Source organism: Chiroxiphia lanceolata, chromosome 3 (assembly GCF_009829145.1).
Source record: "Chiroxiphia lanceolata isolate bChiLan1 chromosome 3, bChiLan1.pri, whole genome shotgun sequence".
Taxonomy (NCBI): Eukaryota; Metazoa; Chordata; class Aves; order Passeriformes; family Pipridae; genus Chiroxiphia; species Chiroxiphia lanceolata.
The window spans coordinates 54,315,665-54,427,275 of NC_045639.1; the positions used below are offsets into that span (position 1 = coordinate 54,315,665).

At 36.6% G+C, this 111,611-nt stretch overlaps 1 protein-coding gene across 4 annotated transcripts; it reads left to right on the top strand.

Annotated features, from left to right (window-relative positions):
- Positions 1-272: 272 nt before the first annotated feature.
- Positions 273-100,687, top strand: ZDHHC14 (zinc finger DHHC-type palmitoyltransferase 14). Of its 4 annotated transcripts, none has more exons than XM_032681956.1 (9): positions 273-1,600; positions 56,049-56,221; positions 66,574-66,732; positions 79,171-79,308; positions 82,944-82,992; positions 87,635-87,737; positions 89,384-89,493; positions 91,722-91,824; positions 99,486-100,687. In XM_032681956.1, the coding sequence occupies exons 1-9, from the start codon at positions 1,350-1,352 to the stop codon at positions 99,840-99,842; spliced, it is 1,443 nt and encodes a 480-aa protein (XP_032537847.1). In that variant the 5' UTR covers positions 273-1,349; the 3' UTR covers positions 99,843-100,687. The 4 variants fall into 4 exon arrangements, with proteins under 4 accessions (XP_032537847.1, XP_032537848.1, XP_032537844.1 ...); XM_032681957.1 differs by having other exon boundaries at positions 56,049-56,209; XM_032681953.1 differs by having other exon boundaries at positions 274-1,600; positions 99,441-100,687.
- The last annotated feature ends 10,924 nt before the right edge of the window (positions 100,688-111,611 follow it).

Consider the following 111,611-nt stretch of genomic DNA (forward strand, 5'->3'; position numbering starts at 1 on the left):
TCCCCCTGAAAATGAAAAGGTGGTGGCAGCTGCTGCTTCTGGGTCTGGCTGCTGGGGGGAAACCTGGATAGAGGCTCCTAAAGAAAGGTGGAGAGAAAGTCGCCGCTCTCTGGTTCGCGGAGGGGGAGGCCGGGCGTTTTTCTCACCTCGCTGCGGGGCCAAAGCCCAGCGGAGCCAGGGACGCCGGCGGGAGCCGCTCCTGCGCGCCGGGAGAGGGGGCGGGATGCGGGGGGGGGCCCCAGCACCGCCGCGGGCCGTGGGCGAGAGCCTGCGGCGGGGCGGGGTGCGAGGGCCCGCGGCGGCGCTGAGCCGGGCGGGGAGGATGGTGCGGGGAGCGATAAGTCTTGGTGGAGATCTCCCACCGGCGGCGAAGCCTCCCTGTCCCTTGCCTCCCAACCTCCCTGCCGCGGGGCCGAGGCGCTGGGCAGCATGAGGCGGCGGCGGGGACCTGTTGTGTAGGGGGAGGCGCGGATTGAGCAGCGCGGCGGCGGCGGGGAGGGAGGATGAGGAGGACCTGCTCCCGAGGCGGTGGTGTCTGTCGGCGACTGCCCCTGCCCCGGGCTGCCGCGGGCTCGGGAGAATCCCTTCCTATGGAGTAGTGACAGGGGAGCCCTGCGCCCCCGGGTCTGCGCGGAGCGGCGGCCGCTTCCCGCTGGACTGCGGCTTCAGGAGGAGGAGAGCTTGAAGTGTTCCTCGGAGCTGGAGTTGCAGCCTGGTTCCTTACTTGAGTGGTTGTTGTTTTTTTTTTTTCTTTTTTTTTGTCTTCTCCTCCTTAATGATTTGTTACGCGTGTCTCTCGAGGGAACGTCTTAGGAATGGTCATTTTTAGCAGTGAAATCTGCTGCGCAGAGGAGGATTATAACAGATCTCTTTGAATGATAGACTCGATTGCAAAACCTTGCCTTGACCAACCTTCTGACCCTCGGAGAGAGCTCTCAGGGTGTGCGTGGGAAGGATAAAAAAATCCTCCCATTTCAAAATAAACTTGAAAAAAAAAGACTTATTTTTTGGAGCCTAATTGCTTTATAATTGCTTTTTTCCCCTCTTTGTTTTGTTTTGTGATAAGTTGTTTTGAAAAGGATTGCCCTACATGGTTGTTTTGTAACTGGTGGAGGAAGGAAGGATCCCTCTCAAGCGTTTCTGGTATGACAGCTTTGGTTTCTGAAGAGTTAACTGGTGTTTGCGTTACACACCTCTTGCTAGTCTGGTAGCAGACTTTTCATCATTTTATTTGCATTTTTTATTAACTGGGGCTCGTGGAGAGGGCTGTCTTGGTCACAAGAATATTTGCACATATATATATTGTATATATTTTTGGTGGGGTTCTCCCCACATTTTACTCTTTCTTGATGACTCCTGGAGGTGGTAGTGGGCCCATGAAAGACTGTGAATACAGTCAGATCAGCACACACAGTTCTTCGTCTCCCATGGAGTCTCCCCATAAGAAAAAGAAATCAGTTCCCAAGAGAAAATGGGAGGTTTTTCCTGGAAGAAACAAATTCTTCTGCAATGGGAGGATCATGATGGCTCGACAGACTGGAGTTTTCTACCTGACTCTTGTTCTCATCTTGGTCACCAGTGGACTCTTCTTTGCATTTGAGTAAGTGATGTTAAAGTCTTCATATCTTCCTTCTCCTCCTCTAGTTATTTATTTTCTGACTGAAAGCAAAATAAACATTTTTATTTAGGTGTCATAGAGAATGCTGACTGAATTCACCTAATACAGGTTTGTATAATTGAAAATGTGATCTGATAAGATGCTGAGGAGTGCATAATACAGTTTGGGTTATCGTACTCTCTGAAAAACTAATGTTTGAGGATTAACATTGTAGGTATAAAAGCTCTTGCTGATGTTGCATGAGGAGTGTAAAACAACAGGTTTGGGATGGCTAGGAAATGATGTAGCTTCTTGTGTGTTGATTACTCTGAGCATCAAAACTGGCAGGTGCAAAAATACTGACCTTTTGTCACAGAACTGAATGCAAGAAAAAAGGTATCTTTCATTAGTTTATTAATTAGGCCTGTTTTTGTTCTCTTGACATTGCTTAATAGCTTGTAGATGAGAATTCCAAGTGAGGAGAAAAAAAGTAAAGAGTCATACAATTTTGCGTGTACCTAGCATTCCACCACTAGGTAACAGCATTAGTTTCTGTTTGTGATGATAGCTTGTATATGAGTTTGGTTTTAGTTTAAGCTATGTTTGCTTTGGTTTGGTTTGTATTTTTTTTTAAACATGCTTGTGTTGTCCTTCTAGGGCTGTTTTCTCTGTTGCTCTGAATTTTCAAGAGTCCTTTTCATCTGTGTAAAGTGAACATACAGTGACAGCAAATCAGATATACTGATTTTTGCACTTATGTTGGAGTGGTTAAATTAACTACATATGGGAATAAAGAATTAGGCATTTGATATGAGCAATACAGTTTGACTTTTATTTACTTATTTTTATTTAAGCACCAAGTACAAAGATGTTTATGCTTCTAAAACACTTTATATAACAATAATTGAATTATTTTTAAAGGGTTAGTGTTTTAAATTATTGTAGTTTGATTTGTGGCAGGGAAAAAAATCTTCAAATTACTTTTTTTCTGGAATAGGAGCTATTATTTATAACTGAGGCTCAGTGCTGCCTACAGGAATTATGTTTGCTTTGCTAAGTGATACAGTTGAGAAACAAGGTCATTCATTACTTGGTGTCTTCAAGCAAGAAGATAGTGACATTAACAAACCCAAAATTGTACCTGTTAAATGCAGATCATCTCAACAACACTGGTAGCAGTAAAGAAGGTAAAAATGTTCAGCAGGTAACCAGTGGCTAAATGCATATGTGAGCTCAGCAGATGAGTTGTCATTAGTGGGCTTCAGATTACTTTAGAGGGATTTATTAATTGTAAATCTTCTGCAGACGTTATGAAGCTTGAATATCATGTCAGTAGTTGAAATAACACAGTCAATTATGGTATCTACAGCGCAAGAGTGTTTACTTTCCTGGTTTTGAACGGGTATTAAAGGTGTAACCTGACAGTATTGCATCAGGACTGGGTGCTACTGTATTCTGTTTGCCTAGTTTTGTAAAGCTTTTCTGTGTGGGCTGACACTTGCATCTGTGTGCAGTCTCGTCATCTTCAGAACAGCCTTTGAACGCAAGTGTAAATGTAGGATCGAAACTGTAATGTTTTATGGTCATGATTGTAAAACTGATTTATCCAACTACTATTTACAGTTTATTTGTATGTTTTAACACTTTGATCCTTCAGAGAGAAATTTTCTCTGCAGCTGCATGATTCAGAACTGCTAAAGCAGGGTGAGCGGCTGGCTGTTCATCACCTTCTGATTTTATTACTACTGTGAGTTACGTGCTCTACCGGAGTTGAATTCTGCAACTTCTGTCAGGTCTTTGAGATTATTTGCAGTGTAACCATATGTGATTGACAACATTTTTAGTCAAGCTACAGCATTTTCATATATAGTTGGTGCTTATTCTAACTGGCAGTCTTGAAGCGGGGAAGAATCTTGGGCTTTATATAATATAACTGTAGAAATTCTCCTATGTACCAGTCTTGAGTCATTCTTGTATCACTTGCACTCTCCTTTTAAGGAAAATCAAAGTAGAGGGTGGCAATGGTATTTTTTTTTTATAATTATAAGGTAGATTTTGGTCTTTAGAAAGCACTTGCATTGAAAAATTATTACTCATCCTCTGAAGGCTAATTAAAACCCAAACCTAAAGACTATGAGAACGGTGTTCAGTATGTTAGTGATGTTGCAACTGCAGAAGATTGTCAATGTTAGAAAAAGAGGGGAGTTTTTGTTAGAGTGTTACTTTGAAGCGTTATTCCTAGTACTGTGAAGTTACTATTTGTTGATTAGTTGATAACATCCTGAGTTGTTAAGTGTCATTGCCATTACTGGCTTATTTGGTTATGATGCTTCTCATTAACCAGCTATTTATTGAATATGACAGAAATGTCTTTCAGTTCTTTGTGTACATGTGGAACAAAGCGGTTTTGAAACGGGCATGTGCCTTATGTGTCTGAACTGTAAGGTTCAACTGTCATTGAAGAGGAAGATACTCTGTATGTTCTTTATGTTCTTGGAATTGTTTGGTCTTTTTTTTAATTGTAATAAATTATTTTGTTCCTTTTGGTTTGGAAACTGGAAAATAGGTACTCATGGTCCAGGTCATTCCCTGGTTTCACACAGTGAAGAGGGGAAGTAGGAAAGAGATTACTCCTGGAGAGCTAATTCCTTGAAAACATCATGCTAACATAAACAGTTGTCCCTTATCCTTTGGCTTCATTTGTTTCTCCAACGTGATTTTCCCCCCCCATTCCTTTTATTTTACTCTTGACGTCCATTCATCCAGTGCTTTATCTCATGTACTTTGGAATACTCTTCAGGGGAAAAATACATTTCTCCAAATCAACAAATCTTAGGTCTCCAAAAGCAAACATATGTCACACATTTTGACCTGGATAGCTTTTGACACTGAGCTGTGTAATCTTTGTTTCTTCGTATTGGTGTTTCTGTGCTTTTTTCTGCCTACTTTTTCCAGCTCCTGCTTTCAATTGGTTTTATTCCTTTCTCCCTGTTGACTTTTAACTCTTGTACACTCCAAGTACATCACCACTTCTTCCTTTTATGATTTCACTGTTCTTTTCAATTTTCAAAGAGATAATCTAGGATTTGCTTAAAAGAAAAGCAACAAACCATGAGCTTTCAAGCAGGTAAAATATTTATAATTCCTGTCTCCCTCCCCTTCCAAAGGAAAAGAATGCAAATAACAAGCAGTTTTATTTCTGCAACTTGTCTATTAAATGTAACATGAATGATTACAAGCACTTTTGGGTCCTAAGGGGGATGCTGTGCTTGAGTTGTCCTTAAAAATTATGCCTGTTTTAAATTGCTCAAGTTGAGACACCACAAATTACTGAATTTGTCTTTAAAATTTCAGTATATTATTTTACCTTGAAACTTTTTCCTAACTCTAATCATGTGGTATTTAGCTGTTCTTTTTTTTTCTTGTAAATTTGGTGTTGTGTTTCATTTTCTTTTTTTCCTTTTACACACACATGCATATTTTTCTAAAGTATTCAGTGCTCACTTATCAAGGTAGCTGCATGAAAAGCTCAGAAAACAAATTCCTTTCCCCAGAGCAAAGATAGCATCTGTAACTGAAGGGCAGATCTGCTGCTGTACCTAGCCAGTTCAGCCACTGTATTTACATATATGTAAAGTCCTTTATTTGTGCAGTGGAGGCAGAACTAACTCACTTCATACTTACTGCATTTATTCAGCTAGGTATACATACTCAGAAAAGAATCCTTTATACCTGTGGTCATTTGGGGTACTGATTTTGCAGGTTACAGGAAAGCAAAATGGAGGGTGAATGACATTTAACACAGTAGGATTTTTTAAATGGGCATATTGTTAAATGGCAAATCTTGTGTGGATGCACAAGTTCATGAGTTCCAGAGCGGTGGAAGACAAGTTTGGGTATGTTGCTACTGTGAGTAGCCCCTGTGTGCCAGCTCCCTTCCCTCTTGGACCTTACTGAGCAGGTAGCAGGAGGGAATATGTCTGCACCTGAGCTTCTTCAGTTCAGACAGGCAAAATAAACTTCCCACAAAACGTGGTTTTAAGTGAAGATACCAGCTGAACTGAATTGACTCAGGCACAGTCATGTTTTCTTCTGTCAACTCATTTGCAGGGTGAGTGGCTCTGGGAGAAGGTTGAAGCAGATGGTAGGAAGCTGGAAGGGCTGAAGCAGTGCAGCTTTTTTCTCTGTAAACATGAGTCAGAGCCCTATCACTTCTGATACCATTTGAGGCTTGCACTGATTCAACAAACTGGAGGGGTTTTTAGTTTGTTTGTTTTGAGCTAATTAACCCTTGATTTTTTTATTTTTTTTTTGGTGAGCATTTGTGTAATTCCATTGTCTTTGCACAAGATGGATGCTGGAAAATTATTTAAGCTGAGACTGTTTATGTGTCTATGTGTACAAGCCATTGATTTCTATCTACTCTTGCAGTTGCTGGCAACCTGCTCCATGCCTCCCACTTTGAAAACCAGTGTGAGTGGAGGACATTGATGAGTCACACTCTGATGCTATGTAGATTGTTCAATATTGAACTTCTATGGCAAAGTGGTGTAACTTGCTGTTCACTGTGACAAACCTCTGTGTGTAAACACTGATGTCAGTAAGCTGAGCATTTTCACTGTGGTATTAATAATCATCATCATCTTATGGCAAGTGTTTTCTGCTCTTGCAAGAGCTGGATTCTTAGTGTGAGGTTTGTATTCCAAGTAGGTAGAATGGTCTTCGTGTAATAACCTTCTTTATCTTTCTTCGTCTGTTCTTAAGTCAAGTAGGTTACTTGCGTCTTTTGATTGCAATGTCCTTGAATTAAGAGTTCCTTAGAAGGAAGTGCTACCAATCTGACTTCAGCTGTTAAAGGGTGCTATAAACTCACAGAGCATTTCCTACCGAAGTTGTCAAAATGGATTTTAAAGCAAAAATCATGGTATATAAACTAAAATTATTTTTCAACAAGAGGACTGCATCCTTTTTTACTTGGAAGGCAGTAGCTACCTAACTGTGCATAGTGACATAGGTGAATGCAGTGTTGAGTAAGTGGTTTTTTAAAAAAACCCTGTCATCAAAACTGAACTGGAGCAATATTTCTGTTTCTCATTTTGCCCTATTACGCATCCCTGATAAGTTAGTGAAAAAGACATGGAACAGGTTAAGTCTGATCTTATGGGTTCACTTTTTGTATTGAATTTATATAGTTATACCAAATGATATGACATATTTCTAAGGGATGACATGCATTCAAGCCAGGTGGTGTTTATTCTTTGCACTTAATTGCCCTGAAAATGTTATCTATCAGAGTCAAATATCTCTCACATACAAAGTATATCTAACACTTTTTTCCTTGACAAGGGACTTTTCTTTCCCTGGTCACGAAAGAGTTTGCTTAATCTTTTAAGTTTCCTGGTGATCTGTGCAACTATGTCTGCTAAAGTTTTTCCCTGGTTTTGTACTACCAGACCTTAAAGTAGTACCTCACTGAGCAGGTATATCAGTTTAAACTTGTAAACCTGCTTTCAATTAATTATATGATATAAATTGAAATTCTTTCATCCAGAAATGACCAGCATTTGATATGAGGTTATGCATCTCTACTTTTCAAGGTTAGGTCTATTTATGTGGAAATGGATAATGATAAGTGCTCCATTTTTCAGGGTGAAATTCTGTGAGGGTAACAGAAGGATAACCTCTCAAGGTTTAGAAGTCATACCTTCTTTAGTTCCCCTGAAACCACTGAAACTTTTTATAGTTTTGTAACACTAACTGCTTTTCTAAAATAAATGTTAAACAACTTTTTTTTCTTTCTTTCTGAGGGTGTTTGAGGGGTTTTTGTTGGTTGGAAATTTTTTTCTGTATTCAGCTTAGTTGATGGTCTTTATCCACTGTTTCACTGAGGAGAGAAGTTTTGAACATAGTTTTTGTTCTTGTTTTACTTATATTTTCATGTTTTCTTTGTGGACGTGCAGGGCAATGAAAATAGGGATTACAGTGGTATAAGAAAGGATGTTGACTTCTCAGATATCATGTCCTTTTAGGACCTTGGGAAAATCACTGTGTAGCTGTAGCTTTGGAGCATCAACACGTGCATCTTGAGAGTGAAATGTGAACACTTGTGATGGTCTTTGCCTGATGTCACCCTGACCTGTTGCAGAAAGAGGGGAAATTCCATCACAGCTGGCTGGGGGGTGGTTTTTAGGCTTATCATAATTGCAGATAGGTGTAAATTCTCACCTGGAATATTTGATATTCTTTCCAGAGTGGAGAAAAAAGGTAATTTCAATAATTTAGTTGTTCTTACCTATATAAATATCTTCAAATATTTACAAATGCTGATGGATGATACTTTTGTACATCTTGAGTCTCTAGAATGTGAGGCTAGACTTGTAATTTTGTAACAGTTGTTTGATAAAATCTATCTTAATTTATCACTGAAAAGTTTGAGCTTTCTTTTGCTGATATAATCTTCATAGTATGCCTATTTTATTTTGTTCTTCCCTGAGTAGGTACTGTTGTCCCTTTATCTGAATGGATGTGTGCCAAAGGTATAAAATGTATCTTCTGGAGATACTGGTGTAGGGAGAGTCATATTAAATAGATTTACACTATTGAAATTTGTATAAGTTCTTCTTGGAAGACTGGTATTGTCATGTGGCCATCACTGGAAGTCTTCTCATATCAACCCTGCGGAAATTTTTGTACAGTGTTTAGAGGAAAGATGGTCTTTTTCAGGTGTTTTCTCAAGTTAGTTTCTCAGGAATCATATTATACGTATAGGTTCATGTAAAGTACTCTTTTCACTTATGTTTAAAATTGGACTAATTATGCAAAAAATACCTTTTTTTGCTACATGATTTATTTTCTGTCGTAGCTGTGCTGCATTATTATTTTGTAAATGGCATTTCATACAAAACAAAGTATATCAGTGGATCTGGATAACTGAAAAATTATCTTCCTTTAGAAGGAAAAGAGAAAATATTAGTCTGCAGAACTTGAAACAAACCGTTCTCTTATTTTATTTTTTTTTTTTCAGAAAAAAAATTTTATTAAAAAGCATCTGGGCTTATTTGTAGATTCAGTAGAAATTGAAATGCTGGAATTTGAGCTGGATATTAAATATATAAATTCACTTTTAACAAGTAAGTTTCTAATGGAAATGGTCTCTCCACTCTAGTGCAGCATCAAACTGTTGGCTATAACGTTCAAACATGAACTAGTAATGAGAAGTGAAAATTATTGCAGAAGAGGAGAAAGCTGAGAATAACTTTCTAAGCTGCATTGTTGTTTCAAAATCCTAGTCCAAGAAAAACCCGCAACACTGGCTTAAAATACTGAAACATTTTGAAAAATTGCTTAAAAAGTTAAACAACTTTATGTAGGAAGTTTTTGTTATCGTGATTGGTGATTCTTCTAAGTGAGACTGTAGTAGCTGACTTGAGGTCCAGGCTGCCAGTAAATATTTGTACGTGACAGTGCTGTTCATCTTTCATGTGACAAAACTGATGGAAAAGGGGGAAAAAATCGCCTCAAGTATATAATTACAGGCCTTTTTTTTTTTTTAAGAACTTAATACAGGAGTGGTTAAACTTTTTATAAATTAAAGGAGGAGACAAATTGAGAAATCAAGATTAAGCCTATGTGTAATAGCCCAAAATAAAATTCTGTTCATATTTCTCACGTTGCAGAAGTATTAAATAATACTAACATAGAACATGCTTATGGAAGGAGACTGAAGTGTTTTGAAGTTTGTCCCCTGCCTTGTTTTACATGTTCATATTTGAACTCCTGTTCGTACTGCAATTAGTAAGCAAAGAGGGCTTTGCATTTGCAAAGCCTGACCATGGGCTTTCTATAGACAGTGTGCGTTAGTGGAGCTCTTACCCAACTATGTTCTAGAACTTCAGCTACTAAGTTGACAGTGTGCTGCAGTGTTATATGATTATTCAGCGCCTGTACCCTCTTTTCATCATTGTCCATAGGGTTTATTCACATTATTGTGGAATGGTGGCTAATTAGGTCTTATATAATGAGCTTGGCTAATGAGATCACAGCTGGTTTTGTTTTGTTTTCCTTCTCCTGCTGTCCCCTTAAGTTGCTTACTGCAATAAATACTAGCAGCATGCATTTGTTGTGGTGAACATGCAATCAGTTCAGCTGCTTCTTTAAAATTTACTCTTATTTAAAAAAAAAATAAAAGTTACAAAACAGATAAAATAGAATACTGAGAATCAAATTGAAAACTGAGGACCTGAACTCAGAAGTTGATGTACATGAAATCTGAGGGTGTGAATTTCATGTTATAGTTTAAGTGCAAGATGACATTTTTACATTGGCTGCATTGAGTGAATATATGAAATAAATTTGGGGTTAGAATAAGTTTCTTGTATATATGATCAATATATATCAGTTCTTAAGAGCAAGGAACAGATATACTAGAATTTGTTAGTATTTTAGCATAAACACTTAGTATATTACTGAGTAGATTTAAAACATTATCAGGAATTGGAAGCTTCCCCTCTCCCTCTCCCTTTAAAAGAAGTACCAATACAAAATTTTTCTGATTGTGGTAAATTTTGTGTACTCTCTTTTTTTGAGCTGTCTATATGTTTTGAGCTCACCAGAAAATTGCAGTCCTGGTCTTGCTTGTCCATTACACTTGTGAGATATCCCACTGGTTACGAATGCCATGATTCAGGGCAGAGAAGTGAGTGTCAGACAAGCCTGTACTTAAATTTTTCTGGCATGCTTGTTTGTGCACATGGTGTGGATTTTCATGGCACATCTATGTATGTTCCTTAGTAAGCACTTTTATTGACAAAAAGAGTTTTCTAATATTCAGTTAGCATGTGAAAGAGTTATGATTGTTCCTAATTTGGAACTAGCACTAAGAAGAAAAGTAAAAGCTAGAATAGCAGTGACTTCTCTCTAATCAGCATTGCAACTCTGTAATAAACTTGCTTCTTGTGAGTGTGGTTTCCTTAGACCTGAAACTCATAGTGCTTCTACATAGAGAAAAAAAGAAACATTTTTAAGATACTTTTATCATTCAACATGACTTGTGTTGCATGGTGTGATACCAAAGATTGGAGTGCACTGTGTAAAGAGCATATTGATTTGCCTCAGTGAATTAGTCTGGAGAAGAGAAAGCTCATGGGGGAATCTTATTAAAGTAAGTTCTTGACTGGAGAGGGGAAATGGAAAAAAAAAAAGAGCCCTGGACCCTTCTCAGTGGTGCTCAACAACAGGACACAAAAAGAATTAAAACAGAAGAAAAAAGAGTGGGTTGTTTTTTGGTGTGTTTTTTGTTGGCTTTTCTTCTTTTAGTTTGCTTGTCTATTTGTTTTGGTTTGGGTTTTTTTGACATGAGGATGATTGAACACTGGCACAGGTTGCCCAGAGAGATTATGGGCATAGTGAAAACGAACCAGATGTAGACCTGAGCAGTCTCCTCTAGCTGACTCTGCTTTGATTTGGACTCAGTTTTCTGAGGTCCCATCCTGCCTTAGCTTTTCTATGTTACCTGAATATCTGAGAACTTACCAGAAGACAGCAAAAGGTATATCTAGCAAGATAATTTTAATCTTGTTTTGATGACCCATTTATCACATGCATACCTCAAGAAAACTTCAGTTTTATCTAGTCTTAGGATATGAACCTAAAGTCTAACAGAACTTAAAAATTGCAAGTGAAATAGATGTAGCTGTTCTTTCTGTCCCTCCTTCTATTTTCTCACCTTTGAATGTAGCTTTCTCCATTCAAAGTGCACTTTCCAAGACTCTTTGGAGGTTCTTTTCCTGGTTTCTTTCATTTACATGCTGTTCCTCACCAAGCCTTGCCCTCTACTATTCATCTGGGTTTTGCTGAATTATAGCTAGTGTTGTCTTTTCTTGTCATGTAAATAACAGAATTAAGTTTAAATATAATTCACTTCATACAGAAGAATGTCTCTGTATGCGGTTGTTCCAGCACTGTTATGTATTCATCAGTTTGTCTGTCTTGCTTAACTTTTTGAACTTTTCTTGCCTTACTGTTCCTAGCCACTTGTTCACCTTAATGGACTAAGAGCACTGTTGCTGTAGAAGGAATGGGGAGGCAGTAAAGATGAAGTTCAAAGACTTAGTTTTTCCCCTTTCTGTAGTCATAAAGGATGAGAGTACCATTTTTTTTCCTGCGATCTGCATTGTAAAGGTATGTAAAATCATGGTCTCTGTCTTCTAGCGCTTGAGTCAGGTAAAAAAGTTTGGATCCTGCAGATTCAGGTTTTTCCTTGAGCCTGCCTTGACAATACTAGCTTCAGGCCAACTCCTGTACCTTAAATTATAGTGTGTTCCAGCTTCTGGACTCTAGACATAAAAGATGAAATGGCTTGTCTGAAAAGCTGCTAAAGCTGGATTAGTTATCTTTAGGGAAGAGAAAACACCCTAGATATGTCAGATTAATCCAAACTCGCTTTAAATGGTGATTTGCTTAAAAAAGATAGAATGTGTAAATAATTCCAGTAAGGCAGATGTCCATTTCTGGGTTAATAATTGGAAATAAAATGATAAGCAAAGAAATCTTAAATGAAGCAGTATATTTTATTTCAGCAAAATGTATGTGTATGTCTCATAGCATTGATCACTGCTAAGGTTTTCCGAGGCTGGTGGAAGCCAAAGGGAGGATTTTCCCATACCACATATTCAGAGCACTGTTTTTTAGAGTGAACTTCATATCTGTAGATCTGCCTGCTTTTTCTGAGAGGGCAGGGGTTGAGATTCTGCTTAAGAATTCAAACAAAATGTCAGATAATTTCATGGAAGCATCCCCGTTTACTTTCTGTTTAGCATTCTCCATTGCAGCAAGATGAATCTGGTTGTAGGCTGCTGAAAAGGATGGACCCACCTCTTCCCTTCTCCCAGGCCTCATGTGTCACTTCTTTTGTCTGGCTCTGCTGTTTTCCCCACCCAATGGTGAGCTACTTCAGGGAGTTCCCTTCCTGCATAGAGCTTATCCTTCCCTTCTACCCACACAAAGAAAAACTTTCTGCTGCTTTAGACCACTGAGCTGGATCCCTAAAAGTTCAGAAAAATGTTAGTACTAGTGCAAGGGAGGAAGTGAGAGGGAGGAGATTGTTAGATCATCTTAGCTGTGATTTGAAACCATATCTCAACCTGAGGAAACTTGTTATAAAGTCTTGGGTCTGTTTGGCATCTGTGAGGATGCGAACAGAACATCTTAGTTGCTTAATTAGAATTTTCAGAGTTCTGACTTCTTAACCATACTTTATTTCTGAAGTAACTGGATTGTAGTTTGCAGAACTTCAACTGCAACATCTTTCAAATAGCACATTATTAAATGCTCCGTAGTAATTTGTGTTAGGGATTTTATGATTTATTTTTTTTTAAAAAAACACACTACACACAGTTCTGTAACAGCACGGGGCAGTAACTGAAGCAGTTTTTCTTCCTGCGTTGTTTCTTCTGTAGTCTGTGTTCCCCATATCCAGACTCCAGAGCCAATGCATTGTACTGCATTTGATAGCAGAGCCTATGGAAAGCTGCATAAATGCCTCTTCACCTTAGTTTGTACAAAAACAGCTGAGGTAGCTCAAAATATGCTAAACTGAACCAGGAAAGGAGTATTGTCGGTCCTTGCTATTTCTTCTGTGCTTCAGCTGAGATAGCCAACAACACAGGGAAATTGCCTGTTTCTCCAGAGTCCCATTCAGCTGCCTACTTGGGTGGGGTTTTCTTGGTTTGCTTGTTTGTTTGCTTTTGTAAATGTTGAAACTTTCAGCTTAGAAGAATGAAGGAAGAACCATAAAGCAGTTAATGGAAATCTGAACAGCCTGCATGCAAGAAGCAGTTGGAGTGTATGCCTCTATTCACAGTGCAATTTAAAAAATGGCCTTTAAAATGATTTTGTTAAATAAGACACCTAAAGCTAATTAGAGCAGAAGGGATTGTCTATGGAGCAGAAGACAGGGAAGAAGTTGTGGACTGAAATCTAACAGAGATTACCTTAAAAGGGTAATCATTCTTCTTTTACAAGAGAGAAAACTCAGATGGCTTTCTTTACCTTGAGCTGTGGAGGCTTTGAGACTTTTCATCACTGCTACAAGTATTCATCTTCAGAGTAAAATATGTTTCTTTTTTTCCCTAATGTAATGAACCCCAGATCCTTTTAGGATCAGGCTGCACTGTGCATTGTTTTTAATGCTAGCCTCTGAAAGCTGAAGTCTTTCCAGTACTTGAGTATATGAACAGTAGCGTGCTGAGGGACAGAGGGACATTGCAGAGGGAAGCATATAAAGACTGGGTGGAGTAAAATAATTTTGCTTTTTTACTCAGCTCACACTCGAGATGAGTTTCGGAAACAGGTAATTGACTATGAATGTGAAAATCCAAACAGTCTGATATGAGAAAAACAACTGACATACTTTTATCCCAGTAAGTGAAACTGTTACAGGCTGATATCCAGCGCAATTGAAAGGTAAACATGCCCTTCCCAATTCACATACCTTTCTATTATTGCATCCTAGCAAACTTTAACCAATAGTTAAAGTTGCTAAATGATAGTCTGAAGGTGCAATTACCCAATGGTTGACTGTTCTTGGTAAAAGTAAGTTTATTTCCTGTTCTAAAACTTTTTTTAAACAGTTGTTGGCACTAGCTCTTGCTGTTGCAACAAAGAAATGGCATTTGTGAAAGGAGAACATAGGTTTGTTGCTTCTTGGTTCAATACAAAAGAAGCGACATTTGTTGCAAAGGTAATTCACTGTTACTGAAATAACACTGTGACTGAAACAATATTTTAATTTGAGCTTTATTGCAAGTATTCTTTCTGACTGCAAAATAAAGGTCAAATATTTAGGAAGTGTATAACTTGTTACTGAAATTCAACACTACAGATAAGAAGAGTTGCATAGTTATCTTATTCATCCAGAATAAGTCCATTCCTAGGCCAGCTATACTTGCCTGCATATTCTGAATGATGAAAAGAAAGACAGTGTTGGAAGATTGTTCAATGCATGCAGAAGATTTGGGAGCTGGGGTGAACAAGAAGTGAAGAAAAACTGAAGTATTTGCTTCTGGAAATTATTTTCATTTACTCAAGGGAAAGTTGTTGCCATATTTAGTACATTTAAGTAAATTAGTAATAACTTTGGATATGCATGCTGGATTTTTCAGTTATTATAGCATCCAAAACTGTAGATAGAGTTGGACTGTACTTAAGTTGCTTATGCATGTTGTATCCTATCAACATCTCTCTCACTTCAGAGACTGAAAGTAAAAAATAAGCATATGAAAAATAGTTGAGAATGAAACACTGGCAGTCCTGCTTCATCAGTGCAGAATTAAGAACTCTGGGAATGACAACATGGTACCTAGATCTTTGTTATTTGACTCTCTTTGGAGTTTGGTTATTTATATATTTGTTTTAAGAGTGGGTCAGAAAAGAGGGCTGTTAAAGATAGTTGTATCAGTAATGCTTCAAGGTTTCAAATTATTTTTGTGGGGGCTTTTGTTGCTTGTGTAGAAAAAAAAATACAAACTCCACTTTGTAGCCCTAAATACTAATGCTGCCTTTTTAAGTCAAGGTTCTAAGCAAATTGCATAAGTGGAGCTATTTGATTAAAGTACATGTCCATAGTTAAACTTGTGGTATAGCAAAGTGACCAGTCAAACTGCCTGGGTCTTGATGACATGGAAATTTACACCAAATTTAGGTTAGTAAACTCCATGGCATAGTAGTTTTTTAAGGTATACAGTTTTCATTTTGTGACTATTTTACATGCTTAAGATGCTGTTCTTCACAAGGTAATGTAATACAGGTAGTTTGATAATTAGGCATACCATCCCTATATTGACTGTTTTTGTTTTTCATATTGTAGTGCTTCAGAACCTTCTTTTTTTACTATTATTTTTTGTAATTACTTCCAACATAATTCTTGGGTTCTAATTCTGACAATCAGCTTTCATTTTTGCTTTTTATGTATCAGCATTACATATTAATTTTTATTTGTTTGAAGGTGGAGAAGACTTACTGCTGCTTCAGCTTTGGTCATATATCATAGTTCTAAATTTATTTTCAGTTTGTAAGATGACTCTACCTTTTGATAGCTTGTGTTGACTGAAGTGGACTAAAGTTCATTTGCCAGTGGAGGAAACTGAGGAGTTCAGCTTGGTTCTCCAGTGACAGCATTGGTCTACTATGCGTGAAAAAATATAAATACCTCAAAGTAGTGTTTTAACTGTATGTGCTAGTTATAAAAGGGTCAGGCATTGATCAGACTACAGACAAGTCAGAGATGTCTGTGAGACAGACATGCTGGATGCAAATTTTTACTTCAGTATAGATTTTTCTGGGCTGTTGATCAGTGGGCACAAAAACTAGTTAATACTAAACAGCTGGCAGAATGGAGAAGCAAAACTACTTTTGCTTTGCTGTTTGTTAATTATTTATTATTATTCTGTGACTCGGGATAGGTTTTTTGCAGTAAGATTGGCACTGGCTGCTTCCTCAGCTAGTTATCGAGACTCCCTGCCATTTCGAGTTTATTTTTCTTGCACAAAGCCTGGGAAAAAAGATGAACCTTGTTCTGAAGGTCACTATGTCCAGCTGTCTTTCTGAGCAATGGGATTGAATCATTTCAGAACTACTGACCCTTCATATATAATACTGTGCCACTGGCTGCCCTCATCTAAAGCGAGGGCTGACAGGATACTGAGGGGATTTCAGCAGTTGTGGAAATGAATTAGGAGGATGTCCTGTTAAGGTAGCTGAATGTAATGGACTCTTGTATTGGCAAGTTCCACTGGAATTTTCTTTAAGCGAAAATTCATCCACAAACATTTTTCTTTATTTGAAGACAGCGGAGTTTTAAAGGACTGTCTTATTCTTATGGTAAGACATCAAGTACGTTTTAGTACAAATTGCTGCAGACTTTGATACAGGAGGCTGTCTTCTGGGAGAGCTTGAATCCAGTGATCAGTGTCTGTCTCTTGGTCTCATGTTTGTGTACACATCTATGTTACCAAAGATGTGCTTGTAGAGTGGAATCTTTGAAAAGGAGAAAATGGTCACTGACAGATGCAGACATGATATTTACTTTTTTTTTCTTTTTGTTTGAGGACAAATCTAATACATCCCTTCCCAAGAAGTATCTGAACTATAGTTCTGTTCTAAAAATGTTGTTTACAGTATAGACCATCCTACAAATCGAAGGCCAGCTCAAAAATATCTTTTGGAACACCCTGTATTTTAAGATGGTATCTTCCCAGTTGTTTTCTGCAGACTTTTTTCACATGCTTATGCTTAAAATTGAAAGTTGTTCCTCAGAAACTCTGTTTTCCGTTTGTACTCTGCCAGTAGGACTAACATAGTCAAATCAAACTCTTCAGAATAGTACATTTCTCCTAGCAGCATTGCTTGGTTAGATGCAGGATAGCAGTTCAACAAATCGTGTGCTTTGTGCAAAACAACAATAAAAAAAAAAAACTGTAAAAAGAAATCTTTGTGGATGACAGTTGCTGAACTATGACAAATAGGGCATTAGAATCCATTCAGAGATGAGATTAGATCAGAATATTCTTCTCAGATTTGAATGATGATTTTTATGAAGTGAAATCTTCACATATTTGGAAGACTTCACAGGCAATACTTATGATGTGTACAAAAATTGTTAAATGCAGTTAGTGTCAGTGTAAACTGTTACTGTAGATCAGAGGTGGCATGTGTTTAATTACTTGATCATGTGCTTTTTTCTGTTGCTTTTACTGGAGAACTCAGCCTCCTTCCTAATAGTCCTAATAGATGGTGCATGGGGTGATGTATAAGGGCAATATAATGAAGGACGGTGTATTCCCTTGGGTATTGCTTTCCTATCTAGAGATAAGTTAGGTTGTTAAATTGAGAAATGTTTTGAATATTTTTGTTTCAATTTCCTGAACTTCTTCTCTTTTATTTCTCTGAAAATTAGAGAACCTATCACAAAAACTGGCCGTTTTCTTCATCACAGGAATTTCTTCCTTCCCTCTCACCACCCCAGATACCTTAAAAAAGGTTGGGGTTTCTTTTACTCAGAGAGGATGATGCTGGGAGAGTTAAGGTCATTGCCTTTGGATGTGTAGAAGGATGGTAAAAAATGGTTCTCCATGTTGTTTGGGGTGTGACAGGACATTATGATTTTAACTTGCAGAAGAGAGAATTCAGTTTAGAGGTTAGTAGACACTAGAAGAAAAGAATCTTTTCCAAGAAAAAGGATGGATAAGGACTGAAATAAATTTCCTATGAAGACTGTGGAATTGTCATCATTAGAAATTTTTTGCTAGGCACATTAGACAAAGCTTTACCTGAAGTGGTTCGTGTATAGCTGGTCTTTTCTTGAAGAAGGGTAACTTCTGAAGGTGGTTCCTCCTCCACTTGTCAGGAATATATCTATGAAATGATAGAAGGACTTTAGTTGAAACTGTTATTTTTCTTGTCTTTATTGATAGTGTGACACAACTGGGGGTTGGGAGGAGGAATGTACTGTATATTGAGTAGAAATAATTGTGTCACTTATTTAATGCACTTTAGCTATTACTAGGTAGAGGTGATAGTGGAAAGGACTTCTGAACTTTCAAAAACAGGGGTGCTATTGGTGACTCATAGAAAAGAGCTTTCAAATGAACCTACAATCCGGAGTTTAGAGTAATCATAATAGACTATTAATGTGTGAAGGAATCAATCTAAGTATTCACTGATGTCTTAGGAAAGGTAATTAATGAAATATGACATAAAAAATTGAAAAGTTTACCAAATTGATTAGATGGTACTTTCCAGTCCTACTACATACAAGCGAAATCTCATTATAAAGCATGGTCTTTTTCTGCGTTCTTATTAATCAGCTAGTTGTAAATGTATTTTCTTGTTAGCAGGAAAAATCATACTCCAATAAACTAGTTTAGTAAACATACAAATTGCCTGTTGCCTGCTAGGGCAATTCATCAGTTCATCTCTTGCAAAGCTTGTGATCTTTTTGAAACAAATGGTACTGTACTCCTGGGCTTAATATTTTCGGATGTCACCTATGATACATATCTTCTTGTAGTAGGGAAGAGTTGGCCCCCTGAAGAATAATAGCAGATGAGAACAGCTTGGTGATGCCCACAGCTTCTTTGATGGCTGGAGGTAGACTGGACCAAGTAATCAGGAGTGATGTTTAGCTCCTGCGTGCCTGATTTCTAAGATAGTGTAAGCATAGTTTCTAGGAAGCCTTGGAGCTGTAGTATGTACACTTATCAGCTGACTTGACATATAACATGGAAAGGGCTATTGCCTGCAACCATCTTCTGCCACTGGAGAAAGTTATATAGTCACCTTACTAGAAATTGTGTGGTCCGGTGTCTTAAGTATATTGAACTAAAATCAAAGGTAGGATGTGAAACTTGCAAAACTTCCAAAGGGCTTCCATGTGTTACATTGAGATCTAAATATTTAAATTTCTACATTACAGTATGTATTATGACCTTCCAATGAGTTTCAGTAGCATTGTCAAGAGATATATTAAAAATTAATAGTGTATGAAAACATGTTTGGTTTGGCCTACATAAAATAATTGCTTATGGAATCCATTCTTACTGTTTGCATTACTGAACATCTGAATTTTAATGAACTAGTACTTAGGATTATTTTAACATGTCTAAGCAGGTTTATCTGTCCACTGTTAACTTCAGAATTAAAATGGGTAATGAATGCCTCAATTTAGCAAGGTGACTTACAGCTGAAGACAGGTGATGAAAGCATTGGCAAACAAATGGCGGGACCGATCCTGAATTGACTGGTAGGACAATAGGCTGGTCCACAGTGGCAAGTAGAGGTTAGTTTGCTTCTCTCAAGCTGTTGAAGTACACCTGGGACAAGTAGTCAGGGTTTTTATGGAAATAACCTCTTAAAATGGCATGGGAGCAATTTGACTGTGAAAGAACACTTATGGATCTTGCAGCATAGCTGTAGTTACTGTGCTTAATTTGAATGTTCAAATAGGTAATTTGGATAGGTAACAATCACCTCATTGGACCTGATGTTTTGCAGATCTGTCAGATCTCGTTTGTCTGCTTTAGCTAGGTGTTCTTGCTCACTACTGTTAGTCTTTTCAGCACTTGATAAGCAAACAACTAACCTGCTTTGATTAGAGTTAACTTGTAAGTTGTTGACCAACATATGGAATCCTGCTCTCCTGCTACTCTCATCTTTGGGACCGCAGCTGTGGTGACTCATTAAAAAAGGGGAGAGATGAGGTCTCTTTGGATGAGTGCATGCCAGACTCTGTGTGTGTGCTTCTATTACTTTGTGTCTGTAATGGAAATTAATATTATGAAAAAAAACAATGTTAAAGGAACTATATGGGAACTGTAAAGCTTTCATAGTTGAATGTTAAAAATCTCTGGGATAGGAATGGGTCATAACTGCCTGGTATCGTATTCCCACTCTGTGCTAACAAACTAATTGTGCTTCTTCCTGAGGAGGGAAAAAAGCTAGCGGTAGATTGTATGTTCACATGTATTTGTCCCCCCACCCCACTTGACCATCTGTCTATTAAATATACTGCTTTTAAGGCATTCTCTTAACTGTATGAGGACTCTAAATGGGTTTATTTTTAGGCCTGTCTTTGTTCCTGGCACTGGGACTTTGCAACTAAGTTCATCTTTGTCCTGTTTTGTTGTGGGGTTTTTACAGCTTTTTTTTCTTTAAAGTCTGCTGTACTCTGGTAAAGAGAAATTAAAGGTAAATAACGTTACCTGTTTTCTGTTTTCAGTATAGCAGTGTGATTGATTGTAGGCTTTACTGAGGTATTATGTAGAAACAGGAACATACTACTGTGTGCGATGCTAGACAAATCAATCAGGTCTTGATGTTACCACGACTTATTTCAGCTGGATCCTTCCAAAAAGTTCATAATTTTTTCTAACAAATGTAACTGAAATCAGTACTACAATTGCCACTTGGATTTATTTGAGATTTAGCAAATGAATGGATAGTGCCCTAGTTCTACAGCCATCTTTCCTCTACTTCATTTGGCTGATAAACATTTTTTCAATCTTTAGTATTAACTGACAATGATTTGTATCACAAAGACCAGAAAATAATGTAACATACAGAATTAAAGATCAAAGACTCATGATGGTTTGTTTCTAAACTCATAGTTTTGCTTGCATTAAGTTTGTGTGTGCTTATCAAGAACATAGCGTTACATTTTTCTATTTTCTACTTGAAAATATTTTACTGTGTTCAATTTTTGACAGAAAGCACTTTAATTTTCTGTGAATCTAGGGATATTTAGTCGTAGATTGAAAAAATGAATCTATTTGTAAATATTGGGTATACTTGAAATAATCTACCTATTAAGTAGATTAACCGGCCCTTATTTGTAATATGTCATTTTGATCCACCCAAAATTATGTAGTAGTCTTTATTCTAGGTAGGTGTTTTAAGGTATATAACTTAAGACTCGATAAAAACTTCCTGTGTTAAAGAAACCTAGGTATCTCAGTGCCTTTGAACCAGTAGGCAGTTTCTTCATATAGTCTACTTTTTTTGGTAATGCAAGAGTAAATAACCATCATAGCTCTGACTGGCATGTGACTTAGAGCACTTTCTTCAGGGTACACTTCAAGTCTGCTTTATTTACACTACTTTGTTGATTTTTTTTTTTTACACTAATTTATGTTAAATTTAGACCCTGTTTTAGGCATGTAATTGCTAAAATTAATTAGAAAGTTCGCTTCTTCTGTGTCATTTCATAATGATAGAATTATGTCTTGCTATTTGCACAGTGGTTTACTTTTGGTGACCTGCCAGAAGCCTGCTGGGATTTAGACATTTACAGAGGAAGAAGGATTTGTAAAATGTCTGCTGTAAACTCATGGAAAGGTATACAGGAAATACCATTATAGACAGCATACAGTATATTTGTAGAAATGTTTACAGATGATACTGTGTTTTTGAGAGTTTGATTGAAAGAGTGTAAAGTCTACCTTTGAACACGAAGGAAAACTAATTCGGGGCTATTTTATTTGATGGCTGTCTGTAGACCCTGACACCTGGTTGTGGAGTCCTGTCCTGAGCTGATCAGTAGTGCATAGTCAGGAGATTGGAGGATGTTAAAGCAAGTCTAGTTAAGGATCAAAAAGTGTTAAAGCAATTTTGTGGACTAGTTGTAATATTTGTAAACTGAGCATGTTTTAATGCTGCTTTTCAGACAGCAGGAGTCCAAATCCAGGGATTCTTCTGAATACTGTAATTACTAAAATCTGCACTTGAATAGTTGCTTGGGGGAAAGCAAATGTTTTCCTTGTTACAGTCAGCAGAGATGTGAACAATTCCCATCAAAGTAAGAATCACTTCAAATTATTCTTTTGGGTGTGTCAGTCATTCTACAAAGTAAGTGAAGAGTGGCCTGTTTTGGCACAGATTCTTATTTCATAAATATAGCCTTGTTATCAGAATTGATGTCCTCCCTCCTTGTGGTACAAGGAATTATGTTACATCATACTTGACAGAAATGCAGCAGAAAATATAATCTTACTTACAAAGATTATTTTTACCTTACATATTACGAAAATTATTTCCTTTATATATTTGATCAGTTCTTTTTTAACTTGTCAACCTGTGTTTTCATTGCTCCTAACACATATACTTGGAAGAAACCATTTTTTCCAAGAAGATGTTTTCTCTTAGTTGTTGGGGGTTTTTTTTTTTTGGAGGGTTTTGTTTGCTTTTGCTGGGGATTTTTTTATGTGAGGTGTTGGGTTTGTGGTGGGTTTTTGTTCACTTGTTTTTATTAGGCAAAGACTAACTTTTGGCCTATTGAGAGGAATAATGGTAATTGCTCTATATTTTTAATGGAATTACTTGTAAAGTGATTAGATAAAGTATTATTAGTTAAGGGATGGTCTACATGGATTATAGCAATTTTCAGTGTTTGTTTAATACAAATATTGGAAATGCATTTTTCTGTGTAAGCAGATGTTTGCCTACATGAAAGTTTCCTTTTACATTAAAATCCCATCTAACTGAGAATGGCAAAATCCAAACAAATGCAATGATAGCTTTCTAATGATTCATAAGTATGCAATTTAAATAGGAAGTGTGATGTATTTTGTTATTTAAACTTATTCATACCACTTAGTGATAGGGTTATGTGCCCTACCCTCTTCCTTGACAGCTGTCCAGAGATACAATTTAACATAATTTTTGAGGGCTGTGTTAATTGTTCAGACAGTAAGCCATTCTCTGTAAGTTGCACATATTCTTTCAATTTTGTTAACAAGAAAGACCAGTTGCAGGATATAACAAACATAATGTTTGAAAGATTTGCAGGAACCAGAGTAAAAAAGGCAGTTATGATTATATTGCTGGCAATTTAAAAATTGAAGCCTTTTTAAAATAGGAATTGACAGCATTTCCTTTTTTTTCCCTTATGAGATTAAGATAAAGCATCTAGACAAATTAGGATCTATTTTTCCCCTTTCTTTCATAAATGATACCCTTTGGCTGACTGTTGAACTAAATGAACAAAAATGTTAGTGTATTTTTGTAAATAGTACTTGTGACTTCTAGATTAATTGTGGAAAGAAACTTTGCTGGTTTTTAACATGAGACTAAAGAATGAATATAGATGTCAGAATTGATTGCTTGATGAAGAAATATGATGACTATTGAGAGTTAGAATACCATTTTCTACTTTTGTTCCAGAAGTTATGCTGTCAAGGCATTGGAGCAAACTAGACAATTTTTCTGTGGATCCAATGATATGTTTTTCTCTTGGATCTAGGACTCTAGTATTTTCAGACATTTGTGTTTAACAAGTTGATCCTTATAAGGGCGGAAGTAGTGAAGCTGCTTTTTTAATTGTCTATAAAATCCTTTTAAGATAACTGCATTTCGTCTCTATGAAAATGCCATGGAGAACCCTCAGATATAATACCTGCCCTCAACACCCACCTTCTTATCCTCTTCCCACAGTATCTCCAATACAAAAGATAACTATAGGCAACAGCTGCTGATTTAGTAGAGTACTAATTTCTTTGTCACTTCTATCTTTTGATTTTTATTAGAACAAGCAAGCTTTTAGGTATTCTTTATTTCTTTATACTTTGTCAAAATCAGGTGAAAGGTTTGCCCTGGTCTTTTGGAAGTTATGGAAAGAAGCTGGAAAAGGAGAAGCAGATGGACAGGATGATGGTGTGCACTCTGGTCCTTAGAATATCCAAGATGAAAGTAGAATGATTGAACTTTGTTTCAGTTCTTCTTCACTTTCCATGTGTGGTAGAATGACCACCAGAGGATTTTGAGTGGTTTTTGTACACATGTGCATACTGTACCATATGTTTTAAAGTGAAGTGAAAATACACGTGATATTTACTGTAAAATGTAACTAATGTGCTTTTGTATCTTTCCCTTACTTTCTCTCTGTTTAAACCTTTTAATCAGAGGCAGATAAATAGTTGAAACTTCAAAATGTTTTGGAAACTTGGAGCCGAGATAGCATACTCCCTCCATTTAGAGCTGTGATCCCAGCCTGAGTGGAAAGAGAATGTGCATAAAATCCTAGAAGTACAAACCACACAGAATGAAGTGTAATGCAAGTGAAAGAGTGATGCTGTCTTGAATGGACTCTAGTTTTCTTTTATGAAAACGACATGCCAAATGCAACAGTTTTGGGTTTTTATCATGTCCTTTTTCCCAAAATCATGTGGTTTTTTTTCACTACCAAAATAATTACTGAGATACTTTGAGGCTATTGGTTAAAATCTCACCAGTAAGCCGTATATAATAGTTTCTATCTACCACTTTTTCATAAATATCTATTTATACTTTCGGATGCTGTTTTTTATATATTCTAAATTATTATAAAATGTGTGAGAGCATTCTGTGGCAGTTGCAAAGGCTGGATCTGCAACCAGAGAGAGTAACTGTTGCAGTTGATTGGTGCAGAATGTTTCTTTGGAATTCATATTGTTATCTATTTTTCTTTTTTCTTGTATAGTGATACAAAGTTGTACAGAGACAGGCGGTGTTTTGTCTTCAGTGTGTGCTTTCATGTGTTTTTGACTGAGACACATGCCTCTCAACTGCCACATTTTTGGTTTGAGAACTCTCTGAACTTGCATGTTTAACATGTAGTTTAACATGTAGTAAAATTTTATTTAAATGTTACGTAAGCCATATAGATTTTTCTTCTTGTTTTTCACTGCTGCTTAGGTTTAACGATATTGAGCTCTGTAGAGGACAGAGGAATTGGCAAGTTTGTTTTCAACAAATACCTCATCCTAACTTGGCCTAAACAGGATGCTTGTACGTATTTTTAGTGTAATTGACTGTCTTTCTGGTAATTTCAGATATGTAAATTCCTGTTTGTGATGTATTAATGAGATTTTTTTATTTGAAAGAAATGATCTCTTAAATCGTACTACTATTTTCTTTACTTTTATGCTTTTTAGGCCTAATGATAACTCTTTTTTAGAGTGATCACTAAGTGAACTGTTCTTTAAAATGATCACTTTATTCTTTAGAAGTGTAAGTTTCTTTTGCAAGAGATATTGATGTGATACTATGTATCACAGAGAATGCCAGCAAGAATAACCACGTTTCAAAATTATTATGTAGATATATACAAGCTAAGCTTTCTTTGCTTGCTTGCAAAGGTGCTGTACAGTTCTGTTCTTTAAGGGTAACTTGACTTTGCTTTAGGAGCTGTGAGAGACAGTTTCTGTTTTGGTAAATAGCTGTGGTTTGCATATTAGATTAAGCTGCCTGCTGACAGTAATTATTCTAATTGAGAATGTAATTAAAAAAAAAAAAACAAACCAACAACCCAAACCTGCTCGTCCTAATTTATTTAACCTTTTTTTAAAAAGAACATCAGTGTGTGTGAGACCAAGATGGAGGGGTAAATACGTTCAAGTAGATAGCAAATTGTATTTGGATATAGGGAAGGAAGGTGTGTAGTGGATTCATTTTGCTATTCTACCTTGTGGATAACACTTCCAAAGGTGTTCTTTATCTCAGGCAAAGAGGATAGTGATGGACTTTTAGGTTATTGAGTGTGGGCTTGATTTTATTGATTGTAATAGTGTGTTTATTGCATGGTTACTTTTGGGACAGTTCTTCATAGTGTTTGTGGCTCGAAGGGACCATTAAATTGTCTAGGTTGCCATCCTTCACATACTACAAGTGTTTATATTTCATCCAGTTCTCCTGATAATGAACCTTGTGACTTAGCTGAGCAAAATGTAGTTTGTGCTTAGATAAAGTGCATTTGCAAGTACATCCATCATTTATTTAAAGATGCTGAGGGATTGAGAAGACACTACTTTTTGTGCTAGTTTTGTTCTGATGGTTACTTCACTTTCTTGTTTGAAGGGAAAAAAAGTATTTCTGCATTATGACATTGATTTAAAATTGATCCTGACATTTCAGGTTGGTAACGTGTTTTACAGATGTATCTGTAGCATTAAAATGCGTATATGCACATAGCATATATGAAGTCCATACTCTCAGTCTTAATTCCATTAAATATATTTTTGTTTTTGGAAATTCTGCTATGCCCTTTGTCATTTACCTATGATGTGTGGATATGGCACAGAAATGACAAGCTGATTGGAATGAACATAAAGGTTTTTATGGTAGTTTTATCTAGTGTGAACACTTTAATGCAATTCTGTAAATTAATAATAACATGATTATTTCTGCTTGTTATTAATTACCTTTGCTCTGAAACCTTTTGCAGCACAGAGCTTTCATTAAACAGGGTCAGAACAGGACTGCACAAACATCTGCTATTGGACTTTAATAACTTTTGGTATTTATTTTTTAGCATGTGCTGGTTAGATCTAGAATTCTTCTAGCTTAAGTTTTTTTCCAGTGTTCTACAAATGCTGAATTTTTATATTTATTATTTTGTCTCTGGTGTATATGTCCATAGTACTCACCAATTCCCACATGGGGGACTGTCCCCATATGGGGACTGAAAAAGCATTGCATTGGCCAAAATCCCTAATTGCTTTGCAGATTCCTATGAGAGTGTTCTTTTCAGCCAGGTTTTGGGTTATTGGAATCTGCCCCACATGGTGTTAATAAACCTTCAAATATGGTGTCATTTTCCATTCCCCTTCATTATGTTGCTGTTTGTCACACTATTGCATTAAGGTGCAAAATTGCTTTCAGGATGTATGTTTTGGTATACATTACTGTAGTTTTCTGTGTTGTGCGGCTTGCTTTTGGTCCTATTGTATGTCCTCCTCCTACCCCATTACAAAATTTCAGCCTTTCCTAGGTAATCCTCTTATTTTTAGTATGATGACCTACATTTTTTGGCCAAGTATATATTTGAGAAGCTTGGGACTATCAGCCATATCGTTGACTTTATTTTAGAGTTTAATTATAGAGTACAGCTCAGTGTTGTGTTGAGATCTGTGCAGCATTCCTGCCTTTCCCAGGTTTCTTATGGTGATTCAGTTAAAATCAGAATTTCTGTAGATAGTCACTACTTGTCGGGGTTTTTTGTTCAACTTAAGAACCTTGAATTTGACTGGGAAAAGTGCTCTGAACTCTCATGTGCAATTGAATTGATAGTAATTTTGTGTTAAATAAATACAAAATTCTATTTTTATATAGAATAAAAATATGTAAGACCACTAGTTGGGTAAATATGCTGCTGGATGTTTCAGTTTGGCATCCAAATCTTGAACTTTTTTGCCTTTCTGTGCCTGAATTCTTCCATGTCAAATCTTGAGGTAATGCTTTATGGGTTTTAGGGATGTGTTTTCAGGACAGTGTTTTGTAAGACACTTAGTTGATATAATAGTGAACCCTATGGAACACCACAGCAGGAAACTGAGGAGTCTGCCTTCATAGAAATACTTGAGTAGTGCTCGGTATGGAAGGTCTCAAACTGTATTTCAAATACTGAGAAGAAAACAAAATATTGAGTTGGTCAGTAAACAGGTGTTGATTCTTCTTTTTAACTGAATCAGGGAGCAGCCTTGTGGGCGGTCGTAGGATGTAATTCTATAAATAAAAATTTGACCATAATGCATGCACACAGGGCAAGGACAAATCAAGGCTCCTAGGCATCTTACCTGTTGTTTCTGGCAATGTCTTTGACATTTGCTGACTTTGGAGTGCTGGATTTTGCAGCTTGGTTTGTCTCTGGGCCTAGTGTCCGTTCCTAACCGTATAACTAGGAATAGCCTGCAAAACCTATGACATGAGGGAGATCTGGTACAGAACAGCTTTTAGAAGTTGACTTTGACAAGGATCACTGTAGGGTTGAAAAGAAAAGGGTCATGCCAAAAAAAAGGTCAGGAGTTTTTGGGTTAAGAACAAATGACTGATATGCCAGTGTATTTGTAAACTGTGTTTAATCTCTGCTGTGGACAATTCGTAATTTATCTACCACTAAGGAAAAGGAACATGAAATTTCCCTCTCAGAATGAGCAATCTAGTGTGGGAGCTATTCATCAAAGTTTGAATGTCAGAAAGGTCATGGGAAGAGATTTGTAAAATTTTCATAATTCCAGAAATAACTCCTTCGGCATCCAGAAAGAAACTTGAGTGTTTAGGAAAGAACCTAGTGTATCTGATACCATCCTGGGGCAGGGTGGGTTGGCTCTCTGTGATGGATGTTCTGTTCAGCAGGGCTGTATGTTTTCACATACCTCTCCCTTCCACTCTGTGGGAAGAAAGGGGGAGGTAACATGCATATATTTTGTGTGAGACAAGCAGAATTTGTTCCCTTTGCTGCTCGTGTCTGTCTTGTTTTGATTTTCCTACTCTGTATGAAAACCAACAGTATACTTTAGAGACCCTATATTAAACTTGCTGTTAATTAAATTCTTCAGATAAAATTCTCCCAGCAGGAGATTTTGAGTTGGGAAGATTTAAAATGGAGCTCTCGTGCAGAGGCTTCTGCTGTAACATGCTGCATTCTCTGTGAAGGCTCTACATAACTAAAATGTCAGAGTAGCAAGGTATTTATCATCCTGTTTGTTAATATTTTTTCCATTCAGATGTTTTTTACCTTTGTTCAGTTTTCTGATATCCCCTAATTCTCTTTATTTCTAAACACGTTCTATGTCAGAGTGGTTTTCCTAGTATCTTTTTTTCAAGTTCTAACTCTTAAACTGTTTACATCTTATGATTGCAGATAAGAGAAGGAAATGGATTTCAGAGTTTTTTTCCCCTGGATTAAGTATGCCAAGATACAAAATACTCAGTTGCCTATTGTAGATATCTGTGAGCTACCTTTGGAAAATTCTACTTTCAAAGACATTTGTATGAGGAACCAATATTATTCCCTTTTTGCTGAGTTTTTTCTCCACTCCCCCAAGAGTTTAATTAATCTCTGATCAGTATTAAAGCAGGTAATAGCAGAGAATACAAATGTTTTTTCTAAAGGAATAGTAACAGGAGTAGCTTCAGTTTCTTTTCATTAAAAGCAAAGCGTGTGGCATTTTAATATACAAAAAAATCATAAAATCATAGGATGGTTTGGGTTCGAAGAGAGTTAAAGGTCATCTAGTTCCAGCCCCCTTCCATTAGACCAGGTTTCTAAAAGCTCCATGCAACCCAGCCAGGAACACTTCAGGAATGGAGCATCAACAACTTCTCTGGGCAACCTCTTCCAGTGTCTCACCACCCTCACAGTAAAGAATTTCTTCATAATACCTAATATAAATCTACCCCTTGTCCTGTCACTGCATGCCCTTATCAAAAGTTCCTTTCCAGATTCTTTGGTATGGCATTAATTGGAGGAAACTGATTTCAATTTGAAGTGTTCATGGACAAGATTCAATTTACATAGAAAAAGCTGCTTGCAAAAATGCCCTGTATTTCCCCCCTTGCTCTTTCTTTTCATATCTGTTTTGTATACGGGTGCATGAAATAATGTGTGCAGCGTCAGATAAAGGAACACTTGCTACATAATTAGTAGGCCAGTATAAATTTTTTAGGGAAGTATTTGATTGCAACAGGCAACATTGCCATAAATAAATAAAAAAATCTAAAACAATGGCCTCCAAAAAAAATCCAGATCAGTATTGTGTACATTTCTTCCTACAAGTTTTTTTAATTAGCATTTTGGGTAAGACCTTGTTGATTGCTGATGTAACGAGGTAGGCAGAGAGCAGAGGCAATTCAGGAACACCTTAGGGTCTTTCCTTATTGTTATCACTGTTGGAGTAGAATCAGCATGTAACAAGGTTTTTAAAATGTTCTTTCATCCATGATCTAGGGCTATTGATATAGTTCATGCAAAAATGTGAAGTTTTCAGAATAAAAAATTTCATTTCAAGCATTTTGAGAATAAAGATCACAATGAAGAAAAAAAATCTGTTTTTCTATAGGAATTAAAGTGTGCCTTTGGGGTTTTTTTTTTGTTTGGTTTGGTTTGGTTTTTTTTAATAATACCTAATGTTGCATTAGTGTTTTAAATTTTGCCTGTTTTGTCAACCATTTTATCTGTCTGTCTCCAGTTTCATCTTCTATGTGATATTCTGTGCCATTTTTCCTTTTCTGTTTTCGTAATCTGGCAATTTTGTTCTTCCTGTATAGTGCTGATATCTGATACTTGTAGTAAAAGATGGACACAAATTTAGCAAAGCCTTATGTCAAAAATTGCTTTATAGAGGAGTTGTGAGTTTACAGTCATACGTTAATACTGTGTAAGTATACATAGAGGACAGGTTTAATTGGAGTGATGTTTTGAATTGCCTTGACTCTATTGACAGTGACTTCACAAAAGATGAAAACTACTGCTCTTTGGCTGACAGGAATTAGCAGAGCCCAGGAAGTGCTGTGTAATTGTTTTCTTGATGATTTATTTTTAGCCAAGGGAAAAAAATTACTTCACAACCTGGTAGTGTTTTGAAATACTGTGAAAGAAATCAAAAGGCTCGTTCTGGAATGTGTCACTCCTGTTACAAAGTAAAAATGGGTTTAAATTCACTAATCAGAATTTATTTTTATACATTTGGTCTTTTTAATAATGCAGTTCTAAATTTCACTTTATTCTTTTTTGAAGATGTACTTACTTTTTGTTATGGTAGAACATTGTATTTTTAGTGGATTTTTTTAGGCCAAAGGATAATATTATTGTTATGACTTGTGGAGTTACACTGTCAGTTTTACTTCCTCTTACCTGTATCAATGCCTGTGTGCAACAAACTTGCTGGTTTTAAATCAATTGCTGATTTGGAATAGTTAGTTCTAATGAGAGAAAACAATTTCATAAATTTTTCTACTGAACTTTCTTTATCAGATGTCCTGTGAGAGAAAAGAATTTTCAGCTTTGCTGTGCTCAGGCCAAATATATTTTTGATTCATCAGAGTGTCCATTTGGATTATGATTAGTACCATGGTATGAAGTTAGGACTGTAAAACCCTCTGTCAGAATGGACTCCCTCTGATGTTCAGACTTACTACCAAGCTAATGTTAGAAGTTGCAAGGTTTTTTATATTGGTTTTTCATATATTATTTTGTTCAATAATTTTTTGTAAAATTCCCTCCTGTAGAGGTTTAGATCCGCTTTATACAGCTGCTTTAAAAAACCAAGCATGACTGTGCCACTGATGGTACCAAATCTTTGCTTTGATCCTTTTTTTTCTTTTCCTGCCTCAGATTTCTCAGATTCTCCTGCACTAACTAATGCCTGTGTCATCCGTCTTTGTTCTTTAGAGATAAAACTTTGAATTAGATTTTGAATTGTTCCATAGCTAAATATAGTTACCTTGGAAACGTTTTAAAGTTTCTTGGGACAATGAGGGTTGGAATCCATGTATGTATGTATGTGTGTGTACACTTGTGTCTATAAGGATGTACGCATATGTACGTATACATAACTGTGTATAGTATTAGATTCTGAAAAACACAAATTTTGTTTTGGACATGAGAAGACAAAGAAGTTTAGCAAATTCCTTGGAGCTTGTGAGATTTAGGCATGCAGCTATTTTAGAAGAATTTGGAGATTGTTTTAATTCTATGACTCTGCATGAGGGGATGGGTTTTAGTGCAAAACATCTTTCATTCTCTGTTTTGCCAAGGCAGCTGGCCTATTACGGTGAGCAGTCAAGATGCTTATCAATTCAGGTATCTGATCTCAGTTAGAAGTCCTGTAATCTTGACCATAATTTTTGGAAGTTTTAATAGAAGACCAGTCTTACTGTTTCTATAGCTAAAAAGTTCTTCCAGTTTGGATGATATTTAACATAATGTCTTGTGCTGTATTTGGTATATGCTGTTACTCTGTCAGGTGTGGGGATTGCCATATTTTCTGATTGTTCTGGTAGTAGCATGATGTAATGTTGTGCTGAGAGTGAAATTAGTGTTATTTATAATGAACATTTCTCCTAAGCTCTTAGTAGTTGTATTTAGTAATACCATGAGTAAAAATAACATTTTTGAAGTGGTTTTGAGGTAGTAAAATGAAATATTGAGGAGAAATGATTACTTAATGGTTTACTGCTTTAAAATAATGGCTGCTATTATAGCTGGTTTTTTTTTCCAACTGGAGTGAGACAGCACCAAGCAAATGTACTACTAGAAAAAAGACCTGAAATGCTGTTTGTATTTTGTGTTGACTGTCTACTAGGGACGGACTTCATGCTCAGTGAGAGAATATCAAAATAAATGGCTGTAAAAACCATTGCAAAGCCTTGGCAACAATTGAATATGAAAATAGGTATTAAAAAGAATAGTAAACTACCTAAGTTTGGGGGAGATATCTTTGTTTCAGCTGAGACAGTATGATGTTTGGTTACTGTTACCAGGAGAGAGAGATGATCTTTCTAATGATCTTTAATCCACTGCTGCAGCTGTGGGTATGGTACTTTTCTCTCCCATGCTCCAGTTCCAATGCTTCATGGACTAGCCTCTGATTTTGTCCAGTTTGCTAATGCAACAGAAAGTGCCCTTCCTCAGCCCTTTTGTTAGGTGAGGGAGCTGCAGCCTCCCTCCTTGGGAGGCTGGCACAGGGTGTGCAGTGGGATTGCTCAGCTGTAGGGTGTGTGGGCAGAGCAGGACTAATTGACTCCTTCTGTCACACGGAGTCCTACCTTTGTCTGTAATCCCTGTGCTTTTTCATACTACACAGCAGTCATTTTCCAAATACACCCTGCATTCAAGTTCTAATTTTGCACATTTCAAAACTTTATTGCTAGTCTCTCCCACCAAAGCTGCTCTGCCAGGGATCAGATCTCCTTGATCTCTGCCCCATGGGCTTTTTTTTAGCACTTGCAGATTTTAGATCTCACCTTTTAAACATATCTCTTCCCACTTGTACATTTTAGTGACTTAAAATTCTTTTTACTGAAGTTGGACTTCTTAACCTTCATATTTTGCATAATACCTTATCAATATGCTTATTGTAACTTATAAATCCTCTGAATGAGTTTCTTACAAGCTGCACAAATCCTTTCTTGTGAAGCTTTCAGTACAAAATTTTAACATAATTTTCTGCTTCAACTCCTGGTTGATTTTTTTTTTAATCACATGCCTCTGTTAATCTGGGGATTAGTATTGGTTTCCTATAAATTAAACAATTTAGATGAGGATAATTCTTTTGGCCAAAAGTATTTAAATGTGCAGCTTTAATATTATTACTGAAAGTTTCTTACAGGCAAAATTTTGCTATTTTTATGCAAGTTAATCATTATTAAGAAGATTATTATTTAATATAAGGGAGCATTTTCTGGGTTTTCAGGAGTTCATCAAGAGCATATTTTTATCTCTTAGCAAAAAAGTGTAAACTTAAATCACTGTAATCAAGTCTAGACTTTTCGTAACTCACTTTAATTGCCAGATGTCAGAGATACTGACTTTTATAGTTGTTCGTTTCAGGGTAATTTACAGGATCCATCACTTCCTGTAGTCCATAGCTTGGTTTATAATTGTGTGTATCCTGGTTTATATTGTGCATGATTTAGTTTATATTATGCATATGTATTATGAATCAGTTAGCTGAGAAAATATTTTTATCTTTCTGTTCATTTTTTTCTTCTGTGTAAAATTAGGTTTAAACAGCTGTTTCCAGTGAATCTAATTATATGTATGTTTAAATCAAAGTTGCTTCATAAGAGTCCTTTTTGATAAATTAGAGTCCTTTAGCGTAGTAGTAATCTAGGATCAGTAATCTGCTTTTAGAAAGTGTACTAATTTGAGACAAAATCATTGAAGCAGGCCATCAAATAGAGGGTCAGCACTTCATGCTGACTTTTTGACTTATGCGTGGAAAATTTAAATTGCCAAAGCAACTATAGTAAAAATGTGATTGTGTTGGCAAAAACAGTGGATTATGCTCTTCAGACATTTCTCACTCTATTCTCCTCTAACATGTAAACTTTGTCTTTTGATTTTAGTGGGTCGTTCTGCTATTGTGAGCTCCTGCTATGATTTAGGTAAGGTAGAGATTTTTGACAATCGTGAATAGAATAAGGGTTTTGGGACACTGTACGGGTCTTTCTACAAAGAGTGTGGGACCTTGAACTAGGCAATGTAAGCTGTAAATCTGGATAGGACAAGAAGCAGGAATTTCTTTGGTAGTTTTTATGGTCAAGAAATCCGACTAAATATGTTTGTCACTTCATTGTAATTGATTTTACACATTTTTGTAAATGTTATTATTTCACCTCAGTTGATGAGTAAATGTAGAAAGAATAATGCTGGGAGATAAGACTTTCATTTTTAGTTTGTCTTTGTTTATTATGTACTTCTTCAGTTCTTTCTTTAAAAATGCATTCTAAAGCCCTTTTTTTTTGTGGTCCTTAAGACAAATTCAGAGTTCTATATTTGTCAGAATGGGTTTCACAAATGCAGTTATTTATTGACTGCTAGTCATATGGTAACATATAGCTACTTTCACAGTTTTATTACAAAAAACTTCCTACTTAATTTCCAGTTTAATATGCTGGTTTTTTCAATTTCTGGATTATCATTCCCATAGTAGAGCATGACATACTCTCTGGGCTTCTCTCACATAAGATGGGACTTTTGCACTCCTCTTCAGTGTTTTTTTTAGCTTTTTCTCCATGTCTTTATTTATGCTGATCTGTTGTTTATTGGAAGCAGAAGCAAAGCATCTGTTTGATGCTATCTTTGATTTTTGTATGGCATGAATGCACTTTTTTCTGGTTTGGATGAGGTTTGGGTTTTGGTTGCTTGTGTTTGGTGGGGTTTTTTGTAGTTTTTGTTTGTTTGGGTTTGTTTTTTTCTGTTTGTTTTCAAATTTAAAAAAGTGACAAAAATGTACTTTTTTATACTAATTCAAATATTTATTTGAGCAGTTCACTTCTTAAGCAAGCAATTTTTGACTTCCGGGATGTAAGTGTTTTCCCTCAGCATTTCTGTTGAGCTTCTATTCAATCCTGGCAATTTTTCTGAGGTTTTAATTTGTATAGTTAGTTTTGGGCACCTGCTTCTCTCTCTGCCACCATCCCAGCAAGATAATTTTTGTGCTTTTTGAGTTAAGAAATGACAAAGCCTCCTTCAGATCCAGATTTTTGTGTTCTCCAGTTCTACTCTTTTATTTTTCTGAGTTGCTGGGGGGAAAGGGATGGGCAAGTACCTAGTTACTGACTGATATATCCTTTTACTGAACTTCAGTATTAAAAAAGTTGATTCACTTTAATATCAGTTTATTTCCTATGACTTACTCCTTTGTAAAGTCCTTCCTTTTATCCTAAACCAGATTTTAATTAACATTGCCTCCCTGTTAGGTCAGTGCTTTTTCACTGAAGAAATCTTAATCTTTCAGGGATGCTGCTGTTTGGTGTTTTTTGTCTCTTTGTGAAGATAGTCTTTCCAAGACGATATTTTTGCTCTGTTATCCTCTATTCATCTCCCAGACCACTTATTGCAAATAGCAGCACTGTAACTATAATCTTTTTGAACTATCATTTTCCTAACTCAGACCAAAGCTAATTCTGCTTTATCCAAGGAATCTGTATTTTTTAGTTGGGAAGACATTACTAACGTGCTTCAGTATCTAACTGGCTTTACTTCTGCTTTACTTTTTCTGAATACCATCAACCGTTCAGCTTTGATGTAGATATTCCACTGTATTTTTCTGTAGTGTTTTTAATGTGCTGAATTTAATGTCTGGAACCATGATTTCTAATTTTTCACATTGTGTCTTCCAGGCTTCATATATTCAAATGTTTGTTGCTCTCTAACCTCTGCTGAAAGAGTCAGTTCACGTGCAGTTCTTTCATGAACGCTACTGCAGTAACTACAGCTCCTATCCATATTGGATCCTCTGCTGTGTTTGTGTATCCAGCTTCACATGGGTGTAGAAACCAAAACTCCATTAATACTCTCTCAGACTCCAAGATCCAAAATCTTCTGGGGTACTGAGTTCATACGGAAACAGGTTTAAGTTTAAGCTTATACACAACAGGGAGTTTCCATATCTCCTTCCAGGTGCCTCTGTTAGACATTTTTGCTTTGGTTTGTAGAATTACACATAAATTAACCTGAAATGGTTTGGTTGATTTACCTATAAAATAAAAAGCAGCTTCAACTTGCTTAAAATCCTGCCTTTAACTAAAAGAATAAAATTCTGAGTGCAAATGAGACATGATTAAAATCCAAAATGCAGTTGACAATGTCTTTCCATTTTGCTTTGTTAGACCAAGTGAAAAAAAGAGAGACAGAGCAATTGTTGCTAAAGTTGAAATAATACACAAAGCTAGTCTGAGTGTCACCTGTATAACGTATCATAGTCTTATGATATGAGGATTTTTATTAAGCCTATTTTCGTACACTTTGTCAGGATAGCATTTGATGGTCGTTTTCATTATTGACCCAATTTACTCAATATCATGTCACTTAACAAAACAGTAGTGGTGGTGTGCGGATAGTTGCTAGCAATACTTCAAATTAAAAAAGAATCTTGATAACTAAGGATTGTTTGTTTCTTGGATGCTTGCATTTCTTTAGGGATCTTATTTTCTTTTTCTGAAGCTTGAGGCCATACAAGGACATATATTTTTGTATGGCATTCATCATTCACTGTACTGTTGGGGTTTGGTGGGTTTCTTTTTTCCCATTTCAGACTTTGCCATTGATTGCACAGTCACAGAGTGAGCTGCAGGGCAGAAAGGGAAATGTACTTTTCTGTCACTCAGAATTTGCTTTTGTTGGAGAAGGAAGCAGTGCTGAAAGGAACAAAAGTGAAGCATTCAGTCAGTGCTGCATTGAAAATGCCTTCCCCCAAAAATGATTCTTCTCTCTTTCATTATAGGTTTATAACACTGGAATACAGTTCTTTCCTGCCAGATTGAGATAATTGAAACTACTGAGTTACAACATCCTTCTGTATAAAGAGTTTCTCAGGTGTAGTCTCTGTAGTTGTTTCTCTATTAAGCAGAGGGAATGGTCCTCTGGCTGGAGTCTGCAGTGTTGGAACACTGAAGTGTTGTCAGGTGCTAAGATATTCTCGTTACCTAACTAGGAAGAAAAAGAGTTGTTTGCATTTTGGTTTATAAGAACTGATTATCAGGATGCTTCCCTGGATAGCTGTCTTCTGAAAGTTTAATTTCACCACGAACACAAGGCGCTGTTTTTACGGCTGCTATCCATGTGTCACAGCTGATGTGCACGGCGACTAGAAGGGCAAGCAATGCTCAGGACTCTTCGATACTGACAGTGGGACTTGATCTGCTTGCAGGAAAGGGCCATGAATTAAGGAAAGCTATTAGTTTTGAAGGAAGGCATTTTGGTGCTTCCCAGCTCAGATGGTCAGTAAGCTTCACTGCTTACTCCATTTCTAGTCCTGCTCCAGTGTTAATCCTTTTCCAATTTAGAGGTGTTTATGTCATCTTAAAGATGACACTGAGCATTTGGCATTTGGATTAGGCTCATGTGATTCATTCTATTTGCTGGAGTTGATTTAATCAACTCATACAGGCATTGGGAACAAATACAGATTTGTCGAGTTTCTTAAGTAAAGCTTTCTAATAGTAAATGCCGGAGAGACCAACTTGGAGATGTGCTTTTCTTGCAAATAGAAGGTGCAAAATGCCTGATATTTGTATTCAGGATTTCAAGAAAGAAAGTGAAAAATAAAGGAAGTTTGACAACGTAGGAATTTTTTTACCCATGGAATCATAGGATTACTTTATAATTTACTTAAATCTAGAAATGATATAGTTATTGAAGTATTAGCAGTAATAATATTCTGTATTATGGCGAATATCTATTAACTCTACCAATTTAACTGTGGTTCTGTCCCAATAAAATTTAAGTTCTACTAAGTAACCTGATCTTACAGAAAATATTTTTGTTTGACACAAGAAGAAACTTCAGACTAAGTGAATTTTATGTTAATTAGCAACAACTTTCATATAACATCAACAATTTTTTCATTATCTGGGAATCAGAGTGCTATATAACAAAATCAACAGCAAAAGAAAGGAGGAAAGTGAAACTTTCCTTGTTGTTACAATGATAATGGTAAAATTTGCTTTGTACACATCTCTGCAGATGACTCAACCTATTTTAACTTAACTATGTTTTGAAGAGGCTGAGTGAAATTAGGATTTCTGTTTGAAAAAGTTTTTTCTGCAAAATTCTGTAGAATTCAAGAGTAAAATGCTCAAAGGACTAGGGATTTTTATGTGCTTTGGATTGTTTCTTTAATCAGTCATCTCAATTATAATGGGCTGCAAGTATTGCTTAATAACGCCTGTTCATATTATCTATGAATTCTGTTGCTTTCCTTTAAAGTTCAGTCCTACTACACGGTACTTACTGTGCTGGAGTCAGTCCTGTGGTGTGCCTCAAAATAAATGGAGGTGTCTGACTTTTCCCTAAAAATATTTTAAAGTTTTTCTCTATTGTAGCTGTGTTTGTAGTTTAACTGAAGATGATTTCAGATCTTTGAAAACTGGTGATCAACTATTTATTAACAATCTACAATAAGAGACAGACAAATCTAAACAATTAAACCCAGCAATTTTATAAACAACCAAAAACCCATCTCACTTCTCACTCTAGCATGTTTTCTGCACTTCATTTTCTCCTCGGGAGGGCATCAGTCTGGTCTGTTTCCTCACTCCCTGGAACATTTGTGTCAGCACAGTGGAAATGACTAGGCTGGCTGAGAGGAAGAGGAGCTTTCTTTGGCACCATCCACAAAAGTTACTGTCAGCACGGTGGTGATGGAGAAATTACTTTGGTGTGTATGGAGTACTGTTACTCTGCACAGTAGCAAATAGGTAATATCTGATTGCTTCAAGGCTCAAATACTGAAATTCAGAAAGTCTGGGGCTTTTTTTGAGTCAACTTTTTTGGAACATACATATTTCTCAATATCATTCACTTTACAGAAAGAAGAATCCAGGTATCTCAATAATTCTCAAGAAACTTTTTTACCCCAGGACTTGGAAGTATTTTCCTTAGAGTTATTGTCTACAACATTGACAGACGTGCTGACTATATTTGGAAAGAAATTATTGATAACATATCTGCCAACATCAGGTTCCTATAAAATATTTTTGAAAACCAATTTTTTCTGAAGCTGAATGGTATTATTTTTTAAAACAAGATTAAAAGGTATGAAAGACACTGTCTGTTTAGGAGGAGCTGAAACCTGAAACACTTCTGGTTTGATATATTTCTTAAATTTTTGTAGCCACAGTATTTTTTTAATGAAACGACTAATAATCAGCATAGTAACATAGGGAGTTACTATTTTAAGTCCTCTTCCTTTTTTTTTTTTTTGCACCTATTGTATTGTTTAAGACAAGCAGTGTATCCTGTTAGCAATTATTTGTATTTCAGTATTACCTGAATGTTCCAGCTGATTTGCTTACTGCTTAGTCAGTGTTTTTGTAGAGTAGAGTCCAATACCATCATCAGTGTTCATTGGCAGCAAAAAATCCCCCAATAAAAATAAATAGCTAGGGGTAATTTTTATAGTCATTTGGAATTTGGCACATAATTCTGCCTTAAATGTGTCCTGGATAGGTGTACATTCCAAAAAAGCAGAGGAATAATAGAGAGGTGAATTGCCTTTGCTCAAGGTCATGCTGCAGATTGCTGGGTGATCCAGGAAGGCAACTTTACTGATTCCTAGTCTCTTGTCCTATCTGCTGAACTGTCTCTGAGCTCTGTTGTAATGGACCTTTCTTAGGTTGAGCCATCTCCTTTTTGAAAGAAAATAAAATATTATTTCATCAACAAAAAATGAAGTCCAGTGCACATGTTCACCATCCTTCCAAAGAGACAAAAGATGCAAAGATGGATTTTGTATTTAGCAACAGTTGAAGGATACATTACTGTTTGTACAATACTCTTCAGGTCTCCAGAGATTCTTTTCTAAGCATAGAAAGGCTGAGGAAGTGAAGGCATTGGCATGGTGTCGAAGCAGCTGCAGAGGGTTGGCTAAGCTACAAGCATGTGAGTGCAGAGTAGGTCAGAAAATAAGGAATGTTGCTTTGTTGTTTTGAAAGAATATATAGCTTTAGCTAATTTTAGAATTGTCATATACAAAATAGGGATGATTGCACTGTAGGGGTGCAGTGTAGCAAATAAACAATTGGGGGTTTTAAGCCATATATTTCCAAAATATTTTCAGTATTTTTTTTTTTTGTCATCTAGACACTTTCTTATACCAGTTAGACTCTAATAGGCCACCTCTGGCCAGTAATGGTGCCAAGGCCTTTGTTTACACTTCACTTACTCCTGTTGACATCCTTGGCATAGAGATCTTTTTTTTTACCTAAGTCTTTTGTGAAGGAGAAATATGCCTTAAAATTATGAATTTTTAAATTGTGTTTATAGGTTTAAGGTTTAATTTAGTTCTTCAGTACAATATAAGAAGCACCTTGAGAGGTTTTTGACAAGGACAGTATGCCAGCTTTTTGAGAACAGTAAGGAAAAACAAAGCAAAACTTTAATCTGTTGCTTTGGGCATCAAGTAGTCAGTAAAGAAATAGTAAAAATAAAATAATAAAGGATTTGCTGCCGTTCAACTTTCCTTCCTAAAAAGGTCTCCTTTTTTGTCACTTTTGTTTCATTGGTTATTAAAATTGTACCATTTTTCGCTTTATTGTACTTTTTAATATAACTGTCATTAACATACTTTTCTGTGAAATTTTTTCTTTATGCGCTGGTGCTCTTGACTGTGACAATGGTAACTGGGCTTCAAGGAAACTCTTGCTTAAAAGCTAAGAGTAAGAACACAAATCATTCCATTTATAGACCTTCATTGCATTAAGGTACTCCTTTTGCTAATTTTAGTATCTAGCTAGATATTGCAAGGGAACACCACCTTGTGGACTAATTCCTACAGGTGTTTTAATTATTTTTGTCAGTTGTATGTATGTTTCCAGAAACAGGAGAGAAGGGGTTGATAGAGTAGGAATTAATTAAATGCTCTCAAAGATTGGATTTATATTGGCACTGGCTTCCATTCCAGTTGGTGCTTATCATGTTCCTAAATGCTGAGTTTTTTCTCTGGGACCTTATCTTAGTGTAGGCTTGCAGAACAAGTGTTTACACTTTTTTAGGTTACAGATCAAAATGCAGCTGAAGATGCTATAAATAATTATTACTGCTGTTGAGAAACAGCAGTAATATTTCTCACTGTTGAGAAACAACAGTTGGTTCATGTTCAAAGAGGGAGATTTGTGGTGTCCTCAGGATGCTCAAAGTGAGTTGATCATACCCTCTGCATAGTGCATGAGCCTGAAACACAAGCCTGGCAGTAGTTCCTGGTCAGCAGATGTGGGCTGTTACATTTTAATGGCTTTTCACTGTTCTAACAGTCTGAAAAATTGCAGAGAGCTCTTATCTTAGTATTTCTCAGTGTCTGTGTGGAGTTGGACACCAGTAACAGGGCTCATATCCATTCATGGCTATGCATTTTAATTCAAGAATAGTTGCATTAAAAATCTTTTGAGGGAATGGATGCGGCTATACTAACAACTTAATATTTGCCATGTTGCTTGCTATTTTAAGGTTTGTAGCTTTTCTGAATGGAATAACTGCACTGCCAGCTCTTACATGTTTGCTTCTATTCCCTCCAGCCCTAGTCTTTTCTGCATGTTTTAAACAAGGTTATTAGTATGTATTTAGGACATAGAATATGAATGTTGTATTGCAATTCAGGACAAAACCATAATATTGAGCATTTTAATAAACATAAATTTAAAATAAGAGTTTCTCTCTAGATTAGAGTGTGTGTTAGGGTAATGTCTGGTTTTCATAAGTCGTGTAGTTTTCAGTCCTTTTTTCAACCTTTCAGCAAAATTTTGTTAGAATCTTCTGTATCCTAGTAAGCTTTGACTTCATAGACAGAACAGAAATGTGTCTGACAAAGCATCAAATATGAGAAAAGAATGGAAGGGGTCTAGTAGTGAGAATGATTTGGTTTATTGCTTTAACAAGGGCTTTAAAAAATAAACAAGCAGGAATCAAATACTCAGTTCATTGAGAAGTTTTGTTGCCTGACAGCGCTTCTGGACTTCAATTTTTGAACTTATTCACAGTGATATGATGATATTATTTGGTGTGTTCGTCATACCAGTGAACCTTTGAGGGTTTGATCTTCTTCAGGCTAATAAAACACTAGGTAATACATTATTGTTCAATAGATGTGAAAAATGAAGTTTGGTTCGGTGTGTAAGAGGGCAAAATAATTGCTTTTGGAGGAATAAGTGCACATAATGTTATTTAAGCTTATAATGTAAAGTTCAATGGACCTGAAATTAGATTTACAACTGTATTTTAAGGTTGCTTGCATGACTGTCCATTCTTCTTCTTCTCTTTTTTTTTTCTCTTCAGAGAAAACAGAATATTGGAATAAAGAATTCTATACTTCAATTGTAAAATAGAGTACTTTCCTATGCTTTGAGAGGCAAAGGTTTTTTGTATACCTGTGAAGAAACAGAATCTTGTGCTCCTGGTCTGTCCTTTATTTGTAAATAGAAATTGCTTACTCTGCTGCAGTGCATGTACACTTTACTTTGTCATTGATTCACTGTGAGCATTAGAGTAATGTTAATAACTAGGAGCAAGATGCACCAAGGTCTTTCTTTTCTGAACACATGCAGACAGAAAATGCTATAAATCCCCATTAGATTGCACCTTTCTGTAGAAAAACCATGCAGACATGAACTTGACAACTCCTGAGCTTTGTTGTCATGTAAAGCGTACAGGAAGGAGGAGGAACGTGTTCGGCATTTACCTTTTCATTTAGTGCAGCTATTTGAAATTACATAATCAACACCCTTCTTAGTTACATGTAGTGTATCTATTTGAATGTAGTATGTTCTGCAAACCTGAAAGGAAAGCTTTTACATGGAGAAGGAACATAACCGGAGGACGGGTTGAAAGAAGGCTGACGAACATTACCATTGCATCTTCTTCCTGGTTATGGTCTGTGTAGGAAGCCGCTAATTATTCCATGGTAGCAACTGCTCTTTTAAGTTCACTTGCCAATATCCTCAGATAAGTGGGGACACTGGTGGGGTGTTGTGAAAACTGCAGCTCCCCTCTGATACTGTAGCACAAGGAGCATGTGAGTTTGGAGCTTGTAGAAAGGCCCGAGCAGCCTCTGCTCTCTGATGCCCAGAGTCCAGCCAGGAGAGAACCTGAGGAACTTGGGAGGGACTGGCCAAAGACAGCAGAAAACCTGGTTAGAAATAGAAAACACCAGGTCGAAAAGTGGAGCTCATAATACCAGTACTTGAAGGACTCAGTGAAATAGGTTGCACGTCACTGATTTACGTTTAGAGATAGTTCATTACAGAGATATTGGCTGTAGCATGATGTTTTCTCCAGCCAAGTGCTTCTTTTTTTTTTTTTTTTTTTTTTGGTAGGGTAGTGGTCTTATAGTGGTATTTCATTGGTTGCTACAATCTTTGTTTTATTTTAGCTTCTGTGCAATTGTTTTAGATATTCAGAAGATTTCCATTTTTATTTAACTTGGTGCCCTGCTGGTTTTGTGTTTGTGTAGAACTCCCAAGCGTTGGTGCAGTATTTGCATGGTTGAGAGTGTCTGGAGGAATTGTTTTTATGTCAGCATCTGAAACTGGAAGGTGGACAACACAACATGTTTAACAGTGGAAAGATGGAGAATAAATCTTGTGTTGCAATTCCTGGGAGTATATTCTGGGAACAATGATTTTCATGGCTGGCCTTGGAGAGAGAGTTCACATCATTCCGCTTGTCTACTGGACGTCTGTATAAATACTGGTAAAACAAGTGTTCTTTCAGGGGGGGCTGGAAATCACATCATAGACAGGTGCTAACAAGTTGCATAATTGAAATGTTAGGAAAAAAACCCTGAAATTTACAGTCACAGTGGATGTAATAAAGACCTTCTTTATTTTTGCTTCACCTTCTTGTGACAGTTTTTAGGAGTTTTGGCAGTCTGACAAAAATAGACAGATGTTAAATTGAAGAGGTAAATTATACTTTCAAAGAAGGATAGCAGTAACACCCTGTGTTTGTTTTTCTTCCCTACCTGAAATCCTGGTTCAGTTTACATTAAAATTGGGAGTTGTGGTAATTACTGGACAAAATTGCAGTATCAACTTAATTGGGAAAAGACTTGAAAATTTTAATGAAATAGTAGAAAGAGAAATTTGCATATGAAAAAAATTAAAACTGAGTGGTAATTCTAAATAAAATATTTTTAAGAAACAATGGAAAAACTAGGCATTAATTTGTCATCTTACATTCAGGTCTTATTTATGCTTTAGCACTCAAAATATTTAGTTACTCTACAGCAGCTAACAGTAAATTAACTGTGGCTCTTAAGTGACTGACATTTGTATGAAGAACATAATTCTTTTAAATGTGGAAATTTTTTTGCTCTTGAGCTTGCTACAGAACCTTTTATGATATCCTCAACTTTTAACAATTAATGGATTATTTTAATCATTTTTAATTTTTGAAGTAAAATTTCTGTGATAATTTTCATTGTATTTTTCTGTAATGCATTTTTCTTGATGTAGTTGGTTGAAGAGAAAATATGCTGGAATAAACTTTTCTTATCTAAACAGGTGATGTAAGTCAGAGAATTGATATGTGGTAGAAATAAATTTTGGTGAATTATACAAGTATTCAGGAAGAGAATAATGGAATTAATAATTTCTGTCAGTGGTCTTTCTCAAGGGGAAAGTACCTGTGCGTGACGTGTTTGTGGAAATACAGAGGAAAGCAGAATATATTAAAGCCACTGATTTTCAATTTGAACGTGCTTATCTAGGTTTGATAAGTATTTAACATTGAAGTGTATAAAGAGCATTTTAAATGTCTTCCTAGAAAAGGAAAAAATCAGACAAAAGTATTTCAATGTTCAAACAGTGCAATCTTTTCTGCACACATCCCTATCCCTAAAGACAAATAAATAATAAAATAATTAAATAAATGCTATGACATTGCTAAGCTCTAGTGATTCAGAAGCAATCTTTCAGTGTAGGGTATTTCTTAAACTTACATGCCTGGACTTGTGTGGCTTGCACCCAAATCTCATTTCTGATGCAAAACGGTAAAAGGCTATTCCTAGTTGTTTGAATTACATTGCTGACCCAAATATTGTAGTGGTGATGCTTTTTGTGTAGATGAAGCACGGTGTGTTTTATTTTGTCCATGAAATAAATGATTTACCTCAAGCTGGTCTTGCAAGTTGATATATTTAAACTGACCCATTTTTAGATATGGAGATTTGGCACTACTTTGGAATCATGAGTGCCAATTAGTTGTTGGGGTTTTTTTGATCTGAAGTGGCTTGCAATATGCCAGTCTGCCTCTCCAGTGCATGCGTAGTCTGGGATAAGAGAATTTGCGTATTACTATGAGGAGGCAGTAGGAGAAAGCAAAGGATGCCATTTCAGGTAAAAGTCTGCCAGCGCTTGTGGAGACCCACGGCCATGAAGTTACTACTAACAGGCCTCTTGGGTCTTTGAGAAGGATGATCAATTTGCTGAATTGCTCAGCTCTGCTTCTTTTGGGGAAGAGGATGTAAAAGTCTTAGTTTTATCTCCCTTCTTGCTTTATGTTCCCAGTGGCTTTATTTATAACAATGTGATGTACACTTTTGATATGTAGTGTGGGCAGGATCATCAGTTCTCCACATTTTTATAAGTAAAGGAGCCCTAGGAAGTGCTGTATCTGTATCTGGTTTTCCATGAATGTGCAAGGGCTTCTATTATAGTGTATTCCACTGAGAAGTTAAGATTTTAATGTTTTTTCTCTGTATTTTAGATGAAAGTTCATTTGTGCGTTTTATACCAAAGACAGGAAGCCGAATAGCCCCCCTGTAATCCAGGAGGAAACAGTGACCTGCTGAGCCACTTGAGTCTCTGGGACCAGACAGGATCCACCCAAGGGTGATGAGGGAGCTGGCGGAAGAGCTCGCCAAGCCGCTCTCCATCATTTACCAACAGTCCTGACTCACTGGGAAGGTCCCAGATGATTGGAAGTTGGCGAATGTCACACCAATCCACAAAAAGGGCTGCAAGGGGAACCCAGGAAACTACAGGCCAGTCAGCCTGACCTCAGTGCTTGGCAAGGTTACAGAGCAGATCATCCTAAGTGCAATCACACAGCACCTACAGAATGGACAAGGGATCAGACCCAGCCAGCATGGGTTTAAGAAGGACAGGTCCTGTCTGACCAACCTGATCTCCTTTTATGATCAGGTGACCTGCCTGATGGATGAGGGGAAGGCTGTGGATGTGGATTATCTGGACTTCAGCAAAGCCTTTGACACCGTCTCCCACAGCATACTCCTGAAAAAGCTGGCAGCCCACGGCTTGGACAGGGGCACTCTGTGCTGGGTTAGGAACTGGCTGGAGGGTCGGGCCCAGAGAGTGGTGGTGAACGGGGCTGCATCCAGTTGGCAGCTGGTCACTAGTGGTGTCCCCCAGGGATCAGTGTTGGGCCCAGTTCTATTTAATATCTTTATTGATGATCTGGGTGAGAAGATTGAGTGTACCATTAGCAAATTTGCGGATGACACCAAATTGGGGGGGAATGTTGATCTGCTGGAAGGCAGGAGTGCTCTGCAGAGGGGCCTGGACAAGCTGGAGAGATGGTCTGATTCCAGTGGGATGAGGTTGAACAAGGCCAAGTGCCGGGTCCTGCACTTTGGCCACAACAACCCCCTGCATCGCTACAGGCTGGGGGCAGAGTGGCTGGAGAGCAACCAGGCAGAAAGGGACCTGAGAGTTTGGATTGACAGGAAGCTGAACATGAGCCAGCAGTGTGCCCAGGTGGCCAAGAAGGCCAATGGCATCCTGGCCTGGATCAGGAACAGTGTGGCCAACAGGTCCAGGGAAGTGATTCTTCCCCTGAACTCAGCGCTGGTGAGGCCACACCTCAAGTACTGTGTCCAGTTCTGGGTCCCGCAGTTCAGGAAGGATATTGAGGTGCTGGAGCAGGTCCAGAGAAGAGCGACAAGGCTGGTGAAGGGACTTGAAAACAAGTCCTGTAAGGAGAGGCTGAGGGAGCTGTTTAGACTCCAGTTGTTTAGACTGGAAAAGAGGAGGACGCTCAGGGGAGACCTCATCACTCTCTACAACTCCCTGAAAGAAGGCTGTAGCCAGGTGGGGGTTGGAATCTTCTCCCAGGTAACCAGCAGTAGGACAAGAGGACACGGTCTTAAGCTCTGCCGAGGAGGTTTAGGTTGGATATTAGGAAGAAATTTTTTACGGAGAGAGTAATCAGACACTGGAATGGGCTGCCCAGGGAGGTGGTGGATTCACCGTCCCTGGAGGTTTTTAAGATGAGACTGGATGTGGCACTTAGTGCCATAGTCTAGTAACTACAGCAGTGTTGGATCAAGGGTTGGACTTGATGATCTCGGAGGTCTTTTCCAACACAGTTGATTCTATGATTCTGTAATTCTATGACTTGCAATATGGAGAATTGCAGAGGAAAAAATAGTAAAAAAAAAATCCAGGGTAAGTGAGCAGCTGTGTGGTGGTTAGCTACCTGCCAGGTAGCTACCTGACCATAAGACAGTAGATCTACTATTCCTAAGCTCATATGACTATATGTGGGATTTCATTTTAAAGCTAAGTCCACATAGCAGCTGAGTGGATCTAGAAACAACAGTTGAACTTCATCCTGCCTTCTGTGTGTTCACTGGCACTAATTAACTGTACAGTGAGTGAAGTTGTTCAGGCAACTGATCAAATAGAAAATGAATGGTTTTGGGTATTTTGGTTTTGTTCTGTTTTCTGGAAAAGGGAACAGGTTGAAAACAATTCCTCTGCTTTAACTCAGCGTTAGCCAGCTCATTTGTGCTGTACTGGGGTGTGGCCAGGGGTAGGAATTGCATTTACAGGCCTTTGCCCTTTAGCAAGAGCTAGGCTTTACATCTAGCCTTAAGATCTTATAAATAGTGTAGGGTGAAAATAAAATATGGTTCATTGAAAGCTTGGAGCTGGCAGCAGCTTACTTGTGTGTGCTTCAATTTCCAGAGAATCTTGTGAAATATCATCTAGAAGCTTACACTCCTTGAGGGACTTGCTTGTGATGTAAGGCATTTCCACTTGTTTTGTCCCAGTTTTCATTTCTATTCATTAGTACTTGGGATTAACCTGATGGTTTAGTTATAAAATCACCTAACAGGAAATTATAAGAAATAATAAGGAAGTAATATGAGGCATAACAGGAAAGGAAGTCTTCTATGTGAGCTGTTCAAAAGAAATGGTGAGTTTACATATTTAGTGGAATTCATTAATTGGTAGTTGTACACTATGAAAACCAGACCTTGCACTGTATGCAAAACTGGAAAATTCAAGTACAAATATCTTTTTGACTTTTTGAATAAGTAGTCAGAGAACAGAAATAGCCATAAAGCAAGACTTTGGTTTGCTGCGTGGTTGGAAGCCATGCCTTTTCTGAGTTTGTCTTTTGAGGATATGGTATACTTGCATTGACCTTTCATAAAGAAACCAATTATTTGCTAAGATTCAGGCACTTGAGGTAGAGTTTGGTAGATATTCCTCATTTTCTTACTATCTTGCTTGGAAATTTCTGGCCAACAGTTGATGCAATCAAAATTTTAGAAATTGTGTTCTTTAAAACACAGACGTTCCTTCTCTGTATAACAAAGCAAAATTTAATTGCCCTTGTAGGAGCTTCAGTAACCACATCTGTTTTGCAGACAGGTTTATATTGCATTATGCATGTTATTTATCCCAGCTTTGAAGTTTGACAGCAAATCATTAGAGTTAATTCATGTAGCAATAAAAACTGGGAGGTCACGCAAGGCTGTTACTTTGATTGTTGTATATCTGCTTCATTAAACCCTTAAGACCTTTACTTGTAGAAGAGAGTTTGTGGTTAACTTCTACAATGTCATAATCAACCCTGCTTGCTTAGCTTCATCTAAATTCCTACATCCAAATCCAGCCAGTGAAAATCTGATCTCAATGGTAATACACTACAATTTGAGTCAGTGCTGCAAGGTGTTCCACTGAACACTTGCAGGTTTGAGCAGAGGACAGACAGGTCCATACAGTCTTTCATTCTTGAAATTACTCATGTGTTTGGACAGCAGTTTGAAAGACCAAACTGCAGAGAGTTTCCACATGAAACTTTGAAGACCAGTTGTTGAGCTTTTCCTGCCTAGGGTAACATTACTCTAATTTTATTTCATATTAGATTTCTGAAGTACTTAATTCATTAGGTTTAAGGATCGTGCTGTTCAGTAATCTGTGTGGTTTCATCATATTAATCTTCTTTAAAGTAATCATTTTTAAGTGCTGGTGGAGGCGAGGACCACTTAGGTACACACTATAATTACTGTTAGTCTATATGTCTTCCCACTTTAAAATTAATTTTAATTTTAAGTGGAGTTACCCACAAGCAGTATTGCAAATACAGAAAAAAGTAGGATTTATCCAGTACCTTAAAATACAGAATAAACAAGTAAAGTATTTAAGTAAAGTTCAATGCCACTTTTCTGTAATAATTCATTAAACATGCCTTTCTGATTTTAGATTGTTAAACTGAGGAGGAAGTAATATTCTGCGTATTGGTTCCCCTCCTGTTGTCGTTCTGCCTTTTGTTTGTCAGGTGTTGTTTTCCATAGTCTTCACATGTTTGAAGCATTCCAAATTTCCTGGATTTGAAACAAAGCAAGTTATTAGAAGACTGATTTTTGTCTTGTATTTTGTCAAATAAATTTTGAAACTGGTTGACTACTCTGAAATGAGGGAGAGTATGATTTAGAAAAACTATACAAAACACAGAAATAATAACTAAATAAATCTTTTATGAGTAAATTTCAAATCCTATTGAAATTAGTCTGTGCATGCCTTAATATCTCTTTAAAAATTCAGTAGGAATTTTAAAGGCTGTTCAGAAGAATCAGGCAGATGTGGGAAACTAATGCAGAACTTCCTCAGCTAATCTTGTTAGGAATTTCATGTAACATTATTTGGACTAATCTATACTCAAATTACACATTTTTTGTGTGCCAGCAGCGTGCTTGTGAAAAAAACAAGTACAAAGAAGCAACCTTTCAAAGCCTACAAGAGAGTGAAATTATTTTGCTCTGATCATTCTCTTTGTCCTGTTTATATATTCTTTCTCAGGCAGCAGCCTCCAAGGTTCTTGCTGTGCCCTCTGTTTGCCCATCTTTCCATCTGGTGCTGTCTGTGTTGTTCTTCATGTACGTCTTTGACTGCTTTCTTTAAACTGACAACTTGTCATTAGAAAAATAAATTATGAACTATTTTTATTCTTCTAGCCCAGAGTCTTGATTTGCCTGTGATTTGTCTGTGTGGGTATTCTGTTGCCATCTCTAAATTGAAAGAAGTCAAGGTTAGAACATGGTTTCACAAGAGGCAGTGGTCTGCATGAAAACCTTACTGACAGCTGCTGAAATGGAGGTCTCCTCCCTCTGTCCCAAGTTTCCTCTCATTATAATTTGGTGTGTGCTTCTTTCTCTCTTGCTTTGTGCCTGTCTCAATGCTCCTTTCCAAGTGCATGTTTGGTTTGTTAAAGAGACAGAAGTCAACAAAATGGTGTTGTTTTCATATGTTTTAGTAAACTAACTTTGCTCACAAAAGAACCTGATGAAACTTTATGTTGGCATAAGGGCAGAAGTTTGGGACTGAGAGGCTCGGAGCAATGGTGCAGTAGAGTTGAAAGGAAGGGTAAACTGAGAGGAGCCATAAGTGAGAGTGGAAGGAGAAACAACAAACCCTTTGGGCTAGCTTAAAGAAAGCAGCACAGTCTCATTCAGATGTTAACTTGTAACATGTGGAACTGAACTCGGGGTTTGCAGTGCCAGCTTTCTCTCTTTTGTTGGACATCACCTGCATACCGATAGCTACTGGTATATTAAATAGGCAGTACTTGGAGAAATGGAAATTAAGTTGATGATGTAGGGAAATGAACAGTTATTTTATTTCCCTATGTTACTTGGTTCAGCTATATTTATAGTATGTTTTTCCTAGAGTACTTATATTTGGTATCTGCTATGAAGAGTTTTATGTTGATGAAAAGCTTGACATAGAGTATCCTCATAACAGTTGCTAGCCAAGCTTGTAGGGGTCTTTTTTTTTTTTAATTAGTGTAATTAAATGTGATCTCTGCATGAAATTTGTACTTTTATTGTTTTCTATGTGCCAACTGTGCAAATACTAAATGAAATCTCTAGTGTAACTAAAGGCTTAACCTCTCTCCAAATCTCCATTGTCCCTACTGGGCAAATTTGTCATTTACTGAATCTCCCCATCAGTGAATATCTGTCAGAGAACTGTTCAGGAAAGCCTTCATCTTTCCAGGAAAGGCCTTAAGGAGACTTCTTTTCTTTCCTCCCCTTTTCTAATGACAGTGCTTGCAAGTTGTAGGACTCTCACTGTGTGTGCTCCTCAGTACCGTTACTATGTGTACTCTTCCGCTGGTGTCGGTAGCCACAAGGAGCATGGTTACACAGTTAAGAGGGCTGCTGGTAAGAATTGCTTTTGTATCCTTTGTTCACAGGGGTGATACTTGATAATGTTGCCAGCATGTTTTTATTTTTATCTAGCTATGACAGAATAGTCGTCCAGCAGATTTTATTTCCCTCCTACACTCATGCAAACTTTCACATGGTGCTTCAAGAAAGCAGCTGAGAAGCCAAGCAAAAAGCAGGACTGAAGGTATAAAACTCCTCTATTAATTAATTCAAACCTTTAAGTTGTGTTATAGCTTACTATGTGCAGAACAAATATTTTTCTCTGGAGAAGCTATTTTCACAGTCACAGTTTCTAGTGGGATCTGTGGTCAAGTAGTATTTCCTAAAAATTTTCTGGGGTGGACCTAATCAGTACTTGCTGTCATTACAGATACTGATTAAGAACAATTGTTCTATTCTAAGATGTAAACTGAGGAAATCTGTTCGCATCTAGTAGTTACCAAGTGTCAGTTTGAAAAGGTTGGTCACTGTTTGCTCTACAGTAGGACAGAAATTTTTCTGGACATCTCTGCTTTTTTGTCATAAGTGGTGCTGGCAATGGACAGGTCTCTGCTCAGGGAGTCCCTCTGCCTGCAAATTCTGAAATTTGCTGTCAGGAAATACCCACTAATGTTTACTTTGAAAACTCACTGAAAATACCATCAAAAAAAAGATATTTCTTGTAATATCTGAGGAAAGCTGATGCCTGAAGGGATACATTCTCATTTAAAGCAAATTAATTAAGGAATTTGAGCAAATATTAAGGATAATCTTTTTCCATGTACTTGACATTTCTGAAAGTAGTAACACTAAAACAAATTGTTTAATATTGACTTAATGTAGCAGTACAAGTACATTTGTTATATAAGCATGTAAATATAAATTATATAAATATGCAAGTGTATTTCTACAGATACATTCGCAATTTTGAGCTAAGATTCACATTTTTAATTTGGAGTCATGTTTCATCATCATCATGGCTGGGCTTCGCAAACAAAGATTTGGGAAGGGCACTACCCACGTTTGTTACAAGCACACTGGTGGCTAAAAAGGCCAATATGAGATAGGAACGTCTGGTTGCAAAAGGCACAGCAGAAAGGCTCCTTAGGAGATATATTCTGCAAGGCACGATTCTTTCTGTGTTGTCTTTTCTCCTCAAGAGTGATCCTGTGTGCTTTCTCAAAAGTATCAGCAGCCTTATAGATAGTGTGTCTCCAGACCTCCCGATTGGAGGCCAGAGTAGACCAGTTATGTAGATCAATATGGTCAAGGTGCAGATGTTGTTTCAGGAAGTCCTTGTATCTTCTCTTCGGGGCTCCTCTCTTGCGGCAACTGGTGGCAAGTTCACCATAAAGCAAGATCTTAGGGAGGCGATGGTCCTTCATCCTAGAGACGTGCCCTGCCCAGCGCAGCTGTGTTCTCAGCAATATGGCCTCAATACTTGTGACTGCTGCTTGTTCTAGAACAGATGTATTGGTCACATAATCTGACCAGTGGATGTTTAGGATTGTGCAGAGGCAGCGTTGATGGAAGTGTTCTAGGAGACGCAGGTGGTGGCGATAGATGACCCATGATTCGGAACCATATAAGAGCATAGACAGCACAGTGGCTCTGTAAACACTGATCTTGGTACTTTTCTTCAAGTGTTTATTTCACCAAACTCTTTTATGAAGCTTTCTGAAGGCACCGTATGCCTTTGCTAACCTGTTGTCTATCTCCCCGTCAATCTTACCGTCTGAGGAGATGAGGCTACCTAGTCATGTTTAGTGGATTTTTAATAACCCAGGAGAATTACAATTTTTTCACCCCCCTTTTTTATACAGAGATAAAGAAAAAGAGTCTAACAGTATCTGCTGGTTTCTGTTGGTGATTTTTGTGCTTTGTTTTGTTTGGTTTTTTTTTATTTAGCTGCCAGCTACTTGAAAAATTAATTGGACCTTTTTAAAGGATAGACATCAGTGAGATCCCTGCAGGCCCATGTAATCAGACTGTATTAAATGGTCCTACCTAGGCTTACTGTCTGAATCTCTGTAAGGACTGTTTACTGAGCTTGAAATAATTTCTGAATTGGTGGAACATTACTTACTTTTCTACATTATTGCTGAATTAATTCCAAGTCAAAGTTGGTAAAATACAAGTTGTTAAACCCTGAAAACACGTTTAGGTAAAGCAGATTACCTTACACTTGCTTATCATGAAAAGTATACGCAGCTTTGAGAGTGGGTTTTTTTTCACTGCTGATGGACTTGGTTCAGCAAGGCAGAGACAGATGTTTTCATGTTTTTTTACTATATCGAAGACATCATTTTCAGCAATGCAAGGCTTTCTCAGTATTTCAGCACAGGAATTTGTTCTTTCTACCAATTTCCTGTGAAATTACTGTTAAAAGAAAACATGTCAGTGTCATGATGGTCCCTCAGTTTCCGTTCTTTGAGTATCAATGAGAATTTGTGTATGTAGATGCCATTGCTGTTTTTGTTAACACCTGTCAAAATTGTATTGCACCTATTGTGCTACCCTGGGATTATCTCATGTTACCTTTCACGCACATACATCTCTTATTTGGTCAACAGACTTCATCACAGTTGCAATTTCTTTGGTATGTATAATGAATAATGCAATGGAAGAATAATAGCACTGTGCTATATTTAGTGTTCATTAATGTACGTGTTCCTTCTAATCCTTTTAAAAATATGTTCTTGCAGCCTATTTGTACTCTTGTCTGAGTATATTACAGTAGTTTTGATTTCAGTAATACTTTGCGGCAAGAAATAAATTGAGTACTAGGACATTTATACACTATGAAAGCTTCTCTTTGGTTGTTCGTTCTGACTGACTTCTGTAACGTGAAAGGAGGGAGGCTTATAGCTTCTACGGCTTATGTCTTGCTACTGCTTCCCTTAGTTAGCACTGATTTTTATAAATCTGGATCTTTGAGATTTTCCTCAAAGTGTACATTTGAAGTACATCTCCCAGTATTTAAATAGTCCATTTGTTATAGGAAACTGTAGGATCTCTTGTCCCTCACCTTTATTCTATACCCAGTTGTCTTTTAATATTTCATAACTTGTTACACTTGTAATATTGCATTCATGTAGGAAGGAAGATGATTTCCACTCGTACTGGTGTAATGCACAGTGTAATGTTTGTGGACTCACTGCATCCATGAAACCCACTATGTTTGAACCATCCAAATACATTTAAAACGATTATGCAGACAGATAAACATTTTGTACTTGGTAGCTGGTATGAAGAGTGTTTCCATTCTCTCCCCATCCCGGCAGAAGTGATGGATAGTGAAACTGACATTGTCATCACTTGCTCAGAGTTAACATTGCACTGAGGCTGACTGACTTGCAGTGCAAAAGCTTACGCATCTGACTCATCATTTGAGGCAGTCAGCAGAAGCAGGGAAAATGACGTTAATTAAACTTGATTGATACCTGGAAGTTTTAGATGAAGCCCTAAGGCCTAGAACTTGTTGATTTTTAGCTTATGTGGGGTTTAGGCTTATTTTATGACTTCTCATGCAGATATAAGAAATACATGAAGCCATCTTGGTATTCTGCCCACTCAATATGAGAGCTATGACGAGAATCTTCAGCCTGTGTGTTTTCTAATATGGTCCTGCATTGCTTACTGTGTGACTGAGATTAGCAAGACTGGTATACTGTTTAATGTCTAAGTGCTCATATCCCTTCTTTTTGCACAGCTGTAGAGAGATACTTATGCTTGTCTAGTGTTTAGATTCCATGTTTCCATCCATTTTGATTTAATCGCATGTAAAGCTCAGAGGAAAATTTGCTAAAACTGTAATCCAATCTAGACCCCTGCACGTATATTGTAAATCTGGTAACCACAGGGCCGTTTTTGTCGTGCTGAAGGGCTGTTGATGTTGCCATAGGCATGCGCTCCCCACTCCAATTATTTGGTCCTGGGTGTGTTGCACTGTCATTTGCACTCTTCTTACTTTGTAAATGAGTAAAAAAGTTTACCAAGTTACAAGAAAGGGATTAAGAAAGAGAATCAGTAGTGGTGTTATAATATTGATATATACCAAGGCTATTAAAGGAATATGTCGCAAGTTCTTGAGCACCATCTTACTGGTGGATATTAAATTCATTGTATAGACTTAATTGCATTTTCCAGTGTGGCTTATTTTATCATGTTATATGCAGGTTATTTCCCCTTCCCTCCCTCTGCCCAATTTACTTTTATGTAACTAGGCATTAGATGAAGAAATATATAAGCTTATTATCCTGTACTAAAAATATTTTCTTATGTAAATGAGTATTGCATAATAGCGAGACCATTATTATGCTATTTTGACCTTTATTGAACAAATCATTGAGAAATTTTAGAAGTGTCATAAACACATAAACAGAAATTTCAGCTTCAGTAAACATTCCAAGGCAAGTAATTTATCCGTAGGAGTGAGTTCTTCATATGCATTTATAGAAGTAAATAGTTTTTGAGAGCAAGTTGCCCTATGTGTTGTTGATTGTTTAATCTTTTTCTCTTTCCAGTTGTCCGTATTTGTCAGAGAAGATTACGCCTGCTATACCTGCAATTGGTGGGATTCTTTTCTTTTTCGTGATGGGGACCCTGCTGCGTACTAGTTTCAGTGATCCTGGTGTCCTCCCCCGCGCAACACCAGATGAAGCAGCAGATCTAGAGAGACAAATAGGTAACACTGAAGGTCTGTTGTCTCTTCGCTTTCCTCCCAAGGGTGCATGTACTGTGTGAAGGCAGTGTGCTGCTCTGATCATGAGAGGAGTTACTCCTATCTTGCCACAGTGATTGTTCCGGAATTGTCACGTCTAATAACATTGCAGTGATTCCTGTGAAAAGATCAGTTCTTCACCAAAAAAGTAAACACGATCCTGGCCTTGGACTGCGATAGTTATTACTGTAAATACTTTTCAGCAAATCTGGTAAAAGTCTCTCTGTGCTGCACAAGAGAATACTTTTTAAATTGTTTTTGGCAAAAAACCTGATATTTCAAAGGTTCTACAATTGTGCATCTTTTAAAGTAGCATATCCTCAGAGTTTTAACTGAATTTAATTGTTATTATTTATATTGTGAAACTGTATTAATATACAGTAAAAATGTTACTGTTTTTTATTTGTGTAAAGCCAGCATAATTAAAGTAGAGAGCTAGATTTTAATTAGCCTCACTTATCAAGAGAATTGTTAAAGAAATTCTAAAAGTGAGATTCCTACAGCTACAAACATGCTGAATAGCTAAAATGTGCTACCTGGATAAGAAACCAGGATGAGTTTGCAGAGTTGCTTCATAAGCAGTGGATTTGTGTGCTTATTTTTTAGTAAGCTAGTAAAGCTTACCAAAGGCTACTGTATCTGCTTTGATATGACAGCCAACGGAAATCCGATTTTTCTGAAGCAGTTTCAGAGGAATGCTCACTCATTTAATTGAAATGACAAGTAACAGGTTTATGCAAGCATAGGAGAAATACCTGAGGCATCCTTGACATTTAATGCTATAATACAGTCTTGAGCTTTTTACAATAGAAGTATTTAAATGTTTGCTATCCATCTGAATTTCAGAAGTGGTTGAATCACCTTGCTTAAGCATCTGAAAATCTCAGGAAAAAAGATAAACAGCTTAGGCCAGAAAATTTCACCAAGATTTTTTTTAATGCATATGGAAAAATATAATGAAGCGTTTATTTAGCACCTTTTCCTAATCGGTGTTATGGTCTACTTTCATTGATCTCTTTCAAGGAATTCTTTACCTAGAATAAGGTACTGGCTTTAGTCCAAAATACAGGCATAAGTTTCAGTTTAAGGAATTGCTCATTTACCCTGAGTGCAAAGAAACGTTGATCTATGTCAGGAAAAAAATTATTTCAAATAAGCAGTTAATAATAATTTTTTGTTAGCATCTGTCAGAGTTTCAGCTAAATAAAAAACTAACAATACAAATTGGAAACTAGAAAAAAATTCTGTATCAAAAAGTTGATTAGGAGAGTCAAAATATTTCCATGTGTGACTATTTCAGAACTTCTGTTTACAAGTCATAATTTATTTAAATGATATTGCATACTTGCTTCACAGATTCAGGCTGCTGAGCTGATCAAAGCAACTGTCTTTTCTTCAGCAGTAGCAAAGGCAGTAGTCTTCCAAAAAAAGGCCAGTGGAGTATCAAAGCAAGGAATTACATTGCCAGCAAATGTGGAATTCCCAAGCATGAGGGCTTATGGCAAGTCTAATAGAGGAACAAGCTAGGTAGCTATAAGAAATCCTTCTGCCCTAAACCTGTTACTCTGGATTCAACAATAGAAATGGAAAGAAGGATTTTTGTACTCTTAAAATATATTTTTTTTTAATGTGCCCTTAAAAGATGTATCCTAGTGGAGTGGTGTCTGGGCAGCAGGAAAAGCTGAATGGCTCCCACAGTTGAAAGGAAAACTAGATGCTCCAAAGCTATCATTCTGGTTAAATTGCCTTGTAACTTGCTGTACTTTTGAACTTCCAGTGCCTTCTAAAGATGTGGTGTGAGGTTAACAGTAATATATTTCTAGGCGAGAAATTCTTCAGATAACTCACCTAAAAAATAATGCCTCTACCAAATTGGTTTTTTTCTAAAATCTGTGTATGTTGCATATGCTATCTGTGGCTTTTACTTAAGTCATTCTTAGATACTTGAGTCTTACACTCCCCTACCTGTCTCTTTGGAAAGCAATCTCTCAAAAATTATTACAAATGCAGTGAGAAGCAGTTGTGTCCTGAGAAGAGGAAGTCTGATTTAAGAATGTTATTTAGAAGTTTTTTTTAAAACTTTTTAAACTAAGGCATAGAATAGAATGAGCTGATTAAGGAGAACAGTTCTCAAGATAAGGCCCTCTAAAGAACCTGCCGGTACTTCATTCTTTCAGGTGACTTTTTGGAAAACAGGGTCATCATACTGACAATGAGAAATGTTTCCACCTAGGCTGTCACCGTTGTTTGGGTGAAGATGGGGGACTAACAGAGCTGTGATGCTGCTGTTTCCACCCTCAGGGTCCAAGAATGCAAAGCAGTTGTTCTTGCAAATTTGCAGTGTTCATAGAAAAACAGAAAGTGAAAGAAACGGAAAAAGTTGTCCAAAAAGCAAAAGGGACTTCTGTTATTGAAAAATATTACATTAAATGCACATCATCAAGCTATCCTCATCCAGAGGAAGGTTGGAAAGTATACTAAGAGACCATTCTGACTGTATTTGATTGCACTCAAAAAGATACTTGTATCATAAGTGGAAATAGTTTCTAAAGGTGAGTAAAAAGACATATTGCATATTGGGAAAGTGTGGGAAAGGCAAAAGTAGAGTGAAGTCAGTTACAGCCATCAAGGAACAGTAGAAGGAGACAGTACAGATTCTGTTAGAGGTTAGAGGAAGAAAGAGAAGCTGAAGGTGTGCTGTGTTGTTGGGAAATGAGAAATAGCAGAGGACAATCTGAAGGATCAACACTGCTTTGATCTCAGAAGATAACTTGTAGCTTCTTGACTGCTGATAGGAAGTACAGGTCAGGAGAGGGAAAGTAGTTAAAAGTCTGTCAATCTACTATACTGTATCTTTACTGGTTTATCTAATGTTCTACTTTAGTAGAAATCTGTCAGTTTTCTCTCTAGAAACTATTCTCTTGTTAGAGAGACATGGAGTCAACTGCTAAATGATCAAATTATAAGAATTGGGCCTGGCAAAGAGTGGGGTTTATGGCCATTTAAGTCTCAAAAAGAGCAACAAAGTATTTCAAAGCAAATCAAGTGTAGCCAAATTGATGTTCTTCATTGAAAGAAGTAGCGTTTTCTTGGTGAAAAAGAACTTTTAGTGGAAAAGAAGCAGATGTCCTTAATTTTTCACTCTGAGCTCTTGATGCTGTGCTGCGTGGTATTCTTTCTATATAAATTTTGGAAATAAAGTCTAGATTAAATTGCCACAAAGTCAGTGATCATCTTTTTGAAAAGACACTCTAGTAGCAAATGGTAGGTGATCAAGTAGGATATTTCAGAGACTGATTGTGGGCTCAAGAAGAATATGCTTAACTCTGAAGCTAATGCTGACATGGGGACATTTGCAGCTACTGGGTTTGATTTTTTTAAATATATTTTAAATAGTCTCAGCAAATTTAGGGAATAAACACAAAATGCATGACTACAAATGGAAATCAAATATTAACAAAAAAGGGTCTAATTGGTGAATGGGCACTTGAGGATTATCCACAAGCAGGTTGATATCCACAAGCACTGTGATATGACAAAAAGGGGAAATCCTTTTTGGGATGCGTTAGAAGAAGAGTCATTGCATGAACCAGAAGTGACATTCTGTGATACCTAGTGGTGATGAGGGGCCAGTTCACTGTGTGGCTTTTGACACCCTGTGTGGAAACTCGAGAGGAAGGCAGGAAAACAGAAGTCTAGAAAACAGGACCTGTAAGAATATTTAATACATACATGTGTTTGACCTAAGAGAGAAGAGGAGCAAAAATCTTAAAATACTCTAGTTTGGTTGCTTTTTTTTTTTGTTTTCCATATAACAGCAAAAGCAACTAGATTCATGAGGCTTATATAATGCAAAATCACTGAAGGTAATGTAGGGTTATTTGCTATAAAAGTGCTATAATTTCACTGAAATGCAGCATGGCCTTTTTTTTTTCTTTTCTAAATGGAACATTAAAATTATTGATGTAGTATTTTTATTTTGGTTATAACTTTCATTGAAATTGGAAAGTCATTTTTTCCAGGGGAACCCCACTGGTAATTGCATTGTTTTCATGGCACTTCTGCAATAACACAAAATATACTGAGGGGGGCTGTTTTTTCTATGGAAACATAAATACTAGGAGCAGCCATATTTTGTAGCCTCTTTGCAATTATGATATGTATCTCATGTAGTTACATTAGTGTGAAATCACCTGAAGTGGAAAAGTTCTAAATACGAAGGCCTAAAAGGATAACCAAATCCAGGAGAATGGGTTTTGCAGATGGGAAAGTGTCTGTCCCGTTGACATACACAAGTTTAACAATTATTCCTCAAAATTGATCTTATTTGCATTGAATAGGTGATAGAATACAATCATAGAATCACAGAATCAACTGGGTTGGAAAAGACCTGAGATCAAGTCCAACCCTTGATCCAACACCACTGTGGTTACTAGACTAGACCATGGCACTAAGTGTCACATCCAGTCTCATCTTAAAAACCTCCAGGGACGGTGAATCCACCACATCTCTGGGCAGCCCATTCGAATGCCTGATTACTCTCTCTGTAAAATATTTCTTCCTAATATCCAACCTAAACCTCCTCAGCAGAGCTTAAGACCATGCCTTCTTGTCCTACTGCTGGTTACCTGGGAGAAGAGACCGACGCCCACCTGGCTACAACCTCCTTTCAGGTAGTTGTAGAGAGTGATGAGGTCTCCCCTGAGCCTCCTCTTCTCCAGGCCGAACAGCCCCAGCTCCCTCAGCCTCTCCTCATAGGACTTGTGCTTGAGTCCCTTCACCAGCCTTGTTGCTCTTCTCTGAACCTGCTCCAGCACCTCAATATCCTTCCTGAACTGAGGGGCCCAGAACTGGACACAGTACTCCAGGTGTGGCCTCACCAGTGCTGAGTACAGGGGAAGAATCACTTCCCTGGTCCTGGTGATGCAGATAAATGAAAATATGATCATAGTAATTTATCCTTCCAGCCTTAAACTCTTTGGATTTTTCTTCAGGCTAACTGTCTTAATCTGTGTGTATCTTACTCATTTATTGTGTGCAACCAGCTCAGGCCAGATCACAGTTTCTTCTTGCTTGCTTTTGCATTTTTCAAAAGCCCTGAACTCTGTATAAGCTACACCAGCGCACCATCTCTGGAAGTCATTTATGTCTTGGCTCTGTAATTTACATTGATGCTTAAGACCACATTTGAGACTCCTTCACAATTCCTTACCTTTCATTTGTTTTAAAATGCAGAATTTGATTTCATTATAGCCTTATAAAATTAAATCTGTACCACAGCATAGGCAATTCATAGAACTGACAATATTCTGAACAAATACATACTGTTTGTGGGTATAACATGTTTTGCTTTCTCTTCAAAGGTGGGATACGAACTTGATAGGCTTATAGTCATAGCTGATATTGCACTCTTTAAGCAACATTCTTAAAATAAATGTAGTGAAATTACTTTGTGCGTCAGGTAAGTCTTAGAAAGTTCTTCCTCTCTAGACTCTTCTTTTCCTCAGCAAATCACTAAAGACGAGCTGATCTGATCCACTTAGATGCAGAGGGGGGAACCAGGTTCTAAAACATTACCATAAGCGAGATTAAGGCACAGGCGAGGCCAGATGCTGGATCCCAAAATGATAATTCAACTTTATTTTGTAACACAAAAGAGCCAAAAGAAATAGAAAAGTAGAAAAAGCTAAGGGTAACTGCTAAAAGCACAGGACAGGAGTTACCACCACCATGAAGTGCTGCTGGCTTTCAGGTTGGTAGATCTCACTCTGGCTTCTTCCCTGGTCACCTTGTAGCCTTCGAGGAGTGAACCAGCAGGCTGGGTCACAGAGTGGCAACACCTCCCATAGCACTCCTCTAGCAGGCCCCCAGCACGGCTTTAAATACCCTCGCCGTGGTAGCCCCTGGGTGCCCATTGGCCAGTTCACCACTATCCAAGCAAAGTTCACCTGGTACCAAGATGGGCCCTGAGTGTCCATTGACTGGTTGTCCAGTATCCAAGCAAGATCTGCCTGGTGTACCTTCTTTGGGAGAATAAGTCCTTGCCGTGTTCTTGACTGTAACAACTTATCTTTTTTGCTGTCCACCTGCCTCCAGCGGCTTGCTTAGGTACCTCCTAGAGCTTTTGCAAGCAGCTCAGCTCCTGCAGCAGCCTAGCTGTGTTATCAAGCCTTTTTAGCTCCATGCTCAAGGCAATGGTAAAGGAGACTCCATCTTTTAATCAGTCATTACACGAACATACCTTTCCAATAAAGTTTTAGACTTCAAGAAGATCATGCAGTTCTACTTTTAAGAAAATAATATATGATTTCAGAAAAACTTAAGGCAGCAAGTCTTAAGTCTTAAAGTCAAGACCAATATACGGTCGATATCTCTTACTGGCTGTCAGATGAAGAGCTATCTTAAGAATGCAGTTAGCAGCTGGTGGTTTCAGTCTAAGCCAGGTTCCCAGTATTGTTTGTCTCTGAGATTACTGTCTGGAAACAAGAACATTTGATTAAAGTTCTCTCTCCCCACCCCACCCCGAAATAAATTAGTCGATCCTCTTGTAGCCCACTGTTGTTAAGCATGTAGCTTAGATTTAAGCGGTTCAACACAGTGGAAGATATTTCTTAGAGGTCTGCATTTTTGTAGGGGTTTGTTTTCTTTGATGTTTTTTCTGTTATTCTTCAGATGTTATAGGTTATACATAAAGATTTTTTCATACATTGTCATTTTCTTGTCAGGAAACATTACAATTATTTCAAGTTGCTGACTTCTTTTAATAATATTGTTTGAAGATTGAAATTGTGTCCTGTTAAAGTTGTCAGCAAACCTTGCATAATATGATTGTGAAGCTTGTATAGAGACAATGTGGGGAGACCACCTAGAGGTTGTTTGTCTTAGGATCTTAAGAATATTGACCAAAAAATCTAACCCTTGCTTGAGCAGGAGAATCCCAGTGATATGTATAAAAACTTGCAGTGTCTGTGTTTCATCTAAACAGCACCTCTCATTTCTTTTCAGCATAATAAATTGAGAAATCTAAGTGGAGTTTGTTGTCACATTAGAAGGTTGCTAGGCTGTGCTGTAACTCAATTAAATACTTATTTTCTTGGAGCAGTTTGGGTCTCTTGGTCCTGCAAAGACATGGATTATATGTTTGGGACTTTTGTAGTAGGGTAATAAAAATACTGGAGCCCCATCTAGTGCATGAACAGTTAACCCTAGTAGAGAAGTTATAAAACATGTCAGAACAGAGAGGATAGAAGGCAATTCCATTAGTGGGCAAATTTTAACCTTCTTGTAAAATAACTTGTATTACTACATCAATAATGGATTGGATGAGAAAAATGTAGTAGTGGTCAAACACAGGTCGTTGGGGGAAGATGATTCCATAAAGGTTAATTTTATTGTGCCTCAAAGGGACCACATATATTGAAAGATTTAACTGTGTTAGACCCCAAATACGAGCAGTCAAATTGAAGGCTAATTACAGTCTGAAAATTCACAGTGGGACCAGGACGTGTTTAGCACATTTAGATTAGATAAATCAGATTAAATCCAAACACATTTGACCTTGCTCAGTTGCTTGTTTCCAGGAAAAAGATGCTAGTAAACAGAAAGACTGGGACTTTCAGGTTTGATTATACAATTTAGGATTGCGAGTAAAATTCTGAGTCCATGGAAAGTCAGCAAGACTGTTTTCATTAATTTCATTTGCATCAGCTTTCACCCTTGGATTTTGTTATTAATTTTCCTAAGAGAGCTAGGATTTGCTGTCTCTGTGAACTTCCCTGCAAATGTCTGGGAGGAAATCATCTTAGAAAACTAGCATTGTAAATATAATGGGCTGGATAGTAGTCTCCCTTCTCCATCAGAGAAGACGGAAGTTGCCTTTGAGATTCTGCCAGAGCCCATTTAAAACAAATGCAGTGCACTTTTTGAAGTTCATGAAAGGGAGGGGAAATACCAGATTTAGTCAATATTCATTTTATGACATAAATGTTTCTTTAGGAAAAAGAGCATTTTTCTTCTAAACAATTCCCCTTGACTGGTTTCAGTACTTTTCTTTCAATGATTATGTACATACTCAGGAATAATAAGATTTTTTAAAAGAAGAAAATCTGAAATATTACTGTTATTTTAGGAAATCTAATGCATCAACATTTCTTGCAGTATAGAAAGCTACACCTAGATGAAATTCAGGCTTAATAAGTATTTTTTTTATAATTATGCACCTAAATTTGGGTATGAGTATCAAATGGAAACTTTCAGTTTATTAATGTATATACTATGCATGCATGTGTCAAATGCTTTATTCAGTGAAAAACTAACTAGGACTAATGACCTATGTTTTTACTCACAGTTTAAGTCTTACTTTGACCAAACTATGGTGAGAAATGGGCATAACAATATGTTTTGTGGACCAAGGATTTCTAGAAAGACTAAGAATATTACCAGCCTGCTGGTTATAATGTTACTGGAATTTTTTTTTAATGTAATGTGAGTTATAAGACATTCTTCCCAGTATTCTGGATTTAGGAGTCATCCATGTCTCTGTAAAGCTTTAAATAGTATAAGCACAGTTGTGCTGTGCCTTCCAAAGAACATCTTTTCAGTTTACACACTGATATACACTGGTATACAACTTGTAATGTAATACTTATTGAATTAAAAATACTGTGTCTAGTAGTATTGGCCTTGAGGTCAAAATCAGTGTCATTGATAGTTATGGGAACCACACAGTAGTCCATGGTTCCATATGCAGATCATAGGACCTGGCCAAGCATCACAAGGGCATGGTTTAGATCCGACCCAAGCCAATGTCTATACCTCACTGAGCTCTAGGAGGCTGCTTCTAAGCTACTGTTTCTTCAGTATTCACCACTTCATTCTCATAACGGATGTTTAGGAGCTTCACATCCAGATTCCATCACTCTCAGCTATTGCTCCCTTTCTTCCTTTCATTCTCTTCTTCAACAGAGCTTTCTGAAGTCTGTTTCATTGATCAAGTTTACAGTGGTGTCCCACAAGGACTTTTATTGATGCATATTTGTGAAGTGGGTGAGCACATTGCAGACAAGAACTTCTTAAGGGAGGTTTGCTACCGAATCAGGCACTTTGTATAATTACACCTTTGTTAGCTGTGCTGTTGCTAGTTTGAATATCTTGCTAGGTGAGGAGGCTTTCTTATTGCCCTTTTGGAAAATACATAGTTTGTAGGCTGTGTAATTCACAGAAACTGTAATTGTGGGTGATATTTCTAACAATTTGAGTTCAAATACAGCTCATAGATCTTTTAATAATAAGCCCCACATGAAAGCGAGTGGGACAGCTTAAGACACAGTTGTGCAAGTGACTGTGACTTTGAAATGTATTTTCATTCATATATTGGAAAGTACTTTATTTTACTTTCCTATTGTCTTAGCTGTTCTGCCTGTCCAAGAGTAATAATTTAGGGGGTTTTCACTTCTGTGGTTTGATTTGACTGTGATTACACAAGAACAGTTAAACCTAGAAAAAGGTACCACTTTTAGATGTTCAACTTTGAGTAAAGTTCAGCTTGGGCTAAATTGAATTTTAGTGACTTAGCCTGATCAGTACTTTAGTTGCTGGAAAACTTACTGCTAATGTCCTAAAATAAAACAAAATGAAGTTAAGAAACCAAAGCCAAAATTCCACCTCTTGTATCAATTGAGATAGTTGGAAACTGGTTTTATGCAACAAACAAACTTCAGAGTGTGTAGAAGTAACACTGGGAGTTGCATTTTCAAACTTCTAAACAGCAAGAGCTGAAAAATACTATGGTGAATGTGCCCCATTATACCATAGCATTGAAGGGATCTCAACATATGCGAGGTTCTGATGACAGAGCTGTTGTTGCTTAAGTAAATGTACAGGTTCTATGTTTGGTTGTAGAATTTCTGCAACACTTCTAAAGAGACTTTTCGTTATTACTGGAATTCTAAAAATATTCAGGAATATCCTAAGGAAAACTTGTCCAAATTTTACTCTCCTACACCAGTATTCATAGTTGTCTTTAATGTATTATCTGTGAACTATTAGGGGATGTGAGAGTTGTAAGAGTTTGGGGATCAAGGTCATTGTCAGCATTTGAGAATTGGGCTTGGATGGTTTCTTTAATTCAAATTGATTGGCTATGTATGCTATTTTTAATGAAATATCTCTTTGCTACATGTTATTTTAGGAGAGTTAGGAGGGCAAAAATTTATTTTAAGTGTGTTAATATAAATTTGAGGCTTTCTATAGATTGCCATCAAGGACAGTCATACATCAGCATACATCATAGCTTGTGAAAAATTAATGTGTTGTATTTCCATGTTTAGATATAGCAAATGGCTCCAGTTCAGGAGGATATCGCCCCCCTCCCAGAACAAAAGAAGTGATCATCAATGGACAGACAGTGAAACTAAAATATTGTTTTACTTGCAAGATTTTCCGCCCACCTCGTGCCTCACATTGCAGCCTTTGCGATAACTGCGTAGGTGAGTAAAAAAAAAAGATATGGCATATGTTCAATTTGGTAGTATTTGGTATTGTTATGAATACTTTACTTAGGAGAGAGAAAAGAATCAGAGTTAGTGACAAGATTACTCATGAGGTGACTTGCTGTGTTCATCCTTCTTTTCTGCAACCTCTGTTAAATGTTAAGAATTTTAGTGGAGGCAGGGAAGGAGATTTGGCCTAACAGATGTTGCTAATCTAAGAAAGAAAAATATCTTCTGATGCATACACGTCCTAACCTTCTCTGCAAGGCAGAGAAGGGCTGCATACAATGTGCAATGACCTTTCCAATGCAGAGAATCAACCTTTATGGAAGTCTCAGAATTGTTTCCTTCAACGTATTAAATTGTGGGCAAGGAGCTGCTTCCCCAGTTCATTAGAAACTGATTATAACACATAATTCAAACTGTTAGGGCTTGGACTGTGACCAAAATACACACTGTAGGTGATTCTCACCTTTGAGCAGTTTTATGATTAGAAATTTTAAAGTCAGAATCCATAAGAAATTATGGGCAAACATGGTATTTTCGATTAAGTACATGTGGTCAGGACCTAAGCATATTTTATAATGATAGGGTTGGGGTTTGTTTCTTTCTGAACATCTTGTCCTTTTTCATGAGTATTTTCTGTGGAGGGCAGACAAGGTGATTAAGATATGCTTGGATTTAAAAGCAAACCAAAAATCCCCTACCAATCAAATCTGAGTGGTTTCCAGTTAATTAGATCACATTTGGAGTTTAGTGCGGTTGATTAGCACACTGTTGAGCCTGGATCTTAAGCATTCAAGAAAATAATGTAGAAAGATGTCTCCAGCTGAGAAATGTAATTGCAGCATTCAGTAGTGATATTTTTAGATATAAAGCAGTCATTGAAAGAATTGGAGTTTTATGTTTAGATGACATTCATTTAGGGAGTACACTTGCATCACAGTGAAAAGTTTATTAGCCTTTTGGCCCTGTGGAATTGATTGGTATCTCTGGATGGTTCTTCCAGTAAATAAATTTTTCTGATGTGTTAGAATTTTGTAAGTGTTGCAAAAGCTATTGAGCAAGTAGGAATGTTTATGAATTGCAGTTGACATATTTTTCAGAAAAATATTTTAGCAAATGTGTAACCTGAACATTACAGTGTTATGATATTACTCAGCAAACCTGATAATGTGGAAATACAGTTGTTGACCAATGCAGTAAATAAAGTTAAAAGGCTGTTGTTGTCTTTACCAAGAAAGCATAAATAAGAGCAACCCCTCCACACACATTCTGAAGCTTATTTTAAAATAATGTTTTGGGTTTTTAATACACTGGTATGAAGAATTTTTCTATAGGTTATTCTGTACCGTTTTCATACTACATTTGGAAAACCTATTCTGTGAAATATCACAGTCTTCTGATTATGTCTGGGGTGAAACAACAGATGTGAGTTATTATGAATGTCTATCAGAAAAGAATCTGAGCAAATGATTCATACAAGTGAGATATCTTTTCTGCCTATAAAATAGATATGATCATCATAATTTGCTCTTGCACATTTTTTAATTTGGAGTTTATTTGTTTTAAAATAATTACATCCATTAATTGGAATGAATTTGCTGTGGTTTTTTTCCTCAGTGTTTTTAATGAGAATTACAAAAAACGGTGACTTTTTCAGAGTACACTGTATAGTAGTTTTGTTTCTTGATTAGGTACAGCTGTTTTTCATATAAGTATGCAGATATATTGAATGCAAAAAGTGAAATCTACAAATACCTGCAACTAATTTTCTGTGAAAAATAGGTGTCAAGAAAATTGGATGGCTTACATACTTGTGGAAATCTAAGTGTAAGAGCATACACTTAATCAGAATGTGTTATGCAGTTTACCACAATCTTTTAGTTAGGATTGTCTATATGGTGATGCTTTTATTTCATTTTAGTTTGTGAATAAATCTTGTAATAGCAATGAACATTCTTGCGCCACTGTCATTTGCTAGGTTTTTACTGATGTAACTAAACCAATGCACAGGTAGTCCTGCTTCACACGCATATGGATACTTAAGTAAGTTATGCTACTTAAGCATAACATCTGATATTTAAGTAACATATGATATTTAAGCAGCCCACTACCAAAACGGCCATGTGTTCCTTTTTAACCACGTAGATTCCAAAGATTTTGCCGCATAGTTACAAACCAGCTACAGAGACTTTGTGGTGCAGGAATGGAGTGTGTCTTCAAACCAGCACTCACTGCTCAGAAAAAAACAGTATACTACTCTTACCTAAAGTGTCTACTTGACAAATGAATGCAGTGTGAAAGAGAGGTTCTTTCATCCTGTGTTTTCTGTTAATGCTTTTCATTCTCTAAGGAATCTATTGCAGCATTTTAAATATGTAAGTACATACGAAAACTTATTCTTTGGGTTTTTCCCTCTTTGGAATTAATCCTAACTTTCTAGTTGTTTAGTAAGCATATGTGACTTGATCTTTTGCACTGACTTTTTTATAAATGTCTATGTGGTATTTGTAGATAAAAATAGCAAGAAATAGCTTTAAAATAATAATAATAAAGAGGTAATTAGAGTTCTACCCATGGTAATACTTCAAACTCCTTTAGGTCTACAACATTTTCGTAGTAGTATCCAAAAAAGTACATATTTTCATACAAATCTAGTTTGTTGCATTTATGTAATGCCTTCGAAAATTTGGTTGAATAAGTGTTCCCTGAAGCAAATATTTTGGGTGTATTCCTGATTTGCTTTTTTTACTGCCTCTGTGAATGTCAGTTGGAAGTCAGCCCCTCAAGGGTTTTGTGTGCCATTACGTTACTTAAGAATTATAAATGAATTAAAAATAATGGATGTCCAAACACAAGAAATAAAGACTTTGAAGATAAATAATGAGAGCAGACATAAATTCTGAGCCCAAGCTAGTTATTGCCAGGTTTTGATAAGAGGTTGCTTTGTAATGCTAGTAAAGCCAGTGGTTGGGCTTGCTTCTCAAATTAACAAATGGCTTCTTTTTAATTTTTATTTGGTAATTTCAATATCAACTGTGTTTTAATAAATAATTTTTGTCTTGTTTAATTTGATTTCTATAATAAGAGCTGAAGAAGCAGGTGACTATATCCAAACAATATACTTAAATATGGTATGTAATGCCTAATGAGTAACAGTGAATAATGATTAGCAAGCAGTAAATCAACTTAAGTGTTCTAATCTAATTGTCTAAAGTCTTGCTTGTCTTCACAATGACACAGTTTTTCTTTTCAAGTGAAGTAACTGTTTTTAGACTTAAGACAAAAATACAGTAAGGTGGAAGAAGAGATTCACCATTTATATTAGTCTAACACAATATGGCCTTTTTATTAATTTCAAAATCTGTGTATCATAGATTTGTGTGCAACTGATGGATAAAGATTATTTTCTTTGGTTTCACTGTGTTTCTTTCAACACTTTTTTTTTTTTTTTGCATAGAGGATTCAAAGCTCAGATTTTTGAAATTTGGTGTCATGACTTTGAAGCATTTAGTTTGATTTTTTCAGAGATCACTGATGAACATGAAAACAGCATACTAACTTAGACCAAAATTTTGGTTCATGTAGTAGCCCCTTTCCCACCTTGGCAGAGTGGATCCCTGGGGAAGAAAAGGAGAAGAGGGTGAGCACGTGGGAATGCTTCCTGTGAATATTCTCACACTCTCAGAAATCTTCATTGTAGGCCTTCTTGAACCCTGAGTGGTTATTCTTTTTTTCAATAGCTCTTGATAGATCCTAGTGGCCTCTATACCTAATATAAGTTTCTTGAGAGGGTAATCCAGCATGCCAGTAGTGCCGAAGGCACACACCATACTGGCACTTTTTCTTGATGTTTCTGTTTCCTGTAGGAGACAGGATTCCTCTAACTCATGAGTAAAATTGCTTTTATACAGATCCTAAACATGACACCAACTGTCAAGATTTTGACAGAAATTTTGACAGAAAATATGCTGTATTAGAAGCCCATAGACACCTCCTTTCCGGTTAAATCATTGCTTCTGTAAAGCACTTCTGCCAGGCAATTGTAGGCATTGTCTTCTGGTTTCAGTCTTGACTGGACTCCATTAATTTATTGTTTTGAAAATTCAATGTGTTATGAAAATTCAATGTGTTATGTACCTAGCAGTATGCCAAACAGCAGAATTTGGATAAAATAATTGTTTTTAAAAGTTATTTCCCAGATTAGGCACCAGTGTTGTAAACTTGTTTTTAAAATGGGGAAATAATTACTAAAACACACAAACCATATGACACATACAATGTAAGAAAAAGAGTGAGAATTACCAATTTGTTCTGAGGAGAAGTTTTTCCTTGTAGTTACTCTGGATACCACCATCTTTCCACCTGAAGAACACAAATTACTTCAAAAGTGGGCTGAGGGATGGCATTTTAACAGTTTGTCTTTTATAACAGAAATGTGTCTAAAAGTAATTTTCCCAGGACTTTTTGGTTCTTTATAATCAATGTGTGTTTACTTGATGTTGGGACTTTGATTTGCTTGGTTTAAATTCCATTCTGTAGCACTCTTCCTTCATTAATTTATTATTTCCCTTTTTGCCTTCAATTCCTTTTCATGACCTTTGCTTATTTCTTTCCTTACATTTCCTGCAATGAATAGACTACAATTTTCATTTCATTTTGAACCTCCTAAACCTTAGCTCTGGGTGTCTTGAAATGACTCTTTAGCTGAACAGTTAAAAGTACAAAGTTGACTGCTATGACCTTTTTTTTTATCTTTTTTCTTTCTTTTCTTTCCATGTGTATTTTTCCCAGTTTTTACATGTGACAAATGGCTTTGGCTCTTTTTGTTTGTTCTACCTTTTTGGGCCACCCAAGAAGCTGTCAAATGGCGTACACACCAGTATTTACAGAAGCAATGTATAATTTATGATTGTGCTGTCTATATAATTAGATGTACTTTAGAAATTAAGAAAGCATGGCATCTGTGTCAAAGAGCTTTTAAGTCTTAAGGCAAAACAGTGCAAAATATGTCAGAAAGTCTCTTTCAAAAAGAAAATAGTATTATAAATTACTTCAGAGAGAGGTTGTGACTTATGCATCGGTGTGGGAGCCCAAACCCAGCTTTCAGCAAAGGAAAACAAGGGCTGACAAAAACCTTGTGATCTGAAGGAGCTAGACCCTTCTCACAAGACCTGTTAAAGTTCTACCTTATGGATCAAGCCTGGCTCCAGCAGAAATCAGAAAAGACTTTTGAGATGATTGTATCAAACCATGTCTAAACCCCTGTAATCCCTCTATCCCCCATGTAATCCTACTAGAAGAAAAATTAACTATTTAGAAATTGCAGTAAAAACTTGTGTAATTCCATAATTAACATAACTCGTCCCCTTCATTAACATGTCCAGCCTCAGATGCCTTTAAAATAGTGTTCTCGTGTTCAATAAACTATTCCAGTTCCCCCATACTGGGATCGTGTTTAGCTTTTATTTTTCAGACCGCCACTCATCGGTCTGCATATAATAAAGTGCAGAGATGATCATAATATCTAACTGCATAAATGATGTTGTAAACCTCAGATGTCAGAGTAAAAAAAAAAAAAATAGGAACCCAAGAAAATAAACAAATGTTTACATTTGGTGCAATAACAATTTGCAAGATGGTTAAACTCAAATTCAGATAAAAGACAACAACAGAGTTGGGTAAAAAATTTTGCTTTCCTGTAAAAAAGAGCAACAAATCTTTAAACTTTGTGGGTGCTGTTATTTGGTAAGGATAGTATGCTTCCTCTAGGGACAAGTTTGGGGTTTTAAAATCTGTTGCTCCACAATTGGGCGTGTGTCTGGCACTCATCTGGTTCCCAAAGTGCGAAGGTGTTGTATTGACAAGGATTGGTATCTAAGGAGAGATTGTGAAGCAGTGAGGTCCATCACTGTACCCTCTTTGTACCTGTTGAAGAGTAGACATTCTAAACTGCTGCTGCTGCATTTGAAAATGTCACCATTAATGTGCATGCAGTCAAAGGATTTTTTTAATTAGTCAACATTTATTATTGGAGGACGCAGTGATCTATGTGACAATATGGTTTAATTACCAAGAGCTATCCTAGGGCAATGGCTGGATGTTTTCCTAATAAATCAATTGCTATTTTTATTTTTAAAATTAGGCATGTTTGTTTTCTTTTTGTGAATGGCATTAGTCTGCCACTGTTGAAGTTGATTAGCACACAAAAAGTTGACATTGCAACTTAACTTTCTAAAACCACCCCCTCCCCCCCAAATATCTGGAACAGTTAAAACAATCATGAGAGTGAAATATCTGTTAAGTGGCTCTTGTGTTTGTGTTTCTGTTTGACTTTTAGTTGTAGATATCTATGCACATTATTAGTTTATTTCATTGACAGAGACCATCTTTTCCCGTGTTACATTGCTGTTTCAGTTGGCATCACCTTGTAGACATTAGCATCCAGAATGTAATTTGGAGTAAACTTTTGGAGAGTATTTCCCAAATGTGAACTTAAGGCTGGAAGGCTCTCTCTGTTCTTTTTGGTTTTCATGGGGTGTTTTGATTTGGAATCTGAGTACAAAAGTACTGAAGCTTGGTGATTTAAAGGATCCATTGTGCATTGTCCATAACAGATGTTCTAAAATAACATCAGCATGCATATAAATGTAACTTGCAATTGGTCTTTTGTTATTTTCATATAAATTTCTACTGAGATTTCATTCCACAAAAGTAACAGGAGAGGTATTGACAGAGGACTGTCTGACAGATGAATGGTGTGTAAGTTAAATTGATCCAAGTATTTGATTGCTGTTGCCAATTGATGGCAAATATCATCAGTGTGGTTTTTAAATATGATTAAATAAATAATTTTCTTAGGAGTGACAGTTTTAGTCAGTGGAACTGAACATCTGGACTAAGGATAGTTTTTATGAATATGCTGTGAATACTGGATACAAATTTTTTTATAATGTCAAATTATCAGACATTTTAAACTGACTGTAAAGGTCTTAATGCAATGATTATATTTGCTTTTGTGCATGTGTCGCTCTCAGCAGTTGGAATTTGACTGCTGTGTCTTTGAGGAAAAAGAATAACTCACTATAATAAAAACCTATTTTTTAAATGGACTTCTAAAAAACACATTTGTTTTCCTAAACATTTCAAGAGCATTCACATTCTGAAGGCTCTGTTTTTCATACAAAATGTCAAGTCAAGAAGCCTGAATAGATGTGGTCACATCATGATGTCATAGTCCTTCAACAAGCTGTAATTGTCATCATTATAAATACCTGCAGATGTGTCAGTATCTCTACATAATTACTCAGTGTGAATCCATGACAATGGACATTGTAGTCCTGTGTTGTACTGCTGCTAGTATCACAAGTAATTTTGAGTAATCCTGGCCCAGGATTGAGCTGAATGGTTGATCTGTAGTGTGATTTTTTTGACTGACACAAGATTTAAATAGTGGGCTGTTGACTCTCTCCTGTCCTGGGATGCATGTTTGCATGTGTTAAATAAGGATGGTAACATTCAGTGAATGTCTTAGGTTTGTGCCTTTGCCTCACAGCGCTTTACTTGAATGGCAAGGAAGAATTATCAAGTGAATTCTAACTTGTGCTCGTTGGAATCTCTGAGTAATGTGACCTAGATATTTTTGCACCTGTCGACTTCTTGTCTTTGAGACCTGCCTTCACATTAAGCTTTAGAAAAATGTATGCTGGTGTGTAATGATCCTGTTGAGCAAAAGAAAAAGGAAGCAGTTCATAAATACTGCAATCTGAAAGGCCAAGGTTGCCTAAGAATGTTCCCCATAAAAATGCTTTTGTGTTCCTTTTAAATTATAAAGCTTTTATTAAACGTTTTGAAAGAGGAAGGAAAGCATTGGGGTCATTTTTTACATGATTTCTTGGAGTGTAGTGATTGAAAAATGGAAGCAGAACACATAAGGATTTAAGAGTCTGGGCTTTAAGGATTTTAAGAGGCTGTGCTGTGGAAAGTAGAGATTGGACTCCTTGGTTCTGAGCAGCAAGGAACATGCTTTGGTGTGGCTTCTGAAGGAAACACTCCATCTATAAGGCCATTGCTTATTAAAATGGTAAATGTTCTCTCTTTTTTTTTTTTAAATCTGAGATATCCAGCAGTTAATGTTTCTCAAGCAAGTTTTCAAATGTAAATGTTTCAGGAAAGGTAAAAAATGAGAAGTGTCTAAAGTATGAGGTAAGGTGTTCTTCTGTGATCCAGTTAGCATAGATTATTAGGTGAGTGTTAATGAGACCACTTAGGTGAGTGTTAATGAGACCACTGAGTCATGCTGACAGCTTGTGGTTTCCAAAGGGATCTGAACATCATCCTACTTGTGTGATTCTCTCCTTTGTGCCTGTTCTCACAGCCTTGCTAACACACAGCCATTGCTAAGTCAGTTTTTCCCACTGAGCAATGAACAAAATAATTCCCTTATTTCTTTCCTGCCAATTCAGGGAGGTGATGTGATTCATCGTGAGCTTTCACAATGAAAAAAGGAGGTGGGATAAAGTGGCAGGAAAGGCAGCGTGTGACCATCTCTTTCACTGCTACCAAGCTTTTAGATTGGCTCAGTTATCTTGTGAAGCCTCATCTTTTGGATTTGGTTATGGCAGTGCTGGCTATCCTCACAAGTTATTATCTAAACTCAAAGTTACTGATCACTTGGGAAAGACTAGTGAAATGAAGTCATTGTTACAGGTTTACTGACAGTTCTTGAGGTTTCTTACTTCTTTGGTTTTCTTTGATTTTTACAGCAGTGTTTTTAGTCTCCATTTGATCATCTCCTCTTTCCATTGATGCTTCACCTTATAAACTGTTCACACGTTTTCTCAGTCTGTTTTGTATGCTTCAGCTTTTGTTCTCAGATCCTAAAAAATTAATCTCCAAGATTTCTCCTGCAGTTGTGATAAGTGTTAACATGTAGTAAGGTTGGTGTTGCAGTTGCACTGAAATAACACTTAGCTGTTTCTGAAAGTGTCATTTCATTCCTTCACTGGCAGTGTGTTCTTATTTCTTCACTTGGCACAGCTTTGGTGTTTGTCTGATACTGTGATGAGCTGGTCTGAGGAGACAGGCAATAGAAAATCATGGTTTTAAGTTCTTCTGGCTCTGTCAACCAGCTCCCCAGAGGGTAAAATGAGCACCAGGCTTGGCCTAAGAATGAGGAGCCATAAAGACACAGGCAAAAGTTTGTTCACAGGACTGCTGAAAGAGTAGAAGCTGGGCCATCTGTTTTAGCAGCAGTTGTTGATTAGGTAGATATAGCTGCAACATCACACCACATTTTTAAGGCAAATATATTGCTGCTTTTGCTTAAAATTGAATGCAGGAGGATGATCTGTCATAACTTTTCTATCCATGAGATTCTTCCATAGAAAAACTTTTCAGCCCTTTCAGCTTTCTTTCTCCCTCATTAAGAGTTCTAATATACTTTCATTGGCAAGTGTTTGTATTACCAATGTTTTCATTCTCTTAATTTCCCTCAAATATTTTTACGTTAACCTTGTCACAAATGTATGATCAAATACAGCAGTACATTAACTATAGCCTAAACATTTAAACCAGAACTGCAGTCATCACCTCTAAACAGTCTGTTATTCTTCAATAGGAGGTTGCATTTCTATTTTCTCTGCATTTTAAGTTTGCAAGGGCTGGAATTCCAGTTTTTCTCAGCATCAGTAGTTTTTCATTTCTCTGTAAAGTTAAATCGTAATTTTGCTGCCAACTTTGCCCAAACCAAGTAGAAATATCAGACAGAGCTTCCTTTACCAAATAATTGGTTGTTCGGTTAGTAGGCATCTGGAGGACCAAGGGTGAACCTTAAGACACTGTGTTATGTCGTCATTAGTACTTATTAAGTTGTGTCTTTTTTTAAGGAAAAAAAAGCAGCTCCAGATTTAATAGCTTTTATATTTCTTAAACGTGAGAAGTTTCTGCTTAGCATTTGTCTGTTCATTTTGACATGGTTGGCAGTTTCCTCCTGCATTAATAACTAAGCAGAGCAGCTTGCGAGCTGTTACCATTAAATTGCATTTACGTATTTGTGCTCTTCTGAGTAGAACGTTTTACTTTTTAATATGCTGTTCTGTGGCACGTGTCACATGCCTTTCTATTTTATGACTGAGAAAAATGAGGCCCAGTTTATTTATCATAACATTCATGCAAACCCTTTAATACATATCTTTTTTCATTAAGATCGATTCCAATTAAACACTGTGGCAGTTTTTCTTATCCAGCCTATTCTGTCCATTTCTCCTTTATAGACATATTAGGTAGTTACTTAGCTTCACAATGGTTGGAAAGGTATTTATTAAAAAAGCAGAGCCTTTCAGTTCACCAGGAAAGTTTGAAGATGAAAATTGGAGAGGAGTGACAAGTAGGTTAAAAATACCAAGTCAGTCTTTAGTCAGGAATATGTGTGTGTGTGTGTGTGTGTGTGTGTGTGTGTGTGTGTTTACACATAGAGGGATTGTGTGTATGTGTGTGTTTTTATTTTTGTCTGCATTTATCTGAGTATCAAATATATGTCTACATATTTCTAAGTATTGTTTCATGGCTAGAAACAGCTTTAAGTCATTATAATTGTTGTTTCCTACCGTGTCAGCATAGAAGAGAATGAGTCTGTATGTACAGAATTTGTCTTCCAAGACATGTAATGTATTTTTTTAGCAGTAGGGTACAAAAGTACCCTAGGATTATGCTCTTTAAAAAGGCTCTGTAACTGTATGTTTCTTTGTGGTGTTGTTTGCTCATGTGTTGTATGTGTGAATAAATTTAAATGAAGTGTTTATCAGAATATAAGGACTCATTCAGAAGCACAAATTTAAAGACAAGCACTGTTCAAAGGCAATGTCAATTTGTTTTGGAAATACAATTGTATTGCACTGAATAAAGGTAATATCATCTATCCAGAGTGTTTAGTTCTTGGTATTCTTAGCAGTAGTCATTCAATCAAAATATTCTGAAGCCTTATCCTAAGGAAGTTCAGTAACTTCACCTTGAATAGCCCTGTTGGAATTTGAAACAGATTTATGGCAGAAACTTGTGTTCCAAACAGCTGTCATGCAAAACCATTTAGAAAACCCCTGAAAGTCTGGTGAACTCAGAAATCCATTGCACATGTTGTTTTGACTTTTTTTTTAATTAAGGTAATACATCCTTCCAGGAAAACCTCTAATGTAGGTCTTTAACATAAAGCCATAGCTAAAATAAACTGATGCACTTGGTCAGTGTGCCTTTTAAACACAGGGCTTAAGGACTTCAAATTTATAGCTCGCCTTTCCTGTGGAATTACAAATAGTTTGATATCGTACGTCAATGGAGACATAAAAGTCACAGAAAACAAAACAGAATTTGGACAAGGATCAGAGAGGGAGAGAAAGAGTCAGAATGAGAGCATCTGTCTTATGGTCTTGGATTTGATTTAAAAAATTTAAAATTCTATTGGAGTAATCTCTCCAAAATGAAGTTAGGCAATGCAAGTTTGTTTCCTGGCAATAGCTCTGTTTCCACTATCTGGCAAATGGGACACAGAGGGTGGGTCCAGGCTGCCTGAGGAGATGCAGAGCAAACTGTTCCCCCTGCTGCCTTCCAGCACTGGGGCATTTCCCCCATGTTGAGTTTGCTCGTTTCTGATCCACCCTGGCCTTTTCCTATCTCATAAACAAGTTAATCTTAGGGAAATAACTGGAAAGGCCTTGGCTGAGTAAAAACGAGATGGAGCCTATTGTGCAAAGGGTAACAGCATTCAGATTACATGTACCAATTTTTACACTATGTGTTTAAATATTATCATTTGAAAAATGGTTTATGTGTATGATTTTGCTATTTTTAATGGGTTTGTATGGCAGTGTTGACTCCAAGTGGAAAAATAGGTGGTCTGGAATGAAGAGTATCTGGAGTGTGAAGCAGTAAAAGAAAGTGGGAAGGTGTAGATATTTCATACTCCTTAATGGGTGGGTGATATGATAGTATACATAAGTCAGAGGTGTGATCATGACAGATATAAGTAAAACAACCTCAGAAAGTCCAATTTTGAGTAGAAGATGCCCTGAAAGAAAAAAACCAACCCACCCTTATTTTGAAAAAATCACGTACTATTGAGTTGCTAATGCTCCATGTGACAGTGGATAAATACATACATTTTGATCTGACAGCACAATTTATCACAATAATACTGGTAGTTTAACAGGAACTCACCTCAACCATGCTTTGATTTCTTTAAAAACTGTAAAGTTTCATTAAAATACTCCTTTTTTTCTTTTCTATTTTCGTTCCTTTCTAAGTAAGAACTTCTCTGCAGCTACTTTGCAAATGCCAGTTAAATCATGAGTTTTAATGTAGTATTCAGAGAGCTTTTTTTTGAATAAACAGCATTTTATTAATTGTTTTCCATTTTTTTTCTTCTGCCTCTCATTTCAGAACGGTTTGATCACCACTGTCCCTGGGTAGGCAACTGTGTGGGGAAAAGAAACTACAGATTTTTTTATATGTTTATTTTATCTCTGTCCTTTCTGACAGTCTTTATATTTGCATTCGTTATCACCCACGTCATCCTTCGTAAGTATGCTGATGAAATCAGATTACGTATGTAGCCATTTGCTTGAGTTTTTTAAGTTAATATTTTGATCATTCAGGGTTTATTTCTTTATTATTTGTTTATTTGCCTTTTCTCTGAAGCTTCACAATCCCCAGTGAGTCCCCTTCTGGTCTATAGTAGGCCCCATTCATAGTAATCATTGACTTAGCAGTAGCTTTAACTTAATACAGTGTTAATTTTTTTAATTTTTTTTTGTCCTTTTATGGATGATTTATTGGAAAAGCATCACACATACTGTATGTCTAAGTATACAGGTAGTATCATTTACCCAAAGAACTGTTTTGTGCTTTTTTTAACTGTAAGCATGGGTCACTTGCCATCCAGGCAAACAGGTAAATTACTAGGAAATAGGTTGGAGCTATACTTTTGGTTGTTTGCTGTTTAATTTACATTGTTCTCTGCCTTATTTTTAACACACATTATTTTCATTTGCATAGACATTCTGAGAATAACCAATTCATAATGAAGTGAATCAGATAAATATTCAGGAGTTTGAAGTTGATTTTTATTTGTGTTCTGAATTGTGTTTGAGGTCAGAACTCTTTTGGGTATTGTCTTTTTTTTTTCCACACACCTAACAAATTTTGCTGGCTCCTATATGATGATGATCTCATTTATGGTAACAGGCTATATGACTTGTCTTTAGAGATCTTTTGTATGTTGGAGTTTTTTAACTCACTATCATAGGAAACCTAGAAATGTTTTTTTTTTTTTCATTAATTATGTAGGATATTGCCTTGAAAAGTAGGTCTTTAACCATTTTGGAAATGTTATCTTTTTATTTCTTTGTATTCTGTATTACAACACAAACCTGGTAGAAATAATAATTTTGGTATTTAAGACATTTATAAAGCTAACTTGACAATGGTAATATTAGAGAATGTTTTCCTGAAAAAAACATGTTAGATTGTGCTCTTCTAAATTGCTTACAATGTGCTGGGAAAAGCTGTATTTTAAAAAACAGAACTTGTGCTTTTATTTGTTCTTCACTAAAGAATGATAAGAGCACTGAGCAACTCCCTTATAGCTCAGAAATCTAGCTCATAGGCTAGAACTGGTGTGCCTAATTTTGAGAGAGTCTGAATAAACAAGTTGTTCTCACTAACAGATACAGCATTTCTAATACCAGTTGTTTAGAAAGGGAAAAGTAGTTGTTGGAAAAAGAACACTTGCCATTAATACTTAAATCCTTGACATTTATCTGGGCATACACACAGATATACATATATATATGTATACACACATTTTATATACATATATACATACATAGTTTTTACATTAAGAAGAAGGAAGTGTGGTTTTTTGTGCCATCTTACCTTGCTAGAGTTCAGTAATTGAAAACATTACTAGTCTGACAATGTAAAGCTACTTTTGACACTAGCCTACCTTCATTTCACAAGAACTGCAGTGCTTTTCTCTTTAGTTTTCAGCATATGAATTACCAATATTATGTCAATATTTCATGTACTGTATGTCAAGTAGGTTTATCTAGTGGATTTTAACCTTACAGTGTCCATTTCTAAGTATGATTTAGACAAAGAGCAGAGTAATTAATTGTGCCTCTCTGTGGTTGAGAAACACTTCAGCATTGTGTAGGTGTTACAGATAATGTATAGTAAATGTTAAATGCTAAACTGTCTACCAGCTGCAAAATATTCTTGCTATGGAGGTTTATCTACCTTGGATGAGACAGGGAAAAACATCCTTAACTTCCAAAGTTTGGTCAGTCCTCAAAGGCAATGGGAGCAGGTATGAAATGCAATTAGTTCCTCGATGTTTATTTGCTACACTGGGGCTTCAAGCCCAGCTTTCAGATTTGTCTTCTGTAATCTTGGCAGTGTCCAAAAAAAAGAGTTCTTTACAAACAAAGTTTTCTTATCACATTGATTACTCCACTCTGTGCCTACCGTGCTTCTAGAAGTCCTCATATCTACCTTTCTAGTAGTTACCGCTCAACTATTTGTGTTCTATTTTGCAGCCCTGTAGTTGTTCAGCTGATGCTAACCATTTAGCAGGATTCTCAGTTACTTAATCTGAACCTTTGCACTTGGCATGGACTACTTTTTGTTAGTGTGTCTGAAGAAAGTCTCAGTTATTAGACCTGGAACTATGACCTTTCTACAGTGTTTCAAAGTCATACATGTGTATTTTCATAAGACCTGACAAAATTATTTTATTTTAATGCCCCTTGATTTGGACAGATTTTGAAATTTGCATATTTTTCTAATACATCTTGCAAACTGGCATTTTATAATTTTTGGGAGACCTAAGTGGTGATATGAAATACATCTTAACTTCTGAGGCATACATTGGAAATTTGCTCTTGCTAGGATTAAGAGTGTGTGTACATAATATCTTTGAAGATCATAAAACTCATTTTAAATGTCAGAGGTATTGTCTTGCAAGAATTTCTTCCATCTCATGAAGCTGAACGCATTTTCAGTAGTAATAGTGTCTTTGTTCATAGTTACTCATCTCTGTTTGAGGCATCAGTATTTCAACTGTTTGTTGCAGTGAAGAACCCTCCCCTTTTGATGTTTTGGTCGCACTGCTTAGAGGAGTGTGACCAGCAGTAGGGTGTAGAGATCACACCTACCTGCTGCCATTGCCATTAAGGAACCTAAAAAACAGTAGAGGAGGTAGGGGAAGTTCCATTAGTCTTGTACCTTGAGAATAAGAATCAGTTAAGTCTCAGAAATACAAGGTAAGTAACTTTCCTTTTGTAATGGTGAACAGTAAATTGACCAGATAGGTCTAGAGAATATTTTTTTATTCTTATAAAGACAACATTCTTCTCTCCATACAAGTCTTCATATTAATTTAGCTAAGTGGAAAATCTTTCTGCGGGAGGACTTTCAACCTGATGGATTTAAATCAGTTACATTAGACGGTAAAATTCAAACTATGTGCCTACAGTGTGTCACATTAGGTTAGTTTCTAATGAAGATTCATTTGCTGCAACCAGGAAATTGTCAAATCACCCTTTTTGACTACTGTCTCAGGGCTATGGAACCCAAGTGCTTCTGCACTCTGCATGCTTTGCATCTCTAGTTGAATAGCTCATTCTTCTCTTGAGCTTTTTTCAGCTAGTAGATTGTGTTTTATTTGCCAAGAGGCAACAGTAACCTATTAGAAAAATCTTCTATGTAGGTGCATAGGAGCAGGATTATAGTCAAGAAAGCTCTGCTTCTGAAACAAAGGATGGAAAGTTGAAAAATCTGAGTTTATAGGATAAATTTCCCAAGTCAAAAAGTTACTTTGAAAAACAGTATTTCAAAATAAAACAGGAGGTTATAATTTTTTGTTTCCATATTAGGTCTGAAAAGAACAAGAATAATCGGAAATCTTGTTCATGGGAAAGTATGCGTGCATCAATGTGGTATGACTGAGCAAATATCCTGCAGATGTTAAACCTTATAACTTACCCAGGTTTTTTTCAATGTTGTTGCTGCTGCACAGTGTATTCTCCTATTCATATTAGTAAATCTATTGTATGATTATTTGATTATCTTCAAATATTAATTGTTTTAACTATATGAAAACAGCCTGTAGCCAATTTCTTACTCAGCGGTAATTTTGGCTTCTATTTCTACAGGTTCTCAACAAACAGGGTTCCTCAATGCCCTGAAGGACAGTCCTGCAAGATATCCTTTCACTGAAACAAATTGCTGATTTTGTTGCAAAATAACATCTGAGATGTGGGTTTGCTTTTTTTTTTTTTTTTTTTTTTTTTTTTGCTATTGTTGGATATGTGCTTTGGGACTTTATCAGTTAATGACTTCATCACTTCCTGCACAATAGCATTTCTTGCCACATGTTGGAGGTAGGAAAGAGACTATAGCCCAGAGTGGTTTTTATTCATCTTTTGCAGAGCAGTACTCTTGACAAAGATCTGTAGTTTCCATATGTGATGAAATATGCTTCATATTTTGTGGTGAATTTCATAAATATATCTTACACTATGCCCGTGCTGTGGTTTCACTTAAAATATTCAATAATTCTCCTGGTTTTACATCTGAAAGTATCCAAAATGGCTGATTCTTTTCAGGATAGGAAAAGTAGATTTTGGAACAACTGAAACCATATGCTGTCCTCGAAGAGTTCAATTCCTGAAACTGTTCTTATGTTTTTAGAGTAGTCATTTTCAAATATTAACTTCTGTTAAGCTACAGAGCAATATGTAACTTGCGTACACAGGGACTATTATTGTTGTTCAGCCTGGAGAAAACAAGACTCTGGGGAGATCATTGTGGTCTGTCACTATATAAAGAAGTCTCATAAGAAAAACAGAAAGAGAGACTTTTTACCAGGGCCTGTAGTGACAGGACAAGAAGCAGTGGTTTTTAACTGAAAAGAGGGTAGTTTTAGATTGGCCATAACAAAGATTGTTTTTACAATGAAGGTTGTAAGACATGGGAACAGGTTCCCTGGAGATGTCATGGGTGCTCCATCCCTGTAAGTGTTCAAGGCTGGGTTGAATGGGGCTTTGAGCAACCTGGTCTAGTAGAAGGTGTTCCTGCCCATGGCAGAGGGGTTGGAACTGCATGATCTTTAAGGTCCCTTCCAACCTAAGCCGTTCTGTGGTTCTGTTTTGTAAATGCTCCATGTACTATTTGTCTCTTCATGAGAGCTTTCTGTATATTTTCTATTCAGTGAGAATGGAGTCAGAAAGCAGCTAACATAATGAAAAAATGGGAAGCTGACATAACTACTGGTTAATTTCTTTCTTACATTTCTGTACAGACCATAAGCTTCCTGTTCCTTATGTATATATTTTGAATGTTTTGTGTCTGAATAAACAGTTTGCACTTCTCACAAAGATACTATAAAAAGAATTTTTTCCCTTTTGTCCATTGTGCCTCACAGAGTTTGCTTTTCCACAGAAGAGTAGGAGGAGTCCTTCAGAGTTGTGCACAGAGACCTCCCTTTCCAGATAGTTTTCTCAAGTGTCAAATTCTGCAGATACAATTTTTTTGTGTTTTTATTCATCAGGTAGAGTCACTGAGCTGTAAACAGCTTTAAACAAAGCCGTTGTTCAGATTTTTTTGTACAAATAATTTTACAAATCAGAAACTTTTCTAAATAGCATAACCATAGCTTCCAATTAAAATAATTACAATTGATTCTTACAAAAGATGATTCTTTCAAACTATTTCCAAACTGAGAATAGCTTTCAGTTGTCCTTAAATCAAAATGTGATCACTTATGCTCTTGAGGATTTTTTGTACAGGAGCAATGGGCTATTAATTCATAATTTATGTTCAGAGATGTGCTGCTTTGAATGGCTCAGTAGCACATCTTCTAGAAATGCCTGATTTGATAGTGATATGTTGGACAATTTAATAGCTTGGTTACAATTAACAACAGTAAAAAATTAAATTGTCGAAATACTATTGGGAATGCTGCTTTGGAACCAGTCAATTCAGGCACAGAGAACATTGCTATTTCTATCTTGATAACAACCCTGTGTGAGATATCATATTATGATATAGTATATAGTAAGCTGTACTTTATGTTGAGCATATATTGGGGTTTTGTGTTTAATTAATGGACTCAAGTTTAATTTATGGAGTCATGTTAATTTAACATAAACCACACCTGCTGTTCTAGAAGTCTTTTTGGATCTTGGTGTGGGGAACTGAAAAATGTCCCTTCGTGTAGTGAACTGAAAGAGGTTTTGAACTGAAAGAAATTCCCTTTTTTGTCGGTAGGAATTACTGTGGGGAGGAGAAATATACTTTTCAGTACCTTTTTGAGTGTAATTGTGGTGAGGAACATCCTATAAGTGATGTGTTCAGGTTGCAGGGAGCCCTTCTCCCTCTAAGGTTCTTATTATCTGACCAGGTGAATCTTCCTCCTGGTGTGTAGATTCTATCCAACAGTGCTTGTCTACAGCCTTCTGTACTATTTCTGCCCTCTCAAAGCCCAGTTTGTATTGTGCATAATATTTTGGCCTGTTTCCTTCTTTTACGCGTTCTGGAGCCCTCTGCGAACAGTCTACTTCCTTGTCCATTCTTTCTTGTACTCCTCACTTTAGCTGTGGCCATTTAACAGCTGAGTCAGAGTTCCTGTCCTGTGTTGGTTTGACTTCACATAGTTTGAGGAGGAGACGAGAGGGAAAGAGTAGTGAACATGCTGGTCAGGAATTAACTTTGGTCATCCTGCTGCTTTTGGAGAAAATTTGCTCAAATGCAAATGTCTCTTTTCTGGCTTTAAACCACTCTGACTGGAATAGGTTTTAGGGAAAGTTACACCAGGACTTCAGGTGTTTCCCAGTTTGTTAGGGGAGAGCAGCTCTGCAATACAAAACTCTATGCTGTTAACTAATATTAGGATTTTTCATTGCAAACATGTCCATCCATGCATTTTCCAGTCTGTGTCTCTGCATAATGGTGAGGAGCTGTCATATTTCTCTTCCATTGGTACGTTCAGGATGTTTATTCTGTGTTTTAAGGCTATGTTCTTGTTCTGGAAAATTTTGACTTGACATTGTCTTGGAAAGCGACTATACTAAAGGTTGATATGGTTAATATACAGATTATTTTTATCCTCTTCCCATCATCTTGTTCCTACTGATTCATTTGATCTATATCTCTGGGAACCAAAGCTCCTTCTGCTGTTGATTTGTGTTCCCTAAAATAAAACCCGAAAACCTATTGAAGTGTTGTAGAAAATAGCGTTCTCAAAGCAGATGTATTTTGAGTCCATGGCTATTTTGTGTAAATAAAACTATATATAAATAAAAAACTGTAGCAGGAAGCTTTCTATAGAAAGTTCCTCTTTATGTTTGCTTGTATCAAGTTTAGAAGCAACTTTATTGTCTTATTGCTGAGATTCCTTTAGATTCCTTTAGAGTTAAATGATTCCTTTAGAGTTAAAGGAATTGTATAAACTCTAGTAAGTATGCAGTGTTGAGAGCTGACTGATTTTCCTAGTATACCAATCTCACTTTTAAAGCCTAGCTACTTCTTTATGGGTATAACATTTGGGTTATACAGTTTATAATGAATGAAAATACAGGTAGTTTGAAAAGTTGTAGTGATGCACACAAACGTGCATGTGCACACCTTTGCTGTTCTCTTGAGGTGAGGGTGTTCTTGCTGTACATGTGCCGCTCCCTTTAACTCATAAGTGAGAACACCCCTAGAGCTCACATGCTTGTACCTTGAGTGCAAGTCCCTGTACATTGCACCTCATACTGACAGTCTGCTGTTTGGATGCTGACTACTCGATGTTTGACAGGGATGGTGCTGTGTCTGGGCTTGACAGATTCCAGCAGATTTTCCTGTGGCTGTACCAAACCAAGTTTTGACTGCTGCTGTGGGAACAGAAGTTATCTTTCTGCCATTTTTTGTGATTTGCTTATAAATCAGACTGATGTCTTCATTAAAAAGTCTACTTGTAATTCCTCAACTAGTGTTTAATAGCAGCACAGTGAGTGGGGAGTTGATAGGCTTCCTCTTTAACATAAGTTTTGGGCGAATGCTGCTGAGTTTTGAATATCCAATGCCACCACACCTGTTTAGACTCACAGGTTTAACAGAAGTTGCTTTCCAGGCCATTTGCCAAAGCTGGGCCACTCAGGCATCTCCACGGTCGTAGCATAGAATATATCCAGTTATTAGGGGGACTTGAAAGAGCAAGTGAACTTTATATTTTATTTGGACTAGTGCACTTCAATGCTAGTGTTAGGATGCCTATCAGCATCGTAACTTCAGTAACAGAAGAAAAACAGGAGAGTCTAGCAGTTAGAACATATGACTGAGATGGAGTTTACTCAGTTGTTGTTTGCCATACGTATGAGCAGAGATCTAGAACCCTTAGTCCTGGCTGAAGACTCGCACTGTGCAATAAGTATTTGTACAAACATATCTGTTCAGTTTTTGGTGTTCAGCTAGCCTTGGGTTACTTCTCTTGTCTTTGATCTTCCCCTCACCCCATCAAAACCGTTATTTACTGTTACTTATCAATTTGCCTGTCTTAATACAAGTGTGATGACTCTTACAGGATGAACATGAAAATTTGAATTTCAGCAATTAAGATGAGTAGTTTCTAGCCTTTTTCTATTTGCAAACCCTTAAATATTTGCTGGTGTACTATTCAGTGGTCTATACAATAAAGCCTGCTGGCAGTAGTCTTGCTTTTCTGAGTTTAATTTTTGCTGACCCCTTTGAAGTGCCCCAGAGATCTAAAGGGACTTGTGGATTACCTGGAATTTTGTGATTTTTAACTACTTTTTATTGGATTTTTTTTCCATTTGCATATATTTCCTTGACTTTCAATTACTGTGCTGGAAGCTGTGGTGTGTTTTTTCTCAGTATGGTCCATTGTTGGCCTCTCAGGTTTTCATACATATTTGATCAGCTCCAATCAAACAACAAATGAAGATGTAAGTTCATAGTTTATTTCTACATATGTTTCTAAGTAGTAGCGAGGAGGTTTTTCTCAAATACACCTGTCTGCATCATTTTGTGAATACCTCATTAGGAAAGAAGACAGTAACATGGTTGTGCTTGATTCGAAAGATCACATGAAATCTTTTTGCCTATATTTGTTGTGGCTTGAAAATATGCTGGTTTATATACATAGTATGTCCATTATAGTTTATGCATACAGGACCTTGACCTTGAAATAGGAAAATATAGAATAGAGGATAAAAAGAAACAAGTATATTTTATACGGTAGGGAATTAATAAATACTTTTCAGTATCTGTTTTTCATTGAGAGTTCTAAATATTATTTGACTCAAAAATTGATTACTGTGAAAATTAAAAAGTGTGTTGAATTCTCTAAACAAAAATTTCACCCTTTATTTTATTTTACCTTTGAAATTTTTTTGCCAGTCTGAGGTCTAAAACCTCTGGCAAGGAGTATATAATTAATTTAAAGGTCGACATTCTCATTTCTACAGTTTTCTGTTTTGCACGTAGGTTTCTACTGTTTTGGTCTGGAAATAATGTTTAACTGTGTGTGAAGTCTTCATGTGTTCTCCCCTAACTAAAAGGAGAAACACAAAATGAATGAAAGGAGAAAATAAAATTAGCTAGGGAGCTAGTGGTATAGAAAGCTTGTTGGAAATTTAGTAAGTGATCTAACAAAGGACTGCAAACTTTAAAATATTTTGCTGTAATTTTATGTTGTACCTTTTTCATAGGTATTTGGCAAATATAAATGTAGCATCTTTGAGACATGTTTTTTCATTGTTTAAGGTCACTATTAAAATAGTAAACTTTACAGTCAATACCAATCAACCACAAAAAAACTTCCCAGGCAGAAGGAATCATGCCTCAGCATCAAGTATCAGAGCAAGTAGCCTGACTTGGAAGAAAGCTACGTTGTTAGTAAGACAGATGAGATACTCTGGTATTCCTCAATTATTAGGTTTAGGCCAGCATTGTCTCTCTATGTGAACTTCTTGTGCTTCCGCTATCCCCACTTCCCTCAAATAGATGTCTCTCTTGGATTGTTGAAAGACAGATAGCAGTGACCTGCAGCAGTGGAACATGTCTGAATTTCAAGTAAACTGTTCAGTAATTTAGTTTAAAATGTACATCCCCAATTGGATACAGCAAGACATTTTACTCAGGCTGTCACGTATCTCACAAACAGAAAAGCTAACTAGCTAAGGAAAAATGTAATATGCAGGAAAAGGTAGTAATGGCTGCAGATACTTCACAATATTTTAGAGCCATTTGTGAACTGTAGGGAAGGTAATGTCATGTGATATGCTGTATTATTTGTAAAATTAAACTTAGACCATTAGGTTTAGATGATGAAATTCTTATTGTGAATATATTGATTCTTTGAAATTTTGGGTTGTCTAAATCTATGGAGGTAAAGCATGCGCTCACTTTTAAGATTTTAGGATCCAGCCTTGCATAACAGCCCAAAACTCTAAGCTGTTTGGAAGTGTCATCATGGGTTTTCTGTGGTCTGCTTCTGCAAGTAGCATGTTGGTGCTTTGGTAACCCTTAATTTGTCCCAGCCATTTTCTATATTGTTTTACATGTGATGTAATTGTTCATATCTCTTCAGATTAAAGGATCATGGTCAAATAAAAGAGGTAAAGAAAACTATAATCCCTACAGTTATGGCAACATCTTTACCAATTGCTGTGCTGCACTCTGTGGGCCCCTCTCTCCAAGGTAAGAGTATCAAAAGCATTGTTAACATAAATAGAGCCACCTGACTATTGATGAAAGAATTATTCTTTGCAATTGCATAAGTTGACTCAATAAAACTAAAGTTTTTTATTAGTGTCCGTTAGAAGCTTTAATTAGGTTTTTCTTCAGTAGGAAAGAGATAAATTGGTAAATTGTGGTTAAAGTAAATTAGTAATCAGATGCTCTAAAATATATTTAAGATTGACATCTGAAATGAAAATAAACTTATTTGTTGTTTGAACTTTTGCCACTGTAGTTAACTTACAGCAGTGGAAGATTGCTAGTAGTTAGCCATTGCATAAAGGATAACTTGAAATTTTATTTAAGTCTTACATATCTAACAAATGTTTCATGAGTTTAGGAGAGTTTATGAACCTTTAGTCTACAACAGCTTGATAATTGTTCATTTTTGACCTGTTTTATTTAAATGGACAGTATTTTTTTTTATTTAATACTATTAACATATATACATTAGGCTGAATTTGGTGGTCTTACACCAAAGCAATTCAAAAGAAAGCACAATGGATTAAGTTTTACATTTTCACTTTTGAAATCCAAAATGTTTGTATATGTAAGGTTAGAGATGTTTTTTTCAGCTTGAACAAAATGTAGGACAGAGCTGAGAGCAGAGAAATAAAACTGCCAGCTGAAAAGACTTCATTCTTTTCTTATTCCAGTGCTCAGTGATTACACAGTTCACACACTACATATACAGTTTCACTGTAGAGACTAGCTGAGATCTTGTAGATTATTTTTGTGACATACTCATCAGTTGATATGTTTTGCTTTGTCTGGAATTATGTAGTGATGAATCTGAACTACCAAGAAGGAAGAAAGTAAATGGCTCTATGGTCCAACGGCCAAGGTGTTTAGTTGGAAGTGGGATTTTCTGGCTTTGCTCTCAGGAATATCAGAGGTGGTTCTTCTATGAGCAGTCAAAGGTCAACAGGAGAGACTGATGTCTTTTCCTAAATTAGAGACAACTGAGTAATGATTTCCACATACTGGGTTAACACTGGTGAGAAAGAGTAGCCCTATCTCTGCTTCCTACCTGTGTGGATGTTGCCTGAAGCCAGCCCTTTAATTTTGCCATTTTGCTTTTCATAAAAATATGTGACGTAAAAGCTTACTGGCACACTTCAAATTCTTTTGACTCCAGATGGAAATCTTTATTAAAACTACATCATGTTTCTCAGTATTTGAAATAGCATCTTAGGCTGATACAAGTAGCAGCACGCAATTAGACCAGACTGGCATTGGCTCCTGTGTTTTAACAAAGTTTGTACATTTTTTCCTATTCCGTGCAGCAACATTACTTATTTAGATGTCGAAATATATGTAGAAGTTCTTCGGGGAGATATTTTATGACCAAGGGGAAAAATTTACTGACTGTAAAATGTAAATTATGTCCTTGCTTTTTTACTTTTAATCTCAGCTGTGTCCGAAGTCACTAAATATTAATTTTTCCCTTAAATTCTGGAAAAGTGGCTTACCAGCAATTACAGGTTAAAATTCAAAATGTTCAAGTGCCTTTGAGAGTGCAATGCAGGGAGAGAGGATCTGTAAATAATCAAAACTTTTCTCACTTCTGTTAAAGATGGTTTCTCATTTTTTAATCTGTGCTAGCAAATTCAGAATGCATTTTACATGTCCTCAACAATTACTTTCAAATCTTAATTTGATCCATAGCCGCAGCATAGGTCTAATCAGTCTTCTGACATGACTGACTTTGGTAAGCACAGTGGAGTATTATAAGCAGTGTTAAGTAGCTGTCATGAAAAACCTGATGAGTAAGTTTTCTGTCTGAACAAAAGTTCATCTTTCTTTCTTTCTTGCTAAATTTTGTGACTAAGTAGTTTTAATTTAGATGTGAAAACTGGCAAAAAAACCAACCTTCAGAAGAGATGCTGAATCAAAGTGCCCTAGTGAGTTTTGTAATTTGTTTTCACACCTATGGTTTAAAATTCTTTGGTTTTGTGGTATCTGCTGGTAAGCTTATAAATCTACTGTCTGTGATAAAAATCCAGAAAAATAGTAGTATGTATAACTGTGTGATAGGCAGTATCACAAGGAAGAAGTACCTTACTGATGAGTACAAATGAAGTCTTGTACTTCAGTTGAGTAAAAGAGGACATTCTTTTTATTCAGGGGAAGTAGTTATTGACCAGAAATATTTCTAACTCTTTTTCTTTATTGTGATTATTCTGTAGCTTAATTGACAGAAGAGGATTTATACAACCAGATACACCGCAATTAGCAGGACCATCAAATGGCATTACTATGTATGGGGCCACACAATCTCAGAGCAACATGGTAGGAATCATCCCATAGTGTTGTTCATCAAGATTCCTGTGAATGTTTTCCTTCTTCACTTTCATGTGAACTAATCAAGTAATAACTAACTGGATACAGCTGACACACTGGGTGGAATGACTTGTTTATTAACAGTAAAGAAAAAAACCAAAACCCAAGGCTCTTTTTAATATATGTTTCACACAGTGTAATAGTTATGGCTCATGGATTCTAAAAAAAAAAGGCTTTTCTACACTTGATTTATTGAATATACTGGCATTTTGACTTTTACTGTTGACACCTGCTGTGTTTTCAACTGGAATATTCAAGTATCATGGACTTGCTCTGGTTCGTCATTTTCCAGCTAATTGTTATTTTATATGGCACTTCCTTCATACTTTATTTCCTTCCTTGCTTGTGCACTGCGGTTTTGCATAGACTAATGTTGTTTAAAAAAGCAAAGATGAACAAAGAGAAGTTTCTAGGGGAGAAGTATTTTGAAGAAAGAGCAGGAGGACACTGAACTTGCAATGAACAAAAAATGGCAACTGGATTGTTACAACAAAAACTTTTAAACACCTTTGAAACTGTGCCAATAGTTTTTACTTTGTTTTTTGCTGGTAGCATTGGCTATCATAATGGAAGATAGGATTTCCAGTGCCAAGAAGAAGAGAATAACTGGAAAGATCTTTTTCCAAAGGCAAGCATCTTGCATATGTGCCTATTTCTGAATTGTTATCCACATATCTTCATATAATGTGGGTTCTAAGACTTTGTCCAAGAAGTCATGAGTTATGGACACCCTCCCTCTGCCAAAAAAGAGGAAGCCACAAGGCCTTCTGACATAATTCAGCCTTTCTTTTGAACAAAAGAAGAAAAGACTCTCTCTTCTCAGCCAGATTAGTTTTTGTGTCACTGATAAACTCGTGTAAAAATTTTGGTTTAGTTCCTAAGCTGGTTTTACGTATTATTTTGAGGATTAAATAGATTTGTTAGTCTCTTTAATAAGAAAATTTATTAGAGGCACAGTGTTAAGTCTAAATCTTCTGTGAGGTGCAGTTGAGCAGAACAAGGTAATGCTCCATGCAGATTATCAAAATAATATAACTCTGAAGAGAGAAAAGGGCGTTAAAAAAAAAAAAAAAAAAGAGAAAGCAAACCTTAGAAATGGGCTGAGGTCTTTCAGGGATTACCAAACTTTCTGACTCTGTCAAGGCTTCTTATTTGTGAGGATCATAAACCCACAGTATGTCCCTGGCATTAAATTACCTTATTATTATAAGGATTATACTTGCATTATAAGAAGACACTATCATTATTCCTAGATATTAATGAGAAAATCTTGTGCTAGTTTGATAGAAAATTGACTAAGTTTGTCTCTAGGAATGGAGAAATCTGTTATGGTATTACTTGAATTCAAACAGGTAGCTGTTATGATTTTTTTAAGTGTAATACCGATAATTACGCAAATTCTTCAAGGACTTGAACTTCTTATGTCCTAGAACACCACACCACATGAGCTGGGAAAGGCTTAGGTTCTTTAACAGTTATCAAAATCACTAGGAAATGTCCAGATTTCATTCCTGAAAATGATCTCTTAGAAAAAGCTTGAAAAATGTAATATGTCAAGTTTGATTTGGAGGAACATGTTATGTGACTGTAATGCTATTTTTCTCATTATACCTGGTCTGTATCCAAGACCAGTTGATTTCTAGTGGCCTCTGGGTATAAGGATTAAAATTTCTCCCTTCAGTTTTGTTGCAAACTGTTAAAGACATGCTTAGTTTACTCTCTAACACTGTTTTCTCTTCCCTATTGAAGGGGATGTGTCTGGTACTGCCACTTGTATTATTACAATTTTAGATAAGGACAGACAAAGTAAAATTCCTTGACTTGAAAGGGCATGTGTAGGTCATAGTCTACACATGGCAGAGGTTTAGCCATTTATACATCTTCAGAGATATTTACACTATTTTAGCAAGCTTAATGCTTCTGCGTACAAGAAATAATTTACTAGAAATCTGAAGTGTGTTTCAGTACACCTTTATGGTGTGTCTCCAGTTTTATTCCAGAATGTATTGCATCTTCTTATCTCAACATTGAATCCTAATGTCTAGATGTTATGCTACTTAATCCACATAGCATGCTAAAATGTCTATCCTGCCCATTGATATTAAATAAAGATTTTAATGAGCATATTCTCCCACAATTGTCTTCTCTTATTCCTTCCCTCTTTCATTTCCTTCTCTTCCCTCAAATCTTTTACTCAGTGACTTGTGTCTTTCTAAATAGAATTATTGTACCTCACCCAACTAGCCTCTTATCGCTCTTGAAATCTCTCTGGGTTGCTTAGTATTATATTCTCTTTTCATGTATTTTAATGAATCTTTTATCATAGCATCATTTTTGCATTTAAACTCAACATAAATATCAGGTTAAGTGTAAAGTTGCCAGACGCTTGTTTTCAGTCCAATGTATTATCTTTTATTCAGTATACCATTTGTGGGGCACTATTTTTGTATTTAACAGCTTTTGTGGTAATTTTGCCTCTGAGACTTTGAATATTTCATATAGGATCTACCCTACTCATGATAGTGACCCAGTTTGTCACAATCTCAAAAAGTCAGGATTATTGCTATAATCAGTGCTTGATAAACCCATACTGTGATTTTATTTTTTTATAGGTCTTTATAGAAGAGATTTTTCTCATGTTCTGTCCTTAATATCTCCCTTATTTTACTAAAAGCTGAAGTTGTATTTACTTTTATGAAGACTGGAAGCACATACAATTATTATTTTGCCAGTATGTTCCAAGTGTTTTTAATTTCTTTTCCAATGTAATTTGAAATTAGTCTGGTAAATTGATTAGCCAACTTCTTAATATCCTTATCCACATGACAAGCATGGTCACTTGGAGCTCATAATCCATACATCTGGTTATTTCCAAAGTATTTCCCTATTGCATTTTACTGCTGATTATTTTTGCAACCTTGTCATTAGTTGGATTGCCCAAGTATATCTCTTATTCTTAAGAATTTCTTTTTGTGTGAAGCACAGTATCTCATCCATTATGAAATAAGAATTTTCTCTGTAATTTATTCTTTCTCTTTCATTTTAAAGTTTATCTTGTATTCTGAAAAAAGTTCTAATTTCACCATAAACCCACCAGCTACCATTACTTAGGTCTGCTCTGTTGTAATACTTAGCTTTCCCTTAAAAGCCTGAGCTGATCCTTGGGGTTTGGTACTGGGTATTTTATTCTTTAGTATTTCATTGAGAGGAAACACAGACTATCTCACTCCATGCATTTTTTTTTGTGAGGAATTAGTTTGGTTTATATTTACTATGATGTCTGTAGGAGTTCTCTAATGCCTTATAAACTGATAGACTTTGCTGCTATCTGACTTTGTGTCAGGACAGGTTTATTTCCTTGTTTTTAAGAAATTCGCTTGTACTCCTGCACTCCTAGGCATCTCTTCTTCAGTGCTTAGGTAGTTCCTTGTGTGCCAAATTCTCTTATTTCTAGTTCTCTGTTTCCTTTCCTGGATGCAAATTCTTTAGAGTGTTTTCTTACTTATATGTACCACTAAAAATTGTAGGAGCCATAGTGCATGTGCAACATTTCGTTACCTGTGAGATGTGCAGGAAAGTCCTCTCCCAGGTGTTCACATAAGTATTTCTATTACTCGTCTGGAAACAGATCCAGCTGTGCCAGGCAACAGTAACTCTGACAGTCCTGGTGTACTTTTTCCTTTGATTTTCATATTTTCATTGTTAGCAGTAAGTATTTCTATTATGACAGTTATAGGATTGGCAAGGACAGGAATCCCATTTTGCTGGGAGTGTTTCCTTGTATATTTACTGGTGTCCTTCCCAAATGCCTGAAACAGAAGTCAACATCAGTACAGTCAAGGTTTTTCATTAAAGCATTTTACTTCACGGTTAAAATGGGTTAAGGGCACATGCAAGTAAATCAACTTCAGCATTTTGCCTTGGGTTGGGATATGTTTTAGGAGCCATTCTTTTGATAGTGTGTGTTCACTGCAATTTAATTCATATCCTGGAGCAGTGTCAGAGCGCATGAACTAGATTTATTTTACCTCATCATAGATCTGCTCCTTGTGCACTGTAGTACTTGATAGTGGAGCCATTCACTTGGTGGGATTTGTGGCTCAGTTCTTGCACAGTATCCACAGTACATTGATTTTGATTGTGAAATCCTGCACCTGTTGGGAACAGTTATACAGCTCCATCCCTCCACTTTTTACCTATCTACTGTATTCACCTAGTATGGTATTTCAGCATCCTTCCTGTTACTTCTTAGCGCTGTCAGCCTCCTCTGAACTTCTTGTTTGTACTTTATTCAGAGATGCTGAGATGATTCAACCTCCTTTTCTCCATCTTCTGAGAATTGTAACAATTCTTGAATGTTACTAGTGTTTAGAAAATTTTTAACAAAGTTTATTTAAAATTTAAACTAAATGGTCTCTGATTATTTAGAAATAAACACATTTAGAAATGTGAAAAATCTATTGCCATGTACGACAACTATGTTACCAAATATTTTCTGTGTAGCTTAGAAAAAAACAGATTTTCTTCAGGAAAAAAATTTGTTTCCTTAGTTGTTTGTATTTATTATTTGTGAAATAAACACAGAATTCTAGGTTTTGTCTACTTTGCTTTAATTTATGCCTTTTTATGTGAAAATAAATATAGAGATGGCTAAAAATTTCTATGCATGCATGTAGTTGAACTTCTGTACTGGTAGAACTTACTGGATTTATCTTACCTTCAGAATCCGCTGTTCCTCTTGAAACAGTGGAAAATAAAGCCAGGTCTGAAGCAAGAAGGTACTGGTGGAATAGTTTTGACAGACTTTTAGTTATTTAGATTTCAGTTCTTGGGTTTCTTTTTGTTGTAGTCATAGGCTTTTTTATTTCATTTGAAATCCTGGTGTTGAATAATTCATGTGATTAGTAGCAGTTAAGTCTTCTGGCCCTAAATTTCATTCAGTCAAGAGTGAAATATGGAATCAAGGAAAACCTACCATGCCAGCTCTATAAACAAATCTGATTTCCTTGTTTAGGTTTGTGTTGGCTGTTTAGACTCAAGAATAGTCTTGCCTGTATATTGTGTGGTTTTATCAGATATTTTTGAGGGCTTCATTGAGCACATATACTTTTTCTAGTTTAAACGCTGCCCTAGTTCTCTTTTGAAAGCTGTTTACAGCCTATATTTTCCCAAAGATTTCATGCTGCTCACCATTAAACAGAACAAGAAAAGGAAAACCTGAAATGTATCTAAATGAAAAGAGAGGCTTTAGGGAAATGACAAGTACATGAAAAATGAAGAAGAGAAATACAGCACCTGAAGAAGTTTATAACACTACTTAATGGAGCTTTATGAGGCTACTTTTTCTTTTCTGGTATTGATTCAATTGAAATGCAGTAGAGTTCTGTAAGAAAATGAATTCAGACTATACAATGAATTCAAGTAAATTACCTTTAGCTAATTTAAAAGGGTGTACTTGTATTACTTGTATTGCCTGGAACACATTAATGATTGCCTTTTGAAGATCAGAGCTGAAAGTTCACTAAAGCAATAAGTCAGTTGCTAATGTTATTTGTTTTCAGTGTACCCCAGTGGTAGTAGGCATTCCTTTGTTATTTAACTTGCACTTTGGCTGCTGCTTTTCAGAGAAGATAGATTTTGTTGGTCTTTTTGAAGTTTGAAAATTCAGTTAACATATTTTGAGGTCTGCACAGTAAGGTTAGTTGAAGGGGCTATAGTTTAACTGAAGTAAGCAGGTGTGAATAACAGAATATTGATCAAGAATGAGTTATTCACACTGAATTACTAATTGAAAACATGACTTTAAAAGATGCTGTCAGTTTTCTTCTTAGTAACTTAAGCAAGGTTTCAGCTTTAAGCCTGTGAGTAATCCCCTGAAATTATAAGGGACCACTTCAGTTGTTTGGCTGGGGCTGTTCGTCATTTTGGGGGGGGGAAATTGCTTACAATTTATATGAACTCAATTCATGTAATAGGAAGTCTTTCTGAAAGCAGAAGTGTTGGAAATATGTAATTGGGTAAGGATTGGACTTCTACCTATCAAAAAATAGTTGGTCTGGAAGTCCTAAACTAATTAGACATCTTTTAAATATTACCTGTCTACTATGACAAGTACTCTACCTGCACACTTTCTGAGTGTAACATGTGTATCCATCATTAAGCTATTCAGTGGTGAAACTGGAGAACCTGAAAATACCAGAGGAACCATTCTTGGTTGTGGTTTTCATTATACACTAAAGGAAGCAAAAGTCTTTCCATAAGTTTCCTTAGGGTGTATCACAGTGGCTTATTAAACTCAAAGGGGCATTTTAGGGAATTGCTATGATGTTAGTAGCAATGGTTATGATCGTAATATTGGAAAAGATGATGGATTTGTAACATCTAGTGATTTGATATAGATCAAAGAACTTAGTCATAAAGCAGAACATACTGCTTTAACAGAATTCTTGAAATAACAAGAGTGAATAGGCATGTCTTACCTCTGGACGTATCTTTTATTTTGCTTACTTGCTTCCAAATGTTCTTCATTGCATTGGATTTGTAGTTGTATTTATTGATTGTAGTGTTTTTCTTACACAGCAGAACAGTACTATGGCAAATGAATCTAACAAGATTTTGAAAATCTGCAGATGTTATAACTGATCTGACTAGGAATTAAATATATTTTTTCCTTGGAAGCTCTCAGAAATCATGCCAATTTGTGTTAAAGAAAATTTGGCAGTAGGTGTACTACCCACTTAGCTATCTGGTCGTCATTGAAACACCTACCTGTCTTATCATCTCAAGGAATAAGTGATAATTTTGTATCAACAGGAATAGGTGTAGAGCCAAAAGCATTTCTGGTAATAGTCACTTCAGCCTAACTGAATTTATATAATGCTGAATTTTGCTTGTTTTTGAGACAGTACTTGCCAGAAAAGGTTTTATTTTATACATTGATTGTTCACATTGTCAAGATTAGTCAAGAAACTGCCTAAAAAATCATTCAAGTTGATCTCAAATTGATACGTCTGCAGTGCTGCCTGATTTCCACACATCCGCTCGAATATAGAGTGTAGTGTAGTATATTCTGTAGAATGTATATATCATGTATTAAAAAATAATGTAAGAAAAAATTTTTACTCATAAGGGCTGTATTGCCAACTATATTTTTATAAAAATCACCTGCGTCAAAGGAATTCTTGTTCTGGAAACCTCCTGTAGTAGCTTAATTCCTGCATGTGAAGACCAGTTAAAAGAAGACAATTGCCTAGTGTTTTTGAACTTAAAGATGCTTAGATCTATTTTAAAGACTACCGAAGCCCTTAAGTGAACACTGTAAATGTTTTTCATAATTTATTTTGATAATAATTCAAAGCATTGGCTCAGTTACGCGTACCTTTCTTTTTTTCCCTGGGCAGCATGCAATGGGATTTTTGGGTGGCTAACCATGGAATGATACTAATGACTTTCTTTTTTTTCTCTTCACATCCCATTCTTTTCCATACCTTTTTGTCCATATTCTCCCTTTTTTTTTCTCTGTTTTGTTTGCGTTGTATGATTTTGACACCCTTTCCATTCTACAGTGTGACCAAGATCAGTGCATTCAGAGCACCAAATTCGTTTTGCAGGCTGCTGCCACCCCTCTACTACAGAGTGAGCCAAGCATAACTAGTGAAGAGCTACCTTTACCAGGAAAGACTTCTATCAGTGGGCCTTGTGCAGCTCTATCTCTAGGGCAACCGACGCCACCATCTTCTATGCCAAATCTCACATCCGATTCAGGTTTGACAGACATCATACCATTAAAAGAGGAACACGAAGGTCATCAATTTCTCACTCCTGAAGAAGCTCCATCACCTCCTGGGATGCTGCCAAGTGGAAGTCCTATCACACACAGCCATACAATGCACGTCCTGAGTCTAGCCAGCCAGGATTCATTGCATGAAGACTCAGTACGTGGTCTCGTGAAGCTTAGCTCAGTTTGAACAGCTTTTTTGAACATCGCACCATTTCCTGGTGTCTATACAAATCTCTAATTAACAGGAATGACACTTCAGTACCGCTGTAAGACTTCATAACATACCTATAATGGAAACTATATCGCATAGTGGAGTCTACTAAAAAAACAAGTTATTTTTCAATGGAGCTATGGCATTTTTTTGAACAGGTTGCTAATGGTTGTGCTTTGATGGTGACTGCATTTTATTTTTAAATAAAACCAGAAGAGGTCAATAATCTTGTTTCCTGAAGCTTTGGTACCCCAAGTTGGAAGTCCGCCTGTAACAAACACCATGTACAGTACAAAAGAGAGAGATTATTGGATGTAAGTGTCATGCTCTGTGTTCTATGCTCTTGTAATACACACTTGTTAAGGCTTACCACACCTGTGGCCAGAATGATCTGCACTTACATGTTATGCTACCAATATTTGAGAATAGAAAATTACCATTCCATTTGTTAATACAAAAAAAAAAAGACTGCAGATGTGGATTTGCATGCCACGCTACAGTATGTGTTACAGTGGTGTTGGTATTAAGAGAAAGTGCTGCTTTTTTATTTGTGACTTTCAAAGTGCTGTTTCATTTAAAGACAGTACAATAAACAAATTAATGGACTATATTTTTTCAATTTATTAAATTTTATTTTAAATTAATCAGTGGTGCCTAGAAGGTGACGAATTACTGATTTGATCATGTTGCATATCATTTAACCTTCTGTTTAAGTGTTTAGAGTGAGGTATTGTGTTGTGCCATACCACAAAATTCTTCCACTCCCTAATGTGATACAGTTACCTGTGGACCTCCAATAAAATTACATCCTCTATTTCGTGGACATGTGTACAGTTATCCTTACACAGTTTTGGTGGGGAAAGAGGGGGAAATTGTGACTTGGTAACACAGTTTGTAAAGATTTGACTGGAATATATATACATAATTAAACTACTGCTATGGAGGAATAGTTGGTTATGATTAGGGTTGCTTCACCATTTTTTATGGCTTTGTTTGAGATGTGTATTTGCTCCCATAAGAGGTCCTTATTTGGAAACAGTAGAATTACCTTCTAGTTGCACTGTAATTTTATGTTCCTTATCATATGGCTAAAGGGTGAGGGGCTTAAGATTCAAGACAGAGAGCTTAGTGAAGTAATCTTAAATTATTAACATAGTCAGTAGCTGTCCTCAGCCATCATCCTTCATTTGTATGTCCTTTGATATTTTAAATGGAAATCTTGATTTCATAGAATTGTTCTGTCCTTTTTGTTTGTTTAAGTAAAGCACAACTAAAAGGTTAAAGAGATTTTTATAAGTATTTTTCATGACAGCTGAAGTTAAGCTGAGAAACTGTAATAGCTTTAATACTATATTTACCTGCTTTTCGGAGTGTGGAACCTGGATTCTTCTTTTCTAAGGACAGTCTAAGTGCAGAATATGCTTTATCTGATGCTTCTATTACATGAAAGCCATAGTTAAGAAAAGTACCACCAGTTAAGAAATGTAACAGTTCTGTATTGTTGACTGTGGTCATTCAGCAACACTAAGTTAAAATCTTTTTTCTTTTTTACTTTCATTGTTGAAATTGAGAACAATCAGCCTGCAGAAAATCAGTCACCCGTGCTATTGAAGGTTCAGACAAGATACTGACAAATTCCCTACTCCTCTAAGATTTCGTAAGCAATCTGTTTCTATAATTGATGATGCTAGCTTTGACCTAATTCAGTGTGTATATATAATATACACAATATAGCAATGGTTTCTGTCTGTAAGTGCCATAATGGGTCTAACAAAGAACCTCTAGCGGTCAAACCTGTCCCAGTCATTTGAGCCACCAAAGAAGCTCTAGCAGAAAATTCTGTCCCAGATGCTGTAACTACCCTCCCAGCATTTTCCAGAAGCTGGGACAGTCTTGAATTCTTTCCACCAGCCAAATTGTAGTGACTGACATGTCCCAGTTGGCTGATCTCCCAGTAAGCCACGAGTATCAGCACTTACTTCTGTATCTGCTCTTGAAGAAGAGTCAGTGATACTCATGATCTTGATTTCATCTTTCTCTAATATGGCTTCACGTGTATGAAGCTGTGAACATCTGCATTAAAGCAGGTAATGGATTGAGGGCTGGAGATACTGGTCTCATAGACCTGGGTAAAGAATCCCAGCTTTTGAGGTTGTAGACCAGTACTTGATGAATAATTATCTCATAATTATTCTGTGCCTGTGGGTAGTTAACTGTGGGTGCATTATTCACTACAGAGAAGGACAAGTCAAATATTTTTAATGTGGTATCAAAACTTTCCAGTTGTACAAGTAATTATGAGGATGACTATTTTAAGGAAATTGTTCTTTTTAAGTCTCCCTGAAATAGACGGGGGATTTTATGTTTCCAAGAATAACAGCTTCGTGACAACATTTATATGTCATTGCCACTAGGGAGTAGTGCAGAAGGCTCTGTGCACAATAAAATTTGTGTCAGTTTTAACATGAAAGGGAAGGGAGTGGGACAGGATTAGAGTCTTTGTGCTGTTTGCCGGGTGCTCATGCTTTCTACCATCATTTTCTGAACTTTCTGTTTTGTTTATAAGTGGGGTGTAAGAATTACCAAACAAATTGGAAACAGATGCCTTAGTTTAAACGTGCTAGTTACGTACTTGTTCATGTGACTTTCTTTTAGTTTTTAAGATAATGGTCTTATTTTCTAAACATGCTGCCCATGTTTCTAAGTTTGGTGTTTGGAAAGGCACTTAATACCTTGAATTCGTTTATATATCGCCCTTATTTTAGGCCTCTTTTCTTCCCCATCTGTCTGTTTTAAATGGTGACATCTCTAACCTTCCTGGCACGCCTGCCTTGCGAGGACATCTGCTGGACGGTTTCGGAACTAAGTACTAACCCAGGCGGAGTGGTAATTGCGGTCTTTGATTGACAGCAGGCAGTGATTTAGCAGCAGGTTGATCAAAGAGGTGCCTCTGACAGGGGTTTTAGTCCCTTCCCCTCACCTCCATCACATCTGTCTTCAGTCGTGAGCACTCCCTTCGTTGGAATTTGTGTATACATCTGGAATGAGTCAGCGAAGTAACTATTCATCACCTTCTCTACAGATTTGATTACTGATATTTTACTTTGAACTATGATTACAGAGCATGCACACTAAGGATCCAAAATTATAATCCTAGTTAATACTGCACAGGGGGTTTTCTATGTTTTTTTTTTCTTTGATAATTAGTATATTGTTATTAAAATTAAATGTTTGATTTATAAATATAAATTCAAAGTTGATATTTTCAGAAAAGTAAATATTTTTTTCTTAAAAACCTAAAATCTTTGAATGTGTAAAACTAGTTAGTTTATCTGATTTAAAATATTTATTCTGCTTTTGTTTTTTTAAATCATATTTTTCCCTTCTAGTTGTCTATATAATATTCTTTGTGGAATGAAATACAGTGCTTCATAAAATGTTTTTAAAGGCTCTTTATTCTTGTGATTTCTCAAAGACACTTCTACCTGGAAAGGGAGTTTTAAATTACTATCAGTTAAACAATAATGTAATAAAAGTCCAAGTATTACTGTATTTTTGTGTTATAGTACATCCTTTGGCAGCTTTTCATCTGCTCCTGTTAATTGATGATACAGGTAGATGTATTTATAGATGGAAGATTAGCTGTTTTGCAGTTGATCCTAGTAAGTGCTCATAGAGGAAGCCCAAAGACCTGTGGTTTAGCAGCATGTCTTACAAGGGTGAGGACCAACTTGTAATAATGCAGATTTTTATTTTTCTAAGTCTATAATGGTAAGTATAATAGTTCACAGTAAGTAAATGGTTGCCTAATGTTCAAAATACTAAACAAAGGAGCTTCACTGCAGAACCTATAAAACTGAGCTTCTATTCATTTCTTAGTTCCCAAATTCAATACATCTTGAAGAACAACTCAGCAATGTTATAGAGGGATCTAATCCTTACATTAGTCATTTTCTGGTTTAAATTATATGTGGGAACTGTCATCACATATCTGTTGATCTTTTTTTTTTTTTTCCCCTTCACCTCCTTATCAGCAGTGGTACTCTGAAGCTGAACGTGGTGTGTTTGCTTGTGGGCCATTTTGATCTTTGTTTTAAAAGCCAGTTGCTACCTGAATGATTTTGTTTTAAGGCCTGACATAAAACAAGGTACTACAGTTCAATACTTTCAAATACTCTTAGGCCCAAAATATGAATTAAATGTGTTGCAGACAGTTGCATATTGATTTAGTTTACTTAAACTAGAACTGGCGTAGTTTTCAGGATTCATCTGGATCAGGGCTTCCTGCCTGCAAAGATGTTGCAATTTGACATCTGTCCGAGTGCACTGCCAAGACTCCCAAAAGAGTCATGAGATTGAGATATTTAAACCTGTGGATATCTAGATTAATTATGAATTGTTACAGCAATTCAGTTCCATCACCAGAAGGCAACTGTCTGTTAACATTCAACTATAGAATTTGAAAGTTGACCACAAACGAGGCAAGTTGGGGAGGAGAACAACTTTTGGATGTTCTGAAGAGATTAAACAGGAGTTTGTTTCTGAGGTGTGTCAGAGAGGACAAGAATAAGAAGATGAAAAGACTGAGTGAAAGCAGACCAGAGAAGATTAGCAGGTGACATGGAGGAAAAGAGGAATTGCCTGTAAGCTGTGGAGGGAGAGGGAGGGAGTATAAACAAAAAAGTTTCTGTGAGTAGTGTGCAAGTAGGAATTAAGACTATGGGCTAGATAAACTTTGTGGTTTGCAAACCAAAAATCTATCCCACTGAGATATATTTACTTTTATATATGCTGAAGTCAGTTCCAGTGGCAACAAAACATCAATGACAGAGTTACTTTAATGTATTTTATGCTCCTCCCAACTTCGGCTACATTGCCACTTCTGAAAACTTGGAAAAACAAAACTAAGTTTAATTCAACTATAATTTAAATCTCGTCAAACCCAAAGCTGGTAACAGCTGCTGGGACTTACTGTATGTATTTAGGTATAGTTATAGAAAGGGCAGGAAGGGACCACCTTAAAACAGCTTGGCTGAATATGATCTGTGATGCGAGGAGAACTCTTAGAGCCTTTCTTCAGCTCCTCTTGAAAGCACCATATACAATTGAGAAAAGAATGTGAATTTAGCAGGCTTGAAAGTGTCTCACTTTGGTGTTGCACTCTATAGTCTGTCCATGGCAAGTTGCAGGGATCTGACTGCGCTGGGCACTGCCACCTGGGAGGTGGAAGATGAGCTGGACTATTTGGTTGTTGCACTTGTTAGGGAATGAACTTCTAATAAGGGTGGGACGTTCAGTCAGAAGATGGTGGTACTCTAGTTAAAGCAGTGTTCATGCAAAGGCAATGAGTGAGTGATTCCTGTCACATTTGCTAAGCATGAAGGTTTTGGTAAAAAAAGTGCTTAAGTCCTGTGACCTGGTTCCTGAGTCTTCTACACTGTCAGGAAAGAGAGTGTTAGTGCACAGTGGGTTCACACAGGAAAGTTCATTTATTAAAAAAAAGCTACTTAAAGGTGAAAATATTCATCTAATTCAGCATATGTATTTATAGTTATTGCATGTTGTGCTGGTTTTAGCTGTGATAGAATTCATTTTCTTCATAGTAGCTAATATGGGCCTATATTTCACCCCAACCACCAAGTAAGCAACACACAGATGCTCACACACCCTTCTCCAGTGGGATGGGGAAGAGAATCAGAAGAGTGAAGTGAGAAAATTAATGGGTTGAGATAAAGACAGCTTAATAGGGAAAGCAAAAACCGCACACACAAGCAAGGTGAAACAAGGAATTTATTCACCACTTCCCATGGGCAGGCAGGTGTTCAGCCATCTCAGGAGAGCAGGACTCCATCACACATAATGGTGACATGGAAAGACAAACGTCATCACTACGAACATTTCACTCTTCCTTCTTCGTCCCCCACCTTTATATGCTGAGGATAATGCCATATGGTCTGGGACATCCCTTTGGTCTTTTGGGATCAGCTGTCCTCCCAACGTCATGTACACCCACAGCCTGCTCCCTGGTGGAGTGATGTGAGAGGCTCAAAAGGCCTTGACACTGTGTAAGCACTGCTCAGCAATAACATCACTGTATTATCAGTCCTGTTTCCAGCACAATTCTGAAACATAGGACCATACCAGCTACTATGAAGAAAATTAACTGTATCCCAGTCAAAACCAGCACAACATGGTTTTGCAGGTGAGCCACAACTATGTTGCAATAAATAGAAAATTGGTTATAGGATTTCTAATTCGTCTGCCCGGCTACCTGCCTTGTGGTAGTGGAGCAGTTGATTGTGGTTATTGGCTGAAATAGGAAGGACACAGCTAGCCAAACTTTCTTTTTTTCGTGAAGTGTTAAGTTTCTTTCTATGTAGGTCACAGAAAATTAAAAGCATGCTCTGTAGTGCTGACCAGTTAATTTTCTAGCAGGCAGAAGATACCTAATATTTTTGTGTACTTTGGTTTTCTTTCTAAATTGAAAGAGAAAACAAAGTTCAAAAAAGTTTCCACAGGTTCTGAAGACTTCAATCGAAAAACCTTTTGGAACACAAATGGTGTTTCCTTTTTAAATAAATAGTACCTTTATGTATTTAGTATTTAATTGATTACCTATATGAAATTGAAATATTGAGATACTAAAAACCTCAAAGTTCTACTGTTGTTTTCATATTCACAGTGTCTGTCATAGAACCATAGAATAGTTTGGAAGGGATACTAAAGATGATCCAGTTTCAGCGCCACCTGCCACAGGCAGATGCACACTATCTCTTATTGTAGTTACATCTGAAGAAGAAAATGCTTTATGCAATAATTACATGAGTAGCAACAGTTTCTAATATTTTTCTGTTACTCTTGAATATTTTTTCTCTCTCATATCAGAGATTTAAAATTCTCTTTCGTCTCTAAATCAATGTTCTGTAACACTTTGTACCTGATCTTTTTTAATTAGTTAATGAATTTCTGATAGGATAAGTCAAGACTATTAAAAACAGCTCACACATATCAGGAGAAAACCCCAAAATACTATGTTTTGTTAATTTGATCACAAGACTTCACAATAGTAATAGTATAACTGCAGTTGATATGAGATGACTTGTTCTAGATTCCAGATTCTGATATCAAAGAGAGGCAGAGAAAATTCCTGTCTTCCATTTTAGAGTGTCTTTTCCCTTTCATCCTCCTATTTCCCCACTTAATCAGAAAATCCTGGGACGAAAAAACTTTGGATCGTCCCATCTGTCAGACAGATGTGTCTAACTCGGCCTTTACCCCTTTAAGTCACAGCCCCCCTCTCTGTGCCTACCCAGCACCCTGGTGCACAGCTTCCCTTACTGCTGTGGCTCCTGAGAAACCCTCAGTCTGCAGCAAAACCAGCCGGGCTTTCTCTGCTCCTTCATGTGGGGATACTCTTGAAACCTGTCCTGTCATTGAGGTTTTCTGGGAGGCACACAGGAACAGGAGTTGTTCCTCAGTTGTTCATTTTCATGAAAAGCAAAAGTTCCCTGTATTTCCAAGATACCTACCCTTTTATATAATTTGATTGAAATATATTCTTATTTAGGGGTAGGGAGACAGAGACACACACTGGCCATATAATTGCATAGGAAACCAGACTGAAAAAAAAAAAACACTACAAATTTGGATTGACAGGCTAAAATATGTTGTGAGAAAGGAATATATGGGTGAGGAGAGAGCAAGAAGACTTATATCCAGAACTTTCTGACTAAATGCTTGGGACTGAATTTCTTCTGGTCTTTGTTTCTGTATGTATTCACATTAGTATTTCAGTGCACTTTTGAAGTTTGTTTTCTTGTTACCTCTGCTTAGCACTTCAGCTGTAATGACAATAGCATCCTACAGAATTTTACTAACGCGTATGTCAAGGATAATTAAGGAGCACAGCACTGATTAGAATACATACCTAAAAAGTCTTAAAGAGGTGCATTTCTCCCACCGACAGTAAGGAAAGAACAGATTACATTAGAGAAAACAGAAACACAGAGTAGTGTGTTGGATTTTATTTAGTCTCATTTGAGCAGCATCACATTCACACAAACTGATACTTGTCTGTGGTCACACTAGTGTTAGTGGGAAAGCAATGTAAGTATGAAGAGGTAGCCTTAAAGTCTTTAATTTAGTGTCTTTCCACTGGGATTCACAGCAATGAGCTGTTAGTAGCACCAGTACAGTGGCAGATGCATTGCCTACACATGAAAGGAAAATAAGAGTGGGGAATGCTGCATGCAGCCTGTGATATGATTCACAACAACTGTGTGCAAATTAAGGATGCTAACACACTTAAATTACAACTTGCTAATACTTTTATCTTATTCTAGATATTAGCTGTTGACCCAGCATGCTATTCATGTTATCAGTCCTTGAACATCTGCATTGTAAAGATTCGTTCATAGTGAGAATTCTATAGTAAAACATACTGTGAGTAATTGTTCTAAAAGCACAGAAACTTCTCTTGATGTTTCTGCAGCTGGCTTTTGCTTATTTCTCATAGGAAAAAAAAACTCTTTCCAAATCATTCCCCAGTAATAAGTAGGCAGTTTTATATAGCTATGTTTGAGCAATAACATGCAGTGTGAAATGATTAGTTATTAAAATTAATTTTAAAATTTGTAAATAATTTAGAAATATAACCACATGTGTGTCTTTGTGTGAAATCACAATTTTGGATATTTATCTTGGAAGTGCTGCTGAGTTTAGATAGACATGGAATTTCTAAAGGAAAAATACAGCTCAGAGGACAAAATCTCTGACCCAGTGCAGGCAGCCCCACATAATTAAAGAATTTTTATTTATTTTTTTTTACCATTTCAGGGGTACATAAATGGCAAATACTGTGTTGGTGTAACATTCTTGACATATGTAGAATTTTGTAATTAAATAAGCCATATTTTCCAAACAAGATATATTAAAAGACCAGGGTACTATTCCTGAGTGTAGAAAGTCTGTTTGATTTTATTTTTTTTAAACACAGCTTTTCAATACTCTGTTTTATTATATTGGATAATGTATAACCCATATCAAAAATCAAATATCCAGGTTTGACGTCTTGCCAAGGTGCTCTGCTGATTTTACAGAGCCTGGTGCTGTCCCAAGACCTTATCTATCATGTAGATCTGAGGTGGTTTTTCTGTCCTCACAGATTTAGGCAGTGCTCTGCTTTAATCTTTTTCTAATGGGCAATGCAATTGGTCACAGTTCTGCCCCAAACAAGGAGCAGGAACTGCTTTCAGGCTTCTTCTCTGCCACTTCAGTTTCATAAATACTTACCCCTGCAATTTCTTCTGCATTTTCTTCTTCTAGGTTTCTGGATGTTCCTCTGTCCTGCATGGTTTTTCTCATTTGTTCATAAGGAGGGTGTTCTACTAGGAAGTTTCATCTAATGGAACATTTAGCTGTGTTTCTCTTTTTGGATTTCTAGTTGCAGCTCTTTGGAGGGGATCAACTATAAACAGAGTTTCAAATGTTCAGTTCTTAAATTGGAAGCTGGTGAGGTCTGTAGCCTTCCATTGTGCCTGAAGTGTCATGTCTCCTGTTTGAGACAGGACTTTATATGGGGGGGGGGGGTTTCCACAGTTGTGTGGGTATTTATTAGTTTCCCTAGTGAATATATGAATTTACAGGTATAACAAAGATGCAGTTATTATTGAGTGGATAAGCTGAAACTTTTTGTGGTGATGCATGAACTGAAAAGAGTTTTCCTCATGGTTGCATGAATTTCAAAGAGTAGGGAATAACAAGATTGTACTGGTTCTGTCAATTAATTATGTTTCAAAAACAAACAAATAGCATATTCAGTTCACATGGGAAAAGAGCTGCTCTACAGTTCTGGGCTTTTTAAGTAGTCCTTTTGTCTGGCAACACTCACCTTTGTTACTTACACTAAATTTTCACTTGTCACCACTACTCACTTCTGTGTTTGCATTTGCTCCCTAAATCGGGAACACACCAATTTTGAGTCTGAGCTAGGTGATGGAAGAATATATTACCTTATCCTCTTCATCTGAAAGCCCTGGAATATCAATTTCCTGCCCAAGACTCATTTTCTGTGATTTGCTTGCCACAGCAGCATGACCATCTCCCACAGACTTGCAATGGAGATATACATATTTATGTGTATGTATAAACACATACACGTACACGGTCCCTGTATCGCTGCAGGGGCTTATTGTGCTCCGGCTGCCAAGCTCTGCATTGTTTATTGCTGAACTTAACAGGGATGTCGTGTAGTCCTCCAGCCTGCCTCAGGCTCCCTGAATGTCAGCCTTTCCCTTTGCACACTGGCTAGACCCCCATCTCCACCCCACCACACAACTGTTGGCATCATTCTCTGGTAGCTTCAAGGTTATTAGGAGGATCCACACCCGCATGCATACCCACAAGCTCAGGATGATTGCTTAAGTCTGTTTTGCCTGAGAAAACCCTTCTAAAGAATCCACACAATTTTGCTTTATGCATTGATTTTCTTTACATGCAAGTCCACTATAGATAGCTTGGACTTTCATCCACATACACGTAATGCTGACTAATATCTGATGTTGTTTTCCTGTTCAAAGAATATAAGCCATAACATAGAGCTTCTTTCAGTATACTTCTACAGCTCCCCAGTGTTTCTGAGTTTTACCTAAAGTAATTCCTTGAACTTATTTCTAAGTCTGCTGAAAGCTTCAAGATAGCAGATTACTTTGTGTAAGTGGCTTGCTGGACGACTCAACCTATAAATGATTTAGTACCTGTCTTTCCAGAATGGCTGAAGCTAGGTTATATGTTCTATAATTCAGAAAATACTTCACACTTGAGTGAACAGGCACATACAAAAAGAATTATGATTCACCTGGTATTAAAGCAAATCTCTTGCATGTAATTTTTTTTTCCTTCATCGTTATTCAATGTTCCTCATTCTATGTTAAATGAAGTTAGGTATGTAGGAGTATACATCCAAGTCTAGAAAGGCAACAGGAACAGTAACAACCCTGTTTAATTGTGCTGTTACATCAGAACATTTAAAACTTACTGGTTATAAAAACAAGTGTTGTTTGTTCTTTTTTCTTTCAGAATAAACTGCTTATTTCAGTGCAGTTGGGTTCAGTGAGGTGCTATTTCGTTCCTCCAGAAAATTTACTGTTTCTTTTCCTGGGAAAATAAGTGTCTGTAGAAGGCATTTGTGCTGTAAACAGCTGTGTTGTTTATCAGATCACCTTAAGATGCATCTCTTCTATTCATTTACGTAAATGTTTATTTACTGAAATATAGTTCATAACTACCATTTTTCTAGAAAGGAAAGTTTCAGGCAATAATCTTGCCCACTTGCAATAATATGGGAAGTTCCTTGTGTAGCTTTTAGTTAAACTGGTGAAAAAACACTCTGTAAAGTGTGACTTTACATAAGACACTTGTGCGTAACTGTGGTCTCTATATGTTTATGTTGTGAAGACCTTGCTCTTGAAATTTGAATTTCACTGGGAATTAATATATTTATCAACCAAAGAAAAATAATTGGGGTTTTTTTTAAGATCTGATGTAGACAAAATTAGCAAAATGGTGTGAATAGGAAAGAGTTTTGTAATAATTCCCATGAAGAAAAAGAAGGACCCCATTTCCAAGAGATAAAATTTTGCAGTCAAGATCTTCTGAAAGTCTTTTCCTACCTGCCTGTAATGCTGCAAAATGGGCTAAGCAGCTGATAGTTTTTCCCACTGCATGTAACAGGAGTTGGAAGCTAGC

What these genes read in the sequence shown, in the direction of transcription:
- ZDHHC14 (XM_032681953.1), top strand. Translation starts at nt 1,350, where the DNA reads ATGACTCCTGGAGGTGGTAGTGGGCCCATGAAAGACTGTGAATACAGT. An exon ending in ACAAATAGGTAACACTGAAG is followed by an intron (nt 56,222 to 66,573) that starts GTCTGTTGTCTC and finishes TTCCATGTTTAG; the next exon opens with ATATAGCAAATGGCTCCAGT. An exon ending in CTGAAGGACAGTCCTGCAAG is followed by an intron (nt 82,993 to 87,634) that starts ATATCCTTTCAC and finishes ACTTTCAATTAC; the next exon opens with TGTGCTGGAAGCTGTGGTGT.